This window comes from Mustela lutreola, chromosome 5 (assembly GCF_030435805.1).
Source record: "Mustela lutreola isolate mMusLut2 chromosome 5, mMusLut2.pri, whole genome shotgun sequence".
Taxonomy (NCBI): Eukaryota; Metazoa; Chordata; class Mammalia; order Carnivora; family Mustelidae; genus Mustela; species Mustela lutreola.
In genome coordinates, this window is record NC_081294.1 from 139,056,648 (window position 1) to 139,184,103 (window position 127,456).

The following is a 127,456-nucleotide window of genomic DNA, read 5'->3' on the forward strand; positions in this document are numbered from 1 at the left end:
AGCCACCCAGGTGCCCGAAAAGTGTAGGTTCTTAAATAATTTAGAAGAGGGCAAAAGTTTTGGATTATTTGTTAAAATACCAAATTAAATTAAATTATTCAATTCTGTTTTAATATTAAGTGGTTTCCGTGTCCAACATGGGCCTTGAACTCGTGATCCCGAGCTTGAAAGGCTCTAGGGCTCTAAAGGCTCTACGGGCTGAGCCAGCCCAGGTGCCCTCAATTCTGGTTTAATATACATCAAGGAACATACATTCTTTCACCCTACTAGGATGCCTTTAGTTAAACTAAAACGCTATTGCTAATGGCACCCTAATGACCTGTAAGCATTAATGAATACTGCCTCATTTACACTGGAGGCTAACCCACTTGTCAGATGATTCTGCCCAGAACTACGGGCATGAGGAGAAGGGTAGATCCCTGCAGGAACAACTGAGCATCTGCGCAGTGCCCCAGGATGGAAGATACTGGAAAATACCTCTGAGAGGAAAGAGAAGTGGGTCCTAATCCTAACTCTTCCACCAGCCAGCTGTATGACCTTGGCCCCTAGGGCTTGTTCCCTAATCTGGAAACCAGTAGGGGCTCTCAACCAAGAAAAACAAAGACAGAGCCGAGGTGGCATGCCTGCATCTCTGAACACATTCTAAGACGTTATCATACTGAGAGAAAGTACAAAACCTTCCCCAAGAAAATTTTGTATTTTGCTTTTGTTTCTGTTGTTCTTGTCATGGTGGGGCCCCAGGGCGTGTGCATTTATTCCACGTGAAATGTGGAGAACAACCAGAACTCCCTAATGCATCTTCCACATTACAGCTCCGCGATCCAAGTCAACTGCTAGATATTTGTGTGGAAGGAGACAAAGCTGGCCATGAGCCAGAACTGGTTCTAGTTATCAAGCCAAAGCCTGCCCCTCAAAATAATGAGCTTTTGAAGAGGCTAAAACTGTTTTTATTCTTACAGGGAGCAGCCTACTTATAATGAAAGAGCAACTGACTTCAAGCTAAGAATCAAAGCTAATATCCACATCATATGAATCTGCCTTAGACAATTACGGTTGCAAAAATTAGAAAGGATTGTCATAATTTTCCCCTTCGAGTTTAACCATTTGTGACAGGTAATCTCTTCAAGGTCACCTCCTGTATTTTATTTTGTGTTTTTAAAAAAAAAATTTTATTTATTTATTTGACAGAGAGAGAGAGAGATCACAAGTAAGCAGAGAGGCAGGCAGAGAGAGAAGGGGAAGCAGGCTCCCTGCTGAGCAGAGAGCCCAATGAGGGTCTCGATCTCAGGACCCTGGGACCCTAGGACCCTGGGACCCTGGGACAGTGACCTGAGCCAAAGGCAGAGGCTTAACCCACTGAGCCACCCAGGGGCCCCACCCACTGTATTTTAAAGGATTACACTTATTCTGAATAAGAGGCTAAATGCTTTTTTGGGGGGATGGGGAATTTAAAAAGATATAATTCTTATTTTCTACATTTCATTGAGGAAAAGAGAATAAGACCATATGTTCCAATTAGCATAAAGAGACAATAAAGGTCTTCTCCACTGCCCTCTCAGATCTCCGATAGGAGACATTATGTCTGGGACAAGTTATCAAGGGAGCATCAGAACTATTTTGTAGCATGACATAAACAAAAACTCAGCAAGCAGAAGGGAGAAGAAAACTGTAACCATGACAGTAATAATGAAACAATGTAGCATTTCACTAACCTTTCAAACCTTTCAGAAGTGGCTCTGAACTAGTGAGTCATTTTGCTGGGTAAAAAGAGAATCAGAATATTTCCTAACAGTTCTAAAGGCAAGAAAAACAGAAATCATGAGAACTTGCAATGATAAAAATATTTAAAATATCAAGGGAAAAAGAGCCAGTATTTGAAAGGGCATGACCTGAAAATAAATAAATAAATATGTGTGTGTGTGTGTATATATATATATATATATATATATGTGTGTGTGTGTATCTTCTGTCATTATATATTACATATTATAACAAATCTGTCTTTATCGTAAAGTAGACTAGCCTGGGTAATAAATTCTACCTAGCTCTAATTTGTATGAATTAATGAATCTAATGAATAATGAATTCTTCATGGAAGGACAAGATTCTTAGAAGGAAACAATTTATCTATGGGCTAATGTTTTCAGGACTGGCAATTTCGTTCTATACACTTGTTTGGAGATAATCCTCTGTGGGTCTTTCACATTTCTGCATGTATTATAAGCAAGGTACTGACTGCCTTTTATTCTGGTTAGTCTCAAAGATACTTGTAGAGAGAACACACTTGGAAAATAGAGAAAGTGTTGCCCTTTGGAGAAAAGGGCAGGTTTCCTTATAATCCAGAAGGGAGGGATAGTATCTGCTACTGGAGCAGTGAATGGGCAGGCATGCAGCATATCTGGTGTAACAAAGAGAACCCCTCCCTCTAGGGTGAAGGACAGGCATGCTTACTGCCCATTTTAGAAGATGCTGGCTCTCTAGGCTCAGGGTCTTTCTCTCGCAAATCAGTCAGCTGTGTGTTACAGCTGTCACCAGGCCCTCTTCATGTTGTCCTATGGGAGATGGGGCTCGGAGAACCTGCACAGAATGCTGACACATGACTACAGCTACTGCTGACCTTCAGCTCTGATCTGGGGACTCAAGTGGTGTCTACCAGCAACCATGACAGTGCAGCAGCTAACTTGGGAACTAGCAAGTGGAGTAAAAATCTCAGAACCGTCAAAGTTCTTGACAGTACTCACATGGCTGATTATCTTGGAAACATAGTGGTCTCTTCTCTGGAGTTTGGGTATGTAATGAAAAATTACATGTGTTTAAAATAGATTTTTCAGGACATGTTGTTTACAGACGAGATACAGGTGTCTGCATAAAATCAGACTGACCATGCCAATAGGCTCTTGCAGATTTAGAAATTCAATGCTGTCTGGGTGTGTAGAATCAATGCAGTTTAAGGGCTAACAAAACTCCTTTGAGTCTGGGACATAGTCTATAAGGCTGATTTGTCCATTTGTTGTTTTTTTTTTTTTTAAAGATTTATTTATTTATTTGACAGAGAGATTACAAGTAGGCAGAGAGGCAGGCAGAGAGAGAGGAGGAAGCAGTCTCCCTGCTGAGCAGAGAGCCCGATGCGGGACTCGATCCCAGGACCCCGAGATCATGACCCGAGCCGAAGGCAGCGGCTTAACCCACTGAGCCACCCAGGCGCCCTGATTTGTCCATTTGAATAAAAAATATTTCCAAGCAGATCAAAAGTTTGCTGGAAGAGAGAAGAGCCATGTCCCTTCTATATGCACATCAGGTGTAACAATTACAGAGATAATGAGGGGTTCTCAAGGGTCAGTGTGGTCAAGTCTGACACATGCATGAGCACTTTAGGTTTGATTTCAGGTTGACCATCCATGGCCACTAGTTGAGGTCTCCCTCTTGTGTGGATAACGCCGAATCGCTACATATGTTACTCTGAAGTCTTTTTCCAGAATCTATCCACACCGCTTCTTCTCTGTGGATGGCTTTTTTTTCTTCTTCTTCAGACACATTGCAATTCAGCTAATCGGGTTTCAACTTTCTATGTCACTGTCACTTTCTAGCAATTCCATTTCACTGAAAAGAGCAACCTTTGCACATTGGCCGGACTTGGTTTTTTCCCCGATCTTCTCTGTCACACATTGACAGATAATAAAACAGCTAGTTTCACCAGTTATGTTTTCACTCTCGGACAGCTCAGGATCACTCCACTTACTTTCTGAACATATGGTGTTAGCTGTGGTGTCTGTGGTTTTCATCCTTCAGTTCTCAGAGAGAGAGGCCTGGGCTGCCATAACTACCATCACCATTATCCAGCATCTGCTGGAAATTTTTCTATTTTTAGGTTTTATTTATTTGACACAGAGAGAGGCACCGAGAGAGGGAACGCAACAGGGGGAGTGGGAGAAGTAGAAACAGGCTTCCCGCTGAGTGGGGATCCAGATGCTGATGCATTGATTCCAGGACCCTGGGATCATGACCTGAGCCCAAGGCAGATGCTTAATAACTGAGCCACCCAGGCGCCCCCTCTGGAAGTTTGTTAGAACTGCAACTTCTAGGACTGACGGAAACCTAGTGAATTCAAAATTTTAGAGAAGCCCAATAGTCTCTGTTTAAATGTATTCTCCAGGATCCACATCAGCGAAATACCACTGGGTAGTTAGACTGAATTCCAGCAGGTTGTTAAAATTATTGAAAGATATCCATTTTGCCTCATGAAAAATAAGCCGACCATTGAACTAGAGCTTGAAATATTTTATTGTGCATAAAAGACAATGTTAAACTTGATTATTGGAGGAAGCTGTATGAAGGTAGTATGGTATCTCTCTGTACTACCTTTTTTTTTTTTTTTACAACTTGCTTTGAGTCTATAATTATTTCAAAATAAAGAGGTTTTTAAAATTTTTGAAAATGTATGACTTTTAAGTGAAGAGAATTTTGCCTTTATACGAGAAGAGTAAAGGGGCACCTGGATGGCTCTGTTGTTGTATATCTGCCTTCCGCTCAGGTCATGATCCTGGGTCCTGGGATCGAGTCCCACATTGGACTCTCTGCTCAGGAAGGAGTCTGCTTCTCTCTCTCCCTCTTCCTGCTACTCCCCCTGCTTATGCTCTCTCTCTCTCTCTGTAAAATAAATAAAATCTTTAAAAGAAAAGAGTAAGTTGGCACGTAAGTAAGAAAACACTTAGTGAGCAACCGTGTTGCTCACTAAGCAACCCATGTTATATTGAAATTTGTCTTTTGCTCTTGTTCTTCATACCTATGAGAGAAACAAATACGTGAGTTCCCAAGACACAATGTCTACTTGGGACCTGAGTGACAAATAATGTACAATTAAACTGATCGTCCTCTGATTTAAAATTACATAGACTATGTGGTTTCCTTCACTAAGAGTTTTGCAATTTCTGGATATCGGAGTTTAATTCACAAATGAGGAAGTGCAATCTTTATAGATTTTCACTGACTTACTATGCTTCAAAAGATAAAAGTAGCCATGTGTTAGAGATTGGCTGTTGTGTTTGTTCAGGCCCTCTGAGAAGCAGATACTGAGAGGGGATGAGACAAGCAGGAAATTTATTCATGCAGGATAAAGGGGAGGAAGTAGGAATAAGGTGAGAGAGAGAGAGAGAGAGAGAGAGACAGAGCAGACTGCAATGTAGGTCTAACCCCTGTGAAAGGTGAAGCAAACGGAAGAGGATTGAGAAGAAGTCTCAGAGCTTACGGGTCTAAGGGAGTTTGGGCCAGCCCACCGGTGAGTCTTGGAGTAGCTATTGCCTTGTAGATGAGTCTCGTGTACAGCAGCAAGCAGTGTGCCCTAGCAAGCCCTCTGTGCTTAGTCACAGGCTGGGGACAGCCCCCCGCAAGCGTGTCCTCAGCTTGTACACTGAGGTGCCTCCAGAATGCTGAGCTTCCCATCAACTATGCACACTGCACCAGGACTTTTGCCTGGTGCGTTTTCACGGCTACTGGAGTTTTCAGCCAAGTCGTCTTGAAAGCACAAAATGCCTAACTACAAAACCAGGGTATGCGCTCCCTGTTCAAACTACATCGTCATCCAGACACAGCGATGTCACACTGTAGATCGTCGAAGTCATCTTTGTCATTCCGAGAAATCTCTGAGATGAATACAAGAAACGGCAACTACACTATTTTGAACGTAATTCAGGGCTGAAGTGTTTGAAGATATGGGTTGAGGGCGCCTGGGTGGCTCAGTGGGTTAAGCCGCTGCCTTCGGCTCAGGTCATGATCTCAGGGTCCTGGGATCGAGTCCCGCATCGGGCTCTCTGCTCGGCGGGGAGCCTGCTTCCTCCTCTCTCTCTCTGCCTGCCTCTCTGCCTACTTGTGATCTCTCTCTGTCAAATAAATAAATAAAATCTTTAAAAAAAAAAAAAAAAAAAAAAGATATGGGTTGAGACCAGAATATTGTAATATATCATGCGAAACAATGACATAATAGTTTGCACATGCATGATGCATGGACACGCCCGTTGTGGTACTCATTCTACCATTCATATGGTACGCTGTACGCTGTAGCACAGGAAGCCACAAACCCGGACAGTCAGTGACATTCAGAGCAAAGCTATAGACACTCTGATGCATATTTTGGATGTTCACATAAAAGTCTTCAATGGCTTTTTTTTTTAAGTCTTTATTTCAGTGAGCATCTTTTTTTTTTTTTTTAAGATTTTATTTATTTATTTGACAGAGAGAGATCACAAATAGGCAGACGCGGGCAGAGAGAAAGAGGAGGAAGCAGGCTCCCTGCTGAGCAGAGAGCCTGATGAGGGACTCATCACAGGACCCCGAGATCATGACCTGAGCCAAAGGCAGAGGCTTAACCCACTGAGCCACCTAGGCGCCCCTGACTTTTTTTTTTTTTTTTTTTAGTTTATTTATTTGACAGACAGATCACAAGTAGGCAGAGAGGCAGACAGAGAGAGAGAGGAGGAAGCAGGCTCCCTGCTGAGCAGAGAGCCAGATGCGGCACTCGATCCCAGGACCCTGGGATCATGACCCGAGCCGAAGGCAGAGGCTTTAACCCACTGAGCCACCCAGGCGCCCCTGAAAGTCTTGAATAACTTTTTAAAATCACGATTGAACTTTATATTTTAGAGAAGTTACTGGTTTGTGGAAAATTTGAGCGGAAAGTCCAAAGAATTCACAAATACCGCTTCTCCTTGTTTCCCACCTCTGTGGTTTCTCCTGTTATTAGTATCTGGCATTAGTGTGTTACAGGTGTTGAGCCAGTCTTGATACATTATTGTTAATAACTAAAGTCCATAGTTCACATCTGGGCTCACTTCTCTGTGTTGTGCATTCTAGGAGTTTGGAAGAACGGCTGAGGACGTGACCATCAAAATATCATGCAGAAGAGTTCCCTGCTGTCAAAATCCCTTGTGCTCCACACACCTCTTTGTCCCTTCTTCCTCTCCTTCCGAACAAACTCCCTGCAACTGCTGACTTTTCTCAATCTCCATTGTCTCATTTTTCCAGATAATTTTCACACTGTGGGAATTATATAATGCGCAGCCTTTCCATATTGGCTTCCTCCGCTTGGCAATGTGCATTTAAGATTTTTCGTATCTTGGGGGCACCTGGGTGGCTCAGTGGGTTAAAGCCTCTGCCTTTGGCTCAGGTCATGGTCCCAGGATCCTGGGATCGAGCCCTGCATTGGGCTCTCTGCTCAGCAGGGAGCCTGCTTCCCCCCTCTCTCTGCCTGCTTCTCTGCCTACTTGTGATTTCTGCCTGTCAAATAAATAAATAAAATATTAAAAAAAAAAGATTTTTCGTATCTTGAAAGCCCATTTATTTTTGCTGTTATGTGGATGTCCCACAGTCTGTTTATCCATTCACCTACTGAAGGACATCTTGGTTCCTTCCAAATTTTGGCAGTAATGAACAAAGCTGCTATAAACATTTCTGTGGCAGTTTTTAATTCATTTGGGTAAATACTGTTAAGAGTTTAAACCATTCATATAATACCAAGGAGCATGTTTGCAGGGTCACATGGTAAGAGTACGTTTAGTTTTGTGTGAAATTGCCAATCTGTCTTCCAAAACGGTTGTACATGTTAATGACCACCCTCCAAATAAGAGAGCTATTGTGTGAAAAAACACAATTTTGTTAAAAAAACAAAAATCATCTGTGAATTACTTGCTGTAATTTTCTCTTGAGGCAGTGGGAGGAAATGATAAAGCTAGGAGGACAAATAGAGATTTTTCTCTGCTCCACTCAAGAGACCCCCCCCCCCCCCCCACCAAACCTTTCTAGTACAAAATAAACCTTTAATCACAAGTGGGACTTTCTGGAAAGAACTTAGTCATTCATGACTGTTTTCACCTTACCCTAAGCTATTAATTAACATCTTTTTGGCAAGTAAACTTTGGCCCGAGTCAAAGTCTGCATTTGCAAAACTTCACGCACAGCATTGTTGGGTGTTGCTAAATACACGTTCCCTGAGAAAAGCAACAGAAGGTAATGCCGGATTGTAAGAAAGGTATTAATTTTCTTTTTCTAGCTTTTCAGCCAATGAGAATATATTTTAAATCCTTTTCCATCCTCTGAAAAACATCTCTAAGAGGAGGAACAGATGGTCCACCCCACCTACCCCACCTGTTTTACTGGTTACTCTTAGTCAGACAAAGCTTCAGACATAAAAGCCTCACACTGATGTACTAAGAATAACTACATAATTCTAAAATGCGTGTGCCTCTACAGAGTGTGAAGGAACTGAGGTGTTTTCCATTTTTAAAAAAAGTACTATTGTCATTAATACAAAAAAAGATTTTTCCTGAAAGTGAGGAGAGAGCGTCTGCTTTTTGGTTCGAACATAAACATAAGACATGTTCAATGTAATCATTTTAAGAATGCAGAAAAATATTAAGACTATGACAAAAACCATGCCAGATTTCAGCACCTGGAGATAACTGCTCTTCGTATTTTGAGTAACGTACTTCCAAGTATCTCTCGATATATATAGCTTATAAAATTAGGATAATACTATACATATTGTATTGTAATCTATTTTTTAAAATCTGCATGGTCTTCCATACATCTTTCCGTGTTAAGTACACATGCAATTAATTATGATTGCTTTCTTTAATGGCTGCATGGGTATTCTGATGTATGACTCTATCCTAATTTATTATACAAACCTCTTATTGATGAACCATTGGACTATTCTAAGGATTTGGTGTGATGTTCCCATAAAATATTCTTGAGGATTTACTTTACTGTCTTCCTGAGATATATTGCTAGTAATATAATTATCAAGTTAAAGCTTATGTAATTTTTTGATGTTGTTCTATTTTGCCAGACTGCCTTCCAAGAGATTTGTACCTATCCAAATCCCATCAACATTACAAATGAGATGGCATGTTCTCTCCAGCTCCCCAACCATGGGCATTGAAAGATTTTTTGAAAAGTTCTTAGAGGTGAGAAACTCTGTGTCAGTGTTGTATTTATTTACATTTCGTTAAGTTTAAAGTAAAAGCTATTTTCATTTGCCTATTGGCCATTTGTAATAGTTTTATCCTTTACCCGTATTTCTATTAAAGAATATTTTTCTGGCTGACTGAAGATCTCGCTATATATTAGATTAAGCGAAATGAATTTATTGAATTTCTAAAGGAGCTGCTTCTTCGACATTTCTATTGGGAAGCTTCGAATGTAAAAATGTTATCCCTACATGTACAGGCAACCTACTAGAATTCTGCTAAGAGTATTAAAAAAAAAAAAAAGACATTGCTAGGACAAAATGCTTTAAAAGGCTTTGTTTCACTCAGGAGAGAGTTCAAAAGAGCTGCAAAAAATAATTTTTTTTTAAAGATTTTATTTATGTATTTAACAGAGAGAGATCACAAGTAGACTGAGAGCCAGGCAGAGAGAGAAGGAGAAGCAGGCTCCCCGCCGAGCAGAGAGCCCGATGCAGGGCTCGATCCTAGGACTCCGAGATTATGACCTGAGCTGAAGGCAGAGGCTTAACCCGCTGAACCACCCAGGCGCCCCCCCAAAATAATTTCTAATAATCATTATCTAAGGAACTCAGTTCATCAGGAGCAGTGAAAATCAAGGCAAACCAAAGAATGGAAAACCAACCTAGGTTTGTATCTGCACACTTTCAGGCTACGGTCCCTGTGAGTTCTAGTCTAGCTCTCTAAAATGGTAGGACGCAGTGTCTACTTTCTGTCTCATTTACACAAAAGAACCTGAAACTCAAGAAGTAAATGGGGACAATGGGATGCTGCCTTTGTGAAAATAACGTAGCCACCTGTGTCCCCACTTAGGCTTTAATTAGCAGGATCACATCTCATACGGTCGGGAGAGCAAGCCACCTTAAATGAATGCTCCTCCAGTGATTCCTGAGGAGCACGGTCAATTGAGGTGTCTGCTCAGCTGAGTCTCAGGGTTCTTCGTTGTGCCAGGGGCTCTAAAGAATGCAACGTAGAGGCAGACGAAATTTTCTTATTCTGAGCCTTAAAATCCACCCCTCCAGGCTTGCAGACAGGAGTCAAAAAATAGAAGAATAAGATACGTGGGGTGTAATACAATGTATGCAGGTTTCTCAAATAGAAACAGGGAGTAGAGTCTGGTTTAAATTCTAGGTCATCAAGAAACAGATCTACAGGAGAATTTCTTAGACCCTATCTCGAGGAGAGAAGGAGCGTCTTACTTAATCTAGCTCTGTTTTCACCCTTTTGAGTGGAAAGAATGAGCTCTTCACTCAATGGTATGGCTCTGACCCAGTAGACGTTCAAAGAAAGATCTTTGAAAAGCATGGCATCATTCATGGGGTCAAGCCACCAGTAATGCCAGATGAAAAATGAAAGTGTGATTTTTTTCTTCCTTTAACTCTGTCTTTTAAAGGGGAAGGGGGCAAATGTTTGTATAAAATCAGAATAAAATACAAAATGTGTGAATGTGCAAATCCTGTCTTGTTCACAGGGTCACTGCTGGTTTTATAAGGCTATCTTATTTCCTAATCAGACTGACAACTCCTTTTGGGCAGGGATTTATCTCATAATTTTCTTGTATTACCTCACACCATATAAAACAAGTATCTCTTTATAGATTGCTTTGCAAGGCTTTGGGCCAATGAGCTAAAGGCATCTACGGTTGTGTGACACAGTTTACTTACGATTGTGCCTCAAAGAATATAAATTCTGTCAAAGAATTCTGGGAGACAGGATGGATTTCAAAAGAATTGAAGAAAGCCACATTTAATAATCTTCAGAGAGTATAGTGAATCTCCTACAAAATAGGTCATTATATATTTGGTGTGTATTGTGTGTGTGTGCGCGTGTGCATGCACATCTGTGGGCTTTCCCTACCATGGTGGAAAATCAATTTTGGGGGGGCCTGGGTGGCTCAGTGGGTTGAAGCCTCTGCCTTCTGCTCAGGTCATGGTCTCAGGGTCCTGGGATCGAGCCCCACATCGGGCTCTCTGCTTGGTGGGGAACCTGCTTCTCTCTCTCTCTTTCTCTGCCTCCCTCTCTGCCTACTTGTAATCTCTGCCTATCAAATAAATAAATAAAATCTTAAAAAAAAAAAGGGAAAATCAATTTTGGTCCCAGACACGATAAATAATCAACAATATAAACACAGCATTTTGCAACAGTTTGAGTCGTAGGTAAGAACACATAATGAAAAACCTTTATTTTTTTTCTGCAAAATCAACAATCTAAGTGGCCATTTGACCGTCAGCGATTTGTTCTTGCATGAAAGGCTGTCGTTAGACATATCTCTGAGGCTAAACTGGAACTTCGAGTTTTGTTAGCCTCCCTTTGTAAGTACAACCCTTTATATTCAGAGGACCCAAGAGTGTCTTATGTTCCTGAAATATACACCCACACGCCCACACGGGCTTCTAGATAACAGCCGATTACAAGACATTTACTGCTTGCCTCTCTTTTTGTTACAGAAGGGTTTCATTTAGACGCTTATATAAATCAGTTATAATCTGAAGTTTTTGTAATGATTTGCATGAACGACCTTATCCTTTATGGACATTTCATAATGGATAAAGATATGGCATGTTTCATTACATACAAAATAATGATAAAAACATTGAAATGCATTGTATGCTATAAGAGACTACTTTCTGTAATTACATGCAGTAGTCTATATATTGAGTTATTCATTAATTATAAACAAAATATGCTGACAAGATTTGAACACCAAATTCTAAAATAAAAAAAGTAGACTGATTCTTATAACTACTACAGTATAATATTCTGAGAATTTCTAAATGTGTTTTGGCTGTCAGGATTTTGTTTAAAAAATTTTTTATGATTTATTTGAAAGAGAGACAGAGAGAGAGGGTGATCATGAGTGGGGAGGTAGGGCAGAGAGAAAGGGAGAAGCAGGCTCCCTGCTGAGCAGGGAGTTGGATGTGGGGGCTCAATCCCAGGACACTGAGATCATGACCTGAGCTGAAGACAGAGGCTTAACCCACTAAGCCACCTAGGCGCTGAAGGAATTCAGGATTTTTTTAAACTAAAAATCTACAGGGCACACAGGGAAAAAAAAAATGTAGTGAAACCAATGATTTGTACGATCTACTTTGGCCAAACACTCCATTCTCTGTCAATTAAATGGATTCAGTTTTTCTGTTATATTAGAATAATTATAATGATATTAATATTTATTAGGCACTTACATGCCAGGTGCTATGCTATACTGATTTCTTAAAACGGCACTGTGAAGTAGGTTTCTCTCCAACCATTTTACAATAAAGAAACTGTGGCTTGATGGGGTGCCTGGGTGGCTCAGTGGGGTTAAAGCCTTTGCCTTCGGCTCAGGTCATGATCCCAGGGTCCTAGGATCGAGCCCCACATCGGGCTCTCTGCTCAGCAGGGAGCCTGCTTCCTCTTCTCTCTCTGCCTGCTTCTTTGTGATCTCTGTCTGTCAAATAAATAAATAAAATCTTAAAAAAAAAAAAAAGAAAAAAGAAACTGTGGCTTGAGAAGAGTCTTTCCCAAGGTCACAGACCGACTTGAATGACCCGGTTGAGATTTCCATCTAGATGCTCTTGCTTCACAATCTATGCCCTTGGCTCTTATCATTGCTTCGAAAAGTACTAATTGAGCATGGACTATGTGTCACACACCCTGGAAGATGCTGAGGATAAAGTAGTCAGCTGAAAAATTCTGGATCTCAATGGGGATTAGCAGGAGGGTCCTAAACAAAAATTAAAAATACAAATGGTGAAAATGATCACATCTGTGTGATATGTTCTGAGGCAGGTATATATACCTCCTGGGGAAGTGGTATTGCTGAGTCAGGTGTTTCCCCCTCATTCACACAGCAGCATCTCATGGACAGTCTACTATCCTGCACGCTTGCAGGTTGAAGAAACAGAGTACAGAAAATCTTTGATTTGTATTACTGACCATTCTGTCATCCGGCTCCTCCCTTCCACTGTACGGGAAGCTAGAGGGAAACATGCCTGGAGGGAGGGCCCACATTCTGTATCAGTCTCGCCGCCCTCCTCAGGAGTCAAGCTTCCCCTCTGTATGGCCGGACTGGGTCTCACTCAGATACATCTGGTGGACAGTCAGACTTTTAAAATTTGAACACCAGAATAGATGGTTATTAGTTGATAGAGATAATGCCTATCTCACTTATGGATTATTGTATGATTTTATGGGGCCCATATTTTGGAATACCTTCCAATTACCTCTTGTGACAAGGGCCACACCTCTAAGAACACCATCAGTCAGACTCATGGCGCCATTTTAGCCTGAGATGGTTTCCTCCCTTGAAGCACACACCTCATGCCATCAACAATATTCAAGATTGCTTTTATTTTTTTTTTTTAGATTTTATGTATTTATTTGACAGACAGAGATCACAAGTAGACAGAGAGGCAGGTAGAGAGAGAGGAGGAAGCAAGCTCCCCAAGGAGCAGAGAGCCCGATGTGGGGCTCGATCCCAGGACTGTGAGATCATGACCTGAGCCGAAGGCAGAGGCTTTAACCCACTGAGCCACCCAGGCGCCCCTGCTTTTTTTTTTTTTTTTTTTTTAAAGATTTTATTTATTTGAGAGAGCGAGAGCACACACAAGCAACAGGGAGGGGCAGAGGGAGAAGCAGATTCCCTGCTCAGCAGGGAGCCCAATGTGGGGCTTGATCTGAGGACCCGGAGATGATGACCTCAGCTTAATCAACTGAGCCATCCAGGCACCCCTACAGGATTGCTTTTAATCACTTGACTTGAATATGCATCCTTGGTTGACCCCCAATACAGAATTCCCATTAGTAGCCCCAAATACCCATCACCACCCAAAGAACCAAATCCAGATGGTCTCCATGTGTGTTCTAGACAGCACTACCTTTGTCATATTCCAGGAAACAAGCCGCAGCAGTTGTATGAAATCTCTTTCAAACTTTGCTCCACTCAGAAGATGCCTTAGTGTACGAGGTCTGCCGGAACAGAGTACCGCAGACTAGGTGACTTGAATAGCAGCAGTTTCTTTTCTCATAGTCCTGGAGACTGGACATCCAGGATCAAGGTGTTGGCATGGTTGATTTCTTCCGAGGCCTCTCTCCTAGCTGATAAGTGGCCATTGTCTCTTGGTGTCTTCACACCATCTTCCATTACGTGGGCCTGTGTGTCTGGCTCCGTGTGGTTCCCAATTCTCTCTTCTTATAAGCACACCAGTTATACTGGTGTTGGGTTCACTGTAATGACCTCACTGTAACTTAATTACCTCTTTATCAGCCCTATCTCCAAATACAATCACATTCTGAAATACTGGGGGTGAGGGCTTCCAAACTATGAATCTGGGGGTGGGCGGGGTGAGGGCACATGACAGGGAGTAACAGGAACGTTTACAAGATAGGAGAGCATCTCTAGCCAATCTGTCTTTCAGTTACAGAGTATACAGGATTTTATGCTAAGTCCTCAACTCCTAAGACCTCCTAAACTTGGCCTACGGGTGGCATGGGGATATTTTCCCTACTGCTTCACAGAGGAGGGCAGCTGCCTCCAGCAGTGTTTGCTAGAGAGGGGTGTACCCCACCAGACAGGAAGCTAGATGGTATAAATAAAGTTGAATCACATAGTGAAAGTGACCGCATTCCTTTGGGTTCTGAGGAAGTCATCTGGCAGTGGGAGTTTGTTGGTAATGTTTTTAACACTTGCTGAGTCCTCCCTACCCATGGCTTCCCCCGCCTACCCCCCTTTTCCTAAACAAACAGAAATCAGGCCTCAGGCTCAAGAGCCTTTGGCAAGCTGCAGCGCCCATCCCTAACTAAATCCTATTTTTGTAGCGTGTTGGTTTTCACTGGATTCATGAGGTCACCCACTATTCCATTTGTGGTGATTCTGTTCTCCCACTAAATTCATGATATATATATATTTTTTAACGTAACACGAAGTCTTTAAGTTAAAAAAAGACTCAGTTGAGGGAAAAATATTAATGATGGTGCTCACTATAGGCACAGATGGAAAGATCAGGAAGGCAGTTTACAAAGGATGGAAAGTCTTAGAGAAGCCGCTCGCCCAGGTTAAGGTAAGCAGAAATAGTGGTCTTCGGTTTTTGAATTGTCCACGAGGGGATGCTACCTTAAAACAAAGGCACTTCTAGATCCAACCCAGAGTTACCATTGTCAGTGTGGTGGTCAACGCTGGTTTCCAGGGTCCTGCTCCCCTCCCCCAGAGTGATGGACATAGTAGGGCACAGCTTTCTTCCCCAGCTGTTCTTCTGAAAACTCCCATACCCAGGATCCAAAAGAATCTCAGGTTCCCCCTCTAGATCTTCTTATTCCTTTTACTTCAGTTCCAGCATTGACATCCAGCCCTCCTCTTGGTAAAGGAGCAGCTTATTACAGAAGCTGAAAGCAGACACGTGTAGACAAAGCAACGTTTCTGACTTGGATCTGAAGACTTCCAGGAAATCCCAGCCTATATTCTACTCATCATTCTTTTCCAAGCTTGTTCTGTCTCTTTGCCACATTTTTGTTTTACAATTTGTGGTTTCATTCCTCACTTCCCTACCAGATTTCTTTTTTTTTTTTTTTTTAACGATTTATTTATTTATTTATTTGACAGAGAGAGAGAGAGAGAGATATCACAAGTAGGCAGAGAGGCAGGCAGAGAGAGAGAGGAAGGGAAGCAGGCTCCCCGCTGAGCAGAGAGCCCGACGCGGGACCGATCCCAGGACCCTGAGATCATGACCCGAGCCGAAGGCAGCGGCCCAACCCACTGAGCCACCCAGGCGCCCCCCTACCAGATTTCTGATTTAACACTAATTTTAGGACTCAGGTTGTTCAAGAAGGAGCTTGGTTTATGACTGTGTTTGAGACCTCCTAGCTTTGTGAAACATTTTATCTGCAAGAGTAAGATACTTCCCCCAGTTAAGGTTGGTTAAATAATCTTATATATGATGGTTTTAGAAGAATTATTAATCCATGGGGGAAATGCATTTTAAACAAAGAGAACAGTTTACAAAACAGCATTTCTGGTAATGTACTACTTTTTTTTTCTTTTAAAGATTTTATTTATTTATTTGACAGACAGAGATCACAAGTAGGCAGACAGGCAGGCAGAGAGAGAGGAAGAAGCAGGCTCTCTGCTCAGCAGAGAGCCTGAGGCAGGGCTTGATCCCAGGACCCTGAGATCATGACCTGAGCTGAAGGCAGAGGCTTTAACCCACTTTTTTAAAGCACTCTATGTATACATACATTATCTGAAATAATTGATTCATATGTAATTAGAAAAGTATGCCATAATGTTATTAATGGTTCTTTAGCTGAACAGATAAGGGTTTTTAACTGTATTCTTTATACTTTTTTCTACATGTTCTCAATCTTCTGCATTTCATTTTTAATTTGTTTAAAATTATCAAAATACTATTAAATTTCAAACAGACCACATGGTGGGGGGCAACAAACGAACAAACTGTTCTATTCAAATGTTTCCAAGATGAAGCCTCTACCCTCTAAGCAAGACCGAACCACTGCTGGTGTGGGGGTTCTTCGAGAAATTCTTTTCGCCCTCTGCTGAGAAAGGAATGGAAACGCCATAGCTAGTTTTGAGCCATTTTCTACCAAGAGACACGGTCTTAGGTGAGATACAAGGTCAACACCACCAAACAACTTGCCTGACTTTCTTAACACCAGGTTAGGTGAAATCTTTCTGTCTTCCTCAAAGAGACGAAAAAATTGTCATAGGTTTGATCACAGGGTTTGTGAAAGCGAAGGACAAGTAAAAAGAGGCAGACAGCAAGATACAATACCAATAACCAGATACATCATATTATTTCTTTATGGACCATTTATTTTGCCCCCTCCCCCCGTATCATAAAGCTTTTTCCGTGGCAGCAGTTCTCAGTCTTTTGAACCCCTATCATCTAGCCGAACCAACATGGTTCCAAAGTGTAATTAATTTTCCAGAAGGCAGGCAAGAGAGCCTCATACAGATGCAAATCAGAATGGGGAGTGATTTTACTTGGATAAAATTATTTCTAGTTGCTTCTGATATCCCCCTCCCAACTTTGAGAATTACTGCTTTATAGTATTTTGTTGGCTTTTATTGAATATTTAGTAGATCAACATCACCTATTTAAAAAAAAAAAAAAAAAGCTTGGCTGTCTTCTGCTAAACACTGTTAGCATTCTCCCTTCACCCTTCCTCACTTTGTCCTTCCTGTTGTGTCTCCCAAACCCAGATGCTTCAGGGCAAGGTGACTTCATCTCTAGCCTCAGAGCTAAGCCTGGGTGATTTGAAGGGTGTTCTACTTAAGTAATGAATCATTGAACACTACATCAAAAACTAACAATGTACTACGCACTGGCTAACGGGACATAATTTTTTTTTTTTTAATAATAATAAAGGTCATCTCAAACGCTTGTGACAGTGACTGGTTAGGACCTGGGCACGTCAACCGTGGCGTTTCCCCAGCCACGGGATTATTCAGGAATGAGCAAGAGCCAAGGTTAGCCAATGGACTTTATTTAGCTGGTTAGAAAGAAATTTTGTCCCTGTTAGGAGAAAATCCCTGGGAGAGATAAGTTCTTTCTCTGAAAGTTGTTTTCTGTAGCCGTGATGTACAGGACTACTTCACGTTCTCCACAGTGAAGGAAGCGGACGCGAAAATGAAACAATTCTAATTGAAGAACCCAGATAACGAACTCACAGGAGCTACCCTCACTCAACCTGATACCCTTCCTGCTGCTCAAGCCCCAGTGGCAACCATTGCCTTAGTCTGTAACCAGCGGGGTAGGGGGAACTTTTCTATTCCTCACAGCTGAAAGCACACTAATACTGATAAAATGTAGGTAATATTGAAAAATTCCTCAAAATAGAGGCTCATGATTCTAGTGTGAACGGAGTTTTACTTTATAGATTGGGATGAATAGGGAAAGAGAATCTGCTTCGGTCTCTAACTATTGATTTAAGTTAATCCCCTTAGATAGCATCTTAAATATTAATACCGAAAGTTTCCATTAAATACAGCATAATAATACAGTTGGTTAGAAGAGATGAGGGCTTTTAGCAATCACAGAACGCCGATGATTGTGAAGCAAATCTCAATAATAGGATTTGTGCTTAAATTATGTTTTTACCTATAATGTCCTTGAGATCTAATCTTAAAATATTGGTGCTGATAAGTGATTAAGATACATTTCTTAGTGAATAATTCATGTATCAGATCATCAAGTTGAAGAATTATATTGCAGAGAGATTTCAATAACCATTTATACTATCACAAGAATAATCCTTATGTTTTTTTTTTCTTAAGATTTTATTTATTTATTTGACTGACAGAGATCACAAGTAGGCAGAGAGGCAGGCAGAGAGAGAGGAAAGGAAGCAGGCTCCTTGCTGAGCAGAGAGCCTGATGCGGGGCTTGATCCCAGGACCCTGGGATCATGACCTGAGCTGAAAGCAGAGGCTTTAACCCATTTAGCCACCCAGGTACCCAATCCTACGGTTTTTTTTTTTAAAGGGATGTTTTTTTTCAGATAATCCATTCATTCCTTTAAGTTTATTGAAATATTCTAAAATAACAAAACTGTAAATATAAAAGGTCAAATTAAAAAAAAACTCAACTTTTTCCCTCTTTGGTAAAATCATTTCATGTTTTGTTCCATAAATTGCTTGTCTAAGTAATCCGTACCTTTAAGTGTATGGGAAGGACAGGTGATAGAAAAAAACAAAACAAAACAAAACAAAACAAAACAAAAGCCCAAGCAAACAAAAAAACCTTAAAACCAAAAACCATAAACCCAAACCCAGATGCCAGGTAATCTACAGGATTCTTCTCTAGAAGAAATGTAACTGCATTGAAAATGTGTGTTTTTGAAGGTTACTTAGGTGCCAGAATCATTGTGGAAATGCTATGCTCCCTTTTCATAGGAAATCTTCTGTCCTTCAAAGATGCTTGTTTTGAGGTTTCCATTTTCTTTTCTCCATTGAACTCAGTATCTATGCTGCAGACTCAAGGTACATAGGCACTTTCGTATCCATCCTCCATTATTTACTTATATTTAATTTGCTAGATTCGTACATTCTTACACATCATAATAGTATGTGGCCATAGAGGAAAAAAAAGTATTCAGGCTGGCTTGATATTGACCATCTAGACTTAAACTGATTTCTATTTTGCTGACACAAGAAAGTGGGAAAAAGAAAGAGCGATGCTGGAAGAGAAAGCTCTTGCATTAAGGGGAAATATATTAAATTATCTCTATTTTTTTTTTGTTTGTGTGTGGAAATTCATGTTTGAGACTTTAAAATGGAAAGGTGTATAGGGTGTATAGGGTCCAAACAGCTAACCTGAGACTATTTGGGGGTTCTATTTACCAAAAAAAAAAATCAAACACATTTTAATACAAAAAGACTTTGGGGGGTAGGACCTGTAAACAAAATATCTTAATGAGTGAAATTTTAACCAAAGTGAATAACACGACTGGATACGTTATTATCTTTGGATAGAGCCAAAGTTAATCTAAGAGGACTGGGAGAAAAAAACGTATAGAATAATTTTGTCTCACTCCCGGTATCAGATTGAAGCACGTTGCTTGTTTTAAATGGATTTGAAGTGAATGCATCTGAGGAATGGCTATGAAGTTCTACCTTTTTATATCAAAATGATAACACGAGGCACCCACACACATGAGGACCATCCTGGGTCGGGAGAAAGTTAATTGATCTGGGCAGAAACGCTTTAGGGAAAGGACAAGAAGAAAAGAAACCCCAGCACGTGTGTAAGATAAGTACTCCCTAGGCTCTCCGTCTCAGAAGTGATTAAGTTAACTATTTGGATAGCATGATAATTGGGTCCATTGCAATGCATTTGATATTTAATGCTTTGAAAATGGAAGGAAAGTGGAATATCTGATCACTTTACCTAAAACTTAAAAGCTAACTTTAAAAAAAAAACAGTGAATTTGGTAGAAAATAGATATATGATAAATTTATTTAATCCCTCTGATTAAGTTCAGTGAGAATATTTTCCAAGATAGACAGCAATGTGAATTTGGATATTTTTGAAATTTAAAGAACCCCCTGGGAATCTGATGGAGCTGATGGTTCTGTTTTGGTCCAATTACGAAATAGGAGAAAGTCCTTCAAAACTTTCGATATCTACATTTAAAAACCTGAAACTTAAGAGTTTGACCAAGGTAGAAAGCTGCTGGCCAAATCTAAAAAAAATATATAACATTTTATATTATATAAATTTTATATTATAAAATTATAAAAATGTTTAATATTCTTATATTTTTACTTTATAATAGAAGGTATTACTCAAATATATTACATGCCAGGTTTAAAGACCATCTCCTGCCTAAAATCCATCATAGTTTTGCCATTTTTGTAACAAATATTTACTGAATGTCTATCGTGTGCCATCGACTTATTCCAGACCCTGGGGATAAGGTCCCTATCTCATGGAACTTAATTAATAGATTATACTTTGTTGGCATTTGTGCTATTAGCCAACTGAATTGTTAATTTAAACAAGGATTTGGGTTGCAATGTATCCAAATAATGTTAAAGTTCCCAATAAGAAAAGAATAATGAACAAGTAATACAATATCTTTTTATCTTTACTCTGCTGACTAGATATCCTTTTGGTGTATTCATATTCTTTGATGGAGATAACAGAAACTGGTTTGTTAGTAAACATTGTCTGGATGGTGGTGGACCAAACTATAACATCCCATATCTTGGTATGATGCCAATGTTATCTAAGTAAAAATTATGAGAAAGGGCTGGTGAATACATATTTGTGCAAACACACTTGGAAGATACTTCTCATTGCCTCTCTGAGCATTGACTTAAATTCTGCAAAAGTCTAGATTTTTAAAAATATTTCTTGGGACGCCTGGGTGGGTCAGTCAGTTAAGCGGCTGCCTTCGGCTCGGGTCAGGATCCCAGTGTCCTGGGATCAAGTCCCACATTGGGCTCCTTGCTCGGCAGGAAGCCTGCTTCTCCCTCTGCCTCTGCCTGCCACTCTGCCTCCCTGTGTGCTCTCTCTCTCTCTGAGAAATAAATAAAAATAAAATCTTTTTAAAAAATCCTTTCTTTGTCATTTTAAGTATCCTTCTCACTCCCTGATGAAGTAATCTTCTTCATTTATCAGATTCTTGCGGCACTGTCAATGAGAATGCTAAAGAAATATACGAGTTTCATATTTAGTTTCTTTTTTCCTTTACTCTCCTTCAGTTTTGCCTCTTTCTCTTCTTGACACTTATACAATAATTATATTTTTCAAGGTTAACTTGATATTTGTGTAAAATTATCCTTTTTTTAAAAATTTTTATTTTTATTTGACAGACAGAGATCACAAGTAGGCAGAGAGGCAGGCAGAGAGAGAGGAGGAAGCAGGCTCCCTGCTGAGCAGAGAGCCCGATGCAGGACTCGATCCCAGGACCCTGAGACCATGACTTGAACTGAAGGCATCGGCTTAATCCACTGAGCCACCCAGGTGCCCTAAAATTATCTGTTTATAGAGCTTCTTAACCTTCAAATTTTTCCCAAAATAAGGCCATAAATCTTTCTTTTCTCCTCTAGTCCAATAAATCACTTCTTCTCATCCTGGTAGAAAGTTTCTGAAATCAAATAGACTGCGAAGTGTTTCCTAATGCATCAGAGAATGGCTGGTACAATCTGAACAAGCAGTCTCGTAGCTACATTTCTTTCTTTCTTTCTTTCTTTCTTTCTTTCTTTCTTTCTTTCTTTCTTTTTTAAGATTTTATTTATTTAGTTGACAGACAGAGATGACAAGCAGGTAGAGAGGCAGGCAGAGAGAGAGCGGGGGAAGCAGGCTCCCTGCCGAGCAGAGAGCCTGATTCGGGGCTCGATCCCAGGACCCTGGGATCATGACCCAAGCCGAAGGCAGAGGCTTTAACCCACTGAGCCACCCAGGCGCCCCTCGTAGCTACATTTCTTAATCTGTGTCAAATTCCATATTCACCTTGGTTCTCTATTCGTGTAAGATTATATCTCTATGACTATCCATCAGTGGCACAGATACAATTCTAACATCGTTGTAAGTTTGGCTTAATTTATTTAACGAGAATTTCTTGAGCCTCTGCTACAAATTTACTCAAGACACTCTTCTAGGCACTAGGAATATAGTAATGAACAAAATAGACATGCTCTCTAGTTTACTGGAATTTGCTATTCCTGATTTTTGGGAGATTACATATTTCTGGTTAATGGTAGAATAATCCAGTTAATGCCGACATTGCAGATTTTTGGCTAAAAGTTAAAAAAAAAATCACTGCTTCTTACCTTGAAATCAACCCTTGTCTGGGACATTCATCATTTTATGGTAAAAATTTGTAACAATTTGGGGCACCTGGGTGGCTCCGTCGGTTAAGTGTCTGGCTTCAGCTCCGGTCAGGGTCTTAGGGTCCTGGGATCGAGCCCCACGTCAGGATCCTTGCTCCTTGCTCCTCCCTCTCCCTTTGCACCTATCCCCCATTTGTACTCTCTCTCTCTCTCAAAATAAATAAATAAAATCTTTTTAAAAATTCCCTAACAATTTATAGAGTATACTAATGTTCTGGTATCACACAAGAGTACCTCACAGCTAACCGTCCAACCATTTATATCTGAAGTAATTAGAATATTCAAGTCAGCTTTCCTGAGAACTTCCCACCATCTTGAAATAACAATGACTTCAATGTACGATTAGGGAAACAAACTCAATCTTCTCCAAGCCCTTAGAGCCCTATGCGGAACTAAGACATTCCTTCCCTTTAGATATTGTCTTTATCTCTTTCAGTATCGTGAATAGTAAAGCAAATCTGGCTAAAAAATGTCAGTAATGAACTTTTCAGCCAGTCCATCAAAATGACCCCTTAGCTAGAGCAGAGGGTTGATACTGATGGAGTCTGTGTGGGGAAAAGGCTGAAGATGTGATCCAAAATGAATTTCTTTGAAGGATTAAGTTTTTTCTTTTTTTTTTTTTTTTTAAAGATTTTATTTATTTATTTATTTGGCAGACAGAGATCACAAGTAGGCAGAGAGGCAGGCAGAGAGAGAGAGAGAGGAGCAGGAGGAAGCAGGCTCCCTGCAGAGCAGAGAGCCCGATGTGGGGCTCGATCCCAGTACCCTGGGATCATGACCTGAGACAAAGGCAGAGGCTTTAACCCACTGAGCCACCTAGGTGCCCCAAGTTTTTTCTTTTTAAGTCATGCAAAAATGTCCATTGTATCCATATAGCTTCATGGGTTTTTTTTACTATTGACTAACGTTGCTGTTCTCTGATAGGATATGGGAATTTCTACTCATTTCCTAGCATGGCTCCATGGGCTCAGGTCATACGTGCATCCCTCTTCGAAATCACCGGGGTCGCTTAACACAAGCTGTCAGACCATCTGGCCTCTCATTATTATCCAATTGTTCCAGTTATCCAACTTCACATTGTCTCATGTGTTAAAAAGTAATGAAAAGCAGAGATGCTTTTCTTTCCACAGGGTCACTGGGAAGATTGGAAGACTTGATAGGATATTTTTTTTTTTTTAATTTCTGTCATTTTTAGAAGATTTTATTTATTTATTTGAGAGAGAGAGCACGAGCAGGGGGAGGAGCAGAGGGAAAGGGAGAGAGTGAGGGAGAAGCGGACTCACCACTGAGCAAGGAGCCCAGGATCCTGGGACCATGACCTGAACTTGAATTAAGATTCTGCACTTGGATCCCAGTCAAGGTACAGATATAAAATGGTTCCATTTTTTTCTAGTTACTGCTTCTAATTGTGCTCCACAGTGTCTCCTCCTATCCCTGAATGACAGCTTGATCAGAAGTTTCTGATTACTTCTAGCTCTTAAAATATCAGTTTAGTCCAATTTAATCCATTTTAAAAGGTCACTTCATATCTGTTTGAAATCTCGTCTCTTCCCATTTTCCCTGTTCAACAAAGTTTCCACCTATGGTATTTGAATGGGGCAAGAAATGGGATCCACTTTTTCACCCTCTGTCTTCCCTTTCTTTGGAGACCCTTACTCCTCCAAAGAATTGGGATCCAAGATGGGGAACAGCAGCAAATATCCCTAACTTCGCAGATGCAGCTGTGGTCCTCTTTCATCTGTCGCGCTTTCTTTGTTCAAGATCTGTCTCTGATGTCCTGTGAGTGACTCCCCGATAAATGCTGTTTCTCTTGGGACACACATGGGAATTGCATCTAGTGGCAATGTTGTTGGGGGTGGCATGGGGGAGCTTCCCAGTGCAATGTGTTGTATTCTCAAAGACCTACCCTCACTCAGTCATTTTTGATTCCTCCTGCTCAACTCTTCTGGAACTAGATCAATTCCCATATTGGAATTGACCCCATAGCTTCTCAAGGCTGCAGCCTTCTCACCTAGTGACTTGGCTTCTTGGACACCAGAATGGCTCAATGAATGGGACCTACCACCATATTCTTTTCATCCATGGGAATCGCACACATTTTTGACACAACAAGACAAAGTAGGCTTCTCTCTCTCTCTCTGTCATAACCATATAGACTCACAGCCTCTTTCTCTCTCTCTTTTCCTACTTAAGTATCTATAGTGAGCTGCTAATTAGCATGCCCACGCACCTTTGTGAGAAATTCCTGTTGACTTACTCCTTTGTACTCGGCCTGGGTTGAAGAGGGGGAGCACTTTCACTCTCTACAACAGGAAGGCCCTCAGGCTTATCACTAACCACTCCTTAGCCTTCCATGTTTGAACATAGTGTTAGATGCTACCCAGGTGATGGTCGTGCTGAACCAGGTGGTCACCTCCTCAAAGCCCAGGAGATAAGTGGCCCAGGAGAGGCTTCTGGGCCTTAATCGTTCTGGGTGCCCGTCACAATGAAGGAGACACGACAACCTCTTTGTCATCCTTTGAGTCATGGGTGACATCTCCAAGGCAACAAAGTCCCCATCCAACATACTGTTACCTATTACACTGACTAGACTCTGCCTGGAAGTGGACACGTTTTTGCAAATGAAAAATCCTATAGTGACAGTGAAAACACACAGTAATTTAGGAAGGGCAGTTTAGTGATTTAGGCAACTGCCAAGGGATATCAGCTTTGCTATACCACTTGGGAAATGAGGTGACTAAGCGTGCTGGCTGCTGGCTGTGGGCGCTGCTTGTGCTATCGCTCAGGGATGTGGGTGAGAAGTTGAGGGAGCCGTCTGTCTTCTCTGAATCCAGGCCATATGTTTAGAGCCTTTCTCCAAATTCATTTGATGGGAGGCAGAAGGGTGGGGGAGATGGGTAATGTTTGTCTGTTGTAATTTCTGGTTGTTGATGGTGGTCGTAACACAGACAGGGAGGAAATGGTTTGCTACCCTTTGGGTGTCCTTGTAATTTCATTGTGAACCAAAACCCTTATACCAGAGATATCTCACAGTGAGGAAGACCATGTTACCGTTTGATGGGGTCAGACTTCTGTGGACTAAAACCCCCAGAAGCCTGGAGAATGTCTCCTCTAGATAGCTGAGTAGGCAGACTCCAGCATTTCCTCCACCATTGGCTTCCAGGTTTCAAAAGGAAGCTTTTCAGAGGGGAAAGAAATTGACACACAGGAGACATTACATAATAGGTGAATCAAAGTCCCATCACGTCATAGAGTGTCTCTCAATGACACCGTGTCCCAGTGATTGGGCTTTCATCCCAGCATAGAACATCTGTTGCATCCTTTACCCCTAAAATGAAGTCCTCTCAAGGAGCCTGGGTGGCTCAGTCAGTTGAGGGTCTGAATTTGACCTCAGCTCAGATCTTGCTCTCAGGGTTGTGTGTTCAAGCCCCGTGCTGGGCTCCATGCCGGGCCTGGAGCCTACTTAAAAAAAAAAAAATAATAAAATAATAAAAACAAAATAAAAAGAAGTCCTCTCAAAAGGCTGCTGCTTCTAGTATGCCGTTGCTCTACTCATGGCCTCCTCCTTCTAAAGCAAATTCGGTTGGCCTACAGGCCTTACCCACAGTTGCAGAAATATCTCTAGCTCTGTCTGTTCTCTGTGAAGTAGGAGGCATTCTCCCACCCTCTGCTCTGTGCCTCCCCTCAGAGGCAGAGCCACTCGGTACCTCAGACCCCGTCCCAGCCTAAAGGAACTTCCAGAAGCTTACTCCACAAAGAAGGGAGAGCAAGGAATGTTGCTCTTCTTCTGATGCTTACATTTGACTGCAAGCTTCTCCTGTCAGGCAGAAAGTCAGTCTCAGTCGCTCCTGGGGTTCCCCACTGCACGCACAAAATGTTGTGCAAAGGTGTTTGGGTTCTTACATGAAGCAAATATTTGTGGAGGGTTTAGGAGGTTTTGCTCTTCCTCTTAACTGATAAGTTGTCTATCATCCAAGCCTCTGTGGTCTCCTGACTTATCTAGTGAGTCTTCTGATTCTGTGTCAATTTAGGGGCATAAAAACTTGTGCCAAGGGTGATAAATGGGGGGCTATGGTCTCCATTTCCTGGGGATCCCACAGGGCTAATCTCCGCTTCTGCCCTTTCTGAAGGTTCTGCTAAGGAGTGCAACGGGGTTCCCCAGCACACTGTCCTTCAGTCCTCTCCTTCCCACTTGGAGGTGATCTTGTCTCCTTTCCTGACTCTTGTCCTTTCTCTGCCCTTCAGGAATACCCATTAGAACCACCTTCCTGAATTAATGCCAGAGGTAACTGAAGTGTGATTGAAAGAAGTTTTGGTTGGCTCCTGTAATGCTGTTGCTGTTGTTCGTTTGTTTTTTAGCTGAAATTAATAACCAGCATTTATTGTTGCTAAAGATTTTATTTATTTATTTGAGACAGAGAGAAAAAGAGAACAAGCAATGGGGGGGGGCATAGGGAGAAGCAGACTTCTTGCTGAGACAGAAGGCAGATTCCATCTAGGGACCCTGAGATCATGCCTGGAGCCGAAATCAAGAGTCAGACAACAGGGCACCTGGGTGGCTCAGTTGGTTAAGTAACTGCCTTCGGCTCAGGTCAGGATCCTGGAGTCCCAGAATCAAGTCCCACATCAGGCCCTCTGCTCATCAGGAAGCCGGCTTCTCCCTCTGCCCCTCGTCCCTTTCATGCTCTCTCTCTCAAATAAATAAAATCTTAAAAAAAAAAAGAGTCAGACAACAGGTGCCGCTATAACTGGCATTTAAAAATCAGATGAAGGGGGTGCCTGGGTGGCTCAGTGGGTTAAAGGCTCTGCCTTCGGCTCAGGTCATGATCCCAGGGTCATTGAGCCCCACATCAGGCTCTCTGCTCAGCAGGGAGCCTGCTTCCCCCTCTATCTCTGCTTGCCTCTCTGCTTGTGATCTCTGTCTGTCAAATAAATAAATAAAATCTTTAAAAAAAAAACAAATCAGATGAGGGAGGCACCTGGGTGGCTCCATTGGTTAAGTGTCTGACTCTTGATTTCTGTCATTCTAGCTTCTTATGGAAATTTAGAAAGCCTGACTTTTATTACCTGGCCATAAGCAGCTGGGCTGGGAAGGGCTGCTCTTTGGGCAGGCACCAGGCTCTGCTTCTGTGCACCTGACACTGTTACTAGCACCTGCCTGACCTGAACGAGTGTGTGACTTTGGAGCGCCCTGCTGTGGCCTTTCCTAAGAGTCAGGGAGAGAAACTGTTTCAGGAGTACATCACCCTTAGAACATAAATATAGGCCAAACTGAGGGAGTATAAAAAAGCTGGTTTTCTTTGCAGGACCAGAAGGAAAAAAAAAAAAAAACAAAAACAAATGACACAATGATATATCTGTCCAAATCAACAATCAAAATGGCTGCCGCGTTCAGAGATTTCATCTCCCTGAAGTAACGCCAACGAATCTTCACGAACACCTATTATCCCTGTTTTACAGAAGGGAAAACGGAGGTTCAGAGAAAACAGACGTGGCCAGGTCACAAAGTGGAACTTGGGAGACAGGTCGGTAAGGCTCTTCACTACTGGGCTACCCTGCCTCTCTTGCCATAGACATTAGTGACCCTTCTTCAGGGGAGTAAGGGCACCCAAATTCATTGCCAGGTTTAATGATATCAGATGCTGGGCTGGAAGTCAAGTCATGCGGATGCTGAGTGAGTAGAAGTTACTGCCTCCACTCTCCTTCCCTCTGCCTGAAGGGGGACGTCAGGGTCTGGAAGGTCAGGGTCTGGACCATGCTCTTAGACATCACAGGTGTTCAGTTACTGTGCTCATGTTGTTTGTCTGAAATTGTAATAAGTGCATGTGTGTGTGTGTGTGAGTGTGTATGTGCGTGTGTTTGTGTGGTGAGAAGGGGGAAGAAGAGGGAACGGACAGAGGCAGCGCTCCTGATCCTTCCTGTCTTGGGCCATAAATGTTGCTGGAAAGAGTCCAGATAGAAGGAACTGTATGAAAATTTTACTATGTGAAAGAGTTTCTTGGTTAATTTTAATGGTTTGTCAGAGTTTTCTTTTTTGATTTGAGATTATTTTCTGACATTCAGTGGTGGTTTACAATCTAGCTTTTCAGCCTGAAATATCCTAAAACAAAACAATGAGACATCTTGATGGCAATCTCCTAGTTCTTGTACATCTAGTAACTTAAGGTCTGTTACTGTTCATGTAAAAAGATAATAAATAAATGCCCTTTGTTACACTTAAGTCCAGAACTAAGAAATTATGTATACTACTGTTGTATAGCTGAAATTTAAGCTCAGAGGGCTAGTGACTTGCCTAAGGTCACCTAACATAAGATAGTAGATTTAGGTCCCAAACTCTGACTTCCAGAATCATTCTTTGCTTTGAAGATTGGTTCCTTTTGTCTAGGGTTTAAGCTAAATAGTGTTTACACCATAATAAGCTTGTATTTGGCTCACTGTTGTTGATCTGTTTGCTGATCTCAAGTATTGTCAATCTGGACTGGACATCTTCATTAGACTGCTCAACAGGTGAGGTGTTCAATAATAACATTGTTCTGGTATCAACAAAATTTAGACTGTGGTAAACTCCCCAGGGTACATGACCAATTTCTTTAATGAAGAGTTTAGAGGGAGAAAAAAATGGAAGTGAGTACCTCTACATGAATAGACACAAAAGACAGATCAACCAAATACACTGTGTTTTGGAACCTCTTCGAATCCTGATTTGAACGAAGCAACTGAAAAGTAATTATTAGATCATTAGGGAAATTTGAAGAGTGTGCACTTAAAGGTTTTAAGGAATTTTTTTTAAGTATTAGATTTTTTAAAAAAAGATTTTATTTATTTCACAGACAGAGATCACAAGTAGACAGAGAGGCAGGCAAAGAGAGAGAGGAGGAAGGAGGCTCCCCTCTGAGCAGAGAGCCCGATGGGGGGCTCCATCCTAGTACCCTGAGGTCATGACCCCAGCTGAAGGCAGAGGCTTTAACCCACTGAGCCACTCAGGCGCCCCTAAGGAATTGTTTTTTAAATTTTTTATGCAATTGAGGTTGAGGAAGATATACTATGTTTAAGAGTTACATATTTATATATTTATTTATTTAAAAGACTTTATTTATTCATTTGACAGAGAGATCACAAGTAGGCAGAGAGGGGGGAAGCAGGCTCCCCACTGAGCAGGGAGCCTGATTCCGGTTCCATCCCAGGACCCTGAGACCATGACCCGAGCAGAAGGCAGAGGCTTTAACCCAACTGAGCCACCCAGGCGCCCATAGAGGTACATATTTAAAGAGATGAGTTGATACAATGTTAAGGATTTCCTCCAAATTCACAGAGCAGATGAAGATGGGTCTTCAATCATAATCGTTGAAGCCATGTTTTGGGTCTTTGCTGGTTCACTCTATCATTCTATCTACTTTTGAATCTGTTTGACATCTTACACAAAAGAATGCATTGTTCGACGATGAACCCAAAGTAGATCATTACTTCGGTTTTATATTGCATAATGCCTCATTTCAGGGAGCTCGGAAGGGGAGGGAAAGGGTCTTCTTCGAAGTCCTCTAACCCAAAGTGCATATTCTTCTCCTCTCCTTTTAGGCCCACCCAATGGCGGTGGGATGGGGATTGTTTTTTCCTCTTTACTCACCCCCTCCACCCCACACCAGATTCAGTTTCAAGCTTATAACCTCCAGAGGATTCCTAATCCGTAGTAAAATAAAGCCCGAAGGTTGTGGGGCGGGGCGGGGCGGGGCGAGGGGGGGGGGATGTGCTTTGTTTAATTTGGGTCTTGATTGTGCTAATTAGTTACCCTCTCGTCAGGGGGCCGTAGAACCTATACTTTTAATTTCCCTGCCCACGTGACAATGTTTTTGTTTCAGGGTAATTTCTCAAGTTCAGGAAATTCTCGGCGAGTTTACGTCACCGCCAGCAGTTACAGTAATTACCGTATTAACGCTACTTGTTTTCCAAAACGGGAACGTTTGCGGGGCGGTGCGCGTCCTACTTAGGGATTTTTCAGTTCAGACTTAATTTTAAGCAGTCGTGACGCTGGGGATCTGAACGGAGGGGGTGTGTGCGTGTGTCTGTGTGTGTGCCCGCGAGAGTTCTCCATCTCCACTGCTGTATTTCCCAGGTTGCGTCTGGGGGTGCAAAAACCGAGAATACACCACATCCACGCTCCTCGTAGGCGCCCTGCAGGAAGCGTCGGCCGCAGTAGTGCGCCTGCGCAGTCGTGTCCCGCCAACGCTCCCGCCTTCCCCCGTCCCGCTAGCAGGGGGCGCTGTGAGGCAATGGCCGCGTCTTCTCCCTAGGGCTCTGGAACATAGCATAAAAGGGCAGGAGGCGAAGCGAAAGGAGGGGCGTTCTATCCGCCACTGCCCTGGTCTCTATCACCCTTTGTCCTCCAGCTTTCCCCCGGCACTGGGCCTGCGAGCCTGGTTGCTAGGCGGAAGCGAGGCGCGGCGGATGCCGCGGCGGCTGCCCGGGCGTTTGAAAAGCTGCAACGCAGGCGGCAAAAGGTTTTCCGGCGGCGGGTTCGCCGCTCCCTGCGGACGGGCCGGGCGGCCGAGCAACCTTTGCCTTTACTTTCAGTCGGGGCAGGGCGAGGGCTGGGCTGGCGGCCCGGGGCCGGGTTGCCCGGCGCGCTGCAGGCGGCGGCAGGCCCGGGCCGCGGAGCGGGGTCCCGAGGTCGGGAGCCCCCGGGCGGGCGGTGGGAGCCCCGCCGGGAGCCCTGCTGGTGGTCGCGGGCCTGCCGCGTCTCACCCGGGTCCTTCTTCCCCCAAGCAGACCCCGCCTGCGGGCCGCGCAGCGCGACCATGGTCTCCAAGTCCGACCAACTGCTCATCGTCGTGTCCATCCTAGAAGGTGAGCGGCGCGGGGCTGGCTTCTGCAGCTGCTGCTTGCTGAGCTGTGACCGTGGTGTGCGACCGAGGCTTGGTTAGCCTTAAGAATCGTTGCTTTCGCGCTACCCCGGCCCCCGCCGCCCCCCGGACATGTTCATAGATGGAGCGATTGATTTTAAAAACCAACCCAAGGGAGCGCGAGAGCTATTAGGGATACGTGGTATTTAGCGTGAGGAGCCGGAGCCCCCAGAGAATGTAGGAAAAACGATTTCCATCCGAGGCAGCTTGTCGATGACTTTTATCTGTGAGCGGAGTGTGCCTGCAACGCACGTTCTGTTCAGCGGCCTCCCGGTGACCCCACTGGTGAGAACTTGGCTTCGGGTCGCGGGGCAGATTTCCTGCGGTCTGAAGTACCGCGGGCGGGAGGCCGTTCCCTTTTTACGGGTCTTGGTACGGGACTTAGAAGACTGGAGTTGTCAAGACGGTCCACCGGACGTGCGTTGCTTGAAGTGCGGTTGGTTGGATCAGGGGCATTTGTTCATCGGAGGCCCTCCTGAGTGTCAGGCCCCGCGCTGGGAATGGAAGGAAGCAAGATCCCTAGCCCTAAAAACTCAGGGGAGAGCATGGGGAAAGGTGGGTAATTCCTCAGGGCGTGGAAGAAGGAAAGACCAGCTCTGGGGACTGGTTTCCCAGCGGAGGTGACATTGATTTGGGTCTTAAAGGAAGGGAGGGCTTTCCATAGGAAGAGAAGAGCAAGGAGCACTTACAGGTATGGAAAAGCAAGGCATATTCTGCAAGTGCTTAAATTTCCTGTGGTTGGGGAGTAGGTGGCAGAAAGAGGGGAGGCATAGGATTTGGGAGGGAGAGTGAGGACAAGTTACTAGTATTGTGACAACAGTCGCCTTGAGTGGGCCAGAGCAATGGCTGGTGGTTTTGGGTTTTTTTTTTTTTTTTTTTTTTTTAAACCACCAGTGGAGGTGTTTTGTGAGGCCTACCACTGTTGCGGGGGATGAGAGGGAATGAGTTATAATAAGTTGTGGGACAGAAGGCTGACCAGAGACTGTAAAGTGCTGGGGCATTTTTCACTGTTCATTACTCATTGTTAAAAGACAGAGAATTGAATCCCCCTTGTAATTTGGTTAATAAAAGCTTTTGGACCTGGTTCTTGCGCCCTGTAGCATGGCAGCAAACCAAACATAAAAGGCAAAAATAAAGGGCACTTTTGTCATTTCCAACTTGCAGGCTTTTGTCTTCTTGGGGAGATCAGATTGATCTGCAGGGCACCTTATGTTGGGATGCTTTCTAATATGAAAAGTACTGGATGTGGGCCGTAAATATAGGTTTTGGGGGGTGAGTGGGGATGACGGCTTCAGCACTGAGAGCGGTAAGTAAGGGTGGAAGAAAGTCCTTGCTGGTGGTTAGATAACCCAGGCCAATGATGGAGCAAGTGTGGTGGATAGAATGGTGGAGAGGCCTTCAGGATGCCCAGGGTCAAGGGAGGTGAACACTGAGGAATATTCTGGTAAAATAAGCTTGCGTATTTGGAGTGAATAGACCTTGGAGGATTTTGAAAGCCAAGGAGTTTAGATGGAATGTTCTAAAAAAGAGAGAGCCTGCCCATATTCCTAAGCAGGAGAGCGTCATTTGCAAATTTTGCAGGGACTGTGCAGGGAAGGGAACCTGGCTTTAGGGAAGTCAGTTAGGTGTTGCCACAAATATGGCTGACCCTGGAGGGTGGGCCTCCCTGCAGACTCTCCTTTTGTTTGTGTTTCCATGCATCGTCTCTGTGTTGTTGCCTCAAGCCCAGAACCTGAGAGTCCTCACCTACCTGGGTTCCTTCTCCATCTGCACCTTCCAAATGGTCCCCGAGTTTTGTTGGCTTTATTTTTAGAATAATACTAGGGGTTTCATGTAAACGTCTGAATGAAAATTTCTCCACTTTGAGCATCCTATTTTGAGGCTCTAGTAGTTACCTTTTCAGTAGTCTGTTTGGTGAATGGTATTTTTCCCCCCCCCTTTTCAGAGAATCTCTGTTGCTCACATTACTCTCTAGGGTGATTTTTTGAAATGCAAATCTAATTGTCTTAAAATCCTTCAGTGTCCTAAAGGATAATGTCTGTACTTTTTAGAACAGGATTCATGGCCTTTTATGACACACTGCTTGCCTGCCTTTCAGTTTGCTCTCCTCTCCTGCCCTGTTCCCAGCTCTTCAGTTATAGTGAGCTACCTGCAGTTTCTTGACTGCACCTCTGGAAATGCCCTATATTCAAAAGAAAATTACCATGAGCAAAACTGGGGCTATATAGTGGATGCTAAGAATGAAAAAGACAAGGTTTCTGTTCTCTAAGTATTGTCTTTGGAAGGAGGCAGGCACCAGTTCCTTCTAGTACATATTCTTTTGTCAGGCTAGTTGGAGCTTATAGTTAGGGTAGAGGGACTGAAAATAAAGGTTTTTTGTTGTTGTTGTTTTGTTTCTCTTTTTTGTTTTTTTATTTTTAAAATATTTTATTTGTTTATTTGACAGAGATCCTAAGTAGGCTGAGAGAGAGGAAGGGAAGCAGGCTCCCTGCTGAGCAGAGAGCCCGATGCAGGACTCTATCCCAGGACCCTGAGATCATGACCTGAGCCAAAGGCAGAGGCTTTAACCCACCGAGCCACCCAGGCGTCCCTATCTTTGTTTTTGGTACTGATGGATTTCATTTGGGGAAGCTGGTGATCTTTTAGAGCAGCTCAAAATGATGTCCAGAGAGAGGCCTCTCTGATAGCTGGTTGAGAGAGCCATGTGCTATGTGGTAGGACTGCTAAGCGGGGAGTTTCCAATGAGAGCTTCAGGTGGAAGGTCACAGGATGGCAATCAAGATCTCTCGGAGCCCTTGCATACGACGTAGTTTGTGCCAGGGTGAGTAGCAGCTGGGATGCATTTATTTAATAGGCGTCAGTGCTCGTCTCACCAAAGTGCCCCTCACCAAACTTGTGAACAGGTGGACGATAAGATTCTTGTGCTTTAGTTCTTCAGCTTCCTGTTTGCAGTGCTTTTTGCTGGACGTGCTGGGCCTTCAGTAACCAGTGAAAGAACAGAGTCAGGCAGTACCAAATTCGATAATTTACAAAATTGTCCTTGAGATTTGAATGAATGAATGAATACATGTGACTGCTTTTCTCTGGCTGATTGGCTGAGTATTCTCAACCATGTTAAGAGGTAAATTAACATGAAGGTTGATGGGTGATTGCTTATTTGATTATTTCCTGACTCTCTGGATGACTTCACTCTTCTATATTAACAGCCGGTATAGTAATATCTAAAATTGGTGGCATCACATTTTTAATTGTTTAATTCTAAATGTCACTGAAATCATTGCTGCTCCAAGGGTGAACCAAGGACAACAGCATTGACATCACATGGGAAATGCAGCCTCTCAGGCCCATCCTAGACCTAGTGAACCAGAATCTATATTTTAATAGGGTCCCCAGATGATTCATGCATGTTAACCTTTGAGAAGCACTAATTTACAACTTGTAGTCTTCAGTTCGATCCCTTTCTTAAGGATCATGAATTTGTACGTCTGAGTACGTGTTAGTAGGTAGGTAGTGGAATATGTTAAGTCAGCCTGATGCAGATGAGTTTTTAAAACCATGTGCTAAAAGATGATGTTTGATTTTTGTATGCTCTTAATTCACCTGTGTGGTCTTTTATTCCAGGTCGCCATTTCCCCAAGCGTCCAAAGCATCTGCTTGTAGTGGAGGCAAAGTTTGATGGAGAGCAGTTGGCTACTGACCCTGTGGAGCACACTGACCAGCCAGAATTTGCTACCGAGTTAGCCTGGGAGATCGACAGGAAAGCCCTCCATCAGCACAGGTGACTCTTACTGTCCGTTCCTTCTGCTCTGTTTCTCTGGGCTCCTAGAGGTGAATAAATTTTTATCTTACTATAGTAACAATAATAATAATGTTTAGTGCTTTTGTCACGTGCCAGGAGATTTTTCAGAGTACTTGGCCATAATAATTCACTTGAGCATCGGAACAACCTATGAAGCAGGTGTTAGGATTTCCCCCCAGTTCAGGTGAGAAAACTGAGGCCCAAGAAGCGAAGTCACTTGTCAGCTGGATAGCACTAGAGCCCAACCACTTGAGCTCTGGAGGGTACCTTACTAACCTCTGCAACTGCCCCCTGCAACTACCCCCTGATTTCTGAGAGAATAGATACTCTAGAAGAGAAGTAACTATTCTAGAAGGGCTGTGATGATGCTTACCCAGTATTAAATAAGGGTTGGAATTCCTTGTAATTTCTGTCACTTCATTTATTATACACTTGACCTGGTTTGCTAACGATATATAGAGATATGTATGTAGTAATTACAGAAGAGACCCCCTTCTACTTAGTTTTATACTTGATTTTATTTATTGATTTATTTTTATACTTGATTTTAGACATAAAAACACTTGGTATCAGTACATAAAACAGGCTTAAAGTTAGAACGTCTTATTTCATGGACCCAGATGATTAGAAACAGGCAAGAGGACAGATACTTGTATTTTAAAAGGCATGGAAAATATTTTTTGTTGTTGTTTTTGTTTTTCTGGGAAACACAAAATCATTCATTGCTGTGACTTAGGACTAGAGCAAATAAAATTGCAGAGTTAAAAAATGAATGTCAGAAGAAATTTGTTTTTTCCTATGGCTAAATGAGCCCATGGATTTATTTGGGGCATGTGGAAGGGTAATCAGTTCTTAGAGAAGATCCGAATTGTGTTTTTAATGACTTCTGGAGTAGTTTGTGATTTTTCTGGCAGTTAATTCCTAAGGTTGTTTCATTATTTTAGTCAAAAAAGAGCTTTAGGCCCATACATATATTTGTAGTTTTATGTGTGTATGTGACAGTAAAAGGAAAATATTTTGAAATCAGTCTTGAGGAGTCATGGTAGTTTTTCACTTGAAAAGAGTTCTGCATATTACAGAAGCTTGAAAAACACTGTCCTAGACCATCTCCAATGAGGAGACCAAGATTTTTGACGTGGTTTTGAATATTACTTGGTATAAAGATAAATAGGCTTAATTAATCATTAATGTCAGTTGAATTTTTCAGAAAACAGTGTTATTCAACAAAATTATAATATACTTTATAGTAGTGACCAGCTTTTTCAAAGCTAACAGAACATCATTTCAGAATTAAGCAGGAGCTACGTTATTTCTAATGTAAGTTGTTACCTTACAGGTTGCAGCGTACTCCTATCAAACTACAGTGTTTTGCCTTGGATCCTGTATCTTCAGCCAAGGAGACTATAGGTTACATTGTTCTAGACTTAAGGACTGCTCAAGAAACAAAGCAGGTAGTAGCCTTGGATGTTTTCTTACCGATTCTGTTAGTTGACGATTTTTAGTAGATACCAGATTGCTGAAAAGGTGGTGGAATAATGGACCTGAATGGTCAGGGAAAGGGGGGGTTGGAGCCAGATTAGCACTTCTTAGGTTTCGGTCCCTTCTTTGACCTAGAACTGTCTTTCTCAAAGAATGTTCTTTCTGAGCTAGAACGTTTGGTCATGTTGCTGTTACCTGTTGCTCAGCGCTCAGTTACCTGCCAAGCTCTGCTTTTAGTGGTAAGCCTCCTGTAGTGGTGCTCCCTTCAGTGAATGCTCCCTATTCCTATTCCAGGCGTGCAGCCTAGAAGGCCAGGAGTCTTCTCTACCCCCCCTCTTCAACCTCTGTAGCCCTTTCCATTGGGTTTCAGGCCTCCAGCCCCACTTCCTGATCCAGCTACTCTTCTCCATTCTCACCATGGCCCTTGCAGCCGAAGCCACCGTGCTTTTCTAACGTGGCTGTGGTGGTAGCCTTCTGATCGTGTTCTCTGGGTCCTGCTCCTTGTGTTCCTCCTGGAGCTGTCAGAGCACGTGAAGTGCTCTCAGATGACTGAAACAGCCGTCTCCCCACACCACCCTGCCTTCACTTGCCCGCCCCGCCCCGAAAAAGAATTTAGGATCTTGATTCCTAGCTCAGTGCTTTCTGTTACTGAAAATGTCTCTTCCATCTTCTTAAAATCTCTTACGTCACTGACTTGGGAAGTGCTTCCTTTCAGCTTTTGTTGGATAACCTTTTTCACAACTCTCTTAAGATAAGAAGGTAAATACACACACATTTGTCTTTTGAAATCCTTTATTCTTTTTTTTTTTTTTTTTTAAGATTTTATTTATTTATTTGGCAGACAGAGATCACAAGTAGGCAGAGAGGCAGGCAGAGAGAGAGAGGAGGAAGCAGGCTCCCTGCTGAGCAGAGGGCCCGATGCGGGGCTCGATCCCAGGACCCTGGGATCAGGACCTGAGTTGAAGGCAGAGGCTTTAAACACTGAGCCACCCAGGCGCCCCAAAGACCTTTATTCTTGACTAGAATCCTAAATTAGGATTCTGTGAGGAAAATGGATCTGTTACCAACATTTTTGCTGCGGTAGCCATGATATTTACAAATGGGCCAGTTAGCTTAGCCCGAATTTGGAATCCTTGAGAAGAAACTGAAATTTTAAAATGTTTTAAAAAAGAATGTCTTGGGCGCCTGGGTGGCTCAGTTGGTTGAGCGACTGCCTTGGGCTCAGGTCATGATCCCGGACTTCCAGGATCGAGTCCCGCATCGGGCTCCTAGCTCCTTGGGGAGTCCCTTCTCCCTCTGCCCTTCTTCTCTCTCATGCTCTCTCTCACTCATTCTCTCTCAAATAAATAAATAAAATCTTAAAAAATAAAAAGAATCTGTCTCTTCTTTCTCTTTGGATACTTCTCCTCAGTTCTCTGCACCCACTTCTGAAAAAAGTTTTCTCTCTCTAGTCTTAGCCCTGCAACCATGATTGTACCCCTGATATTTTACTTAACTAGCTTTACTACTTGATCTAGACACTTGTGCAGTGTCTTTGGTTACAGAGAAAGTGAATTCTCTTAGGGGGAGGATACCTAAGAGGAGGTCATGTCCGTAAATGCTCTTGGCATTCTCTTCTCCCCCACCCCGGCCCCACTCCTGGTACTATAGGACACTTTGTCCTCCTAGTGGTTTTTTATCTCTATCATTGTTAAGGAGAAATGTTTCAGAATTAAGAGTTTTAGGAAACCCGGATGTTGTCTTGCTTATTCTCTCCTGTTTATTAGCAGAAATATTTGAATTGGTGAGTAGAATATATGAAGTTCAAAATAAATTGTCCATATATGAACATCCACACAGAAAAACCCAGATTTGTTATTCTAAGTTATGTAACAGAAAAATAGGTCATAAATTTTGAGTTGCTGAAATGCTTTCCTCAGGCTCATACTTAAAATGATAAAATATCCATCATAAAAAACAGCACAAGACTCTTGAGTTTTTTGCTTTTACCTTGGGTGTGGATTTTTTAAAGTCTGTGGCCTAGTTAGTCCTCTTTTACGTGTCACATGTAACTTGATACACAACAGCAGCTTTTGCTTTTGATCTGTAAAGCACCTGCTTCTATGGCTTTATGTAACAGTGGTCAAAGTCGGAGCGTCTTTCCGTGAACGACGGTGGTGCTCCTGCAGGAATGAAACAGGAGGTCCTGGGCCGTGATGGCGCTGGCTGACTTGAGTTATAGACTGCTCACCAGTACTAGAATAATCAAGGATCCTTGATTCTGTGAGAAAGCCTTTGTGTTTCCATCAAGTGTATGGTTTGTAACCCAGCCCTCTGCCTGAGGTCTCTGCTTTAGTATTTTGTTAGTGTTTTTTTGTTACCACTAGCTTTCCTTTTGCCTCATTTGATACATGCCGAACAAAGCAGAGATGGGATCAGGCAGCAGAGGTATGCCAGAGAAAATGAAAAATGAGGGTTTAGGGAAATGGAAAATTGGTAGTAGAAACTACTTATTTTTTTTTCCAAGAGGAAGTTCAGTTAGCTTCCCAAGCAGGATTAAAGTCTTTGGAGGAAAATGAAAAATATTTTAAAAGAGGAGAAAGTACTGAGGAAGGACAGGGGATATATTAGGAACCTAATAGAATGCTGCCCACTCTCGTTGATTGCCTATTAATGATTAAAGTGGTTTTGTTTTGTTTTACTCTCCAGGCTCCAAAATGGTACCAGTTGTTGAGCAATAAATACACCAAGTTCAAGACTGAGATACAGATAGGCATTGCTTTGGAAACAGATACAAAGGCCCCAGTGGATAGTTTTAAAGCCAAAGGAGCCCCCCCTCGAGATGGAAAAGGTTTGTGCATCATCTCTACAGTCATTCTCCAAAAAGTTGTAACTGGGGACTGGGACTTGAGGAATGGTGAGTGGCTGAGTGGCTTGATAGGAAAACACACTCGGGAGTGGACTGATTTTACTGTAGTGCATCACACACGTTTTGAGATTGTTAAACATGCAACCCTTGCTGCTCCAAGCTCTTGTTTACAAAACCAAGGAATAGAATGAGAGTTTCTTTTATGTGGTATATAACAGAAGAAAGCAGAATTTTGTTTTCTTAAAAATCGATAGGAAAATTTTTTCCTAGGATGAGTGCAGGAAAGCCAAAAACACACACTATTCTCTTTTCCCTCACCTATTAACAGCACCTTCATATTTTTTTTTAACTAAATAAACTCTATCTTATAGAGCATTTTGAGGTTCACAGCAGATTGAGTGTAAATTCAGAGTGTTGCCGCATTCCCCGATCTCCCTGTCACGCAGCCCCCCACTGTCACCATCCCTTACCAGAGGGAAACACTTGGTAAAATCGATGAACCGACATTAACAATCACCCAAAGTCCATAGTTGATACTAGGATTTACTTACGGTGTTTGTATTACAGTTTATGAGTTTAGACAAATGTGTAATGACACCCATCTGCAATTGTAGTATCCAACAGAAGACTTTCACTGCTCTGAAAATTGTCTGCTCTGCTTCTCCCTCCTGCCAAACTGGCAAACACTGTTGTGTTGTTTTGTTTAATTGTAGGATAGTTGACATAAATGTCCTATTAGTTTCAAGTGTACAATACAGTGGTTTGACAATTCTGTTCCTTACACGGTGCTCATAAGTGTAGATACCCTCTGTCGCCATACAAGCCCATTACAATCCCATCACTGTATTCCCTGTGCTGTACCTTTTGTCCCTATGACTGACTCGTGCCATAACTGGAAGCCTCTACCTCCCACTCTCCTTTATGCAGTTTGCCCTCCCCCTCGCCCTGGCAGCCATCAGTTTGTTCTCTGTGTATTTATAGATATGATTCTGCTAGGAATATATTTTGCATTATCTGCTGACAAAGACGGTTTTATGTCTGTACTCCCACTCAGCAGGCCTTTGTTTCCTTTGTTTATCTTAACCTTATTAGCCGGGACTTGCAGTATGATGCGAAGAAACACTGAGGAAAGGGGATATCCTCACCTTGTTCCTGTAGGTTTTTTGTGGCCATTTTTCATCAAGTTGAGGAAGTTCCTCTCTATTTGTAGTTTCCTTAGGGTGTTTTATCAGTACTGAGTGTTGGATTTTGTCACGTGCTCTTTCTGCATCTTTTGATGCCATCCTATGCTTTCTTTAGCCTGGTGATGTGAGGGATCAGAGTAACAGATTTTCCAGTGTTGAACTAGCTTCGCATATACCTGAGCAAAATTGCATTTGGTTGTGGTTCACATTTCTGTCTTTCTTTTTTTTTTTTTATTAACATATAATGTATTATTTGCCCCAGGGTACAAGTCTGTAAATCATCAGGCTTATACATTTCACAGCACTCACCATAGCATATACCCTCCCGAATGACCATAACCCCACCACCCTATCCCACCCCCACCCCCCAGCAACCCTCAGTTTGTTTTGTGAGATTAAGAGTCTCTTATGGTTTGTCTCCCTCCAGATCCCATCTTGTTTCATTTTTTCCTTCCCTATCCCCCACAGGCCCCCACCCTGCCTCTCAAATTCTTCATATCAGAGAGATCATATGGTAATTAACTTTCTCAGATTGACTTATTTTGTTCAGCATAATACCTCCTAGTTCCATCCATGTCGTTGCAAATAGCAGGATTTCATTTCTTTTGATGGCTGCATTGTATTCCATTGTGTATATATATACACCACGTCTTTTTATCCATTCATCTGTTGGGGGACATCTAGGCTCTTTCCATCGTTTGGCTGTTGTGGACATTGCTGCTATAAACATTCAGGTGCATTTGCCTCTTAGGATCACTACATTTGTATCCTTAGGGTAAATACCCAGTAGTGTGATTGCTGGGTAGTAGGGTAGCCCTGTTTTTAACTTTTTGAGGAACCTCCATGCTGTTCCCCAGAGTGGCTGCACCAGCTTGCATTCCCACCAACAGTGTAGGACGGTTCCCCTTTCTCTGCATCCTCTCCAACATCTGTCTTTTCCTGACTGGTTAATGTTAGCCTTTCTGACCAGTGTGAGGTGGTATCTCACTATGGTTTTGATTTGTATTTCCCTGATGCTGAGTGAAGTGGAGCACTTTTTCATGTGTCTGTTGACCATCTGGATGTCTTCTTTGCAGAAATGTCTGTTCATGTCTTCTGCCCGTTTCTTGATTGGATTATTTGTTCTTTGGGTGTTGAGTTTGATAAGTTCTTTATAGATTTTGGATATTAGCCCTTTATCTCATATGTCATTTGCAAATATCTTCTCAATTCTGTCAGTTGTCTTTTGGTTTTGTTGACTGTTTTTTTCACTGTGCAAAAGCTTGTGATCTTCATGAAATCCCAATAGTTCATTTTTGCCCTTGCTTCCCTTGCCTTCCCTTGCGATGTTTCTGGGAAGAAGTTGCTGTGGCTGAGGTCGAAGAGGTTGCTGCCTCTGTTCTTCTCAAGGATTTTGATGGATTCCTGTCTCACATTGAGGTCTTTCATCCATTTAGAATCTATTTTTGTGTGTGGTGTAAGGAGATGGTCTAGTTTCATTCTTCTGCATGTAGCTGGCCAATTTTCTCAACACCATTTGTTGAAGAGACTATCTTTTTTTCATTGGACATTCTTTGCTGCTTTGTTGAAGATTAGTTGACCATAGAGTGGAGGATCCATTTTGGGGCTCTCTCTTCCATTGATCTATGTCTGTTTTTGTGCCAATACCATACTGTCTTGATGATTACAGCTTTGTAATAGAGCTTGAAGTCTGGAATTGTGATGCCACCAACTTTGGTTTTCTTTTTCAACATTCCTCTGGCTATTCAGGGTCTTTTCTGGTTCCATATAAATTTTAGGATTATTTGTTCCATTTCTTTCAAAAAAAATTGATGGTATTTTGATAGGGATTGTGTTAAATGTGTAGATTGGTTTAGGTAGCATAGACATTTTCACAGTATTTGTTCTTTCAATCCATGAACATGGAATAAATGCTTTTCCATTTCTTTGTGTCTTCCTCAATTTCTTTCATGAGTACTTTATGTACTCATCGTTTTCTGTGTACAGATTCTTTGCCTCTTTGGTTAGGTTTATTCCTAGGCATCTTATGGTTTTGGGTGCAGTTGTAAATGGGATCGACACAATTTCTCTTTCTTCTGTCATGCTGTTGGTATTTAGAAATGCAACTGATTTCTATGCATTGATTTTATATCCTGACACTCACCTGAATTCCTGTATGAGTTCTAGCATTTTTGGAGTGGAGTCTTGGGTTTTCCACATAAAGTATAATATAATCTGCAAAGAGTGAGAGTTTGACTTTTTTGCCGATTCGGATGCCTTTTCTTTTTATTTTTTTGTTGTCTGATTGCCAAGGCTAGGACTTCTACTACTGTGTTGAATAGCAGTGGTGATAGTGGACATCCCTACTGTGTTCCTGACCTTAGGGGGAAAGCTCTGTTTTCCCCCATTAAGAATGATATTTGCTGTGGGTTTTTCATAGATGGTTTTGATGATATTGAGGTATGTACCCTCTCCCTACATTTTGAAGAGTTTTGATCAAGAAAGGATGCTGTACTTTGTGAAATGCTTTTTCAGCATCTATTGAGAGTATCATATGGTTTTTGTTCTTTCATTTTATTTTATTTTTTTTTAAAGATTATTTATTTATTTATTTGACAGAGAGAGATCACAGGTAGGTAGAGAGACTGGCAGAGAGAGAGAGAGAGAGAGAGAAGCAGGCTCCCTGCTGAGCAGAGAGCCTGATGTGGGACTCGATCCCAGGACCCTGAGATCATGACCTGAGCTGAAGGCAGCGGCTTAACCCACTGAGCCACCCAGGTGCCCCTGTTCTTTCTTTTATTAATGTATTGTACCACACTGATTGATTTGCAGATGTTGAACCAACCTTGCAGCCCAGGAATAAATCCCACTTGGTCACGGTGAATAATCCTTTTATTTATTTATTTTTATTTTTATTATTTTTTAAATATTTTATTTATTTATTTGACAGACAAGTAGGCAGAGAGGCAGGCAGAGGGAGAGATGAGGAGGAAGGCTCCCAGCTGAGCAGAAAGCTTGATGCGGGGCTCGATCCCAGGTCCCTGGGATCATGACCTGAGCCGAAGGCAGAGGCTTTAACACACTGAGCCACCCAGGCACCCCCTTGAATAATCCTTTTAATGTACTATTGGATCCTATTGGCTAGTATTATGGTGAGAATTTTCACATTTGTGTTCATCAAGGATATTGGTCTGTAATTCTCCTTTTTGATGGGTCTGTAATTCTCCTTTTTGGGATCATGATAATTCTGGCCTCATAAAATGCATTTGGAAGTTTTCCTTCCATTTTTTGAAATAGTTTCAGGAGAATAGGTATTAATTCTTCTTTAAATGTTTGATAGAATTCCCCTCGGAAGCCTTCGAACCCTGGGCTCTTGTTTTTTGGGGGATTTTTGATGATTGCTTCAATCTCCTTACTGGTTATGAGTCTGTTCAGATTTTCTATTTCTTCCTGGTTCAAGTTTGGTAATTTATTTATCTCTAGGAATGCATCCATTCCTTCCAGATTGTGAAACTTGATGGTATGTAGTTGCTTTTAAGATGTTCTTATAGTTGTTTGTATTTCTTTGCTGTTGCTTGTGATCTCTCGTCTTTCATTCATGATTTTACTAATTTGGGTCCTTTCTCTCTCTCTCTCTCTCTCTTTTTTTTTTTTTTTTTTTTTTTTGATAAGTCTGGCCAGGGGTTTATCAATCTTACTCTTTTGAAGAACCAGCTCCTAGTTTCGTTGATTTGTTCTACTCTTCTTTTGGTTTCTATTTCATGGATTTCTGTTCTGATCTTTATGATTTCTCTTCTCCTGCTGGGTTTAGGCTTTCTTGGCTGTTCTTTCTCCAGCTCCTTTAGGTGTAGGTTAGGTTGTATACTTGAGTCCTTTCTTGTTTCTTGAGAAAGGCTTGTATCACTATATACTTTCCTCTCAGGACCGTTTTTGCTGTGTCCCCAAGATTTTGAACAGTTGTGTTTTCATTTTCGTTTGTTTCCATGAATTTTTTCAATTCTTGTTTAATTTCCTGGTTGACCCATTCATTCTTTAGTAGGATGCTCTTTAGCCTCCTTGTATTTGAGTTCTTTCCAACTTTCCTCTTGTGATTGAGTTCTAGCTTCAGAGCACTGTGATCTAAAAATATGCAGGGAATGATCCCAATCAATCCCAATTGAGTCCTGATCTGTGACCCAGGAAGTGATCTATTCTGGAGAATGTTCCATGTGCACTAGAGAAGAATGTGTATTCTGTTGCTTTGGGATGGAATGTTCTGAATATATCTGTGATGTCCATCTGGTCCAATGTGTCATTTAAAGCCTTTATTTCCGGACGCCTGAGTGGCTCAGTTGGTTAAGCGGCTGCCTTCGGCTCAGGTCATGATCACAGGATCGAGTCCCACATCAGGCTCCTTGCTTGGCAGGGAGCCTGCTTCTCCCTCTGCCTCTGCCTGCCACTCTGTCTGCCTGTGCTTGCTCTTGCTTCTCTCTCTATGACAAATAAATAAATAAAATCTTAAAAAAAAAAAAGCCTTTATTTCCTTGTTGATCTTTGCTTAGATGATCTATCCATTTCATTGAGGGGGTTGTTAAAGTCCCCCCTATAATATTATCATAGTATTATTGTCGATGTGTTTCTTTGATTTTGTTATTAATTGGTTTATATAATAGGCTGCTCCCATATTAGGGGCATAAATATTTAAAATTGTTAGATCTTGTTGGACAGGCCCTTTAGGTATGATATGGTGTCCTTCCTCATCTCTTATTATTGTCTTTGGCTTAAAATATAATTTATCTGATATAAGGATTGCAACCTCAGCTTTCTTTTGATGTCCATTAGTATGGTAAATTTTTTTCACCCCCTCACTTTAAATCTAGAGGTGTCTTTGGGTCTAAAAATGAGTTTCTTGTAGACAGTAGATTGATGGGTCTTGTTTTTTTATCCATTCTGATAAAATAGGCTAAATAGCCAGGGGTTTATCAATCTTACTCTTTTGAGTATGGGGCATTTAGCCTATTTCCATGTGTCTTTTGATTGGGGCATTTAGCCTATTTCCATTCAGGGTAACTATTGAAACAAATGAAGTTAGTGCCATTGTATTGCCTGTAAGGTGACTGTTAATGTATATTGTCTATGTTCCTTTCTGGTCTACTACTTTTAGGCTTTCTCCTCACTTAGAGGACCCCTTTCAGTATTTCCTGTAGGGCTAGTTTGGTGTTTGCAAATTCTTTTAATTTTTGTTTGTCCTGGAAGCTTTTTATCTCTCCTTATATTTTCTTTTTTTTTTTTCTTTTTTTTTTAAGATTTTATTTATTTATTTGACAGAGATCACAAGTAGGCAGAGAGGCAGGCAGAGAGAGAGAAGGAAGCAGGCTCCCTGCGGAGCAGCCCAATGTGGGGCTGGATCCCCAGGACCCCAGGATCATGACCCAAGCTGAAGGCAGAGGCTTTAACCCACTGCGCCACCCAAGCGCCCCTCTCCTATTTTCAATGACAGCCTAGCTGGATATAGTTTTCTTGGCTGTATATTTTTCTCATTTAACGCTCTGAATGTATCATGCCCGTCCTTTCTGGCCTGCCAAGTCTGTGTGGATAGGTCTGCTGCCAATCCAATAATTCTACCATTGTATGTTACAGACCACTTGTCCTGAGCTGCTTTCAGGATTTTTCTCTTCATCACTAAGATTTACAAGTTTTGCTATTAGATGATGAGCTGTGGACCTATTTTTAGAGGAGTTTTCTGTGCTTGTTGGATTTTGATGCTTGTTCCCTTTGCCATATTAGGGAAATTCTCTACTATAATTTGCTCCAATATACCTTCTGCCCCTCTCTTTCTTCATCTGGAATCTCAATTATTCTAACATTGTTTTGTCTTATGGTATCACTTATCTTTCAAATTTTCTCCTTGTGGGCCAGAAGTTGTTTGTCTCTCTTGAGCTCAGCTTCTTTATTCTCCATCATTTGGTCTTCTATATCACTAATTCTCTCTTCTGCCTCATTTATCCTAGCAGTAAGAGCCTCCATTTTTGATTGCACCTCATTAATAGCTTTTTTTATTTCAACTTGGTTAGATTTTAATTCTTTTATTTTCCCAGAAAGGGATTTTATTTCTGCAGAAAGGGATTCTCTAATATCTTCCTTCGAAAAATGCCTTTTTTGAACCCAGCTAGCACCTTGATAATCGTCATTCTGAACTCTGGTTCTGACATATTACCAGTGTCTGTATTGATTAGGTCCCTAGCTGTTAGTACTGCCTCTTGTTCTTCTTTGGTTCTTGTTCTGTGGTGAGTTTTTCCACCTCATCATTTTATCCAGATAGGAATAGATGAATGAGAACTAAATATTAAAAGGGGTGGGAGAGACCCCAGAATTTTATATGCTAACCAAATCAGAAGAGACCTGAAACCAGGGGGAGAAGTGAGGGGGAAATAATTTAAAATAAAAAAATTAAAAATAATTTCCTATTAGACTGGTGAGTAGAACAGGGCCACCCACTTGATTTCGGGTTTATTCTGGTCTCTTAGAAGAAACTACCTCCTGGTCACCTGGGTGGCTTAGTGGGTTAAAGCCTCTGCCTTTGGCTTGGGTCATGATCCCAGGGTTCTGGGACTGAGCCCCACATTGGGCTGTCTGCTCAGCAGGGAGCCTGCTTCCTCCTCTCTCTCTGCCTGCCTCTCTCTCTACTTGTGATGTCTATCTGTCAAATAAATAAATAAAATCTTAAAAAAAAAATAACTACCTCCCAAAGTTTTAAAGAAACTGTATATTAAAAAATAAGGGTAAACATGATGAAGGGATGGAATATGAGTGTAAAAAATGAAAATGAAAATGAAAAAAAGATTCTAAAAAAATTAATAAGTTTGTTGGAAAAGGGGAAAAAGAGAATGTGATCAGGTTGGAGACTAGAACAAAGCCCATGCACTACATTTAGAGTGTATTTTGATCTATTAGAAGAAATTATATCCCAAAATTTTAAAGGAAAAAAAACCCCATGTATACAAAAATAAGGTTAAATACAGTGAAGGGATAAAATATGACTATAACAATGAAAATTTTAAAAGATTTTTTAAAAACACTAATAGTTTAAAAACATTAAAAGAAGAAAGGAAAAGTTTTTAAAAAAAGAATAAGACAAAACAAATTAAAGAAAGAATTAAAAGAAAATTTAACTTTGCTGGATTATGGGGGAAAAAGCCATGAATTCTGTTCGTTGTTTTCCCCTAGCTCTGTAGTTCTGCAGTTCTTTTTTTCTTTTTTTAAAGATTTTATTTACTTGACAGGGAAAGAAGTCACAAGTAGGAAGACAGGCAGGCGGAGAGAGAGAGGGGGAGGCAGGCTCTCCAATGAGCAGAGAGCCCGATGTGGGGCTCAGTCCCAGGACCCTGAGATCATGACCTGAGCAGAAGGCAGAGGCTTTAACCCACTGAGCCACCCAGGTGCCCCCACAGTTCTTGATGATTGGTGAACTTGGTCTTGGCTGGAGGTTCTTGCTGATCTTCTGGGGGAGGGTCCTGTTGCTGTGATTCTCAAATTTCTTTGCCTGAGGCGGAATTGTACCAGCCTTGCCAGCGTCCGGGCTGTGTAATCTGCACTGGTTCACTCTAGGAGCTTTTATTCCCTGAAAGCGTTCCATACAGCTTTGGAGGAGAGGAATGAAAATGGTGGCTTCCCAATCTCCAGCTGGTAGGAGCTGAGAGCTCAGGGCCCCGCTCCTGAGTGTGCCGTCAGCGATAAGGTCAGTCCCTCCCCTCTCCCTGGTCTCTAGCTGTGCTTACCCGGCCTGTGACTGAGCATTTCTGTCTCTGTCACATGGCCCCATTTGGAGTCTCCAAACCCAGCAGATTCTTATCACGCTTTCCCACGCTGCTCCCCCTGGAGGAAGAAGGAGAGGGTCTCTTCAGATCTGCCACTTGTGGGGTCCCTGCTCGAAGAGTAGTGGCCCTGCTGTGTCTCAGATCATGGTTTAAGGTAGCCCTGAGCTGAGAGCCCACTGTTTGTCTCTCTCTGTAATTGGCTTCTCCGCTTTGATACCTGGGAGCTCTGCCACATTCACACACCCCTGGTCTTTTTGTGACCCAGCAGGACCTGAGACCACACTGTCCCCACAAGGGCTCCATCCCCGCTTAGCCTCTGGAATGATGTTCCTCAGTGGAGCAGACTTCTCAGAGTTCTGATTTTGTGCTCTGCTGCTCTGCCGCTTGTTGGGAGCCAGCCCCTCCCCCCACGGTCTATCTTCCTGTAGATTCACTTAGATTCACTTCTCTGTACATCCTATCTTCTGGAAAGTGGTCGATTTTCTCTTCCTAGAATTGCTGCTCTTCTTCTCTTCTATCTCCTGTTGTGTTTGTAGGTGTTTGGAATGGTTTGGTAAGTATTTAGCTGAACTCATGGGACCTAATGATATTTCAGTCTCCTACTTCTCCTTGCTTCCTCCAAGTGTGGTACATAGTTCTTTTTATCCATAGATAAATGACTGAATCCATGAATTCAGTCATCGATTATTTTGTTGAGAATCTGTACATGTGTATTAATGATAGATAGTGGTCTGGTTGTGTGTGTGTGTGTGTGTGTGTGTGTGTGTGTGTGTGTAATGTCTTGGTCTGGTTTTGAAGTCAAGGTAATGATGGCTTCATAGACTGAGTTAGGAATTATTACCTCTGCTTCTGTCATCTGAGAACGATGAGAGAGAATTTGTTTATCTTCCTAGAATGTTGCCTAGTATTCACCAGTGAAGTCATCAGGGTCTGCTGCTTTCTGTTTTGTAAAGTTATTGATTGAATTTCATTAAAAGATACAGACCTATTCAGATTGTGTGAGGTTTTGCAGACTCTGTCTTTTAAGGGAATTCATTTCATAGAGGTTATCAGGTTTGTGTATATAAAGTTCTCACAATTGTTCTTCAGTATCCTTTTTTGTTAAATTTTATTTTATTTTTTGCAGTGTTCCCAAATTCATTGTTAATGCACTACACCCAGTGCTCCATGCAATACCTGCTCTCCGTAATACCCACCACAGGCTCACCCAACCCCCCATCCTCCTCCCCTCCCAAACCCTCAGTTTGTTTCTCAGGATTTACAGTCTCTCTTGATAAGTCTCCCCCTCTGTTTTCCCCCAGCTCACTTCTCTCCATCTCCCAATGTCCTCCGTGTTATTCCTTATGCTCCGCAAGTAAGTGAAATCATATGATAATTGACTCTTTCTGCTAGACTTATTTCACTCAGCATAATCTCTTCCAGTCCAGTCCACGTTGATACAAAAGTTGGGTATTCGTCCTTTCTGATGGAGGCATAATACTCCATTGTATATATGGACCATATCTTCTTTATCCATTCGTCTTTTGAAGGGCATCTTGGTTCTTTCCACAATTTGGTTACTGTGGCCATTGCTATGAACACTGGGGTACAGATGGCCCTTCTTTTTTTTCTTTTTTTTTAAACAGACACATTAAAGATTTTATTTATTTATTTGACAGAGAGAGATCACAAGTAGGCAGAGAGCTAGGCAGAGAGAGAAGGGGATGCAGGCTCCCCGCTGAGCAGAGAGCCCAATGTGGGGCTCGATCCCAGGACACTGAGATCATGACCTGAGCCGAAGGCAGCAGCTTAATCCACTGAGCCACCCAGGCACCCCCAGATGGCCCTTCTTTTCACTACATCTGCATCTTTGGGGCAAATACCCAGTAGTGCAATTGCAGGGTCATAGGATAGCTCTATTTTTACTTTCTTAAGGAATCTCCACACTGTTTTCCAAAGTGGCTGCAGCAACTTGCATTCCCACCCACAGTGTAAGAGGGTTCCCCTTTGTCCACATTCTCCCCAACACTCATTGTTTACTGTCTTGTTAATTTTGGCCATTCTAACTGGTATAAGGTGGTATCTCAATGTGTTTGATTTGATGGCTAATGATGATGACCATTTTTTCATGTGTCCATTAACCATTCACATGTTTCCTTTGGAGAAGCATCTGTTCATGTCTTCTGCCCATTTTTTGATGTGACTATCTATTTTGTGTGTGTTGAGTTTGAGAAGTTCTTTATAGATCTTGGATATCAGCCCTTTGTCTTTAGTGTCATTTGTGAGTATCTTCTCCCATTCCATGGGTTGCCTCTTTCTTTTGTTGATTGTTTCCTTTGCCCTGCAGAAACTTCTGATGTTGATGAAGTCCCACAAGTTCATTTGTGCTTTTGTTTGCTTTGCCTTTGGGGACATGTCTTGAAAGAAGTTGCTGTGGCTGATGTCGAAGAGGTTACTGCCTATGTTCTTCTCTAGGATTTTGATTGTTTCCTGCCTCACATTGAGGTCTTCCATTTTGAGTTTTATCTTTGTGTATGGTTTAAGAGAATGGTCGAGTTTCATTCTTCTATACCTAGCTGTTCAATTTTCCTAGCACCATTTATTGACCAGACTGTCTTTTTTCCACTGGATGTTTTCTCCTGCTTTGTCGAAGATCATTTGATCATAGAGTTGTGGGTCCATATCTGGACTCTCTACTCTGTGCCACTGGTCTGTGTCTGTTTTTGTGCTACTACCATGCTCTCTTGATCACAGCTTTGTAGTAAAGCTTGAAATCAGGCAACGTGATGCCCCCAGTTTTGCTTTTCTTTTTTCAACATTTCCTTAGCAATTTGGGGTCTCTTCTGGTTCCATACACATTTTAGGATTGTTTGTTCCAGCTCTTTGAAAAATGCTGGTGGAATTTTGATCGGGATGACATTGAAAGTATAGATGGCTCTAGGCTGTATAGACATTTTAAAAATGTTTGTTCTTCTGATCCATGAGCATGGAATGCTCTTCCATCTTTTTGAGTCTTAAATTTCTTTTGTGAGTGTTCTGCAGTTCCTCGAGTACACGTCCTGTACTTTGTTGGTTAGGTTTATTCCCAGGTATCTTATGGTTCTTGGTGGTATAGTAAATGGAATTGATTCTCTAATTTCCCTTTCTGTATTTTCATTGTTAGTGTATAAGAAAGCAACTGATTTCTGTGGATTGATTTTGTATCCTGCCACATAACTGAATTGCTGTATGAGTTCTAGTAGTTTGGGGGTGGAATCTTTGGGTTTTCCATATAAAGTATCATGTCATCTGCAAAGAGAGAGAGTTTGACTACTTCTTTACCACTTTGAACACCTTTTATTTCTTTTTGTTGTCTGATTGCTGTTGCTAGGACTTAAATTACTATGTTGAGCAACCTTGTCATGATCCTGATCTCAAAGCGAAGGCTGTCTGCTTTCCCCCATTGAGGATGATATTCACTGTGGGTTTTTCATAGATTTTATGAAGTCGAGGAATGTTTCATCTATCCTTATACTTTGAAGCATTTTATTTATTTTATTTTTCAAAAGATTTTATTTATTTATTTGACAGAGATCACAGGTAGGCAGAGAGGCAGGCAGAGAGAGAGGAAGGGAAGCAGTCTCCCTACGGAGCAAAGAGCCTGATGTGGGGCTCAATCCCAGGACCCTGAGATCATGACATGAGCCAATGGCAGAGGCTTTAACCCACTGAACTACCCAGGTGGCCCACTTTGAAGCATTTTAATTAGGAATGAATTCTGTATCTTGTCAGATGCTTTTTCTGCATCAGTTGAGAGGACCATATGGTTCTTCTCTCTTCTCTTATTGATTTTTTTTCTATCACATTGACTTGTGAATGTTGAACCACCTTGCATCCCACATGGATAAATTCATGGATAAATCCTACCTGGTCATGGTGGATAATCTTTTTATTTTTATTTATTTATTTTTGAAGATTTTATTTATTTATTTGACAGACAGATCACAAGTAGGCAGAGAGGCAGGCAGAGAGAGGGAAGCAGTCTCCTCACCGAGCAGAGAGCCGGATGCGAGGCTCAATCCCAGGACCTTGGGATCATGACCTGAGCTGAAGGCAGAGGCATTAACTCACTGAGCCATCCATATGCCCGGGATAATCTTTTCAATGTACTGTTGGGTCCTTTTAGCTAGGATCTTTTTTTTTTTTTTTTTTTTTTTTTAAGATTTTATTTATTTATTTGAGAGAGAGATCACAATTAGCAGAGAGAGAGGAGGAAGCAGGCACCCTGCTGAACAGAGAGCCTGATGTGGGGCTTGATCCCAGGACCCTGAGACCATGACCTGAGCCGAACTGAGCCACCCAGGCACCCCTTACCTAGGATCTTGTTGAGAACCTTGGCATCCGTATTTATCAGGGATATTGGTCTGAAATTCTCCTTTTTGATGGGATCTTTGCCTGGTGTGGGTAATGCTGGCTTCATAAAGAGTCTGGAAGTTTTCCTTCTGTTTCTGTTTTTTTTTTTTTTTTTGAAACAGGTTCAGGAGAATAGGATTGTTTTTTCTTTGAATGTTTGGTAGAATTCTGGGAATCTGTCAGGTCCTGGACTCTTGTATTTGGGCAGGTTTTTAATCATAGCTTCAATCTTGTTTCTAGATACTGGTCTATTCAGGTTGTCTATTTCTTCCTGATTCAGTTTTGGGAGATTATAGGTTTCCAGGAATGCATCCATTTCGTCTGGGTTGCTTAACGTATTGGCATATAGCTGTTCATAATAATTTCTGATGATTATTTCTATTTCCTTGGTATTAGTCATGATCTCTCCCTTTTCATTCATAATTTTATTAATTTGGGTCCTTCTCTCTTTTCCTTTGGATTCATTTGGTTTTCTTTTGGATTCATTCCAGTGGTTTATCGATCTTTCTTTGAAAAAACCAACTTCCAGTTTCATTGATGTATCTACTGTATCTCTAGTTTCTATCTCACTAATCTCTGCTCTAATCTTGATTATTTCCCTTCTTGTGTGTGTGGTTGGCTTAATTTTTTGTTGATTTTCCAGTTCTCTAAGGTGTAAAGAGAGCTGGTACATTTTGGATTTTTCAGTTTTTTCTGAGTGAGGTTGGATGGCTATGTATTTCCCCCTTTGGACCACCTTTGCCATATCCCATAGGTTTTGGACCGATGTGTCTTCATTCTCATTGGTTTCCATGAATTGTTTAAGTTCTTCTTTGATTTCCTGGTTGATCCAAACATTCTTAAGCAAGGTGGTCTTTAGCTTCCAGGTGTTTGAATTCCTTCCTAACTTTTTCTTGTCGTTGAGTTCCAGTTTCAAAGCTTTGTGGTCTGAGAATATGCAGGGAATTATCTCAGTCTTTTGGTATCAGTTGAGTCCTGATTTGTGACCCAGTATGTGGTCTGTTCTGGAGAAGGTTCCGTGTGTACTGGAGAAGAATGAGTATTTTGTTTTTTTAGGGTTGAATGTTCTGTATATATTTATGAGGTCCATCTGGTCCAGTGTGTCATTTAATGCTCTTGTTTCTTTATTGATTTTCTGCTTGGGTGATCTGTCCATTACTGAAAGTGGCATGTTAAGATCCCCTTCTGTTAATGTATTCGTATCAATGTGACTCTTTATCTTGATTAACAGTTGTCTCATGTAATTGGCTGCTCCTATATTGGGGGCATAAATATTTACAATTGTTAGATCTTCTTGGTGGATAGACCCTTTAAGAATGTTTTAGCGCCCTTCTTTATCTCTTGACTATAGTCTTTAGTTTAAAATCTAATTGATCTGATATGAGAATCGTTACGCAGCTTTCTTTTGAGGCCCATTGGCATGAAAGGTGCTTCTCCATTTCTTTACTTTCAGTCTAGATGTATCTTTAGGTTCCAAACATGTCTCTTGTAGACAGCATATGGTCGGGTCCTGTCGTTTTATCCAGTCTGCAACCCTGTGCTGTTTTATGGGAGCGTTTAGGCCATTCACATTGAGAGTGATTATTGAAAGACACGTTTTTATTGACCTCATGTTCCCTGTGAAGTCCTTGTTTCTGTAGATTGTCTCTGTAAATTTCTGTTCTAAGTCAGTCTTGGGTTCTTTCTTCTTTTATACCCCCCCACCTTACTATTACTTGTAGTGCTCACTTGGTGGTCACATACTCTTTTAAACTCTGCAGGTCTTGGAAGCTCTTTATCTCTTCATCCATTTTGAATGTCACTCTTGCTAGATAAAGTATTCTTGGCTGGACGCTTTTCTCATCTAGTGCCCTGAATATGTCTTGCCATTCCTTTCTGCCTTGCCAGATTTCTGTGGACAGATCTGACATTATTCTGATAGACCTTCCTCTGTACGTAAGGAATCTTCCCCATAGCTGCCCTCAGAAGCAGTTGTCTAAAATTACGATTCGTCAGTCTCACAATCAAGTGCCTCGAGGTCTTTCTAGAGTGGTTATCTTGGGGGGTGATCTTTGAGCCTCTAGGACACAAACGTGGGTTCCATTCCCCAGATTGGGAAAATTTTCATCCAAAATTTGTTCAGCTCTATCTTCTAGTCTTCTCTCTTTCTCCACCTTATCACGATCCCAATAATTCTGACGTTGGACCGTTTCATAGGGTCATTTATTTCCCTAATTCTATTTTCATGGCTTCTGAGGTGTTCTTCCAGGGCTCTTCCTGATCCTTTTTTCCTGTCAATTTGTCCTCTAGATCTTTTGCCTTGGTTACCCTAGCTGTTAGAGTATTTAGATTAGATTGGATCTCATTGATAGTATTTTTAACTTCTTCCCAGGCGGTTTTCACTTCTGCCATTAGAGAGTCTGTGTTGTCACTAATGGTTTTTTCCAACCTAGCCTTTGCCTAGATAATTCTAACCCTGAATTGTGTCCTTATCCAATAATTCTGATGGAGAGGGCACAGTCTCTGAATTTTTCCTCTGTTGGGTGTTCCTCCTCCTAATCATTTTGGTGCGAGGTGGTTGAGGGGATGTATCGCTGAATATATCAGTCATGATAGAAAAAAAGAGAGCGAGAAAGAGAAAGAGAGAGGGGGAAAAAAAAGAGAAGACCCAGCCAGAATGGACCCCAAAGATAAGATTTATAAGGTATACAAACAAAAACAGACAAACCAAAAGACCAACAAAAGTAAATGAAAAAAAAAACAACCCAGCCAAAATGATCCCCAAGGATAAGATTTATATACTACCAGAACAAAAACAAATACACAGAAACACTGGCAGAAGAAAAAGATGGGAGGGTGGTTATAAATCCTTGATGTGGGTGAGGAATTATTCCTGGGTGTATCTTGATAACTTTGTTAAAGGACTCAACTTTCTAGAGATGAAGGGAGATTAAAACTGGTTTATATATAGGGGTAGTATTGATTAGTGAAAGAGGATTACTTTGAAGCTTATATGTATATGTATATTAAAAATAGAAAAGGAAAAAACACGGTACGTGTATGAAAAAAAGTTCAAGTAAAAGGTTATTATGGAATATGTTGTATTAATCCTCCGGTTGAAATGGTAAGTAGGTTAAAAAATTAAAAAGAACAAGAATAGTGAGAATGAATTAAAAATTAAAAGTTGGATCTGTGAAATATACAGGTTTTAGGGCAATACCAGGAGCTTAACATACTGTTTTCCCCTGATATTGGGGTTTTACAGTTTTATGGGGACCCTGTAGTGGTTGTCTTCCCGTTCTTTTGGCTTGTCTTCTGGGAGAGAGGACTGCCCCATTGTTTTTCAGTCAGATTTGTGGGTTGAGTCCTCCTGTCCCCTATCAAGGGGCTGGGCTCTGTGGAAACCGGTTTTTCAGGCTTTTGTTCTCTGGAGGTTTTAGTGGCTTTTAAGTTTAGTGGAAGGCGGAACTGCACCCAGACCTCCATCTCAGAGAGAAGCCTCAGTCTGCTCCCTTCTGGGTGGTTCAGAGCACACAGACTCCCCTCTGCAAACTCCATGAACCGTGCAACCTCAGTGCAGGCAGTGTAAGTCCCCAGCCACTGTCTCAGGGGTCGCCCAAAGCTCCCGCTTGTCTCTGCACCCCTGTGCCTCTAAAGCTGCAAGTGATATTGGTCCAGGGAGTCTACTTCTGTTGGCTGTCTTTGCTGGGACTGATTCTGGGGTCCAGACTTGATGGTTGCCCAGGTTGCTGCCAAGGGATCCCGACCAGAGGTCGTGCTGAGTTCCTTCAGGCCCAGGCTGGGGAGTGGGTCAGACCCCGTTTGCATAGTACCACAGAGCGCAAAAGGCTGTACTTCTAGGGAGCGTAGGCTGGCGAGGTCACCAGACTCCCTCTTGTGGGGGCGGGAGTGCGCCCAGCCTAGCGGTGGTACGAGCTACACAACACAGGGGGAGCTCGGTGGCCAGAAACTGGAGGCTCCGCCGCACTCTCTCTGGCACCGGTGGTTGCTGGCGGTGGGCCTAGGCCCGTGCCCATGACTGCCTGATTCCACCAGTTGCCCCTTAAGATCTTTCGCTTTTTTTGAGTGCTTTTAATGAGATTCCAAGTTAATGCTGGTTCCCAACCACAGAGCACTTTCGTGTGGGGTATTACTTTCTAATGGGTCGCTTCTGGTGGCTCCCTCCCCTGTCTGCTTATCTTCCAGTATCAGTCTGAGCATTCCCACTCTGCTTTACCTCTCTCTGGTGTCTTCTGCCTCTGTAGAGATCCAGAGGTGTATAATCCTACGTCTCAGGCTGATTTCATGGTTTTCAGGGTGTTCTGGTAAATAATTAGCTCACTTTAGGGCTCCAGTTGAAACAGGGTCTCCTACTTCTCCGCCATCTTGCCCGCCCCCCCCCCCCCCCCGTATCCTTTTAATGTCCATGGAATCTGTAGAGATGTCTCTTTTATTTCTGATAATAATTTGTGTTTTCTCTCCTTTTCTCTTAGTTACATTGGCAAAATGCTTAATGGTTTGATAGATGTTTTTGGAGAGCTAGCTTTTGATTTCTGTGATTTTCTTCATTGATTTCCTGCATTGATTGAAGCTCTAGTTTTTAATTATTTCTCTCCCTCTGCTGGCTTTGAACTTAATTTGCAAAAATTTGCTGCCGTTTTTTCTGTTTTCCTGAGCTAGAAACCTAGTTTTTTGTTTTGCTTTTTAATATGCCTTGTAATTATTTGTTGCAAGGTGGACACGATATACTGGGTAAAAAGAAAATAAGCCTTTTGTAACATAGAGGGAAGGTGTGGGGAGGGCGAACCTTTCTGTAGTCCCATAACTGGGTGCAGGTGAGCCTGTCCCCCTGCACCGTTTCAGCTTGTCTGTTAATAGATGGAGGTTGTACATCTTTGGCATGAATATCACGGATGTGATGCTCTCTGTTGTTCTCATTTCATCTTTGCAGGTGGCATGTAATTTGGATTTGCTTCATTACTGATGATAAAATGATTCTCATTCTGATCACTTGATTAAGGTGTAGTGTGTATCTGTTCTCAACTGTAAATTACTATTTTCTTAGGGAATTGATATTTTGTGACTCATTATTAAGAAATTGCCAAAGTACTCATTCCTTAAACCTTCAATTTACTGTTTTTTTTTTTTAATGGGTTAAAATATCTATCATTGTTTGTCCCAGATTTGTGCAAGGAGAACCCCTTCAAGCTGCTTGTTTCCTTTAGCCTGTCTCCATAATTCTTTGCACTTTCTCTTGGTTTCTGGCATAGGAAGATGGTACAGGCTGATGTCCTTTCCTCTCTAGGCCTGGATTCAGCTGTTTGTTCAGGGAGCCCTGCTTCCTTACAAGAAAGAGTCTAGGTGCAAGGTATGCCTATTGCTATTGGGGTGTTCTGCTGCCAGGGCCTTCTAATGAAAAAAGTGAGGGATTTGGTTTATGTAGGTATACATAAACACACATATATGAAAATGGGTACATATGCCTTTATATCTGTTTATCTGTACATTTAGTGAACCGTGTACATTCACACTGACACCTTTAGTCCTTCCAGTCTTACAGGAGGTTTATCCTTGTTCTCGTCCCTTTAACTTTAACTTGTGCCTGTAACTCCTTGGCACTAGGAGACCTGTCATAGTTCTTCTCATTTTTTTTTTTTTTTTAATGATTTTATTTATTTATTTGAGAGAGACAGAGCAAGCATGAGAGGAGAGAGATCAGCGGGAGAAGCAGACTCCCAGGACTCCAGGATCATGACCTGAGCCGAAGGCATTCGCTTAACCAACTGAGCCACCCAGGCGCCCATCCTCTTCTCATTTTTAAGCTCTGCTGACATTACTGTTTTGTGGATGTCTTTAATTAAAGTGATTGTCAGATGCTTTACTTTGATTATTTAATTTGATCTTCTAAACAACATTATAAAAGCTTTGCAGAGCAAAAAATGGAAACAGGAAGAAATCCTACAGGTTCTTCATAAAACTGGTAAATGGCAGAATTGGTTTGAAACCTCGGTCTGTGTTACTGGAGCATCTGTGTGCTTAACTGTTTGGCTATATTTAGCCAGTGCTGTAGGAAGTTCATTTCTTCAGGGGTAACCCTGCATGCTGCCTTCCCCCTATTAGAGTCCGAGCTGTCTTTCCAGCTGCCTGACTGTTTGGGGGAACCGTTTGGTTTAAAGCTCCTTTTCAAGCCAAAGGTACAATTTCTCAGGCTGCAAAATAGGAATCTGGAGAGGATTGCTTATTGATGGGGGATGCATATCTTTGAGGTATGCATTATATCACTTCTCTTCCCAAAATTGTTTCATGCTCTCCTCTTAATCTTGAAAAATGACCCCAGCATTAGAGTGTGGAGTGTAGGGAATCTTTCACTGGGCCTCGACCCCGCATCTTCCTGCCTGTCAGTCCTCACCTTGTGAGCCAACACGCCACCCCCGCCACCCCTCCACCTCTCCCACTGCGTGCTTTTTCTTCCCAGGCTGTGTATTCCAGTTCCTTCTGCCTGGAACACTGTTTCCTACTCCCTTATTCTCCATTCATTGCCCTTTCTCTTCTTAGCCACGCTGGGCTGATGGTTCAGTCTGTGGTTTAGATTCACTACCTGGGGCGTCTGGGTGGCTCAGTGGGTTAGAGCTTCTGCCTTCAGCTCAGGTCTTGGTCTCGGGGTCCTGGGATCGAGCCCCACATTGGGCTCTCTGCACAATGGGTAGCCTGTTTCCTCCTCTCTCTCTTCCTGACTCTTTGCCTACTTGTGATCTCTGTCAAGTAAATAAGTAAAATATTAAAAAAAAAAAAAGATTCACTTCCTTCTGGAAACCTATGGGGTCTCTTCTCTGCAGTTTTTTCAATTTTAAAATGTTACCATATTTCAGACTAGAAGGAAAATGGTGGTTAAAAATGGTTTCTTGGGAGAGAGTGTTTAAAAAAGAAAGAAAGAAAAAGAATAGAGAAATTTACCGAGGTACTGAGTGTATCCATGAAAACTCTCCAGCAAAATACAAAGCATAACCGGCTTTCAAAATCTTACCGTGGTTTATGGCAAACTGTAATGTAGTTGCATTGTGGTTTTCCCCATAAAGTACCTGCCAGCCTCTCTGGACTTGACCCCAAGGACATTGTGGTGGTGCTAAATGAGGAGGGAGGCTACCATCAGATCGGCCCAGCAGAGTACTGCTCTGACTTCTTCATTATGTCGGTGACCATAGCCTTCGCCACCCAGCTGGAGCAGGTGAGACATTCCCTCTGATGAGGGATTCACAATGATCCGAAAACATTGATTTTTCTTTTATTTTTATCATTTATGTTTTTTAAGATTTTATTTATTTGTTAGAGAGAGACTGCATGCAAGCACAAGCAGGGGGACTGGCAGACAGAAGGAGAAGCAACAGCTCCACAGCTGAGGAGCACAGAACTTGGGAGATAGACCACTGGCAATGTAAAAAGTCCTGGTCTCTCTCTAGGAACATACTTAATCCCTCGAGGTTATAAGCTGTACAAGCAACCCCGGGAAGTAGCCTGGGGGAGAGTGCTCCGGGCCTGGTGGTCTCGGTGCCCTCAGCAAGGAGAGCAGGGACACTCACGACCCATGCCAACGTTGCCTCCTTCCAAAATGAGCTGTCCTTCCATCGTTTTTCTCAAGATCCAGCCCACTTTCAACATTATATTAGTCTATAGCAGCTGAAATAACAATTTCGAAAATAGAGAAAATGGCTTATGACTTCAATTTTTACTGTACTGTTAACTTCCTCAGAGGTACAAAGCTCCCACAAGGTCTACGTTTATAAGTGAAATACCTGATAGTGACCATATATATGTACATGACTTGGAAGAGTGTCAGGTAACACTTTTTCTCAGGAAATATTTAAAATTTTTCATTCCATATTCATGCTTTTGGCTCTCTCCATCAGTTTCTCTCTTTTTCTTCATAAAGCCCTGCTTATGAATTGCTCCACCTTAATATGCCGTTCCTGCTGGGGGAAGGTCCGATGTCACTGCCTTCATTAACCACATCAGGGTACATGTTAGATAATGAGGCTGTTCTATTTTTACTGTGTTATTAAGTAGATGCGAAGGCATTTTACATTACCACTTTAATTTTTTTCAACTCTTCTGGGTGGCATAATTGTTCCTCATCATTTACTGTGTGTCCTTTTCTATGGACCAGGGATTATGCTAACTACTGTGTTTAATCCTCCCACAATTTTAGGGGATTATTATTTTCATTTTCAAGATCAGGAAACCATTTCTTAGGAAGGTTTTACAGCTAAGTAAAGGGCCTGCGTATTTCTGGACATAGAGTCACTTCCCTCATTCTCTTGTTCCAGTATTATGCTCTCTTCCCTCTTACACGGTTTTGGAGTAAGATGGATTGTTATGGGGCTTGCGTTCTCTCTGCTTACTCACTGCTTACTAGCTGGCTCCTCCAGTTTAGGCACCGTAACCTTCCTGAGGCTTGAGTTTTCTCAGGAGTCGAGTGACGATAATACCAACTTTCCATATAAGGATGAGGGATGAGATAATATAACCAAAATGACTATCATGTAGTTTGTATGTGTGAAGCTACATTTGTACAGTAAAAGCTTGTTGAGAGTAATTGACTTATTGAATCCACAACTAAAACAGCTCTTCGTAATACAAGATGACTTACTGGGACCAGTCACTCCGTTTAGTTTTTAAAAACTTAAAAACCAGATTGATGACTGACCATTGGCTCCTCTGCTAAAAAGGAAGCCGAACAGTTTTTTCTCAAGAGTAAACCGAACTAGTGTGGAACCCAGCAATGTCAATGCTAGGTGTGAATCAGAAGAACTGAAAGCAGGTGTAAAAATGAAAACGTGCACAGCAAAGTAGTAAGCAGTATTCACAGTTTCCAAAAGGTGGAAACAACCCAGCTGTCCGCCACTGGATGAATGGATAAACCAAATGCATGTCCGTACAATGGAATATTACGCAACTATAATGGAACAGGGTGCTGACAGGTGCTGCAGTGTAGGCAGACTTTGAACGCATGCCAAGTGAAAGAAGCTGGACACACAAGGCCACCTGATGTGTGCTTGCATTTATATGAAATAGACTAGCGTAGGTGAATCCATAGAGATCCAAAGCAGATGGGTGCTTTTCTGGGGCTGGAGGAGAGGGGGAATGGAGACTACTAATGAGACTACTCTCAACAAGCTTTTACTTCATGGGTGCAGTATTTGTCCTGGGAATGATGAGAGCATTCTGGAACCAGATGTGACCAGTGCACACACAGCATTATGAATGTACTCAGTGTTACTGAGGTGCATGCTTTGTAATCGTTAAAATGGCACATTTTCTGTTACATGTATTTTACAATAATGAAAAAACAAAAAATTGGACCCAGTAATCTAGTTATCTTTTGATATTGTTTCCTTTTTTCATTATGTATAGACAAGCCAAGGGTTTTATAAATTAGTCATTTAGATTTTTCCTCAAGCTAGTGAGAAGTGTAGTGTGAGAAAGCACCAAGCAACAAATAAAGGTAAGAAATAATACCTTTTCAGGTGCTCCTCAGTGACTCAGGACATGTGCTGTCCTGTTACAGAACGGAGGAATGAGTTAGGAGCAGGAGGACTGGTTGGTTTTCTAAATATTGAATGTCGAAGGTTAAAAAAAATTACCTTCCAAATACAAAGATGTTAAAGGATTTTTGAAAGAATCTTTTCTTAGTGGGAATTAACTTAAAATTAAATATACTGTGAAATATTTAAGGGCTATCTTTAGTTCTTAAGATTTTTTTTTTTTTTTTTTTTTTTTTTTGCTTTCTGATGATGGAAGAAACAAAAGTCTTGTCTAATTAAACTCTGAAATAGTCACTGGTAAGGATACTATATTTTTGCCTCAGAGCTTTTCCTGAGCACAGCTCAGTTGTGCACAGCTGACTCTGTGCTGTGTGATGGAGTTGTCCTATTGAACCAGTATTCTCTCTTCCAGTCCTTCCAACAAGCCTAAAAGAAATGGAGGTACAGATTGATAGAATAGTTAGTAGTACTGTGACATCCAAAGCTTCACAGTAACCCATGGATGGAACCAGAATTGGGGGCTTAATTCAGAATCTGCTCTTAACAACTGTAGGTATAGAAGTGCTGGCTCTCTCTAGATAGACTAAAACCTACTCAAATACAGTTGAATGTATGGGGTTCAAGTAAGCATTTACTTCACATACAAAAATATATATGAAACAAGAGTCGTTGAGTATCTACTGTGTTATTTCACACAAGACCAGTGACTATTGAATGGGGGGCTGTTTTATTCTAAGTGGTTAATTCTTTTATTGTCACGAACTCTACAAGCTGTCCTGTAACTCTGCTTGGCCTAAAAGGATGTCTTAGGTAACTGTCATGTCAGGATATAGTTATTTAACAGCCCTGTTGTATGATCACTAGGATATATTCAAAACCCATCGATGAACACAACCACTGTCTTTTTAACAGTGTGCTAGTGAGCACTTGGTCTGTTAGATGACTCCATATTGTATTGTCCAAGAATCCACGTCTTTGCCATGAGTGGCTATGAAAGTACAAACTTTGCGAAGTAACTCTCCCATTAAAGCAAGTGTCTTTTTGCAACTATTAATTTATAGTTTTCCCAGTTTGGACAGATTGGCTAGAAAGCGTATTTTGCGAAGGCCTGGGCTAAGGTGTTACATTTAATAGTCTGGATTACAGTTGTGTAAAACCCTTCTCTTAGAAATGAAGAGGGTAGGAGAGTGAGAATAAGATGAAATAAGGTAAATGGAAATAAAGAAAGCTCAGTTTAAAATACTTGACCACTTCCTTCTAAAAGAACTTCCATGTACTCGTTCATGGGTCAGTTGAATGAAAAGTAAACTTGAAAACAACAGAAGTCTCTAAAAATGTTTTAGTCTCTGGGCTTTTCTGAAATAAGCCTTGAAACATTAAACCGATCATTTGGTTGTAATTTTTCAGAGATGTAGGAATTCTGAGTGAATAATTGTAGACTTAGAAGTTTAAAAAAAAAATCAGTATTTTAGCAGATATCTTAAAGTTTGTCTTCAAGATAGGTCTTTAAGCAGATATCTTAAAGACATGCGTGGTTTACAAATTAATACTCTCTTCTTTTTCCTTGAATGTTTAGTTAATTCCATGTACCATGAAGCTTCCAGAAAGACAGCCTGAATTTTTCTTTTACTATTCTTTGCTGGGAAATGATGTTACAAATGAACCCTTCAATGATTTAATCAACCCAAACTTTGAGCCAGAGAGAGCATCTGTTCGAATACGTAGCAGCATAGAAATTCTTCATGTTTACCTGGCTCTTCAGTCTAAACTACAGGTAAGCATTGCAGAAAGTTGCTTTTATTTTATTTTATTTTAGTTTAGTTTTATTATTTATTTGTTTGCTTGTTTATTTATTTTGACACAGAGAGACAATGAGAGAGGGAACACAAATAGTTGCCAAATAGGGCAGGATCCACTAACTTACTTATCTTTTTAGAACTGTGTTTAAATTAATGTTGAAATGGAAATAGAAAAAAATGCTCGAAGTATTAGTTTTCTGTTTACATGCATGTATTAATGATACAGTTTGTGAAACAGCATAGTAAAATATTAAAGTAACCATAACTCCTAAAAGAGAGAAGGGTGGTAATTTATGAGTATGTAGTAGTGAGAGAAAAAAAAGTGGAGGCAAATGGCTTTATTATTGGGTTCTTTTTTTTTTTTTTTTTTTTTTAAGATTTTATTTATTTATTTGACAGAGAGAGCACAAGCAGGCAGACAGGCAAGCAGAGAGAGAGAGGGAACCAGACTCCCTGCTGAGCAGAGAGCCCAATGTGGGGCTTGATCCCAGAACCCTGGGATCGTGACCTGAGCTGAAGGCAGAGGCTTTAACCACTGAGCCACCCAGATGCCCCTATTATTGAGTTCTTAGTAAACTTTGTGCCTTATTAACAATGTTAACCATCAAGTATAAGAATCTGTTAGTCAGATTCTGTGCTGAGCGTGAGTGCAGAGCTGGATATGGGGCTTGATCCCATGACCCTGAGATGACCTGAGCCAAAACCAAGAGTTGGATGCTCACTGACTGAGCCACCCAGGTGCCCTTAACTGTCTGTTAAGTTTCTGTGTTTAGGAGACCGGAGAGAATATTAAGCCTCTTTTGATTTTTCTCTTTCACATTAGATCCATCTTTGCTGTGGAGACCAGTCACTTGGAAGTACAGAGGTACCCTTAACTGGACTCCTGAAAAAAGGGAGTACAGAAATCAACCAGCGCCCAGTCACAGTCGAGGGTGCTTTTATTCTTGACCCTCCAAACCGAGCCAAACAAAAGCTTGCGCCTATTCCTATGGAGCTAGCCCCGACTGTCGGCGTGTCTGTGGCTCTGCAGAGAGAAGGCATAGACGCCCAGGCAAGTGGTGACCCTCCAGCCCCTCCTCCAGCTTTTGCGGTGTCACTCGGGACTGCTCCTAAAAGCTGAACTTCCATAGAGCTACCTTTCGTAGGAAACTGTTATTATTAATTAGTGGCCTACGTTATACGATAACTTCCTTTCTGAAAAGTACCTTAGCTTCCCAACTCTGCTTCATTAAGTATTTATAGAGTCCATGTGTGCAGTTTTGTTTTGTTTTGTTTTCTTAAGGATTTTATTTATTAGAGAGAGAGCACGAACAGGAGGAGAGGCAGAGGGAGAGCAAAATGCAGACTCCCCGCTAAGCAGGGAACCCAATGCTGGGCTTGATCCGAAAACCTGGAGATCATGACCTGAGCTAAAGGCAGACGCTTAACTGACTGAGCCACCCAGATGCCCTCTGCTCTTTTTTTTTTTTTTTTAAAGATTTATTTATTTTTAGAGAGGAGGGTGCAAAATGAAAAAATCTCAAGCAGACTCCTAGATGCCCCCATACTGTCTTCTCATGTAGTAGGAACCATTCCCCCCAACCCCAGCTCCTGGTCAGTCACTGCCAGAAAAGGAACTCCTGGGAAAGAGAATGTCGTTAGACCTAGTTTCTGGGAATCTGTGTTGATGGTAATGGTTTCAGTTGACTGCTGGAGCCAAGACAAAGTTCTTGGTTCATTGGTGCTTTATGGTCCTCATACTGTCTTTAGGCAACAGAGATCGGTATTTGTTCAGATGTAAAAACATTTTTTGATTCTATATAATCAACTTTAGGGTACTGTTCTTTTGAGGAACTGATCTTTAGGTAGGTTATGAGTTGAAGGTAGAAAAACTGAAGCGAGAGTTTAAGTATGTGCATATACGTGTGTGTGTGTATGTATGTATATATCTTTAGAAGAAAGTTGAACAAAGGAGAGGAAGAAAATCAATTTAGATATGTTTTTGTTTGAGTAACAGGCCTCCATTGTGTTCATTGCCTTGGTAATAACGATTCCCAGGGACATCTGGCCTGACTTGTTATATCAAATATCCCTTCTTACCAGTTAGGATGCAATTTGGTACTCAGCTCTGGATATCATATTTCCTTCCTGTTCATCTTCCTTTTTCTGGTCCTAGATGCTATAAGAAAATTTGCAAATTATGAAGAAAAATAGACTAGGAATATCCAAACTGGGAAAGGAAGCTTATATTTTTAAAAAAACAACGTCCCGTTTTTTGCTTAATTATGAAGGAAAGTGCTTTGCAAATTATACTTTATTTAAAAATTGTTTTTAGTCTTTAATTGAGTTAAAGACCCAGAATGAACATGAACTACAGCATTCAAAGAAGCAAGTTTTAACTCCTATAAAAGAGAAGACACTCACTGGGCCAAAGTCACCAAGTGTGTCCCCTGTTCCACCTCAAAACCCATCACCTCCCACAAAAGATGATGCAACAGGAAGTGAAGCGGAAAGCTTACAGTATGATAAGGACACAAAACCAAATCCAAAGGGTAAGATGTTCTTTCTATAGATATTCTAGGTGTACATTTATAGCCGTCTAATTAATGATTTAAGAGAGTTTTCAAGGTTTGTAAGTAAATGGTGAGCTTTTTTTTTAAAGAGCCAATGATGCTTGGTGATGTAAAAAAAAAAAAGATCAGTTTAAATTGAATTAAATTTAAATTGAGTTTATAACTTCACCATAGAATTTGCTAAAAGGTAAGAGAATTTTTCTATTACTTTTATTTTAGAAGCAATAGTTCATTCAGAAGAAATTACAGAAAGTAGTTCTTTTGAACATATTTTTAACTAGTAAACACTTAAACATTGTGAATTCATTGGAATTTGAGGGAGAAGAGCTTACTGCCTACGGCAGTAATCATTACACTTATTGTTTGATCGTACAGTTAAGGAAGAGACTCGGAATGGTTTTACCTGGTTTTAAAAACTTTTCCCATCTGCTGCATGAGGGTCTGCGGTTGGATTTCGTAGTGAAAGTAATTAGAGTAGTGGGGGATTAGCAGTGAAGGGTTAAGGTGGAGCTTCTCACTTGGTCACCAAATAGCTGTAGGACTTGAACTACTTGCTAAACCTCTCTGGTCTGTAATAGGATTGCACTAGATGGCTCTTTCTGTTAGACTACAACATATGTGCCTAAAATAGCCAAAGCTACTTCTTAAAAAGTGATGTTGTTATTATCTGCCCTAAGCCTCAAGTACAGCCCTTCAAATATTAAGTGTTGCTGCCTCTTGGAAAGAAGTTGGTGCCTGCCAGGCTGAAGGCATACATCCCTGCAACAATAGACAGTAGCATATGCTTTTATGTTTTGCATGCTGTGTGAAGAGTAAGATCTTTTTTACATGGTTCTAAGATGGCATTAAAAGCCTCCCTTGTTTTGGGTAAGTTACTTTAAGAAGTTGATGGCTCAGTTCATATGTTCACAGAGGCAAGTGACCAAATTCCTTGCTTAAAGGTAAATGAGGTATCTTTTCTTAAAAGTGCCATACTTCATGTAAAGGGAGATAGTTGTAAGTGATGTAAATAACTTAAGAGAAACGGTTACCAAGTGGAATTTTTTCTTTGGAATTTTTGTGTTCATTCTAGCCGTTGGTCCTTCCATACCTGCTTCTGTGGCCCAGCCAGTGCCCGCATCCCATGCTTCAGAAACAGCCTCAGGACAGAAGATTGCTGTGCCGGCGACATCACATCATTTTTGCTTTTCAATAGACTTAAGGAGTATCCATGATTTGGAAGTTGGTTTTCCAATCAACTGTATATTAAGGTGTGATCTGATTTTGTCCCCAAGTATTATTTTCTGAAGAGCAATACCTTTCCTCTCTTTGGGAATTGCAGCAGGACAACTCTCACTAGAGACATTCAAACAATTGTTAAACCCCTGAACTGAGAAGGAGGCCAGGCTCTTTCATAATGACTGAACTTAAACCAGGGTGGCATTGGTGGTAGGAGAGCTAATACTAATTGTAGGTATTGATGACAGTTGATTCAGGCTTCTTTGTTAAAAAACAAAACAAAACAAAACAAAGTGACTCTTGAGCTTAAAAGTGGTTGTTTCTAGAAAAGGGACCATAGGTCAAAATAAGGGAAGTATAGTATCTGACTTTTCTTTTTCTTTTTTTTTTTTTTTTAAGTTTTTTATTTATTTATTGACAGAGATCACAAGTAGGCAGAGAGGCAGGCAGAGAGAGAGGAGGAAGCAGGCTCCCCACTGAGCAGAGAGCCCCATGCAGGGCTTGGTCCCAGGATCCTGGGATCATGACCTGAGCCGAAGGCAGAGGCCTTTACCCACTGAGCCACCCAGGTGCTCCAGTATCTAACTTTTCTATAAAATTCTATTATAATGGGAGGTTGTAGTCTATTACCTACACTAAGTAACTGAAACTGTTAAGAACCATACTTACAGAAGCACAAGTGGAATGTGTTCACCCCGTTCCATGTACAAAATTGAACTACGTATATATTTTAGTCAGTTAAATGGTCTTACTAGCTTGGTTTATTTTATCTTTTTTTTAGATTTTACTTAGTTATTTGACACAGAGAGAGAGAGAGAGTGAGAGAGCACAAGCAGGTAGAGTGGCAGGCAGGCAGGCAGAGGGAAAGGGAGAAGCAGGCTCCCTGCCGAGCAAGGAGCCTGATGTGGGGCTCAATCCCAGGACCCTGGGATCATGACCTGAGCCTAAGGCAGAGGCTTGAACCCACTGAGCCACCCAGGCGCCCTCACTAGCTTGTTTTTAATAATAATAAATTTTCATCGGGCAGCTTAACCCACTGAGCCACCCAGGCGCCCTCACTAGCTTGTTTTTAATAATAATAAATTTTCATCGGGCGCCTGGGTGGCTCAGTGGGTTAAGCTGCTGCCTTCGGCTCAGGTCATGATCTCAGGGTCCTGGGATCGAGTCCCGCATCGGGCTCCCTGCTCGGCGGGGGGCCTGCTTCCCTTCCTCTCTCTCTGCCTGTCTCTCTGCCTACTTGTGATCTCTCTCTGTCAAATAAATAAATAAAATCTTTAAAAAAAAAAATAAATAAAATTAAAAAAAAATAAATTTTCATCAACTTTCTGGCTGAAATTTATATTAAATGTAATACAATAATGTGTTTCAGTTTGGAGTATTTAGTTTTTCCTTATACATGTCTTTGGAGCAAGCATTAGCATTTCTAATAAAGTTGTTGCTACTTATGTTTTTATTTTTTAATTTTTTTTTTTTTTTTTTAAGATTTTATTTATTTATTTGAAAGACAGAGATCACAAGTAGGCAGAGAGACAGGCAGAGGGAGAGAGAGGGAAGCAGGCTCCCTGCTGAGCAGAGAGCCTGATGCGGGACTCGATCCCAGGACCCTGGGATCATGACCTGAGCCGAAGGCAGAGGCTTTAACCCACTGAGCCACCCAGGCGCCTGCTACTTATGTTTTTAAAATGTGAAAATCTTTTCTGTCATTTGGGATTTCCGTTGGCAGAAATGTTCACCACTACACAGTGCTCCCTGATGGTATTAAGGTATACCTGCTTTGCCGATGCATAAATTAACTCATACTTGTATCTCATTTTTCAGTTGTTAGATTTCCAAAATCCTCTGGACTTTGGTGTGAATAACGGACAGAATCAAAGGGACTCAACACTGAGTCTGATTGTGAATTCACAGAACAGGTGTCTCTCTGTCACAGCTTGTTTTGCTTTTTGCCTCTTGTTAGAGGCCGAGAATCATTATGAAAATGGAGGGCCCAAAATAAAAAAAAAGGCTTATCTCACAAATAGAGCTTTTCTCAGAGGGTTTCTAAAACATCCCTTAAAATGGTTTTTAGAAATAGAATTATTATTGACTTTCTACTTTACCTTTTTGTCTTTTTCCCTCTAGTTTTCTAACTGAGATCTCTTTACTGCTGCTGGTAGAGACTGTGACCTCAGGGTGCTTAGAGATGTTGTTAGCCAGAGCATAGAAATACTGATAATGTGAAATTAGAAGCTGTGAGGGGGAAGCCTTGAACCAGCCCACTTAGTAGGTACTCGTCGTAGTTTTTGTGGTTCAGTCCTGTCTTGTGGGCCATCATTGAATCATGAATACCTGTGTGCCTGATGTTAGGGAGTTTATGGGTCATATAAACAAAGTGCTCAGCCTCGTGAAGAAGACACATTGAGAAGGAGGTTAATACATGAGGGAGGCCAGAAGTCCAGTTGGCAAAGAAAAGGGGGAGAGTACCATAAACCAATGGTACAGTTAAGATTCACTTACACACCCTCCATGGAATTCACTTGATGATAAGGGCCATTGGTTCTGTCTTGGAAGTCATTTTATGGCTTTTTAAAAAACACTTTACCTTTGAGTTTGAGAAATCTTATGGTGTTGTGCTCTCATGAACTGTCATGAAACTGCAGTTGGCAACTGCATAATGGGATTTTTGAGATGACCTGATTTCAGTGATGTATAATTATGTATGAAGTGAGTGCGGGCACAGGATTCTTAGTTGTAGGAAAAGGAGTTTTCACTACTAGGCTTTAAGCCCCAGTTTTCCTAATGGATAACAAGGTAGAAGATGAAATTTAAGTGAGCATTATGTTGTCAATACAAAGTAAGTGCTGCAGTAGTCAGGCAGCCTCCCATTTAATCTGGTGCGGCTTCTGCGATGACAGGAAGAAAGACTTGGTACTCATTACTCATCTGCTTTCATTCTTGATTTTCAAAGACAGAATGCCAGGGGTGCACCCTTTTGGCGCTGACTAGGAGTTTTTTTAGTCCATAAACATCAAGAGATTATTGAATAAAGAAAATAAGTTTTGAAATTAAATTCAGCAAGTATTTCTTGAATGTTTATTCTGTGCCCCAAACTGTTTATTTGTTCCTGGGACAGCACAGATAAAAAAACATGGGACCCTGTGCCCTCAAGGAACTCCTAAACAAATAGCAGCTTGGTCTTTGTTTAGTGGCCTCATTGTCCTTCCTAAATCTTAGTCTTACTTAGAATGTGTCAAAATGATCAGCTCTTCCTTATTTGGTGTCATTGCCTTCAAAATACCAGAATTCTTCCCCAGAAGGTCATTCTAGGATCACTTGTAAAGCAGCTTTGGGAACTACTGCTGTACACAGAATGCTTTTCTCTAGAACTGCTACAGTTCCTATGTCAGTATTGGCAGTATTTTAAAGTTGGTGTTAGGCCTAAAACCATCATGTATTTGTACCATCTACCAATTTTAAAAATTGTATTTGTTCATTATATTCATAGTTTATTTTTAAAAAACAGACTAAGTTTTATCTGTCAAGTGTATCATAGGACTTTGTTTTTCTTACATTCTAGGTACTCCTATCCATTCTTTGGTAGCGCAGCTCCCATTATGACTAATCCTCCCATAGAAGTTCGCAAAAACATGGAGGTTTTTCTTCCACAGTCTTACTGTGCATTTGATTTTGCAACTCTCCCTCATCAGCTGCAGGATACCTTCTTAAGGTAATACACATACGGTGCGTATGCTCTGAAGTCAGTCTGGAAAATTGATACCCTGTTAACAAGAGGAATTCCTAGAATTTTAGACTCACATCAGTCAGTGCGTTTGAAAACCTAGAAAAAAAACCCAAACAAAAAAACCTAGAAATAAATGTGCTAAGAAGGGCGGTGACGTTTGTCCTTCTGATGTCAAGTTTTAATGTAGTTATGGAGGCTCTTTGTAGATTTTCGTGTCTTATTTGTCTTGATTTGCATGGAAGACCTGTGTTAATACAGTCTACGAGTAAAGAAGAAACTCTGAAAAGTATTCTCTTTTTTTGTTAATATGTGAAGATAAATATGAGCAAGCTATTTACTTTTTATTCTTGCTTCACCAGTTGACTGTAGTGTATTGCTTGCTTTTTCTGATTGGTCATCTGTATAAAATGGAGGTGTTAATCCAGCCGTCTGAATTGGATTTGTGAAGAAAAGTGAGATCAGAAATGTCTTCTTACTTTCTCAGGGTATCGCCATTCAAATTTGCATATTAATTTAAAGAGAAGGAGGAAGAAAAAAAAGAATGGTATTTGAAGGGTTTTCTTTATTGCACAGAAAGAGATGTTGAAAATGTGATAGTATTTTCTGTTTGTTACCTATGGAATTGAGCCTTTCTGATCCAGGTAACAAACCATCTCTGAATACATTCAGGAAACTCAAAGATGTCCGTGCCTTAGTTCAGAACTGATAGTTACGAACACTGGTTTCTCTTTTCCTTAGGATTCCATTGCTGGTTGAATTATGGCACAAGGATAAAATGAGTAAAGATTTACTTCTGGGGATCGCCAGAATCCAGCTTTCTAACGTCCTGTCTTCAGAAAAAACTCGCTTTTTAGGTTCCAGTGGTGAACAGTGTTGGCGTCAGACTTACAGTGAAAGTGTGCCTTTCATAGCTGCACAGGGGTAATGGATTTCCCAGAACTGGCCTTCCCTTGCCTTTTCTTCTCATTAGCTGGCTACAGCCTTGTCCTTTCCTGTCATTTTTGTTCTCATATGGGGTCTATATTCTCCTTTGCTATCTAGCCCCCTGTAGCTTTCAGGTACCACCATACCCTGTGATACTGTTAACATTCAGGCTCTTAAGTATTTCCCACCCACCCACCTTAAGCCTGACAATTGTAAATTCTGGCCTTTTTTTTTTTTTTTTTTTTTTTGGTAAGTCAAGGTCAAATTTATGATCCATTGTTACATTGTCTTGTATTGGGAGTGACTATTGTTTCTACTTGACAATATTTCAACTTCTGCTTTAATTCTAATTGCTGAGAATGTTACAAATGTTTGGCACTTTAAGAAGAGTATTGTTTTTCTGCCCTGGGCTTTATTACCACAGTGAAAAACTGAAGTTCACATGTCTTCCACAAAAGACATCTTTTGAGCTTTTTAAATTTAGCAACAGAAGTTTAAATAAACTTGAACATTATACATCACATACTTGGATTTTTGAAGCATAATTAGAATGTAGAAAGAAATCAGGATCAGTAAAAAGCTGTGGTCCTAAAAGTAATGTTGAAATCTCTTCCCTTACTCTTCGCCACGTCTACTTACTTCCAGGGAGTGAAGAGTTGAATAAAACTAACTTATTTGGAGGATCTGGGAACAGGTATTTTACAGTGTCAGTTATTCTGCTGAACTGAAAATTATTCTAAAAATACCATTCTTGGGACACCTGGGTGACTCAGTTGGTTAAGTGCCTGCCTTTGGCTCAGGTCATGATCTGGGAATCCTGGGGTGGAGCCTTGCGTCGGGCTTCTTGCTCAGCAGGGAGCCTGCTGCTCCCTCTCACACTACCCCTGCTTGTGTTCCTTCTCCAGCTCTGTCAAATAAACAAAATTTTTTTTCCAAAAGATTTTATTTGTTTATTTGACAGGGAGAGAGCACAAGTAGGCTGAGAGGCAGGCAGAGAGAGAGGGGGAAGCAGGCTCCCCACGGAGCAGAGAGCCCGATGTGGGGCTTGATCTCAGGAACCTGAGATCATGACCTGAGCTGAAGGCAGAGGCTTAACCCACTGAGCCACCCACGCACCCCAAATAAAAAAAATCTTTAAAAAAAAATAATAATAACCATGGTTTGGTCACATAAGTAGGAAATCGTGAAAATAATCAGATCATTATGAGTTCTTTTAAATCTGTGGGTTATAAACATTAATTTTTATTGCCCTGCTCTGTAGACAGAAACGTTTTAGGACACTTAGGTAAGACAGTGCTTAATTTTGCTTTATTCATGTCTTCTAAAGGCTATGAGATTAGAAGAAAATGTAAAAATTGATTATTAAAGGTTTGCATGTGTGGGTTCCATTCACTGAAGTTGTGTTTGACCAAGGATTTATGGAACAGATAGATTTAGACAAAGCTACATTTCTTGTACCCAAGATTGTATTCTCCTCTAACAGTTTTGTAAATGCACCTAGTAGTTCTCTGATAGAGAAATCCTCATTGTAATAATTACATATGATTAACAAATATTTAGGAATTATCCTGAAGCAACACTCACATCCAGTAAAAGATTTATGTACAAGTGCTTCGTCCAAGGGAAAAGGTAGAATAAGAATTCAGAATAATCTTTATATAATCAAGATGAGGGGAATTGTTTTTTTTCTTAATTTTACTATGTAAATTCATTAGGATATTGTATTGGTATTAAAGCATACACTGAGTTAATGTTCATGACCTCAGAAAAGTGCTCCAGGTGGAAATGGAGAGAGGGACAGAATGGTTTGATCTTATCGTGCATGAGTGCATGTCCCTCTGCACATGCAGAAAACGGAAGAGAGGAAGGAAATGAAAGCTCAGTAATGATTACCTACCGACATTAAGTTTTTACATTTTTCTACATCTACAGTGTTAGAGGTCATTTTAAAATAAATGTGGGTATGTGCTAATTAGAGTGTTTATGCTCAAGTACGATCCTGTATGTGGAAGGTCTTGATTGAAGCCCAGAGAACTTAACTGCAGTTGGAGTAGCGAGAGTGTCAGGTTTAAGAAATGTGACCGAGTCACTGTATAGCATTGGGGAAATAAACGAAGCAATAATGGGAAAGGGTTTCCATGAATTTTAAGATATTTCTGATCCATCTGTAGGTCAAACAACAGGATAATGGATCTTTCTTACACAGTAACTCTCGAAGATTATGGACTCGTAAAAATGCGTGAGATCCTTGTCTCTGATTCGTCTCAGGTCAGTATCCCTGAAAATGAAACCTGACTCCTTACGGTGGATCTCCTGCACTGCGGGTGTGAGCATGTGGGATTCATTTCATTTTTGTTCCGATGTCAGGGTTTATCTGCTGTGCAGCAAAAGCCACCTTCCGTTCCTCCGGCACCTTGTCCTTCAGAAGTCCAGACAGAGCCTCGAGAAACCTTAGAATACAAAGCTGCTCTGGAGCTGGAAATGTGGAAAGAGATGCAGGAAGACATTTTTGAAAATCAGGTGACTTTATCCACTGACTACATTGCTTTTCTTCTCCGTAAGGCTTTTCTCCCTCTGTCCATTGGGTACCCTACCCAGTCCCTCTGAATATCCAGAATGCTTTGCTCTTACAGAAAAACAATAAAAAAGTACTCCATAAATGACAAGTGGGCAGAAGCTACACAGAATTCCCCTAAACTTTCTCCGTGACTCTGGGGCAGGATTCGGACTGAAGGTTACAAGGCAAAGTTTGAATACTTGAATGTTTCCTTTAGTTTCAGGCCCTCGTGTAGCGTTCCCTCCTGGAGCCTGGAATCATCCTTCTGGAAACAAGAGAGCGAACAGGTCTTACGTTAGCTTTATTCTCATATGGGCATTCCTTGCCTCAGGCCTTCCCTTTGTTTAGTTTAGGAATAAAAGAGAATCCTGGAAGAAACATAGTGGTGAACAGTATTAATTCTTTACCACAGAACAGCTGATTTGTGTGCTGGAAATACTGATGTGTTTGCTGGGACGGTTTTGTCTTCCTCTTGTAGCTAAAGCAGAAGGAATTGGCTCATATGCAGGCTCTTGCAGAGGAATGGAAGAAAAGAGACCGGGAGAGAGAATCGCTTGTAAAGAAAAAGGTAATCGCATCTGTAGACATCAAAGGTGGAAAGGGAAACTATTAACGACAGTACCTGGTACATGCATTAAAGAAAATCTGTGGAATATCGAAGTTATAGTGGTTGTACATTGGCTTGGGTAAAGTGGATGAATGGGTCAGGAATAGGAGGAAGGCCTTTCTCTTAAGCTGTTAGGTGCTTTTTCGATTTTGAACCCTGCAAATGTATTATTCTTTCAAAAAATGAATACTCTAGGAAAAAAGCCTACTTCTGTATGTAAAAAGAAAAGACATTTAAGTATATATAAATGTTATGATTTGTTAATTAAAAAAATCAGAAACTTAGAAGCCCTTTTAAAGAACTTAATTCTGGAAAAAATGGCATCTTTAAAAAGAAAATGAGACCATCTGATCTTAATCCAGAAAGCAGAAGTTCAGTACTTAACCTATTCACACTCAAGTTATTGTGTAAAACAAAAACCCTCAAAATTAGACGTGTTGCAAATACTGAAATGTAACTTTTGTATTAGTGGTTAATGATGTATCTATAAGTGGGAGAAGACGCCAATGGCAGGATGGTTTGCTACACTTGACCAGGAGATAGGAGCAGGGTACTGACTAGAATGTTTTTGGAAGTTACTTTATTTTCTTCTCTGACTTCAACCATTTTTTTAATGGGTAATTACGGACATGCTAGGGGTTTGTTATTTTGGTTTTTTTTAATATGCTTGGGTTTAAATCTGCTTTTAGATTTTTTCTCTCGGTGCTTCATTTTGGGTGTTTTTAAGAGGTGGGACTTGAGGTTCACCTGTCTTGTCTTCTGAAGGGTCTAAATTGCCATGAACCTAATTGAGCATAATTTTTCATTTCATATACTGCACTTTTCATCTTTGAAAGGTCCATTAGGACCTTTTTCCTTTTTTTTTTTTAAAACATATTCCACTTTTCCTCATGGTCATGTTTTCCTTTTTAGTATCTACAATATTTTTATAATATATTATCTACTTATTCCAACATCTATATCATTTTGAGGTCCCTTTCTGTTGATTTTTTCACCTGGTCATAGGTTACATTTTCTCCTTAGCATGATGGATAATTTTTTGTTAGATACCAGAAATTGTGAACTTTACATTGTCAGTTGATGGATCTTGTCGTGACGTGATGTTACTTGGGATGAGTAGGATCCTTTAAATTTAGTTTGGCTAGGGTGAGTTGAGAACACCCCATTCTGCTTGGGCTCCATAGGATTATGTAGATGCCTGGTGTGTTACAGCATCTCTCCCATCGGACAGGTAGGAACGCACACTCCTCTTAGACCTGTCCGAGCTCTGGGAATGCTTCATCCTACAGCTTTCCAGTGGTAATGTCCCGGCCTTGCGGGGTTGTAGACTACTCTGCACATCTCTGGGGCTCACTTTCTCTGCATCTCCCTCCTCCCTCATGAACTTGACTCACCTCTGTCTCTTCACTCACCTATTGCCTCAACTCAGCCAGATTGTGAGGCTCTGCTGGGTCCCCCCTTCTCTGAACTAGTGTCTGGAAAATGCCTCTAGGAAGTGCACTAGAGTTCCTTTTAGGGCCTCATTTTTTTCTGCTCTGTCAGAGATGATGGTCCCAGGCCACCCATTCTTCAGTGTGTGAAAGCAGTTGTTTTGTGTGGGTTGTTCCAGTTGTGTTTTGGGGGAGGTCAGGGCAGTTAGTCTTCTGTGGGTAGACTGAGCAGAAGGCCCCCAAGCCTTTGACTTGAAAGGAACAGAACTTTATCTCCCTTAATTCTCAACCATTAAAAATGTGAAAAACCAGTGAGTTATAAGAAAAAGATAATAGGACTACTTTAAAGCATCTGTTCTTTAATATGCAAATAACCGAAATTAAAAAGTCAGAGGCCCTCACAAAAACTTTATAGTATGTGTGTATTTGTATTAAATATGACTTGTATATTAAGTAGCATTTATAGTTCTCAAGTATCCTTTATGAATTGCATCTGAGTGAGCCATATAATATTTAAAGTTTTTGAATTTTTCATTTAGCTTTTAAGGCAAGACGAGTTTATTGGAGTTTCTTTGTTTTTAATTTTTAAAGATTATTTATTTATTTATTTGACAGAAAGAGCACAAGCAGGCAGACAGGCAAGCAGAGAGAGGGAACCAGGCTCCCTGCTGAGCAGAGAGCCCGATGTGGGGCTCGATCCCAGGACCCTGAGATCATGACCTGAGCCAAAGGCAGAGGCTTTAACCCACTGAGCAGCCCAGGCGCCCCAAGACGAGTTTATTGTTGTACCATTTTTTAAATGCTGTTGAAGAATTTTCCAGGGTTGAGGTTTGCAAAAGTCCAATCTTGAAACATTTTTTAGTTAATAATTTTGACAAATCCAGCTTGTGCCCTAATTGAGCTTTCTAGTGCCAAAAAAAAAAAAAGGAAAGAAAGAAAAATCAGTTTTTATGTAATGAATTGAAAAAAAGTCATTTTTGGTTGGTTGTAATTTTGCTTTTTAATCTTCTCAATTGGCTTCCCATATATACAATTTCTCCTACCATTTCAGCTTGAATTGACAAGCTTCTGACTAGTTAGTAAGGGCTCTGCTCAGAAAATGGAATATGAAATTTGTCTAGTAAGTGGCTGAGCTGTTTATTTGAATTAGTCCCATCAAAAAGTACATTGGATGTTGCCATTGTATTTCGACTGAAATACACTGAACAGTAACAAGTCATCTAGTGTAGGGTGTGCTCCATCTTACAAGAATATGGTCAACTCAGATGAGATCTGTTTTCTAAAACTTGATAAGTTACTGTAAAATTAAGTCCATTAGGGGAGAAAAAAACAATTTTTTCCTTAGTAGGATGAAACCTTTCAAGCTGAATTCTCTGAGAATCTCACTGTACTATTTTAGGTCTAAAATGTGTGAGCCTTTTCTGTTCATTCATTTTCACTTTATTTACCTGTTTTCTTCAATGTATAACTCTTTCAATACTTAGAAAGTTCATCTGAAGGAGTCTGGGTAATATTGGTGGAACATACTATGCAGCCATTTAAAGTTCTTCTTATTTCTGCTCTTTGGCACAAAATAACTAGTTAATAGTAAAATGGAACTCATCTGCTTATTATGAGGAACTTCCATCTTGCCTTACCAAAAAGATGCTAACTAGCTAATAGCCCACCAATTCAGGATGTAGTGGTGAAGGAGTATAGGTAGTAAATAAAACTACATGGAGTCAGATCTGCAAGACACCAGTATTTCATAATAACAAATTAATATTTTAAGCTTATGATAGGCATCTAATTGTATATATCCTTGTGGGTGATTGGGTTTATTAGTCTATCAGTTAATATTTTGTGGTCATGTTCTGGGACCATTTTGGAGGGATTATTTTGTTCCCTGAGAAGGAGCAGATTATTTTAGTGGAAATTTTTCTGTTTGATAAAATAATTTATTATTCTCTGGAGTTATACATAAACTTTCCCCCCAAATAAATGAAGGGTTAGTTAACCTTGAAACAGATAACATAATGACCTATATCTACCATCCACTTGGGGCCTTGAGGCCTTGTGGGAAAAGTGAAATATTCCAAATCTGTATTTCCAGAATCCAGTATATTGCTAAAGACCTGGTTGTATAGACTGATGAGCTAAACCCAGTGATTGTTAAGTAATGAATGTGTCTTAAACTAATGTTGTATGAGTATGATACTCTTGTCCTGCCTTCTGCATAGCTGACATCATGTTTCTTCTGTCTTCTGCATGACTTCCATCAGATAGCAAAAGATTGCTATCGTGTACCCACAAAGAAGAAAGACCTCAGTTCTACATAAGGGAATAATGTGAGGAAGTGTTTTATGGATAAGATAATGCATTCACTTTGATACAGATTAGCAGATACTACTAGGTGGACTCAAGGGACATTCCAAACAAAGAAGTTTGAAATTGGCTTGGCGTTAAGAAAACTGTATGTAGTTTGATGTGGGAAGGAGGGAGGAAAGAATATGCCTCAAGAAATAAGGTATAGAGAGGTTTATGGAATATAAATTCTGTTCTGTTCCATTTTGAGGAGGTTATACTTGATGCTGCAGACTTTCCCAGCCAGGGTTTCCTGAGAGAATTAAGGCCTAATGCCTGCCAGCATCCAAGGTTGCTGATGGATTAATTTTAGCCTGTGCTTCTATGTGTTGGTATAGTCGTGTGCCATTTTAGGAGGAGACAGAGAAAATACTTACTTGAATCATTTGTTATGTTCTGTGGTTCAGCTGGTAACCCAGCTTGGGAAAGGTAGAAATTTGAGAAACTTACTTTTTTTAATGAAGACTTTTATGTAAGAGAACAAGGAAATGAGATTTTCATTTTCAGACAGTTATTCTGGTGGAAGTCTAGTGGGCAGAGAGTGGAGGAGGGTAAAGCTCAAGTCAGGAAGACCAGGGAGGCAATAATAGATATAAAAGGAGATGAAGGCCCAAAAGTCAGAGCTGTGATAAGGTGGTGGAGAAAAGCGGAATGGGAGTTAAAGAAAAGGCATTAACGAGGTTTACCATCTGAAGACTTAAGGAATACTCACGGCTACCCTCCACTCCTCCTGCTTTCCCTGATGACTCTATTCCCTCTCCCTCATGCTCACCCAGTTTGGTCTTGCCCTTTCTAAAACACTTCTCTGCTTGACCTCTCCTCCTGTCTACTGAATTCACTCGTCTCCCCCACTTTCGTGCTGAGACATTTTTTCCCTTCAGCCTCTGCTGGGTTTATTGGCTTGCCCCAAGGCCCAGTCCTTAAATCTCTTTTCTGTTTTTACATTTCTTCAGGTGTTGTCATCCACTTTCTGATTGTCCTATATGAGTTAGGTACAAGTACGCATAGTGTACATAATATACATGTATTATATATAACTTTTATCTGCTTGCATCCCCTGCGTCTTCCCTGGACTCTGCACTTGGCTGTTGACACTGTCTATTGACTGTCTCATAAGCAACTCAAATGTAACCTGCCTAAAAACAAGCTCTGTATCTCCCTCCTGTATAAGTTTGTTCCTGTTGATTCCACCTCTTAATAAATAAATGGGGACACCTTTTACTCTGCTCCTCAGGCTACAGGCAAGTTATCCTTGACTCTCTGATTCCACATCTAGTTTATTAACAAATCCTCATGGCTCCACGTTGAATATGTATCCTGGAAACAAACCACTTTGAGCTCCCTCCTTTATGACTTTATGTGTCTCACAGATGACTAGTTACTTCTTACTTCTTAACTCAGTATCCCTTTCTCTTTCCTGACCCCGGTAGCTCACTTCTGGTACCAGAAGTCAGACAATGCACTCCTTGACTTAAAAACCTGTGATGCTCCTCCTGGCACATAGAGTAAAACTCCCATGGTTTACTGGGTCCTACAAGGCCTCAAGGCCTTATGTGATCTACCTCCTGGCTGCCTCTGTGACCTCATTTCTGTCAGCCTGCTGCTACAGTTTGTTCTTAACAACCTGGCCTTCCCCCACGTCAGGATCTATGGAATGTCCTTTTGTTAGAAGTACTTTCTGGTCTCTGTTCAGGATAATCTTTTAGAAATATGCCTTCTTCCTTTGCTCCTGGCCACCAACTAGACACTCATTCTCCTTATTTTTATCCTGGCATTTACTTCAGATTACCTTAAATATCCACTTCCTTGTTCATAGTTGGGTCTTCCCTCAAAATATAAGTACCACAGGACTTTATTTTACCCATACCTGCTAGGTTTGCCATAAAAACTCGTTACTTAAATGATGGTGATTTCCAGTTTTTAAACATTTTTGAGTTTGAGATAATCTAGGGAGTAATGGTATATGCAGTAGATTCGAGGTCTGAATCTCTGGAGGGGGTTGACTTGGCAGTCTGGATTTGGGAGTTCTTCATATACGTGATGGTAGGTGCCTCAGGTCATCTGCAGAGGTCATGTAGCAGGAAAGGACACCACCTGAGACAGAGCTCTGGGAACTCACGCATTTGCGTTGCCAGGGGCAGAACATTGGAATTCTGACTCACCATCCTGTTTCTGTGTCTCTCTATGACTTTATAAGGAGGTAGGGCACACTTAGTTGGTTTTTTGTTTGTTTGTTTTGTTTTGTTTTTTTAGATAAACCAAAAGTAGGTGGTAGAATTAACAGAATTCTTATGTAAGTGATCATGATTGGTTGGTATGTTGGGCCTAAGTCACTGAAATAAAGTTTAATGAGGACAGATGTCAAATTCTGTAGTTACAGCAGTCTTCTGGACAATAGATGTGTGGGTATAGTTATCCCAGGTTTAAAAACAAAAGCCTTGGGGGAATTTCTTCAACATAGCAAATGGTGTGATTAGGATCCTGAAATAGCACATGTGAGTTTAGACCAAGGTAATGTACTTGCTGTTCTTGTCGCTGGCGGGGAACATTCTTTGGCTTCTGAAGTAGTGAGATCACATCGGGTACCACATTTTTTTTGGAAAAGACCTAGTCTACAATCTAGACTCTAGATTAAATCCAAGATACTAGATGTGAAAATGGTAATATGTGAATAATTGCTAAAACTTGTGTTTATCTTGGAGAAGAAAAAAGACTCAGAGGATATATGATGGCTATCACCAGATTCAAATACGTGAAGACAGATATTTTTTTCTTCTAAGGATTACAAGTAAGGTTCGGGAGAATAAAACTGAGTTCCTGTTGACTATGGGAAAATGATTAATATGTGGCCTGGGCTGTGGAGACTAATTGGTGAGGTTCAGAAAGTCCTAGTAAAAATGATCAGTTAGAAATGAAGGACAGGAAACTGTCAAAGAGTCCTACATGCTGTGTAGGCTGTGCTAGCACACCTCTTACTGTGAACGGGACTCACAGCAGGACTGCAGGCCTACGGCAGCCAGGGTACGAGGCTAATCATGAGGTCAGAAGTAATCATGAGGTCAGTTATTGGAACTGCGGGGAAGAGTTGGATCTGAACCATGAGGAGGATGGACTTGAAACTGATGAGCTGACCTAGCAACAGAAGTAGTTCTAGGGAAGGAGCATAAGTGATGAAGGGGGCATCAGAGAAATACTGGCATAGTGACCAAGGCAGATTTTTAAGGAACTGGATGTTGACTGAACATAGGATTTTACTGGCAGTTTAATTGTCCAGTGGGAGAACGAGCTTCCTCAGGAAACTGAATGTCTCTTGAGATAGCCAAGCAGACGCTAGAGGGGCTTCCTTCCTTAGAGTACTAGCAAGAATTTCTGCTTTGAATTGGTGGATATAATTCATGATTTTCCTGTTCCCACATCATATGTTTCAGTATGTTAAAATGTATGCAGTGTTGACTTTGTTCATGTTTTGATTTGGGGGAAAAGGTAATTTTTCTTTTATTGTACTGTAGGTGGCTGAATATACTGTTCTAGAAGGAAAACTTCAAAAAACCCTAATTGACTTAGAGAAGCGAGAGCAGCAGCTTGTCCTTGCAGAATCGGAGGTAACTATTCCTGTCTTATGTCTTCATTTTCCAGAATCTGCACTCTAGGTACATGCTATTACTTTTCCTTTGTGTTCGTACGAAATCCATCTCATGGAAATGGTCTTGTGGGCATGATGGAGAAAAGTGCTATTCATTAAGAGGTCAGAATGGGCGGAGTAGATAACAAAGTATTTATCAGAAATGTTGTTACTCAGCCAGCTTTGGCTGACATCTGCAATGGTAGAGACTTTTGGTGAAGTTTCCCACATAGAGAAAATGTAGTACAAGCTCATGGCCCAGCCTTCTGCCCTTGTTCTCAGTAAGAACGGAATACCCTTCTTGGTTGACCATTAAAGGTTAGCTCCAAAGGATGGATGAAAACTTCTGTTAGTGCTATGCCTACCTAGCCATTTTGTTAGGTCTTACTGAATTTTACCCAAAGTATTTATTTAAATTACTACAGAAGTTTCAAAATAATTAGAATTTCTTCCACATTAAATTTATATGCCCCTTCCCTAACCACACGTGTTTCTCAAAATTTTTCTCAGCATATCTCCCTGAGTTTGTCCTCATATATTTTCTGGAATTTCTAAAATGATTTGGAAACTGATATATTTAAGGTCAAACATCAATACTAAGGCTGAGTCACCTTCTGTGTTACTAGGCAGAATGTTTGTTTTCGGTGGGCTCCACGTTTTGCTAGGCTTCACCCGCAAATCAACACCTGAGTTGAGATTGAACATCAGTTGCTTAACTGACTGAGCCAGCCAGGCAGCCCCATTTGTGGTTTTTTTTTTTTTTTTTTTTTTTTTTTTTTTTTTTTTTTTTTAAGATTTTATTTATTTATTTGACACACAGAGAGAGATCACAAGTAAGCAGAGAGGCAGGCAGAGAGAGAGAGGGAAGCAGGCTCCCCGCTGAGCAGAGAACCCGATGCAGGACTTGATCTCAGGACCCTGAAATCATGACTTGAGCCGAAGGCAGAGGCTTAACCCATTGAGCTACCCAGGTGCCCTGTTTTTTTTTTAAAGATTTTTTATTTATTTGATAAAGAGTATGTGCAAATAAAAACGGGTAGAGGAAGAGGAAGAAAGAATCTTAGACTGAGTCAGATGCTTAACCGACTGAGCCACCCAGGCACCCTCAGAATATAAGAAATGGCTAAAGAAGAAAAGAAACTTGGGCATATTTGCTTAGGAAATACAGTGGGTTTTATTCAAATAGGAATTTTAAGTGATTAGGGCCTTTTTGGTTGAGTTTATTGCAAGTCATGTATGGAGTTTTGGAGGTACTTTTTATATTAGAATTAAATGATGGATTAAAATTTGGCATTTCAGTATGTTTAAACATTAATTCTAATAATCGAAAAGGACATGGAGATAAATTTGTACATATTCTGAACATTGTATATAAGGATGAGAGAGTACTGGACAAGTGTCATGTAGCCCAGAGCAAGCCAACCTCTGACGGATGCATCTGTTGTCAGGTTCAAAGAGAAAGAAAGGAACTGAAATTAGAACGTGAACGGAACCTGCAAGAACTTCAGGACTCTATCCGGAGAGCCAAAGAGGATTGTGTGCATCAAGTTGAACTCGAGAGGTTGAAGATGAGACAGCTCGAAGAGGACAAACTCCGACTGCAGCAGCAGGTGGGAGCAGTGCTCAGAGATAAGCTGTAGTCGCTGAAAAGTTAGAAAGATACACAGTCAATCCGACTGTTGATCATATTGATTGCGGCGGGATTCAGATATACTTTAAGTCAGAGCTTGTCTTCCTAAATCAAAGTGAAAGATGACGCTGGGATAATGTTCCTTCCTTTACCATTATTGACATGAGAAGGAACTAAGTTTCACTCCAGATTGTTATTTCTGGTAAATTTCGTGGGGGCCAATACATTGTTCATGTGCCCCTGGACCTGGTTCAGTTGCGAGCCAGGCTTGGGGAACAAACAGTGTGTGCTCTGTCACCTTACATTCCCCTGTCTGCCTCTCCCACTCCCCTCTGCGGCCCTGTCCCTGCAGCCAGGTGTCAGCCCAGGTGCTGCGAAGCCACCTCTCCTCTGACTCCTGTCCTCTGACTCACACTTCCTCGTGGCTTCCTCGCTGTTGTCCATCTTGGTGTTGGTGTGTTGTCTTCCTTCACCCTGCGCACCATTGGTCTCCTGGTCTGCCTCTGCTTTGCTGGCCACCCCTCCAGCTCCTCCGTGGGCTTCTTTTCCCTTATTCTAGCCAGTCAGTGTTGGACGTCCTCCCGGCCCAGGCTTCAGTTGGTACTGAACAGTCTTATTCGTGCTTGTGTCTTCAGAGACACTGTGCACCTCGGGGACTTTCACATTTATGTACCAACCCTTTCCTTTGCATTCCAGAACCAAATATCTAATCGCCCTTTGGCTTCTGTACTTGGATCTCTTAAAAGCATGGGAAACCCACCCTCACGCCCCTGTCCATACACTGCAGTCACGGACTCCTCTGCTCTGGTCTTCCTCTTGCAGCTAGTGTGGTAATTTTGAAACTTGGGAAGCCTGACCTCCTCCACCGACATCCTCCAGTGTCCTCTTACTGCTCTAGGATAAAGATCAGAGTGATAAGCTTGCCCTACAAACCTCTGCATCCCTGGGGACCCAGCCTACCTCTCTCACCACTTCTCCCAGTCCTTTACTTCTGCTGGAGGCTCTCCAGCCACACTGGGTGTCCTTCGGTCTTCAGGCTGACTGTGCTTGCCTTCCCCAGAGCATCTCAGTGTCTGCTACTTCTCTTAGCCTCCTTGGGTTTATAGCACACTTCCCTAGAGCCATCTTCCCTGACCCTTATTTTCTAAGTCTCAGTCGAGTTTTTATTAGATGTTAGAGCAGTTTGTTTTTATTTTCATTAGCATGATAGTTTGATCAAGGTCAAATGATTAGCTCCATAAAATTCTTTGGGTTTGTATCTGTATGCCTGGAGTCCAGCCAGTCTTCAAAACATAATAGGAGCTTAATATTTGCTGAAAAAAAAAGCAGGATCAAGCTGTTAAAAATTCAGCTTCTCTTTCTTCAGAAATTTCAGCATAGATTAAATATGCACAGTGAATGCCTCCAGACTTCTTCGGTAAATTCTGGCATGAAGAATAGTTTCCATTACTGTTCAGGGCCAGTTAAAGTCCCATTGTTTAGGCAATAGTAAATACAAACATGATTGTTATAGAGGCCTCACTTAAAATATAAAAGATGGAGTTATGTAAGTGGGCAGTTGTGACTAGGATTCACAGGTAGTGCCTCTCCCACTTTGCAGGAAGATCGAGGCTTCTAATGTGTATTAGACTCATCACGGGATCTTTTAAAAAAAACCGTTCCTATCTTGTCCCAGACTGACGTAATTAGCTCACATCTTTGTGGGAAGAACCTTTCTGGCACAAACTGGTATTTTGGAAAAATTATCCCAAGTACTCTCCTAAAACATAGTCTGAGACCTGGGGAAAATCTAGTGGGGAGGTAGGAGGGAGCTGTGGGGCAGCACACATGTCAGGGAGCTGAAAGTGCTCAGCCCTTACCTGGGAACATTTCACAGTTCATATAAAAGAAAACATGCTCGGCCCTGATTCAGAACCAGGTTCCATATACTCAACACACGGTTCTAACAAGACAGGTAGAAAGGACAAAAAGACACCCTGTCAGTGAAAGGTGGTCAAGTGTCTGTGTGCCCGTATAGAAAAGCAAGTCGCACAGCTCCGTCCGTGTTTAGGGACCACTTAGCACAAGAGAAAGAGGCCCTTATGCCTCATAACTTACTTTTGTACAACCTGATTGGAGCCACAGTAATTGTTTATGATGAGTTCTCTGAATGCTGGAAAAAATAACAAATATCAAGTCTGTTAGCTTTTGTTTAAAACAGAAATAAGTATGATGGAGATGCTTGAGAAAGGTTCTAATTCAAGTTTAAAAATGAAAGTTCAGATATGCAGAGGTAAACTTCAGTCATATGAAGAATTTTCAGGTAACAGAATACCTTAATACCTAGATGCTAGATAAATCCTAATTAGAACGATTTGTATTGACTGGCATGAAATAAGAATTTGTTATTGATAATTGAATTTCCATTTCTGTCACAGGTTTTCTCAGTATTTCAAATTCAGTTAAGTCTTATGTCTTAGTGAGAAGATAAATGGGTTTATCTAATGATTGGTAGTCATAGTGTGATGTGTTTTTGGAAGGCATCTTTAACAGTGCTTATTTTCATTTCATTAAAAAAAAAACCCAGATCAAATCAAAAAGAACATTTTAATATCCTGGTTTTTTAGGGGGGGCGGGGGTTGGTAGTTCTGAAACTCTTTAGAGGGGAGTTATATATAGACTTGAGTAAAGGTGGTCTTGCTTTTTTAATTTAACAGAGTATTTGCCTGCTCTCCTTAGAGCATTATTCTAGGGGATGAAGACATTCGATGCTACTTAGGTCTCTGCTACTTCCTGGCCCACAAAAATGAAGGGATTGGGGCAAATCATCTTGAAATGACTTAAGTTGTAATAGTATTTGAATTACGAAGTTCTTTTAACTTCAAATAATAAATAAAATAAATGCCACACTAAAAGTTTATGTTTTCATCCATAATTAGCTGGTATATATATATAATGCACAATATGTTCTTATATGTGCCCTCCTAGTAGTATTGGTGTTTTTGTAAAGTGAATTTCATTTGCCATCTAAAATTTACCAAAAATGTTCTGGTGATACTGGTTTTGTAACAAGTTTCATACTTTTAAAAAGCTTTTGTATGTTGTTAATTTTCCTCATTATAGTTTAGGGATTTCCTAAATTTTCTGCTATAAACATGTTTTAGCATAAGGGAAAAATGACCCTGTTGAATTTGGTAGTATTGAACTTAGCATACTGGTATTTTTTAATGGCTGTACTTTTTCCTTTGTTAAATACAGCTTAATGATGCTGAAAATAAGTATAAGATTTTGGAAAAAGAGTTTCTTCAGTTCAAGGATCAGCAAAGCAACAAACCAGAAATTCGTCTACAGTCTGAAATAAATCTTCTCACCTTGGAAAAGGTACCCATGTCAGATCATGGCAATTTAATTCTAATAATTTATAAAGTCAGTAAGTATTATTTGAATATAAAATATAATAATATTTCACTGTAGTGTTCTGATGTCAACTAAGAACAGAATTCTAGAGCTGAGACATTGTCAGTACCTGAATTTCTTGGCTTTTCTCAGTTTTCTCAGTTCTAGCTTGTACTGATCCGAATTGTTTGTTGTAAACAACAGAAGTGACTAACGGTAGGAATAAAGGAATCCCCGAAACTTTGAGGAAGGCTACAGAACAGGTTTCAGAGTAGGAATGAGAACCAGGGGAGCACAGCATGGCCTGTCCTGTCGCAAAACTCTCTTCTCTTGCTACTTTTGGTGCTATCATGGCCCTGTCCCTAGATTTCTGTATCCCCCAGTTCTGGTGTCAGTCTTGCTGTTGGGAATGCTCTCTGTGTATTACTCTCTGACAGGAGGATTCATTTCGAGCCCGCACTCCTCTAGGATGATGTCCCTCTCGAGGGGGGACGTCTATCCTCTTTTGTTTCCTGTGGTTGGAATCCAGGTCCTCCCTCTGTTTATATAGAGGGAACAGGAAGTATATTCTGGTTCTAGGCATTAAAAAATTTGTAAGGTCCAACAGCCAATTTAAGTTTGACAGTATAGGCTCTTGCATTTTATCATTAGATGTTCTCTGGGCATTATTAAAAAGATACAGCCTACATAAGAACATGGCAGAGGTTATAAAGAAGAAAATAATCTGTGGAAGTTAAAAGCCACTAGGGGGCACCACCCGAAGATGGCAGGATGGAAGTTGGGAAGATGCCAGGGTAGTCCCTGGGCTTTTCATATTTTCTCAGGTAGTAGGTGTACTTTATGGTTTCCTCTCCCAACAGCCAGGCCTTCTCTCAGCTTGCCCTGGACTATCCCCACTGGGGCTCTAGCTCACGGACAACCCCTGTATCTGGGTTCTGGGTAGGAAAAACTACTACTCCTGCTCCTTCCTTCTGTAGTCCCTCCTACTTGGGAGAGGTGGGACTGGCTGCTGCAGCTCATCATGGGGTGGGGGGCAGGGGGGTGGGGCGGGGGCTCATCCCCTCTCGCATTTCTGCTTTTCACCTGTCTCACCAGTTGCCTGTATTAAGATAATCTCTTTGGAAGACCTAGAGTGGTTTCTGGTTTCCTGGCAGGATCCTGATGGACAGAACTGATTTTTCATTATCCAGCAAAGATGTACGCTGACACTGTTAAATCCTGTAGTGAATGATTAAAAAACAGTCAGGATAGAGTTACTTAAACGGCAAGTCATATGGAGAGGCAGGGAACCTAGCCTAGGTGGTCATAACAGTGGAAAGGAAGATGATGGCTCCTACTGTCTGACTTTGTCTTACTAAAAGCCGTGAATGTAAAGGGGAGACAAAGCTACTCCTAGTGAAATCCGCACATGAAGTGTGGAACCTAAAGGACACATGACCTCTTAATGGGTGAATGTGTAGGGAAGGATATTCCAGAAAGAGGTATGCAAGCAAAGGAGCAAGGTTAGAAAATCTATTAGTATTTTGGTAATAGCTTGATTAGAACCTAATCATTACTGTCGTATTTTCAAAATAAAAATAGGACTGCTAAGAGAATGCTGGGAATTTTAATTTTTGGTTCTATGGCAGGGGAAGACCTTAGATAGTAAGTTAAAGAATTTGTATTTCATCTGGTAAGGAAAGTCAGAGATGACAATCAAGTTTATCAGGTTGGCTTCATGGATGTTAATGGAAGTGAAGAATTTTCAGGAAGATCTTTGAGGGCGTGGAAGTTGTAGAGAATTATGGTTCTAGACATACTACGTTTGAGATGCTAGCAGAAGAAGGGAAGTGGAACAGTGGATGGAGTGGTTAAAAAATGGGGAGTATAGTAGGAAGAGAGAAAAGAACTAGACTTACAGATTGGGGAGTCAGTGGCATCAAGTAAACACCATAATGCAGATGCAATGGGCTCAGGCATGCTGAGGAAGGACCCCTGAACACTTCTGGGACGTGCAACCTCAGGGACAGAAGGTGAGGGAGAAGGAGGCTAAAAAGATTGAGAGGAGTAATAAAAACAGTCCAGTGCGGTGCCAGGAGAGGAGGACTTTTGAGAATCAGTAGTAGAGGCCATACCTCATGAAGGGCAAGTCAAACATGGTGAATGAAGGTCATGGGTTTGACAGGTAAGAAGTCACTAACTTTGGAGAAGCCAAATTGGTGGGGCTTATTGAAAAGTTGGGCACAGGAAAAAATAAAATCTAAACCAAGGGCTTCACACTGGTGAAAAAAATCTTAAATGGTAGAAGGAAAATCTACACATATTTTTAGATTGAGGAAAAGCAATTAAAAACAAATTGAGCTTTTACAGAGTAGGGGAGTAGTGGACCATGTAAGAGTTTCTCTTGGGAAATAGAGCCACTGTTTAAGAGGCAGAAAAAGAGAATACATAGAAAAGTTGAAGACAAGTTTTTTAGAAGTGGACATTAATTAAACAGTTTTTGCTGCTGTTTCCAAACTCAGTAAATGTTTTCACGGCCTGTCCACGTCTGTGTGCTGTGTTCCTTTTCTTACCCAGCGTGGGTTTGACTGCCCAGCCTGGTTGATGCTGCTTCTTACATATCGGGACAATCTTTGCATTTTTCCACTGGATTTGGTGGCCTGTTCATTTGTCTGCCAGTGAATTTGACTGCAGCTAGACCTCTTCAACCCCTCTTGATAAACCAAGTGTTCAGCTACTTCCATGTTGACCACTCTGAATTCTGTGGTACCTGCCAAGGACAAGTGACATGCATGGCTTCTCAGCCCTTCTCACAGGCCCTGTTATGTAGGTGTCAGGATTTTCATTTTTCCCTTTAGACACTGTCTATCTCAAAATTAGAACAGAAGCACTATCTTTTCCAAATATAAACCTGACACTTCCCACCTTTAGAAACACATTTAAGGGATTTTCAGAATCTCTTTTTCCAACTGTACTTATAGTGAAAGGGTAAAAATCACTCAACATACAAGTGTAAACTGTCATTAAGAGCAAGAGGGAAGAAATTACTAGTTCACCAGACCTAACAAATTCACCCAGCATGTGTAAGTGTTCAGTAAAACAAGCCTTCTCTGCTCTTGTGAAAATTCTTGGTAAATTTTTTTTGGAGCCAGAAGAGGGCAGAATCCTATTTGTTATTTCTACATAATAACTAAGACCTAAAAGCACAAAAAGGAAGGCATAAGTGAAAAAGGTATCTAGTTCTCCATATAATTTTCTGGTTATGTCTGACTGAGAGCTTTTCATTTCTGACTGCCCATTCTCTTCGGTGTAAAAGAAGTATTTCTATTTTCATGAAATGGTGTAACATTAAGTTAAGATACAGTTTTACCAAATACAATCCTGATTCCTTTCGTTATATAAGAAGTCAGTTTATGATTTGCTTTTTGGTAGGAGTATCTTCAATGGCTTAGAAATAATCCAGTTTTTAAATAAAATATGGAAAACAATTTAGTAGGGCAAACTGAAGTTAAAAATAAATGCTAAGGGACGCCTGGGTGGCTCAGTTGCTTAAGCAGCTGCCTTCGGCTCAGGTCATGATCCCAGCGTCCTGGGATCGAGTCCCACATCGGGCTCCTTGCTTGGCAGGGAGCCTGCTTCTCCCTCTGCCTCTGCCTGCCATTCTGTCTGCCTGTGCTTGCTCTCTCCCCTTCTCTCTCTCTCTGATAAATAAATAAAATCTTAAAAAAAAAATGCTAAAAAAATTTTTTTTTTAAGATTTTTATTTATTTATTTATTTGACAGGCAGAGATCACAAGTAGGCAGAGAGGCAGGCAGAGAAAGGGAGAAGCAGGCTCCCTGCTGAGCAGAGAGCCTGATGTGGGGCTCGATTCCAGGATCCTGAGATCATGACCTGAGCCGAAGGCAGAGGCTTTAACCCACTAAGCCACCCAGACACCCCAATGCTGAAATTTTCTTATTATTTGGTAGCTACTGCCTGTCTACTCGTGTCTTAAGGTAGAGGGAAACATGAAGGGATAAAACACATTATCCTTTGGGACCTCACTTTGAAAGAGTTTGTAAAGAAATTAGGGAGATGACTCAGCCTTAAGTGATTGTGTGTAATCAACTACCAGGGAATGTGATAGAAACTCTTGGCAATTTAGAAACAGTTTTAAGACAGCTTCAAGTTTTAAGTTAGAGTAGAAAAGTAACCGGCTCAGGAAGTAGTGGGGCAGGGGAGGTGATGTATAGGACATGGACCAGAGGGCAGGAGGAGAGGGTCTTCTGTTGAGGAAAACCCAGGAGATAGGTTCAGCAAGAGAACAGGTGTGATTCTGGAACACCGTGAAACCTAGACAGAGAAGAACAGGCTCCAGACTATAGGCAAGTCGCAGTGATGGTCGATGATTCTTAGCAGAGAGGGCAGTGGGGCGTGTAGATAGAAAAGATTCAGGCTAAAGAAACCAGAGAAGAGGAAAAGAACTTGGGGTAAGGAAATGGCAGTAGGAAAATAGAAGAATAAAACCACCAAGGTTTTCCAGGAAGAAATCTAAATCGTTGGTCTGTGACAGACTCAAACCAGGGAGTAGAGCAGCAGTGATGAAGGCAGTGCCCTCTGTCTTGTAGGGGATGCGAGCTCTGGGCATAGAGACAGGCAGATGGGAGCAGCAGTGAGCACGGCTCTGTGCCTACTGCCATGCTAGCCTCTCAACTGACTCCAAGTCCTGAAGTGAGCTTGCACACCAGAGGTCTGTAACTGGGCTCAGGATCTATGTGTACGGACTAGCTCAAGCCTCCCGTCTACTCACAGGAGACGTCTTAGCTTGAGGTCTGTGAGTGTCCTGGAAGTAGATCAAATCTTCTCTCGGGTGCATGTTTCTGGGAATTGGGTTGGTACGTTTTCTTTAGAATCACAGAGGCTCCTATATTCTTAAAATAAAGGTAGGAATAATTGATTGGGCCAAAGGAATGAACTCAGAAAAGTGAGGTTTCAACCTGAAATTTGATAACTATAGTTTTTTATTTAAGCATGAATAGCTACGCAAATGGGAATTATTTTGAGACTCATGGCAAAACGGATAAAACCTTATCCTGCTTTTTCTGTTGAGTCAATCCCTGGGTTTATGTGACCCCTCTGGTTTCAGTCCCGTCCTGACTCTCCTCCTTGGTCCCGTCCAGACTACTATACCTTCTCCAGGACCCATGGACATGGTTAATACTTTTAAAATTCATAATTAAATACTATCCTTTAAAAAAAAAAGACCCTTTTATCTCAGAGCAATATCTCATATTGCTATTCCACTGAGTGACACCCTGTTGTTAAATTACCAAGTAATATGGACAAATCTGGAGGGCATAAGTAGAAGAGATCATCTTTGATAATCTCACAGTATTATTCAATTTAGGACATGTAAGTCTAGTTGTGAAATGTCAACACCTTTAAATCCAAGCACCAGGGATTTGTAAAGCCGAAAAAACCTTAACTCCATGAAGTCATATATTACTGCAGAGAATGGTTCTGGTCTTTTATGAAGGGAATTTGGCAATCAGCTTTTCCTTACATGAAAATAAAACAAAAGTTTTCTGGAGTTTGAATTTTGGGAGAGTGCCTTTGGGTTTGTTTTCCTGCAAAACACAAGGAGCTGTGTGTATGGGAAAAACTAGACTTGATATAAAAAAACTTAGACCCGTTTAGAGTCACAGTATTTTACTGTAATTCAGGCATATTATTACATTATCACTTAAATAGTAAAACTGTCTGTTGGCTTCATGAATTTGTTTGGTACTTGGTTTGAAACACTGAGAGAGTACATTCCAGAACTTAGCCAAGTTGGCTTGAGTTCATGCACAACAGATTGCCTGCTGCAAGTATAAATAACCATTTTTTTAATGGAATCACTTTCATGTTTTTCTTTATATATTTGAGGGAAAACAGAAAATAAGAGTTAGATGAGTATTAGTAGGAACATTATTTTCCCTACTCTTGGGTTTATTTTAACATTCTTAAAATATTTTTCACTTTGTACTCTTGCTTTGTAAACTGCTCTGATAAAACATTTCACTGTTTTCGACATTTTCTGATTTTTGCCGAAATACAAAAGTATCTCTACTAGCTTTTTTTGTTTTAAGACCAAGTTCCATGTCATGAGAGGCCTCCAAAAGGAATAAGTTGGTTTCTCAGATTGAGAGTGCCAGCTGAATTGGAATGCTAACAGTAAGAACTGCTTTTTGTAAAAAATGAATGTGTTTTGCACTCTCTACACGTTTTAATACATTTATAGTAACTGTCTGGAGGTTAAGACTGATTCAGTTCCTTTTAGTATAGGCTGTTAGGCAGTAAAAATACGACTATATTTTAAACAAGAAAATGTTCATGTGCCATAATATTTATAGTAAATTATATAACAGTTTTAGATGATGTCGTATGTTACACTGTATAAACTCTTTTCTTAAGCCAGACTCTTTGTATATATTATCTTTCAGTGATTGTACACAGTGGTATAGTGTTTCACTTGATACGATTTTAATCACTGTCAGGTTGAACTTGAAAGGAAGTTGGAATCTGCAACTAAGTCTAAACTGCATTACAAGCAGCAGTGGGGACGAGCTTTGAAAGAACTTGCCAGACTTAAACAGGTATGTAGTTGATAGCTGGTGATAGATTGGTCGTTTTATGTCTTTTCCCCCTTGATTCTTTACAAGTATGCATATTTGGCAATATCTCTTATGTTCGGATGTGTTCATTTCAGTTGTCAGGGCTATTTCTGACATTAGGAGGTTAGGGGCTTTTTTAAAGAGCTTTTTCTTAATTAAAAAAAAAAAAAAACTTTTAGGGTTTTTTGTTTTGTTTTGTTTTGTTTTAAGTAATAGCCAGCTATCCTCCCTGGAAGAAAGTGGGAACAATTTATTTTACTTTCACTTCTAAAATGGTCATTTTTTTTTCTCTTAGTAGAAATTCCTTCCACTGAAAGTATCTTTCAGGAGAGAACTTTAAGAATAACTTTAAAAATATAACATGTCCTGCAACTGAACAGCTTATTTTAAATGTTATTCCTAGAATTCATAGTCATTTATATTCAGTGAAGAAAAGGAATCAGAGACAATTTTTTGCGTAATTTTACAAGAATTTAAAAGGTGATAGTGGTTTCCTGAATTCTTATTAGGTTACCTCTCCCACCCCCCCACCCCCCCTTAGGTAACAAATGCCATAAGCCTCAGGAGAAATTAATCTCATTTTGGGATGTAATTTCCTCAGATGATTAAGGTCAAGTAAAATATGAGCAGGTTTTTTGGAATTCAACCTACTTGACCTGACACTTCTAAGGATCAATAATGGTTAGCTTTATTCTAACTTCTGCCTTTTCTTTAACAGTCAGTTTTATTCTGAAGGAAATTTGGCACTTGGGCCTTTCAAATTTGTATTCTTTTTAATCTGTCTCCATGACCATTAAATGCTATTAAACAAATTCGTGGTATCGTAGTGATCACTTCCTGCCCTCAAAGAGAATTATGTCCAAGACCGTAGAAGAATTAATAGTACAGTTTGCCTTAACGTAGCTCCTAGAAGAGTTGAGATTGTACAGAATGACTATGAAAGTTCGCAGGACTAAAGATAGATGAGTGTAACTGGGGGCCTCCTGTATTCAAGGTACTGCCCTAGATTGATTGATGTAGGTAAAACTTAAGTCTTTCCCTCAGGGAGCTTGCAATTTGCTAGTAGGGAAGAAAATTACAAGTATAAAATATATATTTAAGAGCCCTGAGAAGAACCATCCAGAGTAGTCAGGAGGGGAAAGTACATCTGTTTTACAGCACTTTAGGAAGGGGCTTATGGAAGGGGAGGTATGTGAGATACAGCTCTGGTGAGTGGGTAGTGATTGAGGAGAGTAGTGAGGGAAATGTTGGAAATAAAACTGCCAAAATGATTATGGCGAACAGGATCAAATTGGAAAGCAGAGGCTGTACTTGAACTCCAAGAGGAGGACCCCTCATAGCAGTCATTTGAGGCTAGAAGCACTGGAACGTCATTGGGAATGTGACATGCAGACTCATGTAAAAAAACAAAAACAAAAACACACATAGTTTTGGTAGATGCTGTGTAGCACCATCTACTTGATTTTAACATGGAGTAGACAGTCAAAGATGATGCCCAAGACGTAAGCCTTACAATCTGAAAATTTAAGACGAGAAGGAGAAAGGACTTACAAAGTTGGGCCCTGTAACTCGTGCAGAGGGACATTCAGCGAGCAATCAGAAATGCGGATCCGACGTGGGGAGGATGCCGTGGCTGAAGAACACAGCAAGGACTCCCTTGCAGGGGTGGGAACTGAAGCTGGGACAGGCAGAACTGAGCATTCTTAGGTTTGCAGTGGACAGATGAGAGCTGATCCTGGAGGCAGCAGGTGGAAAGAGAGTGATCCTGATTTCTAGCCCCTTACTTGTCATTCCATTCTAACCAAGATCCTTCCAGAGCAGGTCATTTTATTTCTGTTTTCCAGAGGAAAGACACTGAGACTTAGAGGTCAAGTCAGGTGCACCTGCTCATACAGTGACTGAGAACTGGAGTCCAGGCTCTTTCCCCTTTATAATGTCAGCTTTTTTTTTTTAAGATTTTATTTATTTATTTGACAGAGATCACAAGTAGGCAGAGAGGCAGGCAGAGAGAGAGGAGGAAGCAGGCTCCCTGCCAGGCAGAGAGCCTGATGTGGGGCTCGACCCCAGGACCCTGCGATCATGACCTGAGCTGAAGGCAGAGGCTTTAACCCACTGAGCCACTCCAGGGCCCTAATGTCAGCTTTTTATTCCCTAGAAGCCAAATAGTGAAAGAATTTCAGGAAGAACAAAGGGACCCAGGGAAGGCTTTAGAGATTTCTGACCAAGGACTGAGGTACTGGTCACAGTTTGGCACATCCCAGCCAGGAAAATGTTAGATAGAAGAGCTCTGATGGTGAGAATTCAGGGACTTTGGACAGGAGGAAGCTCAAATCGTGATGCCAAGGTCCTTAGGTTACATGCCATATGAGAAGGAGGAGTCCCAAGGAATTGGGAACAGGAAGTAATGTGTTGAGAGTAGCTATTAGAGGTAACAGGATTAAAATTCTCTCAGAGGCGGCACACGGGGTTGGTTTAGAACATGGCTTGGAGTCCTAAGAGGTGAGCGGAATCTGGGCTCTACTTCTTGATTTTTCACCGTACCAATGAGGAGACTAATCTCTCATCACAAGTTTTTCTGAGAATTGAATGAGTGGCTCATACAGCATTTAATAAAGGTTTGGTTGTAGGATGTGCCCACTACCTGGGAACTGTTACAAGGAGATGAGCTCTAAACCTGGAGTATTCTTAGTTTTAGTCATCGGGGACCTAATTGGTTGCTAGGTTTGGGTATTTGGGGAAAAATATTGGAGGGATTTGTGACTACAGTGTTCTACTCAACAATCTCAGATTTTTAAGTCTCCAAAAGCGGTGGATGTGATTATATAATAATAGAAATAGGCAAGTGGGCAGGCTATAGTTTGAGTAGTAACAGTACTTTATATTGATGTGGTAGCTTTATAGATGTTCTTTAGAAAACTGTATAGAAGGAAAAAAAAAAATCCTAAAGTGCAGATATACCAAGTAGGTTGTAGAACTTCCTAAAGTTTGGGTATAAAGAGATGAGAGTGCACGGAAGCTGTGGCTCTGTCAGCATGTCATTCCTGGGAGCCTGTGGTGCCCCTTGCCCAGGAGTGACTGCTCCCCACTGAGCGGCGCTCTTCCCTGTGGAGTCCCATGTCCAGCTGGGAGCCCTGATCATTCCCCAGGGTCTTGCCGGGTGGTGAAAAATGCGAATGAAGTGAGCCAAAATAATACAATATTGTTAGAAAAGTTCGAGGACAATGGGCTTACCATTGTATTTTGTCCTTCAAAGCTAAGGGAAAAATGTTTTAAAGACCGTGTTTGCAATACCGCGATTAGATTTGCTGTCATTTCCAGTCTTAAAACTGAGAGTAGACTGAGAAGACGTGGAAGGACCCTGCCTGCAGCTGAAGGAAAGTTACATAGTGAAGGCTCAGAGACTCAGAGAAGGGCTAAAGCCATAATGAAAAGGTAGAAAAGGGTTAGCTGTTGGCTAGGGATGACTTGCTTCTCCAAAGCAAATACCCTAAGTACTGAAATGGAATTTCATTGGGATTGTCAGGGAAAGGCTGCCCCCCCTCGCCCCTCCTTCCTGTCACAGGCATCCTTGTACACTTTGGCTCTTTCTGGCTCCTCCTATTTAATGCCTTCTTTTCTGGTTACACTTTATCCCTTCATCTTTTCTACCCTCTTGCCTAAAAACCACTGGCAAAGTAATTCTGGCAGTTTATTCCTCCAGAGAAGTTATTGTCACAAAAGTCAGATGCTGGGCGCCTGGGTGGCTCAGTGGTTTGAGGCCTCTACCTTTGCCTCAGGTCATGATCTCAGGGTCCTGGGATCGAGCCCCGCAACGGGCTTTCTGCTCAGCAGGGAACCTGCTTCCTCTTCTCTCTGCCTACTTGTGATCTGTGTCTGTCAAATAAATTAAAAAAAAAAAAAAAAAAAAAAAGTCAGACGCTGCTCTGACTTAGTGTCTGTGTTAAGAACAGAACAGCCCTACATGGCTGGTTTACCTCGGAACTATTTGCTCCAAAAAAAAAAAAAAAAAAATCTCATTCTTGGAGTGCAGTGATCTTCCTTGCAGACCGATTCTCATCCTTAGCCCACAAACTTTCTGCTTTGGAAACAACACTGTAAACAGACTTTGAGGTCAGCAGGAATCACTGATGGTCTGCAGACAACTTTCGAGGTTCGGCACTTGGGAAGAAAGGCAAGAGCCAGACTGAACTGTGCTCTGCCACTCACTGTTTTTGCAGGATTAAAATTAATAACTTCAACTAAGCACAATTTGTATGTGTGAAAATACAATTTTTTAGAACTTTTTATTAAAAACACATTTACTGTGTTTGAATATAAAATTGGAATCCTCTCTCTGCTTTTGTTCAGATGATTGTTTGTGCAACTTCTTGTTTAAATTGGATTAGTACCATGTTAATTTTACATTGCCTCTGGTGAATAGCCACGGGGCTCTAATCTCTGCCAGTAATTTGTCACAGCAAAATCCTCTGGAGGGCCATACAAAACATTTGTGTAGTACGGATTAGACGGGGAAAGCCATATCTTAGATTGTTAATAAATGTTAATGACAAAACCCAGCTGGTAAAGCTTGGAAATAAGATCTAATGTTTGGTGCCTTTTGCCAAAACAATGTTTAAACAGATTTCCATTACTCAAAGGTGACCCAGTATAGTCAATTTGTGAATTAAAAAAATCATACTCCTCTAATGATTTAGGGGGGAAAAAAAATCTTTTCTATTGCCTCACACCCATAAAAATCTGTGTTTCTAAGCTGCAATTTTGTGTTGCTGTTGTTGGTCTTTGCAAACGGGGGAGACAAAAGCTGTAAAATGGAATGTAAAATGGGTCCGAACTTAGAAAACAAGGAAATGAGCCCCAGACATTCTGGATCTGATGTCTTTCCTACAGGGTGTAGCACAGATCTTTAAAGAATTCTGATTGTTAGACAGTTAAGGGGGAATTTAGTTTCTTTTTCCCGCAGGTCCACCAAGATACACTCTACAGCTATTTTTAAACCCAAACGCTCGAGTTTCGTTGTTCTACAGATACTGAAGGTTGTGGCTTTAACTTTTGCTTTATAAATAATATGTTTACTTAAAAGCATTTCTTGTCACCTTATAAAATAATTGTCTAGGTAGCATGATAGCCACTACTTTAAAAACAAAAATCAGTAAGAGATATGAATTTGGTGCTGGAGAAAATTTAACATTTTCATTATGTCAGCTCCATTAAAACTAGGTACGTTTGTTCCCAGGACAGGAAACAGAACGAACATTTGGGGGTAGGGTGTGGGTCTCTTACCATATTTGTGCCCAGTAGATCTGTTTAAAACTAAGCTCTGATGTATTTAGTTAAAACAACACAGACTTCATTGGCTGACATCAGCACTATCTTGTCCAGCCTCCTGCTTATCCACTCGGGGTAATTAATTTGATTAATTTATAAGTAATTTAGCCAAGGAGGGGATGTAAATCTTTGTTTAAGAAAACAGTTGGAGGTCCAAGTCTTGGTTAAAAACTGTGTCTTGAAACCATCCAGGCCCTCCTACTGACTTGTCAGCTCTGGGTTATTTTCAGAAAACTTGACTTGAGTTCCTTAGTTTCGTTGTAAGTTTTTCCCACAGACTTACATGGTATGTGTGAGTGGGAGAGTCAGTAGTGGCCACTTTTTAGCCGCTGTTTAGTCTAGTGTATGCATGTTTACATCTCCTCTCTGGATTTATAGGCAGCTAAGGCAAAATAAAGATTATACTCACTTGATGGAGGAGCCTTTAACCCAGAGCACCTGGCAACAGAGAGGATTTCTTGCTCTAACCTCTAATTTTTGTGCGTGCATGTGCGATGATTATTAATGCCACAGACCTGAAGAAAAATGCAAGGCATTTAAAGGCTTTTCTTTAGTGTTTTAGAACTAGAATGTTTCCAGTTTCGTAAAATGACAGTTTTGTAGGTAAAGCTTGTATCATATAATTGGCTTTAGTATTTTTTTTTCTGCTTGTAATTATGCTTGCTTATTGTAAACAATTGCAAATTATGCAACACTGCATAACACAGAAGAACGAAATCACCAGTATTCTTATCCCCTCCTTAGCCAGTGTTAAGAGTTTGGTATATTTTGGTCGAGCTTTCTTGTTCTTTGTTTTTTAATCATTACTTTTTAAGATAGTCTAACAGTCCAAAGAGGGGACTTAAAGAAAAGATGATGATTCTTAGACACCCCAACTCCAACTTTATATTTTAAGAAACAGCATTATCGGGGCTTTGGAAGCTCTCCATGTGCCTTCTTTCAACTGTGTCCCCTCCAGAGGGGACCGACTACTTGCCTAAATTTGGTAGCTATTCTTCCTTTGCTTTTCTTTAGTGTGTTTTTAAACGTTATATAGATGGAATCATTTTGTTGTCTACCTTATAGGACTTAGAATTGCTTTTAAGATTTAGCTATAGTTAATTTTTATTACTTAAAAAAATATGAACATATCGCACCATTTATCAAGTCCTTTTTCAGTGATTTTATTTTTTTAACTTAGAATAAGACAACACTGAAAATTTTTATATGTGCCCGAGTTGTTCTTGTATTTATACCAAAAAGTAGAGTTTCTGGTAATAGGGTTCACTGGTTTCTTCTGCTAAATATGGCCAAATTACTTTCCAAAGTGGTGGTACAACTTTTCAGTTCCCAAGCGTGCTAATTGTTATTCTCCATACCATGTCCAGCCCTTGGCTATTATAACGTGTTAATTTTTTCGATTTTGGTGAGTCTGAAATAGTATCACTTTGTGGCTTCAATTTTCATATCCCTGATTACTTCTTTGGAGCAATGTTTTCATTTCTTTTCTTTTTTTTTTTTTTTTTTAAGATTTTATTTATTTATTTGTCAGAGAGAGAGCGAGCGAGAGCGAGCACAGGCAGACAGAGTGGAAGGTAGAGTCAGAGGGAGAAGCAGGCTCCCTGCGGAGCAAGGAGCCTGATGTGGGACTCGATCCCAGGACGCCGGGACCATGACCTGAGCTGAAGGCAGCTTCTTAACCAACTGAGCCACCCAGGCGTCCCTGTTTTCATTTCTTTATTAACCACTTGTGTGGTATCACTGGGGAATGGCTTTTTTTTTTTTTTTTTTTTTTAAGATTTTATTTGTTAGAGCGCAAGCACAGGCAGACAGAGTGGCAGGCTAGAGGCAGAGGGAGAAGCAGGCTCCCTGCCGAGCAAGGAGCCTGATGTGGGACTCGATCCCAGGACACTGGGATCATGACCTGAGCCAAAGGCAGCCGTTAACTAACTGAGCCACCCAGGCATCCCTGGGGAATGGCTTTTTAGGTAGAAGTAAGGCAACAAGTAATCCAGATTTTCAAATTACAGCAGTGATAGTTATTTCAAATTTGACTTGTGATAGGAAGTAGGTGATATGATGGAAAATTGGAATCTTGAGTGATACAGAAATTCTAGAACTGAGAAGTACTTTAAGTGCAATGGAAGATTTCAGTGGATGAATTAATAGCATATTGGTTAGAGCAGAACCACGAATATATCAACCGAAGTCAGTAAAAGGCATCCAACCTGAAAGAGGGCTTAAAAGGATGGAAAATAGAGTCAAGAACATGAGCATCACATGGGATCGACTATATGAGACTGGCTTCCTTTTGTGTGTATCTGTGCCCCTGTCTTAGTCTGTTTGGGCACCATAACAGAATATCACAGACTTAAACTACAGATTGATTTCTACAGCTGTGGAGGCTGGAAGGCCAAGATCACAGTGCTGGCATGTCAGGCTCTACGTTTGGTGAGAGTCTGCTTCCCAGTTCATTAATGACCACTTTTTTGCTGTGTCCTCATGTGGAGGCCCCCGGGAGCTTCCCTTGACCTCTTTTATAGGGGCAGCAATCCCATTTATGAGGGCTTGCCTTCACGACCTAATCACCTCCCAAAGGCCCCATCCCCTAACAGCTCAAAATGGGAATTGAGTTTCATCAGGCACATTTCCCCAGCTATCCAGAAATAGAGAGTTCCTGAGAAACTTGTTGGAAGTTGAGATGGCACAAAGCAGAGAGTATCCCCAACTTTCCCCCAGTTGGTGTTTTGCCATTTGGCTTTTACAAAAGACCTACATGTATGGTAATGGCTTTTTCAGTAGTAGTCAAACTCTTCTTTGGATTCGTTTAGTCAAAGCCGGTACTAACGTAGGTTTTTTGGAATAATGAAGCCATATAATAGCAACTTTCAAAAAGGTGGGAAACCTGTATGCATTTTGGAGAGACACAGATATTAAGCCTCTAGCAAGCCCTCAGAAGACAACAGAATGGGAGAGAAAGCAGTATTTGAAGAGATACTAGGTGAGAATTCTCAAAGTAAAAAAAGGTAGATAGAAGAGTGTTTATGAACTCTAAGCAGAATAAATACTAAGTAAATCATACCTAGATTCATCATAGTAAAATTGCCCAGAAAGAGCAAAACCGTAAGGAATGGGGGTAGAGGAAGGCACGGCCTACACGGGGACAACAGTTAGACAGATGAGTTCACAACAGCAGCGCAGGAATTCATAAGAATACCATCCTTGAAGTACTGAAAGAAAATCACTGCCAACCTCAATTGCTTTATGCAGTGAAAGTGTTCTTCATAAATAACAGTGACATAGGACTTTTCAGACTAACAAAAATTGTGAGACGTTGTCATGGCAAACCTCAAGTAAAAATATAGGGTTTTCTTCAGGCAGAAGGAAAATGATCCCAGAACGTAAACAGGAGAATAAAAAGGAATGGAAAGAAATATCTGACTAAATAGAAATAGTTGTTGATTGTAGGAAACAACCCTCACAGGCTTTGTTGGGTTTAAAATATATGTAGAATTATGGGGCGCCTGGGTGGCTCAGTGGGTTAAAGCCTCTGCCTTCGGCTCAGGTCATGATCCTGGGGTTCTGGGATCAAGCTCCGCAGTGGGCTCTCTGCTCAGTGGGAAGCCTGCTTCCTCCTCTCTCTCTCTCTCTCTGCCTGCTTCTCTGCCTACTCGAGATCTCAGTCTGTCAAATAAAAAAATAAAATCTTAAAAAAAAAAAAAGTAAAAATGACTAAGAAGCTGATTGGGGGGTGGGGGTGGAAAGACAAAGGATTAATCTAAGAAAAGACCAGAGCAGAGAATAACATAGAAAATATGGAAGAAATACAGCATCCTAACATGTAAAGATTTAAACCAATTATATGACCAGTTGCTTTAAATATAAATGGACGAAATACTGTCATTAGAGACAACTACTACATGAAAAACTAAAAACAATGGCAGTATGCTACTTAGAAGGGATGTGGCTTAAATGTCAAGATATAGAATGGATAAATTTGAAAAAGGAAAAGTATTTTACACATTAATACTAATCTCGAGAAAGCCAGTCTAGCACTACTTTTGTCAGGCAAAGACTTGAGAGCAAGAGAGATTATTGTAGGTAGTGTTCCTCATCATCAAAGGGTCCGTTCACCTGGAAGATGACAACAGTTCCACCTGTGTATGCACCTGGCAACAGCCACAAATGTATATGAAGTAAAAAATCAAGAGCACTAAAAGGGGGCAACCCTCTCGGGTCCCCTCCCTCTTTGGGAGCTTTCTACTATTGCGCAATAAACTTTACTATTAAAAAAAAAACATAAAAGGAGAAATAGACAAATTCATAAAAATGGTACATTTTAGTCTAACTCTCCTGGGACGTGATAGAGCAAACAAAATCAGTAATGATTTAGAAGATTTAATCAGTACAACCGTTGGTGTATATATAGAATTATTTCATGAGAGAAGTCTAAAATACACATATTCTAGTGCCCACAGGACATTTAGCCACATTGCTCACATGCAAGATCAAACTATTCTCAACAAATTTCATATGGTTGTATTTGAGAGTATTTTCTGTCCACAGTGAGATTAAGCTAAAAATTAATAACAAAAAGTTAATATCCCCAAAAGACTGAAAATTAAGTAATATACTTCTAATTACCTATAGCTAAACTGAAAACCACAAGTGACATTAGAAAACATTTTGAACCAAAAAATAACAGCATATCAAGACAGGACATTTAATGCAAGCTATGCTTAGTGGGAAATTTTATAACCTTGAGTACACTTAAAAAGTAAAAGCAAAAAAATTATTTTTTAAATACTCCTTTCAGATGGTCAGGAAGAGTAAGAAATTAAGGCAGCCAGAAGAAAGGGATGAATAAAAATTCATGAAATAGGGTGAAAATATACAACAAAATGAAAAAAATGAAAAGTTCTTTCTTAAAAAGACCTCCTTCGTGGCAGACTATTCAAGGACAAAAAGAGGATGTACTAAGTTCCAGCATCAAGAATAGAAAAGAGTGACACAGGGCTATTGATCCCATAGTCACTAAAATAAATAAGAGAATGGTAATACAATTTTTCTGTAAACTTTGAGAAACAGAACTTACAAAGCTGACACAAGAAGAAACAAAATATTAATTGGGTAGCTATTAAGGAAATTGAATCGAATCTGTAATGAAAAACTTTCACATAAAGGCTCTAGACCTAGATGGCTTCACATTTGAATTTTAGTAGAAACATTAGAAAGAAATACCACTAATCATAGACAAACTGTTTCAGAAAGTAGAAAGTCTGAACACTTCTTTTTTAAAATGAGACTAGCATACTCTTGATCCCCAAATCAACAAGAACATTTAAGAACAAAATAAATGGGACCGTTTCAAGAACACTGATAAACCACTTATAACAATCACAACAGAGTTTATTAAATAAAAGCAAACTTGGGGGCGCCTGGGTGGCTCAGTGGGTTAAGCCTCTGCTTTTTGCTCAGGTTATGATCTCAGGTTCCTGGGATGGAGCCACGCATCAGGCTCTCTCCTCGGCAGGGAGCCTGCTTCCTCCTCTCTCTGCCTGCCTCTCTGCCTGCTTGTGATCTCTGTCTGTCAAATAAACAAAATCTTTAAAAATAAAAAAAAATTTTAAAAATTAAAAGCAAACATGGGGGTTTACTACCTTAAAAAAATACAAGGGAGTAAAAATCAGGAAGGTCTATTAGATGGAAAGGTGAAAATAAAACTGCTGTTATTTGTAGATGACACTTACACTTAGAAAACCAGAAAGTATCTACAGATGACCAAGTAGAATTAGCGAGTTTAGCAAGTTTGCTGGAAACCAATTCAGTATATAAATGTCAATGTTAATTCTCTATGCTAGAGCCAATTAGAAAAGGAGACTTTAAAATCTCTGCCATTTACTATAACATCCAGAAAGAAGAAACACCCAGAGGCATATTCTAAGAAAGTTGTTACCCTTACTATATAAAAAAGTATAAAATACTCAGTGAAATTAAAGAAGACCTAAATAATTGAAGTAAATGTTGTTCACTGATTTAAGAATCAATATTGTGAAGATAATGGTTTGGCCAAGGTGGTCTGAAGATTAAGCATAATCATAATCAAATCCCAGGAGCCTTTTTTTTTTTTTCAGCCACAGAAACGGAAATTGATATAAAAATATGGAAGACTTAGACTGTCCCTCATCAAGGTTCATTATTTTAAAAGTTACAATATTAAGGCTATATGCTTTAATGCAAGGGTAGAGAAATAGATCAGGTTAGAAAGCCCATTAACAAACCCATACATATATGGACAGAAGTGGTGTGTGAGTGTGGTTACTGCCAAGCAGGAGGAGAGGATATTTCTTAAGTAGATGTTGCCATATCAGTTGGAGTTCTTTGGCAGGGGGTGGGGTGGGGGAGAAACTTGATTTCACACATACTCAAAACCCAGTGCATATGAATTATCGATCTAAATGAAGCTTCAAGATGCTACAAAACAGCATCCCCATACAAAAGTGTCTTTAAGACTAAGGCAGGCAAAAACTTCCTTAAATTGGACATAAAAGGCACTAGCTAGAATAGAATCGATAAATTTGGACTATGTTAACATTAAGTCAGAAACACCATTACAGGAATGAAAAATGCAAGACAAAACTAGTGGAAAATATTTGCAATTTAAATAACCAACAAAAGACTTAACCCCTGTATATATAAGGTACAATGAATATATCAGTAAGGAAAAATGCATAACCAAGTAGACCTAAGCGCCAGATGGTAACAGGAACTTTACAAAAGAAGAACACCATTAAAATACTAAACCATGTTTAACCTCATTAGTGCTGGAAAACAATGGAAAATTTACAGCGAGATGCCACTACATAAACCTATCAGAATGGTTTAAATGAAAAAAAAAATCACATTATGCCAAGAATATGGAGCACTGGAGTGCTCACAGGAAAGTATAAATTAGTACTGCTACTTTAAAAACTGTTGGACAATACTTATTAATACGGAAATTCTCCCACCCTGTGGCCCTTCCGTTTAAGTCCTAGGTATCTCCCCAGTAGAAAGGCATACCAACATAGGCATACAAACCTAGGCCTGTAGACGTGTATGATAGTATTTACATCAGTGTTCGAGAACGAAACTACAGACCAACCCACATGTCCCTTAGCAGCGGAATGAACAGATTGTATATTCATCTAATGTGATACTATGTAGTAATGGCAATCCTCAAACGAAATGTCCCTACAGCAATCTGTACAAAGAACTCTGAGCTAACTGTTTGATGGTGGGGGTTTACAGCCCCGCCTGCAGTACCAGACCCGTCCGTTCCTGAGACCGGCTGATTCAGTCATGGGCCAGCCATTCTGGGGAAACTCGCCCATTTTATTCCAAGACATTTTGTCCTGTGTGCAGAGATTCTTGTGTGAACTTAGAGAAAGGAGGAGCAAGGCATACTCTGACCTGAGGCGGACGTGAACTTAGTGACCAGTGGAGAGACCATTCATCTGGGTTTTCACGGTGTATCTTATCTTTGTATAATTTACCATTTCGTAGATGCTTTTACCACTGGTCCCTTGGCAACTCACTGTGTTGCCAGAAGACTCTTCCCTCCTTCATCCTGGGTTCTCTTATGGTATTTCGCTAACCTCAGTACTGACTGGGCCTTGAATGACTGTGGCTGACCGCAAGAAGAAGGGACTTTTTTTTAAGATTTTATGTATTTATTTGACACAGAAAGAGATCACAAGTAGGCAGAGAGGCAGGCAGAGAGACGGGGAAGCAGGCTCCCTGCTGAGCAGAGAGCCCGATGTGGGGCTCAATCCCAGGACCCTGAGATCATGACCGGAGCTGAAGGCAGAGGCTTGACCCACTGAACCACCCAGGTGCCCAAAGAGGGGGCTTCTGAAGAGAACTTGGCCCTTTCTAGACAGTGTGATTCGGAATGAGCCCACATGGCTGTATCATGGGTCCTGTCTGATAGGATTAGTATCAAGCCAGAGTCATATGAAATATATTTACTCCTCACATTCAAGTTCTGGCTTGTTTCTTTCTTTCCAGAGGGAGCAAGAAAGTCAAATGGCCCATCTAAAAAAACAGCAAGAAGAGCTGGAACAGATGCGACTACGCTACCTGGCTGCTGAGGAAAAAGATACGGTGAAGACCGAGAGACAGGAATTGCTGGATATCAGAAATGAATTAAACAGGTACAATAACCAAAAAATTCCTTTTTTTTGCCCCCCATACAGAAATGGGAGTTCCAGTAGGAAAACCTCTTCATTAGCCATGGGGCCAGGGCTGTCCGAAATAAAGGACTTCCCGTGTCAGCTGTGGTACGTGGGCTGCCACAACCACAAGTCTACCCAAAAGACCGTTCTGCTCACATTTATTGCCATGAATGTAGCTGTATTTAGCTGGTTCGTTCCTGTTCATATCCTTAGCACTTTAAATTTTATTTTTGTGTGACTAATGTAGGATTGTTGTTACTACTTCAAGGTAATTGATTATACTGAATTTTTAATAACAATAGACACTTCAAATCTAGTTATATTATTAATATAAATAAAATAGCCCTTACATTTTTTTTTTCTCTTAAAAACAACTTTTTGAGGGCTCCTGGGTGGCTCAGTGGGTTAAGCCGCTGCCTTCGGCTCAGGTCATGATCTCAGGGTCCTGGGATCGAGTCCCGCATCGGGCTCTCTGTTCAGCAGGGAGCCTGCTTCCCTCTCTCTCTCTCTCTCTCTGCCTGCCTCTCCGTCTACTTGTGATCTCTCTCTATCAAATAAATAAATAAAATCTTTTAAAAAAAAAAAAAAAAAAAAAAACAACTTTTTGAGGAAGATATCCCCATTTAGAGATGAGGAACCTGCTGATTAGAAATTTACGTACCCTTTCCAAGGTCATATAGCTAGTACATCATAGAGCCAGCATGGAAATGTGGTTCTATGGCTATGTATATTTTTTAAGACTTTATATTTTAGAGAGGGGGTGGGGGAGCCAGCATGCTCACAAGTGGGGGAAGAGGCAGAGGAAACAGCCTCAAGCTGACTCCCCGAAGAGTAGAGAGCCTGAGGCAGGACTGGATCCCAGGAATGTGATTGTGACCTGAGCTGAAACCAAGAGTCCAGCGCTTAACTGACTACACCACCCCCAGTTGGCCCTGTGGCTGTATTTTTTAATTATCGTTCAACACCAGGCCTCTCTGTAATGTCCTGTTCATCTTAGTGACAATTTCAGCAGCACTTCATGTTTGAAAAGCCATCGTTAGAAAACAACTTAAGAACAAATTCTTTTTGGAGGGGTTTTGGGAGAAGGCTTTTTAACTTAGTCTGTGAAGACACTAGTATTTTTGTCCCAGCAAAGCCTACTCTCTTAACGTGGACTGCCTTCACCATAGATTGGGTGGCTTCAACAACAAATTCATTTTCTCATAGTTCTAGAGGCTGCAAGTTCAAGATCAAGTACCAGTATGGTTAGTTTCTGTGAGGACCCACTGGCTTATTCACATCTGCCTCACACTGTGTCTCTTCTAATAAGAGCTTCTAATAAGGTCCCCGCCTTCAGGATCTCATCCAAACTGCATCATCTCCCAAAGACCCATTTGGCAGATAGCATCACATTATGGTTAGAGCTTTAGCCTCTTACTTTTCGGGACACAAAATTCAGTTCAGAGCACATACGTTTGACATCTGCAGTCACTATCAGGTCATTTCAGAGCTGAAGTAAATAACCGCATTTACAATACTGCTGTATACGTGTCATTTGGAAAAGGTCAAGTACCATGCGACAGGGGTCAGTTTTGACTCTTTCCTTTTATTCCGCAGATAATTAGTATGCAATGTGTTACAAACAGGGAGGATGTTATAAACGACCCTTGCTTTCTAAAATTTTGCAGTCATATACTTCTGTTTGTTTGTTTTACTTTATTTTAGCATATAGGTATTAAGCCTCTGCTGTTCACTAAGCACTCTTTTGGTGGCTGAAATACCAGTAAGCCATCTGGCTATCAAATTTGCAGATCAAGCACAATTGAATTTTGAGAACTTAAGCCACTAAGTACATTAGAAATAAAAGCAGAGTCTTCTGTATAAATTACAGGGCAGACCCGATTGACCTAAGTGATGGGAAAGGCAGGAGCAGACCATTGATGTGAGGGGGCCTGGGCAAACACATGGGGCCACGACCAGTAGTGTGACACGACTGTCACAGCACCATCTTTATAAAGATAAAATCTAGTAGTTGCAAATTAAAACATTTTTATAGCCACTTGCATAAGGGAGTATAAAGTTCTCTCTTTATTGTACAATTTCAATTAAAAACCTACTCCACTGTCCAAGTTGGTATTACTCTCACTTAGGAAAGTATACAAAGTATACTTAACATTCGCAAGGTCACGCGATTAACAGTATTCCACTGGAAACACCCAAGTCCCAGGCTGGTACCTGCTGTCGCTTCTCTGACCTCTAGATGAGGCATCACAAACATACAAGATCTTCCAATGAACATGCTGTCTAAACCAGGCATTCGCATCGAAACGCTATCTCCAACACCTAGCACTGTGGGGTATATAGAGGTATTGCTTGAATGACTTGGGAAAATTCTGTTTAAAACAACCAAAAGGATTTACCAACGACTTAAAGGCCAGCAATAAAGGGTGATTAAATAAGAGTACATCCAAGTGAGAGAATGTTGTGAAGCCCTTTAGAAGACAATAAAAGATGCAGGAAAACATTTTATCAGTAAGTGGAAAAAAGTAGTACACAGCCTTGCCTATATCCTATCATCGGCTTCTTAGAAAAATATTTAAGACATACGCATTTTTAATTGAAAAGAAATACAGAAAATTATTACTTAGATTGGTTATCTTTAGATAAGATCATCATGATTTCCTTTCCTTTTTCTAGAATTTCACATTTCTAGAACTGCTACAGTTCTTACATATTTTATAATTAGAAAAACAAGTATTGTTTTCAAAACTGTCTTTTATGAGCATGTTCACTCTGGCTAGCCAAGTGGAATACTGGTTTTTGTTATCTTCCTGAAAATAATGCTACAGGCATAATTTCCCATTAAATCATTTTTTGAAACGGTGTTTTGTTAACTAAAAAAAAAAAAAAAAAAAAATCAAAACCCCAAACAGCATTTATTACCTGCTTAGAGTGGCGTCTGTTCTTGACTTCTCAGGTTAAGGCAACAAGAACAGAAACAGTACCAGGATTCCAGAGAGATTGCGAGCGGAAAACTGGACAGCCCGCGTGGCAATGCCCTGGAAGAGGGTTTGGATGATTATTTGACTCGACTCATAGAAGAAAGGGATACTTTGATGAGGACGGGTGTGTATAATCACGAGGATCGAATAATAAGTGAACTAGACCGACAGATCAGAGAGGTTTTGGCAAAAAACAATGCCAGTAATTAATACCATTTGGAAAATCTTTACAGAGACTCCAGGCCTGAATATTAATTTCATTGTAAAACCCTCGAAAGAAGGGAAAATGGATATTTTAAAACCAATTTTCAATTTTTTATAAGCAAAATTTTGTATGTTACTGTACAGTATTTATTTGATTTTATTTACTTTATGCTACCTCTCCCACTCTGGTTTTATTTGTAATTGCATTTTATATACTCATTTTAAATGACTTTTCAGTGTTTCTCATAATTTATAATTTCCTGGCTAACTTTCCCAGCAGCTTTTCCTGAGATTTGTCCTTAGAGAAATGACTGCAGTAATTTCCAGTTGTATAATTTTTCACATTGAGCCGAAAGAGTATATGTTGCACTTTAAAAATGCTGCATCCTATTCATTTGAATATGGCTATCTTGAAAGTTGAGGCCAATTGTAAACAATTTTATTTTACTTTAGACAGCTTGTGTTTTTAACTTGTAATATTGGACAGGTTTGAAAACAGAAAGCAAGATCAATGCAGAGAAGCGCTAGGCTCTATTGAATGACAACCTAGGCATTTATTTAAATAAAGTTAATACAGAATAAACTTGTTTCCACACCCATTGAATTTCCAAATTTTCACTGTGCTCCTAACTTTTAGGAAGATACAAGTCAAAGTCACAGTTTAAAAAGATGCTTGTCTGCCCATCCATGCCCCAGATTGTATTTTGATTTCTTGAAAACCTAAACCCTCTGTAATATAACAGACACAAAGGCTTCTGCTGAGAAAGAAGAGGGAGAAACAACTATTTTTTACTCCACTAATTTTGATCAGTTGGATGTTAAAGTACACGAGATTCAGTCACTGGGGGTTCCCTCTGGAGTGCCCTCCCCTGCGAACTTCTGAGAATTCCTACACGGTTTCATAGCCCGTCTTGGCCCTTAGGGCAGCACTTTCCACCTCCTTTTCCAGAGTTTCCAGAGTCTGTTAGCCAATTCACAGATTATGCGAGTCTTAAAATAGAAGTAGTTTGCAATTGCTGATTCCCAGATATAATACATTTAAGTAGATTTTAGGAAATATATAGTGTTTACCAAGTACTTCCCTAAAAGCAGAATAGGATGGAAACAAAATTTTCTATCGTTTTCAAGAAGGTGTATTTTTGGGGGAAAAGCAAAGTCCCAGCCGCAGTCTATGTTTTGTTTTGTTTCCTTAATAACAAAGTATTAATCTTCTAAAAAACACCCCAGCAGTACAATGACAGAGACCAAAATGACTGAATGAGAGACTAACAACTCTGACTCTCAGCAGGAATGTGAACTTCGTTATGGTTAGACATTTCTCTCACTGATTCTCCGGCCACAGGGGCCACACGCGTGGAACCAAGCATTTCTGTTGCAGGAGGGCGCTGGTGAAATCCAGCCCCTGTGCCTTCGGGAGGTTGGTGTGCGGCGCCTGACTGTCCTCCGACACTAGAGGGGGCCTCAGATTTAGAGAAATGCAAAGGACTTTTCTCCGGTGTGTGGTTCACTTCGCCCTCTGTAAAGCTAGCTTCTGGCTCTGTAGCTTCAGCAATAAAAACCAGAATCCTGCGGACACGGAGTGCCCCAGCAGTCTCTTACTTCTGTGCCTCCACAGAGCAGGCCCGTGACCGGCGCCTCCTGTCACCCTGTGGGCTGGGTTCTTAGGGGGCGTACATTACCCGTGCTTTCATAGGTCTGGCACTGGGGAACATCTGAAATTGCGCCATCTTTTGCAGTCTTTTAGCAACAGCCAATTCGTGCACAAGGGTCATTTCATGACCCTCCCAGGGTCGGAAAACTGAGTGTCAGCACGGTAGGTGAAGGAAGGGGGGTGCCTGCTGAGGGAGGTGGCTTCCTCATTACCACACTGAACGGCAGACCTCTCGTCGTGTATTTCTATGTGAAACAAAATTCCCCTCCAAGATGTCTGGGATTCCTTGACAAAGGGGAAGCCCAGTTTCCACGTCTGAGGCTGGTGCCTGCTACGTGGGAAGGGGGCAGCAGGGCTGTGCCCGGTCAGTCAGGGTCTTGCCCTGGGCCAAGTCAGGGCTGTGCAGGGTCTGGAGACCTGGAGAGCTCTTTTACTGCTGCAGCCCAGTGATTTCGACCAGACCTGCGTTCCTGTTTGCAGATGGGGGAGTCTGAGTGTGACTTAAGGATGGATTGGGGCACCACAGAAACATCTGGGGGAGAGAATAGTCTGGTTGGACCACCTACTGCTCTGTCCACTGCTGCCCAGCATGAATGTCAGGTATCAGTTCACAAAACATACCTCCTGTTCTTCCAGTCTGAAGACCAGTCCTCTGCTAGCTCCGAGCAGAATTTTACAGTCTGGCCTCTCACTGCCATTGTGTCCACATTCATGGAATAGCTGACTTGATTGCTTTTATCGATATAATTCACAACAATAAAACCTACCTTTTTTTTTTTTTAATTTGACAGAGATCACAAGCAGGCAGAGAGAGAGGAGGAAGCAGGCTCCCCGCTGAGCAGAGAGCCCAATGTGAGGCTCGATCCCAGGACCCTGGGATCATGGCCTGAGCCGAAGGCAGAGGCATTAACCTACTGAGCCACTCAGGCGCCCCTGAAACCCACCTTTTCAAAGAATACAGTTCAGGGGGTTTTAGTATATTCTAGTATATTTAGTATATTCTCATCCTACAGATGTCCTACAGCCATCACCACTATGTAATTCTAAAGCCCTTTTGTCATGCTCAAAGGAAACTCTGTAGGGATGTCACTCCCCATTCTCCCCTCTGCCCAGCCTGGCGACCGCTAACCTGCTTCCTGTCGCTGTGGCTTTGGCGATTCTGGACATTTCATATAAATGACATCCCAGATTCTCTATTTAAAACCAGAAATAAGAGAAAACCTGACGTAATTCTCCATAAGCAGCAGTTCCTATGATATACAACGTTTTATCACGTGTTGAATGAAGGGATATGGAGATGTAGAAGGCCACACTAAGGGTGTAATGTGTCAAGTTACACGTAAGAACATAGCTCGACTCTGACTCTCCATTCCTGACCAAGGCCACGATGAGCAAGAACAGCGAGAGGTGAAAAATGTTCTGTTGTACGATCTCCGAGCATTGCCATGCTGCTGGCAGTGATGACTGGTACAAGCGTCAGGCCCCAGAACTTTCCCTGCATCGCAAGCCATCCCTGTGTTCTGCCGAGGTCGGCAATAATGAGAAGCATGGGTGACCACAGAGCAGGTCAGGGAGGACAGAGAATAGGTCTAGCTCCCTTTCTGCCACGTGCCAGGACTGAAATAGTGCCTGCCACGTGCGGGCACTCAGTAGTTGGTGGATTCATAAGGTCTCTCATATATGGTCTAACATGTATGGTCTCTCGGTCCAAAGACATAAAAAATTAACTATGATGGAGATGCTAGGAAAACAGGCTCTCTTGACCTTACCACGCAGGTCCTACTGAAGTTGAAACTGCCTTTGTTGCACTGTCCTGCCTTTAAAAATTGTGCTTTGGAATGTCCACAATAGCCAAAAGAACCAGAAAGAACCGAGATGTCCATCCACAGATGAATGGATAAAGAAGAGGTGGTATATATACACAATGGAATACTATGCAGCCATCAAAAGAAATGAAATCTTGCCATTTATGACAACGTGGATGGAACTAGAGGGTATCAGGCTTAGCGAAATAAGTCAAGCGGAGAAAGAAAATTATCATATGAGCTCCCTGATATGAGGAAGTGGAGATGCAACATGGGGGCTTAAGGGAGTAGGAGAAGAATAAATGAAACAAGATGGGATTGGGAGGGAGACAAACCATAAATGACTTAATCTCACAAAACAAACAGGGTTGCTGGGGGGAGGGGGTTTGGGAGAAGGGAGGTGGGGTTAGGGACATTGGGGAGGGTATGTGCTTTGGTGAGTGCTGTGAAGTGTGTAAACCGGGCGATTCACAGACCTGTACCCCTGGGGATAAAAATATATGTTTATAAAAAATAAAAAATTTTTAAAAAGTGCTTTGGGGCACCTGTGCTTTTGGAGCGCTTCAGTCATTAAGCATCTGCCCTGGGTTCGGGTCATGATCCTAGAGTTCTGGGATTGTGCCCCACATCGGGCTCCCTGCCCCAACTCCTGCTGTGCTCTCTCCAACAAATAAGTACTAAATAACTAACTAAATAAATATTGTCAAATGCTTGGAGATGGAATGAGTACCAATGACCAGGGGCTGGGGTGGGGAGTGAGAATGAGTGAGTGCTGAGTGGGGACAGAATTTGTTGAGGATGATGAAAAAGTTCCAGATCAGGGATAGTGGAAATGGTTGCACAGCCCTGTGAATGTATTTAATGCCAGTGAATTAGGCACTTAAAATGGTTATAACTTTATGTGCATGTGTTTTACCACAACTTTAAAAAAGCTTGCTTCCTCCATGAGTTGCCTGTCAAGACTTTCTGGAAGATCCTATCTTCTCATTCCCTGACAGTAGAAACGGATCAATCACTTCATTAGATGTTTGTTGGACCTTTGTTAACAAAACCCAGAGTACCTGAAAATTAGTGGCTACTTTTTCATTCCTGACTTCTGGAGGTGAATTGCAGGAACCTTGAAACTTGCCTAACATCCCCGTGCTTTATAAAATTAAGGTCTTGTTGTTGAACAACAACAAAAACCCAGACGGACAAAATCCATGACCAGCGCTGTGTCATTGAGCAGATAGTCCAGACTGTGGACATAAAGTGGATAGAGAATTTTCCACAGTGGGTTTCAAGTTGCCGAAAGTAGGCTTCATAGTCTTACTGTCGGTTGGTGGTCCTACCAAGCGATGAAGTGATTTGTGTGGGAGCGCTGGATAGTCTGCCTGAATAATTGTTCATATGGTACGATGTGAAAATGTAAACTCATCCTTGATACTTGTGTTTTGGCAACTGGAACAGGCTCTGGAGCCCAGACTTTCCCACATTCCCTTTTCTGCTGCCCGCTCTGGAGCACTGCTTACCCTTGCTTCTTCCTCTTTTCTCCCCTTGGCTTCTGTGACTCAAGGAAACCAAGATGTAACCCCTCTTTCTTGGTGTACGTGGGAAATTCAGACAGCATAGCGTAAGCACCTGCATTTTTCACATAAACCAAAAGACCCAGAGTGTTCACAGATTCTATTATATAACCTTGATTTGGCATCAAGGTCAAATCCACTCTTGTTAGGAATGTAACTGTAGAAAGGCTGCTATATACTTAAATCTCATTTTATTTGCTTCTCTGGGGGTTGTCTTCATGTTTTCATTAGAAATGTTTTTACAGATGGAGGCTCTTCAGATATAAAGTTGCTGAAGTGGAGACTCAGAAGTTTAGCTTTCAAATTAAAGGGCGGTGGAAATCTGTTTAGAAAGATTAATTTATAGATAAATAATTTACTGACTGATACATTAATGTGCAAGGATCCCCAGAGGCTTTTAAAGATGTAGTCATTATATTCTTAAGGTTTCTAAGAATGTTAAACCTGTCATTCATAACAGGAGAGAACTAAAATAAGGCTCATTTATAATTTCTTCTTGGAAACATTTCAGCCACAGATTCATAGACAAATATTTTTTCTTTTCCAAATAACCCATCTAATAGTTGGACAGCACACTCCTTTTCTTGAGTAACATGTTAACTAGTTGAAAGCACGCAGATGCATTGGATGAATGCTGAGTTGTCCTGAATATTTTATATTAAAACTTGGCTAGAGAAAAAGAAGTATTACCGCAAAATCTTACTTGGACATTATTGTACATTTTAGCGAATGCCAACCCAACACCAAGAAAGTCTGTGCTTGGTAGGTTTGCAGTATTTTAAGCAAATTCTTCCCTTAGTGAATAGACCAAACAGGATTAAGGCATCCAAGAACTGGTTCCCTTGCTAGGACTTCTTTCTATAACCTGAAAAGGCAGCATTGGGTCGCTGACATTTCCATCTGTTCGCCTGATAGAAATTCTGGGTTGCCAGGCAAGACCTGGTACTGTCCTCCTTGAGTTCAGTTCAGATTTTGTGAAAAATCTGATGCCCTGAAGAAAGTACGGCAAATCAAGAACTTGGGGGTGTAAATACTGAGCACCTGTCTTCATGCTGTTTAGGTTGGACGAGCCAGTGTGTGGCGTCTTCACCTTATTGCGGCCTCGAGGAAGGAAATTTCAGTCCTGACTTAGCTCCATTGTCGGCAGATGAGCTTAATGGTCTTGTCTTGGTCTCTGACAGATGTTTATTTAGGTAACCAGCTGAAATCTGTCAAATTTGCACAAAGAAAATGAAGGTACCAAATAGGAAGTCGTTTCATAAATAGTCTTCAGAAGTAATTTAGCCCACAGACTTACTCTGCCGATAAAAATTGTACCGGCCTGCCCACATGTGGCCTTCTGTCAGTAGCTCTGTTGTCGACTCACACTCCTCTCCCTTCTCTCTCTGTGCGCGTGTGTTTACCAGGAACAAATGAGGCGCAAAATGTGTGTTCCAAAGATTCTTTTAGAAACCCACAAAAAAGAAAAGGAGAAAGAGAGAGAGTAGAAAGAGTAGCCCACACCCCAGTTTTGTCCTTCAATCCACCTTTTCCCTTCCTAAAGGCTGTAAGGTGCCATTTGGTTTTGCTATTCGTCGGCTCTTATGGTTTGAACCTTATTGTCACTGTCCCGATCGATAAGGTGTCTGTGAATCTAGCGGCCCACATACGCAGGAGGAGCAGATGTCAGCCTAGTCTGTTGCTGCCTGAAGCCCCACTTGAAACTTGCTGCATTCACACGGTCATTGTAATGTGCCCTCCAGTGTGTGCATTCACTGACCAATCCCTTGGGCATGTCCTACGAGATGAGAGAGAGTAAGCTGCCCATTCTACGGAGATCAGATGAACTGAGGTATTCATCATGATTATATACATTTATAATTTTTATATTTATATAGTATTGTGTTTACATATGTATCAACTGGAACTCCTTTGTTTAGTATGGGATTCTCTTTAGTCATACATAAATCACTCATGCTGCACTTCCTATCATAGTATCTTAGAAATTACACCCACCACTGTTATCAGCGAACGGAGGTAGGTAATAGTGGGCCTCTCTTCTCTTTACAAACCAACAGCAAAGAGTGAACAAAAGACCATTTCTGCCTTTTTTCTTCTCATCTCTTGTCTATATTTACTATTGTACCTTTCCTGTGATTACTTTGCATCCTAGCCACCCAAGGTAACGAAAAAGTTTCTTAGCGCAGGATTATTAGTAAAAGCTCTAGTAAGGCCTGTTTAGGTCAAAAGAGACTTTTCTCAGGTTGAGTCAGAGTTTTTTGATACTAAGAGTAATATCAAGCCTGTTGGAAACACCCGCTCAGCTTAGTCATAAACTCCCTCCACTTAGCTTCTAGTCACATTGAAAGTGCCAAGTTAATTTGGGAGAAAAATGGAAAAAACACAACCAGTTTATAAGCGTGTGCTCTGAAATGGTGGTGGTGGTGGGGCTGGAACATGGCAAACTCAGAATCTAAGATGGCCTTCAAATCCATAGGGTCCAAACCTTTGTATAGAACACGGTGATAGGCAGTTTGGGGTACAAATGAAAATGGTCGTCAAGTGAGAAAAACATTTATCAGAAACTGACATTCATTCCTGATAAAGAAGCCCAGGAAACTAAGAAGGGAACTTCCTCAACCTGATAAAGAACATCTATTTAAAAAAAAAAAAAAAAGAACATCTATAAAAATCCTGCAGGTAACATAGTTCATGATAAAAGGTGAGGAATTTCCCTAAGATGAATAACAAAACAGCATCTGTTCTCAGTATCTCCATTCAATATTATATGGGAGGTTCATAACCAGTTTGATAAGGCAGAAGAGAAGAAGATGGCAGAGTCAGAAAGACCAGTCTTCATTCCCCACCAAAAAAAAAAAAAAAAAAAAAAAAAAAAGTAAACAAGAGTCCATGAATGAAAATCACCCTGGGAGGACTTGAAGAGTCCCATTAGAAACCTACAGCAACACTGTAGAACCCACAAGGAGAATAACCACATACGAAGGATCTCTAGGGAGATTTAAAAAAAAAATTTTTTTTAAAGATTTTATTTACTTATTTGGCAGATTTCACAAGTAGGCAGAGAGGCAGGTAGAGAGAGAAGGAAGCAGGCTCCCTGCTGAGCAGAGGGCCCGATGCGGGGCTCAATCCCAGGACCCTGGGATCATAACCTGAGCTGAAGGCAGAGGCTTTAACCCACTGAGCCACCCAGGCTCCCATCTAGGGAGATTGATGTAGCTGAGGCATCCAGAGACAGCCAGGAACAAAGTATTCAATATCTTAGTAGGGGTGTGTGAAGAATTTAACTCTAGTATAAAAGTTAAAAGACAAAAGTTTAAAAAGTAATTATAGGTATGATAATTTATTAATGGATACACTGTGTAAAATGATGTAAATTGTGACTTCAGAAACAACATGTGGGGGGAGGAAAAGGATAGGGTTTTTGTATCTGATCAAAGTCAAGTTGTTATCAATTTAAAACAGACTGTTGTAAGATATTCTGTGTAAGCTCTGTGTCAAAGTGAAAACCTACAGTACTTATACACAAGGTAAGGAAAAAGAAATTAGGGCGTATCGCTATAGAAGATCATCAGATCACAGAGGAACAAGGAAACTCTAAAAACAGCCAGAAAACAACTAACAAGACAGTTAATTCTCAGACTTTATTTCTATAATTACTTCAAATGTAAATGGATTAAATTCTATCAAAAGACATAAAATGGCTGAATGGGGGGGGGGGGGCAAAGACACCCAACTATAGGCTGTCTTCAAGAGCCTGTCTTCAGTTTTAAGGATACAAATGGGTTGAAAATGAAGAGACTGAAAAAGATATTTCATACAAATGTAAACCAAAAGAGATCAGGAGGTAGTTATAGTGCTATCAGACAAAATAGGCTTTAAGTCAAATACTGTAATTAAAGAAGTCGTTATTTAATGAAAAAAGAGATCACTTCGTCAAGAAGATATAGGAATATTAAGTATATATTTACTCAATATTGGAGCACCTAAATACACTGAGCAAATATTAGTAGAGTTGAAGGCATAATTAGACAGCAATGCAATAATAAGGGACCTCAATACCGTCAACAATGGGTCTATCACCTGGACAGAAGATCAGTAATGAAACATTGTACTTGAACTACACCACAGACCAAATGGAGCTAACAGACTTATTAATAACCTACCATTCAACAGGAATAGGACACACATTCTACCCAAGCACACACAGAACAGTCTCCATGATAGATCATATGTTAGGTCAAAATGAGTCTTAAGAAGACCAAAATCATATCAAGTATCTTTTCCAACCACAAGAGTATAAACTAGAAATCACCATCAGGAAGAAAGTTGGTTAATATTGCAAATAATATAGCAATTAAACACATTCCCAAACATTCAATGGACCAAAAAATAAGTCAAAAGGGAAATAAGAAATGAGATATAAATGGAAACACAACACACCAAAGTGTATGCGATGGAGCTCAGAGAGTTTTAAGATGGCAATTTATAGCAGTAGAAACCTGCATTAAATAAAGATCTCAAAGAAATGAACTAACTTTGTATCTCAAGGAACTAGAAAAAGAAGAAAGAGTAGACCAAAGTTAGCAGAAGGCAGGAAATAACAAAGAGCAAGCAGAAATAGTAAAAAGACAAAAAAGATCAATGAAATTAAGAGCTGTTTTTTTAAAAATGATAAAACTGACAGGCCCAAATAAAATCAGGAATGAAAGAAGCAGCATTACAACTGATTCTGCACAGAGGATTCAGTAATCTGTTGTTCACCACAACAGATTACTACTGAACAATTATTGCCAACAAATTGGATAACCTAGGCGTGGATACATTTCTAGAAAAATAAAACCTACCAAGACTAAATGATGAACAAATAGAAAATATGAACAGGATATTGAATCAGTAATCAAAAACCTGCCAAAAAACTGAAGTTTGAAACCAGATGTTTTCACTTGCGAATTCTACAGAACATTTAAAGAAGAATTAATACCAGTCTTGCTCAAACTCCCCCAAAATAGAACACTTCCAAATTCATTTTATAAAAGGCCAGCTTTAACCCTGACAGCAAAAACAAAGATACCACAAGAAAATTGCAAGCCAATATCTCTGATGAACCTAGATGCAAAAATTGTCAACAAAAGACTAGCAGACCAAATTCAACACCATATTATAAGGACCATACACCACAATCAAGTGGGATTTATCTCTGGAATGCTAGGATATCACGTATATAAATAATATATAATATATAAATATAAATATATACATAAATAAATATAAATATCACGTATATAAATAAACGTGATTACCGCATTAACAAAAGGAAGGACAAAAATTCTATGCTTATCACAAGAGCTGTTAAAAAATACATCTATCCTGTGATCTGCCAATTCCACTTCTGGGTGTTCATCAAAAGGAAAAAAATAGTATCTTACAGAGATACTGCACTCCCATGTTCACTGCAACATTATTCACAATATCCAAAATGAAAACAATCTAAGTGCCTGTCAACAAATGAATAAAGGTAAGCAGAATATAAATATAAATATAAGCATATGCACACAACACACACACGTTGGAGTTACTCAGCCATAAAAAGTATAAATGCTATGGGATCACTTATATCTGGAATCATAAAAAATTTGACCTCATAGAAACAACAGAATCGACAGAGGGACAAAGATGGTGGAGGAATAAAGGGCCCTATTCCAGCCAGTCTGCTGAATTGAGCTGGGTATCTAGCAGACCACTCTGTACACCCACGAAACCAGCCTGTGCTGTAAGATCTATCCAGATCTCTATAAAACAGAACATCTCCGGCATTTGGCCTTGAGGTATGAAGTGGGAGCCATAATTCTACAGGCAGATATTGGAAGATAAATGGAAGGGGGGGGGGATCCTCTGTGATCTTGCACTGGGAAGGCAAAAGCCTCCTGTGCTGGGGCCTGGGAACAGACTTGCAGACCGATAGTGGTGGGGAAAGGACTTTAGGGCAACCCCCAGACTGAAACCTGGAGCTGCTGGGGTGCACGTGCAAACTGGGGGTGGCTGATAGTCTTAAAAGCACAAAGGGCAGAGGCGTGCCTAGATCTGGAAATGAGGGCTGGGAGTGCCACTCTGGGGCACACAACCCAGGACGCTCCGGTGTTTAGCAGCACAGACAGAAGCGGAGTCAGTGTGGCCTGGAGGGCCCTCTGGAGACCAGACTGCTATCTCTGTTCTGAGACGGAGGTTTGGATATGGTCACTTCAGCTTAGACTCTTGGAAGAGATGCAGAAAGCCACCAGAGAACAAAAGCCCCTCAAAACTGGTTTTCACTGAGTCCACTCCCTACCCCAACACACACACATAGGGTACAGGGCAATTCTGCCCTAACAGGGTTGCCTGAGTAACCATGCAGAAGGCCCCTTCCCCAGAAGACAGGCTGGAAGAACAAGAGGCCAACAACCCTAAGGTCCCTATAAAACAGGTGCATCTTGCTTGGATTGTGGTCTATAATCTGGACTCTGTAAATTCCCTCAACCACCCCTCAACAGAATGACTCAGAGGAGGAACCCCCAACATAGGAAAGACTCAGAGACTGTGACCTCTGCCACAGAACTAATGGATATGGATATGAGCAAGATGTCGGAATAGACTTCAGGGTAGCAGTTATGCAGATAATAGCTAGGATGCAGAAAACCATTAATGGCAACATGGATTCTCTAAGGGTAGAAGGGAGAGCTGATCTGGCAGAACTGAAAAATGCTATCAGTGAGAGCCAACCTAATCTAGATACTCTAACAGCTAGGGTAAAGAAGGAAGAAGAACAAATTAATGATCTAGAAGACACGCTGATAGAAAAGAAGGATCAGGAGGAGGCCTGGAATAAACGGCTTAGAAGCCATGAAAACAGAATTAGGGAAATCAATGACGCCATGAAATGTTCCAATGTTAGAATTATTAGGATCCATAAGGGAGTGGAGAGAGAGAGGACTAGAAGAAATATATGAGCAAATCAGGGCTGAGAATTTCCCTAATCTGGGGACTAAAGCAAGCATTCATCTCCTAGAGGCAGAGAGGGCCCCCTCCCAAGATCAAGGAGAAGAGACTAGCACCCAAGCATGTAGTAGTAAAGCTTGAAAATCTTAAGGGCAATTAGTGGGAAGAGATTCCTTACGTACAAAGGGAGGAACATCAGAATAACATCAGACCTGTCCACAGAGAGCTCACAAACCAGAAAAGGCTGGCAAGACATATTCAGGGCACTAAATGAGAAGAACATGCAGCTGAGGATTCTTTTAAAAAAAATTTTTTTTTATTAGTTTTTTATTTTTTATAAACATATATTTTTATCCCCAGGGGTACAGGTCTGTGAATCACCAGGTTTACACACTTCACAGCACTCACCAAAGCACATACCCTCCCCAATGTCCATAATCCCACCCCCTTCTCCCAAACCCCCTCCAGCCAGCAACCCTCAGTTTGTTTTGTGAGATTAAGAGTCACTTATGGTTTGTCTCCCTCCCATTCCCATCTTGTTTCATTGATTCTTCTCCTACCCACTTAAGCCCCCATGTTGCATCACCACTTCGTCATATCAGGGAGATCATACGATAGTTGTCTTTCTCTGCTTGACTTATTTCGCTAAGCATGATACGCATCTAGTTCCATCCATGTTGTCTCAAATGGCAAGATTTCATTTCTTTTGATGGCTACATTGTATTCCATTGTGTATATATACCACATCTTCTTGATCCATTCATCTGTTGATGGACATCTAGGTTCTTTCCATAGTTTGGCTATTGTGGACATTGCTGCTATAAACATTCGGGTGCACGTGCCCCTTTGGATCACTACGTTTGTATCTTTAGGGTAAATACCCAATAGTGCAATTGCTGGGTCATAGGGCAGTTCTATTTTCAACATTTTGAGGAACCTCCATGCTGTTTTCCAGAGTGGCTGCACCAGCTTGCATTCCCACCAACAGTGGAAGAGGGTTCCCCTTTCTCCGCATCCTCGCCAGCATCTGTCATTTCCTGACTTGTTGATTTTAGCCATTCTGACTGGTGTGAGGTGATATCTCATTGTGGTTTTGATTTGTATTTCCCTGATGCCGAGTGATATGGAGCACTTTTTCATGTGTCTGTTGGCCATCTGGATGTCTTCTTTGCAGAAATATCTGTTCATGTCCTCTGCCCATTTCTTGATTGGATTATTTGTTCTTTGGGTGTTGAGTTTGCTAAGTTCTTTATAGATTCTGGACACTAGCCCTTTATCTGATATGTCGTTTGCAAATATCTTCTCTCATTCTGTCAGTTGTCTTTTGATTTTGTTAACTGTTTCCTTTGCTGTGCAAAAGCTTTTGATCTTGATGAAATCCCAATAGTTCATTTTTTCCCTTGCTTCCCTTGCCTTTTGCGTTGTTCCTAGGAAAATGTTGCTGCGGCAGAGGTCGAAGAGGTTGCTGCCTGTGTTCTCCTCAAGGATTTTGATGGATTCCTTTCGCACATTGAGGTCCTTCATCCATTTTGAGTCTATTTTTGTGTGTGGTGTAAGGAAATGGTCCAATTTCATTTTTCTGCATGTGGCTGTCCAATTTTCCCAGCACCATTTATTGAAGAGGCTGTCTTTTTTCCATTGGACATTCTTTCCTGCTTTGTCGAAGATTAGTTGGCCATAGAGTTGAGGGTCTATTTTTGGGCTCTCTATTCTGTTCCATTGATCTATGTGTCTGTTTTTGTGCCAGTACCATGCTGTCTTGATGATGACAGCTTTGTAATAGAGCTTGAAGTCCGGAATTGTGATGCCACCAACGTTGGCTTTCTTTTTCAATATCCCTTTGGCTATTCGAGGTCTTTTCTGGTTCCATATAAATTTTAGCATTATTTGTTCCATTTCTTTGAAAAAGATGGATGGTACTTTGATAGGAATTGCATTAAATGTGTAGATTGCTTTAGGTAGCATAGACATTTTCACAATATTTATTCTTCCAATCCAGGAGCATGGAACATTTTTCCATTTCTTTGTGTCTTCCTCAATTTCTTTCATGAGTACTTTATAGTTTTCTGAGTATAGATTCTGTGTCTCTTTGGTTAGGTTTATTCCTAGGTATCTTATGGTTTTGGATGCAATTGTAAATGGGATTGACTCCTTAATTTCTCTTTCTTCTGTCTTGCTGTTGGTGTAGAGAAATGCAACTGATTTCTGTGCATTGATTTTATATCCTGACACTTTACTGAATTCCTGTATAAGTTCTAGCAGTTTTGGAGTGGAGTCTTTTAGGTTTTCCACATATAGTATCATATCATCTGCGAAGAGTGATAATTTGACTTCTTCTTTGCCGATTTGGATGCCTTTAATTTCCTTTTGTTGTCTGATTGCTGAGGCTAGGACCTCTAGTACTATGTTGAATAGCAGTGGTGATAATGGACATCCCTGCTGTGTTCCTGACCTTAGCAGAAAAGCTTTCAGTTTTTCTCCATTGAGAATGATATTTGCGGTAGGTTTTTCATAGATGGCTTTGATGATATTGAGGTATGTGCCCTCTATCCCTACACTTTGTAAAAAATTTTTTGAAAAGACTTTTATTTATTTATTTATTTGATAGAGATCACAAGTAGGCAGAGAGGCAGAGAGAAAGAGGAGGAAGCAGGCTTCCCACTGAGCAGAGAGCCCAATGCAAGGCTCGATCCCAATTTATCCCTGGGATGCAAGGGTAGTTCAACATTCCCAAATCAACCAATGTGATAGAACACATTAATAAGACAAGACCCACATGGTCCTCTCAATGGATGCAGACAGAGCACTTGATAAAAACAGGATCCTTTCCTGATTAAAACATTTCAGAGTATATGGATAGAGGGAACATCCCTCAGCTTCAGAAAAATCCATTTATGAAAACCCTACAGTGAATATCAGTCTCAATGGGAAAAGTTGAAAGCCTTTCCCTTAAGATCAGGAACAGGACAAGGATGCCCATTCTTGCCACTATTGTTCAACACTGAACTAGAAGTCCTAGCAATGGCAATCAGACAACAAAAAGAAATAAAAGGTGTCCAAATTGGCAAAGAAGAAGTCAAACTCTCTCTCTTCACAGAGCACATGATACTTTATGTGGAAAACCCACAAGATTCCACTCCCAAATTACTAGAACTCATACAGTAATTCAGTAATGTGGCAGGATACAAAAAGAATGCAAAGAAATCAGTTGCTTTCCTTTCCTATACACTAACAATGTAACTGTAGACAGAGAAATTAGAGAATTGATTCCATTTACAATAGCATCAAAAACTATAAGATACCTTGGAATAAACTTAATCAATGAGGTAAAGGATCTGTACTCGAGTAACTACAGAACACTCGTGAAAGAAATCGAAGAAGACACAGAATGATGGAAAAATATTCCATGCTCATGGATTGGAAGAATAAACATTGTTAAAATGTCTAAACTGCCTAGAGCAATCTATACTTTCAATGCGATTCCGATTAAAATTCCCCCAGCATTTTTCAAAGTGCTGAAACAAACAATCCTAAAATGTGTATAGAACCAGAAGAGACCCTGAATTGCTAAGGAAATGTTGAAAAAGAAAAACAAAGCAGGAGGCATCATGTTGCCTGATTTTAAGCTATATTACAAAGCTGTGATCACCAAGCACCAAGACAGCATGGTACTGGCACAAAAACAGACACATAGACAAATGGAACAGAATAGAGGCCCAGATATGGACCCTCAACTCTATGGTCAAAAAACTTTGACAAAGCAGGAAAAAAACATCCAATGAAAAAAAAACAGTCTCTTCAATAAATGGTCCTGGGAAAATTGGCAGCTATATAGAGAAGAATGAAACTCGACGATTCTCTTACACCATACACAAAGATAAACTCAAAATGGATGAAAGACCTCAATGTGAGACAAGAATCTATCAAAATCCTAGAGAAGAACATAGGCAGCAATCTCTTCAACATCACCATCAGCAACTTCTTTCAAGACAAGTCTCCAAAGGCAAGGGAAACAAATGTGAAAATGAACTTTTGGGACTTCATCAAGATCAAAAGCTTCTGCACAGCAAGGGAAACAGTCAACAAAACAAAGAGGCAACCCATGGAATGGGAGAAGTTATTCACAAAAGACACTATAGACAAAGGGCTGATATCCAAGATCTATG

At 40.9% G+C, this 127,456-nt stretch overlaps 1 protein-coding gene across 4 annotated transcripts; it reads left to right on the forward strand.

Annotated features, from left to right (window-relative positions):
- The first annotated feature begins 30,708 nt into the window (after window positions 1-30,708).
- CEP120 (centrosomal protein 120) lies at window positions 30,709-112,872 on the forward strand. 4 transcript variants are annotated; one of them, XM_059175740.1, is made up of 21 exons: window positions 30,709-30,823; window positions 31,089-31,169; window positions 34,847-35,003; window positions 36,361-36,475; window positions 39,192-39,333; window positions 59,737-59,885; window positions 63,776-63,973; window positions 64,822-65,049; window positions 66,313-66,529; window positions 67,623-67,800; window positions 71,325-71,474; window positions 72,228-72,410; window positions 74,585-74,681; window positions 74,781-74,933; window positions 75,449-75,538; window positions 82,860-82,952; window positions 84,421-84,582; window positions 87,840-87,962; window positions 94,476-94,574; window positions 107,946-108,091; window positions 111,069-112,872. In XM_059175740.1, the coding sequence occupies exons 2-21, from the start codon at window positions 31,121-31,123 to the stop codon at window positions 111,301-111,303; spliced, it is 2,964 nt and encodes a 987-aa protein (XP_059031723.1). In that variant the 5' UTR covers window positions 30,709-30,823; window positions 31,089-31,120; the 3' UTR covers window positions 111,304-112,872. The 4 variants fall into 4 exon arrangements, with proteins under 4 accessions (XP_059031723.1, XP_059031722.1, XP_059031721.1 ...); XM_059175739.1 differs by having other exon boundaries at window positions 30,711-30,823; window positions 31,092-31,169; XM_059175738.1 differs by lacking the exon at window positions 30,709-30,823 and having other exon boundaries at window positions 30,988-31,169.
- The last annotated feature ends 14,584 nt before the right edge of the window (window positions 112,873-127,456 follow it).

Coding starts and splice junctions, on each gene's coding strand:
- CEP120 (XM_059175740.1), top strand. CDS start 31,121: ATGGTCTCCAAGTCCGACCAACTGCTCATCGTCGTGTCCATCCTAGAA. Junction 59,886..63,775: donor TCGCCACCCAGCTGGAGCAG/GTGAGACATTCC, acceptor TTGAATGTTTAG/TTAATTCCATGTACCATGAA. Junction 67,801..71,324: donor CCAATCAACTGTATATTAAG/GTGTGATCTGAT, acceptor CTTACATTCTAG/GTACTCCTATCCATTCTTTG.